The sequence below is a fragment of the Acomys minous genome (genome assembly GCF_964271855.1).
Source record: "Acomys minous genome assembly, chromosome: 16".
NCBI lineage: Eukaryota > Metazoa > Chordata > Mammalia > Rodentia > Muridae > Acomys > Acomys minous.
In genome coordinates this window covers 12841020-12982890 of record NC_140498.1, presented here as the reverse complement: position 1 = coordinate 12982890, position 141871 = coordinate 12841020, and the positions used below count along the sequence as shown (strand labels likewise).

Below are 141871 nucleotides of genomic sequence, written 5' to 3'. Positions count from 1 at the left end.
AGTTACTTCAGGGATCAAATGTCCCGGGATTTGAAAATTAATTTTAAGCTGAGTTTTACCAACGGTGTTCTCCCTGACAATTCTTTAGCCTGAGTGTGGGATGACCTGGACTGTGGGCAGATGCGCTCCATGTCGCACAAGCGGCAGAAGTAGCGCTGAACTCTCCGTGGTGATCCACGGGACCAGAGCCACGGGCATCAGGGTTGTTCTGCGCAGCCGCTGCTCCGGAAGCAGGTGAGGGCTTAGTCTCTGAGACTGAGCGCTGAGAGTCACAGGTGGTGTTTGCTCAAGCTTTTCTTACAGTATATTCCGTTTCCACAATTTTAGGGACTATGACGTAATTTCACAGCATTTTCGAAAATAGAGAAACCAGTGTATCTCCACCTCAGACCATAACCTCGTAAGTATTCTCTTTTAACTCTCTGCCGTAACCTTTTTCAAAAACCCGCAAAGCAGGACGTCAGTCTCTACCAACTAACGTAACGTGAAACATCACTGGGTTGTTAGGTTGTGTTCCATGGTGGCAGCTCAGTGGCTCTGCCACAACTTCTCCCATGACAAATTTTAGAGAAACTTGAAAATCTTTTGTGAATATAAGTTGTTTTCCTTACATTATTTATTAGAATAAAATCCAGGGCAAATGTTAAGACTTGCCAGATAAGGTGCCAGCTGGCCGTAGCTTGTAGTACTTTTGTTTTCACTCCTGCCCCGAGAGTGACTTCGGTGCAGTCCAACTTAGAATGTGGCACACAGAGGAGACACTCAGTGCTGAATGTAATGCATAAGCATAGCAGTTGTCTTAATTGTGCCTTTAATGTCCACTGAAATTATATATTTCCAGTACTTAATCAAAGACTCATAAGATGTGTAAAATTTGATTATATATAGGGGTTTTTTTTTTGTTTTTTTGTTTTTTTGGTTTTTTTTAGCAGCTGGAAATTATTCAAACGGTACCAAAGAAAATTTCAGGAGAATTGAGAGTGAGGCATATTCCAATCCTGAGACAGATGGGTGAATTCTACTATCATTTATTTACTTCATGCACTCCCTCTAGGACTGGTGACAGTTCTGTCATTAAATGTTATTATTATGATTAATATCAGTGTGTGTGTGTGTGTGTGTGTGTGTGTGTGTGTGTGTGTGTGTGTGTAGGTCAGAAGACGATGTTGTAGAGTCTGTTCTCTTTTACCTGGCTTCTTGGTATCACATTCAAGTCATCAGACTTCACCTAGGATGTGCTTTGCGCATAGAGCCATCTTGCTGGCTCCAAGGATGTGTTTTGAGTGGCTTCCTTGAGAACAGTAGCTGGTTAAGTGCTCCATTTAAACTGCCATTCTTGGGTTTTTTTTGTTTTTTGTTTTTTGTTTTTTTTCTTAAAACAAGTCTAAAAGGAGCTGGCCGTGGTGGCGCACACCTTTAATCCCAGCACTCGGGAGGCAGAGGCAAGCAGATTGCTGTGAGTTCGAGGCCAGCCTGGTCTACAAAGTGAGTCCAGGACAGCCAAGGCTACACAGAGAAACCCTGTCTCAACGCCCCCCCCCCCACCAAAAAAAAAAAAAGTCTAAAAGACAAGTACCTATCTTAAATACTGACTAGGGAGTTTTATGGTCTAAGACAGCGGTTCTCAACCTTCCTAACGCTGTGACCCTTTAATACATTTCCCCAACCATAAGATTATTTTATTGCTCCTTCATAACTGTAATTTGCTACTGTTATGAATCACACAGTATATATCTGACATCTGATATGAGACCCCCCCCAAAGGTGCTGTGACCAACAGGTCAAGAACCCCAGGTCAAAGAATGTGTTTGAGTACAAAGTGCTGTGATGACATGAGTGCACTCCAGATGTGCAGTCTGCAGGCGCATGAACAAGGCCATCAGTCCGCACTGACTCCTGCCTGGGTGGTCGAGTCCTGGAATGTACCAACTCTGTTTTCATGTCATTTAAGCAAAAAAGGGACACTGCTTCTCCTTGAACAAAACAGGACTACTGTAATAATCTTATACAGTTTTTACTTACTTATGAATTAAAAAAAACAATGACCTAATGGCATGCATTTGCCATCCCAGCTCTCAGGAAACCGAGGCAGGAGAAATGCAAGGTCCAGGACAGCATTTATATAACAAGGCCTTGTCTCAAAGATATATGTGTAAAGTCAATTATTTCTTGCTTCCATTTGGCAAAAGCATTTTATTGGTAGCAGAACAGTCTGATATTACCCCTTCTCGGGGTTACTATGTGACAGATGATATAACCTATCTGAATTCAGTTTATCAATAACATGAGAGTTGATCACTTCATATAGCCTAGGCATTCAAGAATCTATTGTTTATTATACTTTTTTGATTAAGACAATAAGACAATAAATGAGAGTGGAAATGTGTTGTTTCAATTGCCAGAAATGGCAATTTTTTTGACCTCAAAATTTAGCTTGCACTTTATTCTTTGAAATCACATTATTCACCTGAGTAAATATCTTTGCCATGAAATGGCACATTGTAAGATTTTATTTGTTACCTTATTGCTCCTGAACTTAAAATAACTTACAAATTTGAAGCATGAATAATACTCTGCAACATATAAATATATTATTGACTTTTAGGAAGTAATACTTTAGCGAAGGTGTAGGAAAAACTCCCAAATACTAATTATAGACTAGGAAAGACCTATGTGACTATATCAGCTACTGTCATGTAGGATTGCTCTAAACCCATAAAACATGAATGACAGGAGAGTCCAAAGAGACACAAAAACATTTTTATTTTATTAACACATAAAGGAAGTCCAACTGCAAGTTAGTTCTGAACAGATATATCTTTTTCCCCCTTAAAGATATTTGAGTCTGAAACATCTATTCTCAGATAATTGTGATTTGTGTTTTTTGTGGTTATGGGAACCAAACTCAAGGTTTCATACATGGAAGGCAAACACCCAGCACAGAGCTGCACTCCTGGCCTTGAAAATATACTTTTATTTAAGCTGATTTTATAATATTTCTCTATCATATCTGTGTCAAGGTCCATATTTGTGTCTGTGTCTACGTGTCTGTGAGTGTGTCTATGTGTCCATGTCTATATGTGTATGTCTCTCTCTGTGTGTATATGTCTGTATCTGTGTGTATGTGTGTATGTGTCTCTGTGTGTGAATCCAGGAGGGGTCTCATGTGTGCCACAGTATCCTTGCAATGCTAAGACACTGACTGCAATGTCAAGTTTACAATGGTCATAGATGCCATTCATGTATTAAAACTACTAGCTTTCCCAGCACTGCACTAGTGAAACACAGTCCAACATCTGAGAAATAGTAATATGCAAACATTCCAAACACATGTTACAGGGTTAAAATTGTGCAATAAAATAACTTGAAATGTGTGAAATAGGTTAAAGGCATATGCAATATGTATAACTTTGAGAAGCCACTCTTCATAGTCATGAAATGCATTAATAATATTTTTAATGGAAAACAGGAATTTCTTTTTTCTTTGTTTAAAATAGGGTCTCACTGTGTATCCCTCGCTGTCCTGGAACTTACTATGTGGACCAGGCTGGCCTTGAACTCAGAGTTTTAGCTGCCTCTTCTTCTGAGTGCTGGGATTAAAGATGTGCACCACCACACCCAGCAAGAACATAATTTGCATGTAATTTTCAGGTGAGCCCAGCGGTTCAAGAGCATCTGCCTCAGCATCAGGACACATGACTTAACACTAATAGTACATTTAATTAATATAGTATTATGTTTACTAATCATAATACATGTCATTTTTACAAAGTGAACATCAAGGACATTGGTAGGTTATACATACCACTTTAAACTGTTGGAATTTATATAACATATAATGCTCACTCAAGTTTGTGTGACAAATGAGTGCTCTTACCCACTGATCCATAACCTCAGCGTCACACTGGGGAAAAAAAAATAAAAATCCCGCTAAATTGAAATATTCTGTCACTTGGTTGCAAGTCACTAAAAAAAAAAAAATCATTGTCATACTAAACATGGTGGCTTTTAATCCCAGCACTCAGGAGGCAGAGGCAGGAGGATCTCTATGAGCTTGAGGCAAGCTTGGTCTACAGAGTGAGTTCCAGGACAGCCTACCTTCAAAAAATAAAAATAAAAATAAAAAGCAAGCATCCTCCTGTCTTGCAGGTTCGATCAGAGCCATGGAGGCGCCCAATAACGCCACAGCGGTGGACTTCATCCTTCTCGGGCTCTTCAGCTACACACAAGCCCACTTGTTCCTGTTTTCCGTTGTGTTAGCAATCTTCACCGCCTCCCTGATGGGCAACACCCTCATGATCCTTCTCATCTGCAGGGACCCCAGGCTCCACACGCCCATGTACTTCCTTCTCAGCCAGCTTTCCCTCATGGACATGATGCTAGTCTCCACCATCATCCCCAAGATGGCAGCCAACTACTTGATGAGCACAAGGTCCATCTCCCCCGTGGGCTGCGGTTCCCAGATCTTCCTGTTCCTTACCTTGGCAGGGGGCGAGTGTTTCCTCCTGGCAGCCATGTCCTATGACCGCTACGTGGCCATATGTTATCCCCTGCGCTACCACGTCCTCATGAGCCCGAAGCTGTGTGTGTACCTGACCTTGGGTTCCTGGCTCCTGGGAGCCTCCGACGGGCTGATGCAGGCAAGCACCATCCTCAGTTTCCCCTTCTGCCACTCTCGGACAATCAACCACTTCTTCTGTGAGGCGCCTTCCCTGGTGCGCCTCGCCTGTGCGAACACCAAAGTCTTCGAGTTCTTCATGTACATCTGCTGCGTCCTGATGCTCCTCATCCCGCTGTCCCTCGTCCTGGCTTCCTACTCACTCATCCTGGCCGCGGTGCTCCGCATGCGGTCCTCGGCAGCCCGGAAGAAGGCCTTTGCCACCTGCTCTTCGCACCTGGCTGTGGTGGGGCTGTTCTACGGGGCCATCATATTCATCTACATGAGGCCCAAGTCCCACCAGCCGGAAGTGGGGGACAAAGTGGTGTCTGCCTTCTACACCATCTTCACACCAGTGCTGAACCCCCTCATATACAGTGTGAGGAACAAGGAGGTTAAGGGGGCCATGAGGAAGTGGCTGCAGAAGACGGCGTGATAAACACGCAGAGGGACGTTCGCCAAACCAACTCCGCTCAAATTAGGCACACCTCACTCGCCAACCCCGCTTATCTGTTCTCTTGAACTCACTCTTTTGTGTTGTACTAACTTATGTGATGCTCCTTTGCCATTTTATATTCTAATTTTTACAAAGCAATTGGAAAAATCTGTTTAAAAATTAACTTGCCCTGCCAGTGTCCCTTGTGGTAGATACTGTGCTTTGAAATAGGGTCTCAGAGATGAGAGAGACACAGGTCTAGTTAGCTAGATTTTAATGATGTAATTAATTCAATGTTTGTTACATTATGTACACTGTCAAGAGAAAGAGGAATAAATATATATATACTATAATAATTTTATAATAGTGTCTAATTTATTATTATTATGAAGTAAATTATTAAATAAAATATATAACCAATAGGAATTGTTAAGCATAACATTCATAAAGCATATGTCAAAATGTTTCAGGGGTGTTTTCCAAGAATACTAACAATTTAAAAAATTCTTGCTAGGTGCTCATGCCTTTAATCCCAGCACTCGAGAGGCAAAGACAGGCGGATCGCTGTGAGTTCGAGGCCAGCCTGGTCTACAAAGTGAGCCTAGGACAGCTAAGGCTACACAGAGAAACTTTGTTTCAGGAAAAAAAAATCTTTAAAAGGTGGTGAGCAGAAAGGACTTACAGCTTAAAAATTGTAGCTTTATTTAACATCTTTAACAACTACAAAAAAATAGTTACAACTAACCAAAAGAATAACTCAAGCATAATAAAATTTCCAAATTTTCATTTAAGAATGTTTGAAGGTGAGATCATTAAGAAGTGGTTAGCCCAAAGGGCACCACTCTCATGACAGGAGGACACTCATGTCATTATAAAAGTCTGAACTAGCTCAACACGGTGACAAACATCTGTGATCTCATCACTCGGGAAGCTGATGCAGGAGAATTCTGAGTTTGAGGGCAGCCAGGATTACGTAAGACCCTGTCTCAAATAATAAAATGAAATAATACTGAGTGTGACTTTTTCCATACCCCCCAAAAAGCTTTAAAAAGCCCCACAACTCATCTGAAAAGGAATAAGTGTTATTTTTATAAAACTGTGTTTGTTTCTCAGTATCTCTCTTAACCCAGCTATCACCCTCAAGACTCTATTATATTATTTTAACAAGCTTCACAGCACAATAACTGAGCAGCTATTACTATATTCTTAGCCCTCTAAACTAATCTGGCTTCCTTCCAGAGTAAATCCCTCCCCCCCCCCACCCCCCGCCAGATACTTGCTCCTGTGGCTTTCCCTGATCCAACACCTCTCCTAATGTCCCCTGGACCTCTGCCTGTGACTGAATCTCCTACCTCCTCCTCTAACTCTTCCCCTGGCTTGCAGGAAGTCCAACCCTATTTTCTCTCTGCTCAGCTATTAGCTGTAAGCTCCTTATTGGTATCTCAGGGGAAAACTGGGGAGTAGTGTCCACACAACACTGAGACAGGAGATTCTCAGAACCAGGATTGCAACCAGATATTGGGGGTACAGAAATCAGCATTTGTATTATATAATAACCTTATGCCTACAAACAAGAGATAGTTTATTGCAAATATGAATGCCCATGACCCTTTCAGATTTAGGTTACTCCAAATTCCATGTTCTAACGTGGTACTAGTTTCATGAGGTTTTTAAAAATAATAACAGAATAAAGAAAATTTAGAGATCGATACACTTTTCAAACACATTTGGGGGAACTGAGAAGTAGGCAGGCTATAGTGAGGCAGGGACATGTCAGGTGCAGCAGGCCATACACTATCTGATAGTGCTCTTGGCCCTTTGGCTGTGGGACGTGCACTGCATGTCCCAACTGACTTGCTTAACAGTCACTCATATGTTAGGTCATATGTAGATGATGACCAAAGATTGCCAAAGGTAATTTGGTTCTGGATTTGCAACATCCTAATCCTTCCACAACCACCGCATCGCCAAACAGTTCATCAGTCTTGAAAGTTCAGTCTATTCCAAGGTCATTGCCAGCCCCCTCTTGCCTTTTCTTGTCCCTCTGCCTTCTACCATCTGATGATACAGAAGTGGCTCCTAACAGATGTAGGACCTTTGAATTTAGACTTCCCTGTTGTAGAACACTAAGAAACAATAGCATTCCTTATTTGGTACCCAGGATATGGTATTCTGCTATGGCCTCACAGGATGGAGGGAGACAGCAAGTACAGGTGAATTAATGGACACAAGAGGCAAAAGGATAGGAAGGGGGGAAAAAACACCCAGGCACTGTGGCAAATGTCACAGTCCATCATTTTGTTGATTGCTTTGAGTCAGCCTCATAGCTTGTCATGTGAAAGACAAGTTTTCATAAAGGGAGGGTCCACAGTTTGTATATATGTTTCCTGTGTAGTGGTTTTTCTACGAAGAGACTTGCAGCATTCAACAAAACAAAGGCACACTGGACAAGCCGTATCCTTGGATCTCATGAGAAGTGCTAGCAGTAGCATCTGAGCTGACCTGAGCCTTCTCTGTGTAAAGGCAGACCTAGGCCTTTTTACAGCCCTTTCCTGTCCTCCGCCAAAGTGGAAAAACCTTTCCCTCTGATACCATTAACATCTGAATACTGAATTTAGGGCTTACCAGACTGTTTCCAACCTTTCTCTGGTGCTGGTGCTGGTGCTATCAGGAACCCCTCTATTTTGGTGGACTATTGGCATTCATTTCCTGCCTTCTGTGTGCCCTAATACAGCATCCACCCCCATGTCCTATAAAAGTGGCTTGTTAGTGATGTCTGGGCTTCTCCTGTGCTGTGCATCTTCCCCCTTCAGTACTTAAAGTCCTGCTCCAGAACTGCCCAGGATGTTGAATCTGGCAGGTCTTAGCTGAGTCCCTCTCAAGGTATTTTTTTTTCGTGAGAAAAACTGCTAAGACCAAGGTCATGGTCCATTCCTGGGAGCAAACCACAGCCAATGTCTACACCGTGACCCTAAAGCAGAAGAGTGTAGACACTGCAAGACTCTCAGAGCCTATTCCGTACCACGTAACTTTCTCAGGAGCATTGGCCTGGCCCATCACTGTTCATTTTTCACCCTTTGCTCAGTTTTGCTTAGTTCTTCAAGTGTTGATCCTCAGAGATCATCCCATCACCTTCCTGGATGCCCATCCCTGCCCGTGTGTTCTTCAGGAGCCCCAGGGGTGCCCTCTCTGAGTGAGGAGCACAACAGCAGATTACGTATCCCTCTGTTGTTCAAGATGGCTGACTTGAGCCTCTTGGCTGTGCTTTTGGGGAGATAACAGTCCATCTTCATGATGGGTGATCCTGTTACTCACCCTCAGTCATGCAGTCAGTCCTCAAGGAACCTCAACCAGATGCCCACGTGGGGTGCACTCTCGGCTCCCCAGAGCTTCTCAGCCCTGTTCTTGCTCTTGCCGGACTCAATGTCTCTAGTCATTCTTAAACCCAATAGACGTTCTCAGGGCTCGAGTTAGTCATGGCTCAGTTTTGATTCTGTGACAGGGCAGCATCATTTGAGAGCCCCTAAAGGCTCTAGCACAGCAGTGGCCAGAAATGAAAAGGATAGGAAAAACAGGAATGTGGAAAGCTTCTACGCTGAACGTCCATGATGCTCCACTTTCCTTAGCTGGAGTCTAGAGAGGTTTGCTGGTTGGTTGTTTGTTTCAGAAAATACAGTAATGTGGGTTTAAATTTAGATTGTACACATTTGATAAATCATAAATCCAAGCAGGATTTGCCAGCTTGATAAAGGTCCACATCTGATGAAAGAAATATATGCAAAGAGCTGGGGATGTAGCTCAATTGGTAGAGTGCCTCCAGCTCCAGCAGCATATAAATCTACTGTGGAGTAATACGTGAGTACCTACAATCCCAGCACTTGGGAGGTGGAGGTAGGAGGATCAGGAGTTCAAGGCTACCCTCTGCTACTAAGCTAATTTAATAGTTTGCTGTTAAGCCACTCTGAGCTACATGACACTCAGTTTCATTAAATAAGTAAATAGTAAGTAGTGTAAAAATCTGTGCTTTGAATAAAATTAAATGGGAATTTCATTTCACCAAATTATCTTACATTTTTAACTAGGCCCATTTCCCTAACATGTAATTCATGATAAAAAGCTTTTGTTTTGCTTTGTTTCCAATTATCTGTTTCCATATGTAGAATCTGGGGTTTCTATATGGCAGTAGATAATTCAAAAGTTGCAATGCATGGATCCAAGCTCCCAGGGTGGACAGCATCTGTAAACATTAAAATCAAATGGCCAATTATCATGAAATACATTTAACCTGCAAAGTGTCACTGATGTGAATACAGCCTGAAGATGCTGTTGCTGTTGTTGTTGTTGTTGTTGTTGTTATTATATTTTACTATGCAGACACAAACATGCACATATAAAACCAAAATATAAGTATTTTGTGAATGCATACAAACAGGTGCATATGACCCAACCTTAATTGTCTCAACTTGAGCCCAAGAACAACAAAAATACATGAAACTAACTCCCTCCTCCGACTTCATTTTATTTCAGTTACTGTTTGACAATCATGCTGTTCTGAATGGCAGACAGTTTAATTTTCCTATCTGCTGAAGTCTTGCAGGAAATACCAAAATCACATGACCCCAGGATCACGTGACTTTGTGGTTCATACACTTGAAATCACAACCCTCTTCCAGAAACATTTATTTACATTTTTTTCCTCTTGACTCTGTCATCCCTGTGAGTCACAGCTTTATGAGATGTGTAGAAATTTCACAATCTCCTGGGGATTTTTAAAAATCTCACCACACAGCAAACACTTCTGGCAACTGTACTGCCACTCAGCAGCTCTGGGGTATTGTTAGGCTAGTGTTTGCACCAGGCTGGCAGTGGGCCCATCCTCATGACATTTCAGCCCAGGCACTGATATAAGGAAGAGGAGGGACAGACTAGAACAGACCTTCCTCCAGGTGGGGACATCAGATGCAGCACTGAGGGTGCAGACTGCTGGGCATCAGTTTCAGCTCTTGTAAGTAGGTCATGCCAACCTCTGCATATCTGATTATTTGTTTATGATATTCAACTCTTGAAAATACCCAAAGGTGGAGGTGCCAGAGGAACAAGGAGCCCTTGGCTACACAGAAAATCTAGTCCCACCACCCCAGAAATTTTACCAAAAAAAAGTCTCCCCTTTTGTACATTATGATACCTGATGAATGAAAATGTGGTTAATTCTTTTTTAAAAGAATCCATAATGTCATCAATATAAACAACTTCTCCATTACTACTTTATTTTTCACATGCAGATTGATTTTCATTTCAGTATCCTGAAACTTAGACTTGTAAAATTACTGTTAACGATGAATTTGGGGCGGTGTGGGAAGGAAATTATATATTCTGACTTGTCTGTGGTTTCTCAAGAAGCTTTTTTTAAGTCATGGCTGTGACTGTGATTCCAAGTGCAAAAGATGCGAGTGCACTTTTGAGTAAAGATGTCAGCTTGCTCACGCCATTCTAAGAAAGGACTGTGCAAACGTGGCAGAGGATATCCAAGTCAATGGATACAGGCAGAGAGAGAAAGAGGAAGCCTTTGGGTTTTGGGGTGCAACATTTCCCCATCCCCTCATTCCTCAAGCTGGAGGTCTCACTCCCTAGCAGTGCATTTAGTCATTTAGCATGTACCTGAATAAGCTCAGTCTCCAGGGCCAGTTTCAACCACAAATCATTTCCAAGGTCAGAATTAGAGGAATTGACTGATCCCAATAGCTACTCTGTGGAGGTTTAGAAACATTTTCCATAGTAGTAACTTGTCTCATTTGTATGTAGAGATATAGGCAGTAATTTTAACAAAAACAAGTTACCACACAGATTCATAATGACTGATCACTTTCAACCATTTATTTCACCTTTAAAATGTGCATGTAGTCCCCTATCACCACTAAAAAGCTGAGCAAAACATTTCAAACTTAAAAATTGCTCAAATTTAAGTAAAAATTTCAGAATACATCATTTCTAGGACTGGGTCTATAAATCCATGGTAGAGAGCTTGCCAAGCCTATGTGAGGTCCTATACTCTGCTCCCAGAATTGTATAAATAGAACAAAACAGAAAATGTGGTGTGTTTTTTTTTTAAATAGAGAAAATGGGGGCAGCTGTTGAGTTGATTTTCTGGAAACACATAAACCTCTCTTGCGTGTTTTAAACAACTCATCATTGCTGGGCTTTGTTGTTGTTTTCGGTTTTTTGTTTGTTTGTTTGTTTGTTTGACTTTTTTTTTTCCAGACAGAGTTTGTCTGTGTAGCCCTGGCTGTCCTGGATTCACTTTGTAGACCAGGCTGGCCTCGAACTCACAGCCATCTGCCTGCCTCTGCTTCCCCAATTGCTGGGATTACAGGTGTGTGCCACAGTGCATGGCCATCATTGCTGTTTCATGTGTTATCTTAGTTATCAAAATACAAACTCCAACATTTGTTGTCAAGCGCCTCATTAATTTAGTACACCTGTGTTCACAAAGAAAGGAAGATGCCTGCTGCACTGGCCACAGACAGATGACGTCACAAATGGGCAGGTGCCCAGTGATTTGCAGAGTCCCCACATGACTGAGGGAGAGAAAACAATGGCTTCTGGCAGCCGAGGGGTAAGAAGAATGGGGAGTTTTGCCCTTGAGAATGAATCAGTATCCACATCTTTGTAGCTGTGAGCATTTTGATTCAATAAAGCTCAAACAGTCACGGCACCGTCAAGTCAGAGATTAAAATGAAGGTAAAGATTTAAAGTCTTTGTAGCAGGAATCATTTTTTTTTCCCCTGCAGTTAGGCAGACACCAGAGTCCCTGGATTATCCACTGAATGGTAAGGTTATGTGACTGTGAAGAGGAAGGAGCTGTCTGATATAGAACAGTTCATTAAAGTGTGCATTTCGTGTAACAGTTCCACACTGGAGAAACGCCCCAGAAGGCCATGTTATTTGAAGCGTCAGCTTCTGTAAGCAGAACGTAGTGAACTCCCACCCCTGGGTGAGTCTTAGCCTCTGTCCACAGAGTCTGTCTTTTCTGTTTCTGGATCTGAGAGCAAACACCCTTTTGTTTGACATGATCTTTATTATACAGTGTTAGAGGGAGTCTTGTGAACTTGGTGTTTTCAATAAACTTTGATGGGGCCAGGGCTATGGGTTAATAGGTAGAATTTTTATCTGCCATGCACAAAGCCCTGTGTGCAATCCCCAGCCATTACATAAACCAGACATGATAGTACATGCCCGTAATCTCAGTACTCCGGAGGAGGAGCCAGTAGGATCAGAAGTTCCTAGGCCATTTCTAGCAAATTCAAGGCCAGCCCAGGGTTACATAGACCTTATCTCAATAAATAAACAAACATGATGCATTATGATAAGTGTGTCACCTACATTAACAAGTTCCCTAAGTTGTATTCACAAATATATCTTAATTTGGTTAAGTGCCTAAGACTCACTTGTGCAAAATATAGTGTGCATGAAGATATATGTGACCAATACACAAATTGTTCTCAATGATTTATATGGATCTCAGGTGATAGAAAGTCAGGAATCACTTGCAACCTAGAGAACTTTGCTCCATTATACCAATTAACTCGCTGTTCTGGTGAGACGTTTGTCAGGTAAACCTTGGAAATGAGAAAAGGTTGATGCCAATTTTGTGACCAGGAACCATGTTGCAAACATGGATGAAGGATTTGCAATGGGTTTCCCCACCTCTCACAGGCAACCTCCTAGGCCTGTGTTAGCTCACACAGCATCACAGATGACGAAGCCCTCTTCTGTCCCTCCATTTGCAGTGTCACTCCTGCTGTTAAGTCATGGATGAAGGGAACGCCACAGCAGGCTTCATTCTCCTAGGACTTTTCAACCACACCAGAGCCCACCTGGTCTTCTTTGTGCTGGTTCTCACTGTGGCCCTCAACTCCGTGCTGGGCAATACCCTCCTGCTTCTCCTGATTCACCAGGACCGCCGGCTCCACACACCCATGTACTTCCTCCTGAGCCAACTCTCCTTCATGGACATGATGCTGATCTTCACCATAGTGCCCCAAATGGCAGCTGGTTACTTAATGGGCAAGAAGTCCATCTCTACTGCTGGCTGTGGCTTCCAGATCTTTTTCTTCCTTACACTGGAAGGTGGGGAGTGCTTCCTCTTAGCAGCCATGTCCTATGACCGCTACGTGGCCATCTGCCACCCGCTGCGCTATCCAGTTCTCATGAGCGGGCGGTTGTGTCTGAGACTGACCTTGGGGTCTTGGCTCCTGGGAGCAGCTGATGGAGCCATGCAGGCCGCTGCCACCCTGAGCTTCCCGTTTTGTAACCGGAATGAAATCGATCATTTCTTTTGTGAGGCCCCCCGTGTTGCTGCGCTTGGCTTGTGGTGACACATCTATCTTTTGAGTTTGTCATGTACATCTGCTGTGTATTGATGCTTCTGGTCCCCTTCTCCCTCATCCTGATGTCATATGGCCTCATCTTGGCTGCCGTCCTCCGAATGCGGTCCGCAGAAGCCCGCAGGAAGGCCTTTGCCACCTGCTCCTCGCACTTGGCGGTAGTGGGCCTCTTTTATGGAGCAGCCATCTTCATTTACATGAGGCCCCCATCCTCCAGGTCAGCTAACCATGATAAGGTTGTATCGGCGTTCTACACTCTTGTCACCCCCATGCTGAACCCCCTCATCTACAGTCTTCGGAACAACGAGGTCAAGGGCAGCCTGAGGAAGTATGTGGCTTGTGGTACTAGGAACTAGCATCCTAACTAGGAAGGATGCTTTGGTTTGCTTGGACCTTTATGGTTGTGCGAAGAGGAAAGGTATACAGTAGCCCCTTCATCACAGGAGTTATGTTTCAGGATGCCCAGTGGATACCTGAAGCCACTGAGAATCCCAAACTCTGCTGTTTACATTTCCTTCCCACTGTAACTCAACACTTGCATCCTCCAGCCAGAACTGGGGAGCCTAAGGAGCCTCAGCAAAGCAATCGCTAAGTTGCTTTGTCCTTCCATTCAATTTCGTGGCTGCATTTGTTGTTGCTGTGGGCATTGGCAGACTATTTCCCGCTTAGTAAGCGGAGAGCTTCCATAGTTTAGCTTAGTAAATCCTCTTCAGCTTGTCCTTAACATATCTAAACCTCAGCATCACGACGTGAGCCCTTTGGGGCATTATTGAATGAACTACAGGCCACAGAACTGAGGTGGCTCCTGTGTGACGTGGACGGGTAGCACACACAGTGAGGATTTGCTGGCCAGAAGCGGGCATCAGGACCGTGGGTCATCTCAACATGCCCCTCAGGAGGCAGCACTGTAAGAGGATGAAATGAATGCTTCTGGTATGCTTCATATTTTATTCTTTTCAGTTGGCAGTTGTCGGAAGGTAGTTATGAGTATAGAAGACAAGGCCACAAGTAAGGGGGGAGGGGCAGGGCGTGTGCATCTATACCCGTGTCTTGAGTTATTTTCTGCCTTACCGAGGATTTGGTAAAATGGCATGCTGGCAGCTGACTGTGGAGCTGCCTTCTCATTTCAAACTGAATTCTTAAAAAAACAACAACAACAACAAAAACAAAAACAGAAAACTCACAAATTCTCAGTGAAAATTTCTCATGCCTCACCGCACAAGAATTTTTCTACCCATGCGGGATGAAGCAACCTTGAGTGCTAACAGCCAGTTTGTCTCAAGATAGGGTGACCAAAACACAGTGTCCAGGCCAGAGGGTGCTCAGCAGTAAGACTTAGCCTCCAGCCAATTCTACAGACCTCTCCTCTTGCATCTGTATGAAGAGATGCAGAACTCAAAACTGCACAGAGGTCCGCTGAGCCCTTTCCTCATGGAACATCTGCCCGTGGACCTAAGCAGCAGTCTGAATTCCGTTCCTGTCCTGTACTGTCCCATCGCTGGAAACCAATGGCACTCACTTATGTCTTGATTTCTGTGTGTTTGATGGTTGTGAAGATTCTCTGCGTTTTGCACACTCCAGTGTCTATTCTTTTAAACTACTAATAGTACACTAGTGTTTCCACAAGGCTTCATCAACGCTTTCTGCTCCAGAAGTCTCCTGAGTATGGCCGTAACTCACTCTGCTTCCTGTGTGTGGTTTGCTGGTGGTTGCTGATGCTCAGTGTTTTTATATTGACTTACTGCTAGGTGGGGCATCGTCTGTGGTTGACTTTGTATTCAGTCTTGGAAAAATGAGAAATAAAAATGTTGCTGTTTCCGCAGCAAACAATGTGGGATTCACTCAGGTATCAAAGGAGTGTTTGGAATTTTTAAATAAAACTGTATGTTAGAATGTTCTCATTCAATGTCTGGAGTTGTTTTTTGTTTTTTGTTTGTTTGTTTTGGTTTTTGTTTTTTGTTTTTTTAATTAGCATGTACTTGGGAGCTCCTTTTTATTTTTATTATGTTTCTTTTTTAACATATACATTTATATTATTACACATAAACTACACACAGCAGGAAGAACTACAAAACAATAAGGAATTATATAAATGTTATATTCATAGCGATTTGGCTATTTGTATTTGGCAAACCTGAAGTAAACATCTTTCCGATCTTGTTGAGTTTAAATTCTGAATGAAAATCAATATATATCATATCTCATCTCTATTAACTTAAAACATCTACCTAGATCTAAAAACATCTTAATCCCTAACCACCTAGGCTTAATTGTAAGACTAAACTATCCGGAGCTCTGTTTTAAAGTCTTCCACTTTACCTGCAGCAATGAACCTTGACCGCTGAGCTGTATTACAGCACCTGTTTTAATTCCATCAAGGAACTCAACCCCTGAAAACCCTGAAACCTTCTCTATAAAGAATAGTGTCCTGAGGGACAATATTTCAGGAAGAATGAGAGTAGAGTTTAAAAAGTAAAGCTGTAGGTGGCAGAGCACACATCCCATCACTTTCTGGTAAGTTATAAGCTGACAGTAATTTCCAGATAATAAGCTTGGTACATTTTCAAAGTATCAATTTTACAAAGTAACTACTAATATATTTGTATATTCTAAATACTTATAAATACATTTTGGTTTCCAAAGACAAAACAAATACGAAAGCAACTCTAAGAGAATGCTTTTAAAATAATATGATTAATCTACCCCTTTACTCTTGTTAATTGTTTTTGTCTGAAGCCCTTTTCCCACAACAGTTATTATTCTCAAACAGCATTGATGTGGCCCGGCACATCTCACAGGATGCCTCCAGCAGAGCTTGCAAAGGATGAACCAGAAGATGTGATGCGAGCCAGCTCTGTAAGCCATGCAGTCATTCGGGAAATGCCTCAAACATAAACATGAGTCCAGAACTCCGATGCAGCTCAGTCCATTTGCGATGTTAACTCGGTGCGCCATGCGACACGGGAACACTTTAATAAAATGATAACCAGAGCACGAAGTTTCTGCACTATCTTTAGGAGACACTCAGTCAGTCAATAAAGGTACCCTTAGCCTGGACGGAATAGGAGCTTTTTAACTTGTGGTAAAGTAAAGAATAGACTTACAATATTCATTCAGTACTTCCTCTTAGAGTGCATTTGTTTGCATTTGGCTTTGATTTCCCCTTTTACTGATGACTACATCCTGGCCAAGTTTGATGCTAACCGTCAATACAGAAATGACAGCTTATTAGGGAAAAATCAATAAACGTGCTGGTTTTTTTTTTTCTTTTCTTTTTGTTGTCTGTTTCTTGTTTTGTTTTGTTGTTGTTTTTTAACTTGAACTCCTAATTTGCCTGCCTCTGACTGCTGAACTCCAAAGGCCAAGTCCTGTAGAGAGATACCAAGTGTTCTAGGATGCCCTGCAGACCCAGCCCTAGACTGAAGCAGGAAGCACACATGGGTAAACATCTCATCTGCATAAGGGCAGAAGGTGAGCTGTCTTCCAACCCTTTTCCTTCCTCAACTCCCTTTCTTATTGTACAGCAGAGGTCTCCAGGTGGAGCCTCTTCGGTCTTTCCGATGCCCGCTCATTCACCGGTATCACTTCTTCTTCTTCTTCTATTCCATCTTCAGGAGATGAAGGCAGACAGATCTCTGTGAGTCCAAGGCCTACACAAGTCCCAGGACAGCCCCAGCTACACTACAGGACTCTATCTCAAAATAATAAAAAGGAGGAAGCTTCACTGTAGTCACTCATCAGCGTGGTACTGTGCTCACAAGGATGCCTTTATTGAGTACATGTTGTGCTTTGAGCAAACCCCACCCCATATTCCCTACCCTACCCTTACTCACCTTTCCTCCCACCAGTAGTTGCTCTTCCTGGCCAATTTCACTTGTACATACATAACTTTATGTCTCTCTGTAAAATCTAGGACCTTCATATGAGAAAAGCATGCAATATTTGTCTTTCTGATACTGGCTTAATTCACTTAATATGATCATTTCCAGTTTCGCTCATTTTCCTGCAAACTATGTAACTTTGTTTTTCTTTACATCTGAAAAAAAGACTCCATTGGGTATAGAAACCACATTTCTCCTACCCGTTCCTCTGATGACGGATGCTGAGATTGGCTACACAGTTTATTGTGAAGGGTACTGTAGGCCTTGATATGCTGACTTGGAATCCTTTGGGCAGTAGGTCTGTTTTTAGTTTTCTTAGTAAGCGCCATCTTTATTTCCACAGTGGCCAGACTAATGTGCACTCCACTTGCAGGAAGAAACGGTTCCTTCCCTTCACACCCTCACCAGTATTTGCTACCAGCATTTGCCTTTGTTTCTGGAATGTGACCATTCCACCTGGGGTAAGATGGAATCCCTGTATAGTTCTGATTCTCTGGTGGCCGGTGAGATTGAGCACTTCTCATGAGTTTCATCTTTTGAGAGCTGCCCATCCCTACTGGTCTATTTATTGATTGGATTGTTTGGTTTCTTGGTTAGTTTTCTGAATTACTGGTATATTCTAGATACAGATCCTTTGTCAGATGCACAGATGACACAGATTTTCTTTCATTATGTGGGCAAGCTCTTCAGATGATTGATTAATTTGCTTTGCAAAATTCTATTTGTCAGTTGCCGGGAGCTCTCTGAGCAGTTTGCTGGCTGGTTTAATATCAACTTGACCCAACCTGGCATGGATCAGGTTGGTCTGTTGGCATGTCTGTGGGGGTTGCGCTGATTGTTAAGGTGGGGTAACCCACCCTAAATGTGGGGGTGGGCAGCACCATTTCATGGCCAAACTGAGCAGCAAGCAGCTAGCATAGATGCATGTTGTAAGGTAAAAGGCCTAAGGAAAAAAAACCCTGACCCCAACTTGACCCTGAGACCAGGGCCAACAAAAGAACACCCTGACTCCAAGAATGACTCCAGGGCCAAGAAAACAACAACAACAAACAAAAAACAAAACCCACCAATCCTTGAGCTTCAAGATCAGGATGCAGAGTCCTATCAATCTCTGATCTTGCCACATAGTCCCTCCAATCTCAGGCCACCCTGGAAAACTCCACTCCATCACCCCCTCCCCCGGAGGACCCCTATATAAACCCTGCTTTCTGCTCTGTTCCCTGCTGGTTCTAGCCAGAGCAGAGGCAGCCACCCTCCCAATAAACCTCTTGTGTGAAGTTTGTTGTGTGTTGTGACTTTGTGGGACTCCGGAGATCCCAGATGCCAGGATACCTCTGCGAGCAGAGCTGTTACACTTGCACTGGGAAACCCTCCTCTGCTGGAGCAGAGCTGAAACACAGCATATGTTTCTTTGCTCTTGACTGAGGATGAGATGTGACTAGCTGCTTCCTCTACCATGCAGCTTTTTATCAGGGTATTTATTATGACCACAGAAGTGAAACTACAGCACAGAAATGTCAATGTAACTTGATGTGCAACACTGTTTCTCTGCCTGTCGCTTTGTCTCTGTGTCTCTGTCTCTTCTGTCTCTGTCTCTGTCTCTGTCTCTGTCTCTGTCTCTCTGTCTCTGTCTCTCTGTCTCTGTCTCTGTCTCTCTGTCTCTCTGTCTCTGTCTCTCTCTCTCTCTCTCTCTCTCTCTCTCTCTCTCTCTCTCTCTCTCTCTCTCTCTTCTAGACAGGGTTTCCCTGTGTAGCCCTGGCTGCCTTGACACTCACTCTGTAGACCAGGCTGGCCTTAAACTCAGAGATCCACCTGCCTCTGCCTCCCAAGTGCTGACTTCAAAGGTGTGTTCCACCACCGTCTAATATTTTGTTTTCTTTTCTTTGAGACCTTCTCTCACAACAAGTAGCTGACCTTCAGCCGATCACCAGTGGTCAACTGTTCAAACCATTACAAATAAGTTGGATGCACGTAATAACCAATCAGGTTACTTCTTTATCTTACGTTCCTTCTCTGCGGGGCCTCCTTTTCCCTCTGCCTATGTAGTGACACAAGGGCTCCTGAATCATTTTTAGTGAGACCCTGCCTAACTCTAAATCACAACGTATGATCTGTGAAATATGTCTTGTGTAATTTTCAACAAAAGCGGCATTTATTTCTCTAGGCGATGCACACCTTGGGAATTCGGTGCGCAGGCTCACTCTGCCAAGAGAACACTACTTCTTCTGGTGGACATCCTCCCCCAAGCTCCACAGTTTAGCCTTGTACAGGGTGATGTCACGGTAGACCTTGAAGTAGTTCAGCCTGTGGTCCTGGCGATCTGGATCGATCTAAAAGGGAGGAGGCAGGATCAGAAAGAAGTCTGTTGGCAGGAGGGGTGGGGGGTCGGGGAGAGGAGCAGACCAGGGTTTACGTGACGTAAAGCTGGGTCTGAAACAGGCCCACCCTCCTGTGACAGCAGGGCTTCTCTGTGCTAGACCCTGTGTTGTGACATGGAGATGGGGACATTCACATCAAAGACCCCCAAACTGAAGGACAGTAACTTAGCAAAGGCGAGGTGGCCCTGGCTCTGCTGCTTGAAGGAGGACTCACACCACTGCAAAGTAGCTCATGGAAGAGAGACCTGCTGACGCCAAGCCACTGGGACGCAAAGCCACTGGGACGCCAAGTCACATAGGCTACCTGACAAAAGCCCGAGCTTGTGGAAGGAGGGCGGCTGGCGCTAAAGTAAGCTCTCTAACATGTAAATCCTGTAGGGGCTACGCTGTGCAGCTAAAGGCCATACTTTCAATATTTCCTGGAGGAATGAGGCTGAGAGATGCTTTGAGGAATTATCATGTGAGTTCCCCAATGACCCCATACTGAAGTTAGGGCTCACCGCCTGAGCAGGAGAGGTCCTCACAGGGCATTCAGGGCTCCAAATAGAGATCAGTCAAGCTTCTTCTGCCCCAAATTGCATCACTCCGAACTCCAGATTAATGCCTTTTGTGATTCCCCAGGCATGGACCCAATAGGCTTGGCGGGGGTTGCCGTTTGGATAGGGTCCCCCCCGAAAAGATCATGGACTTAAGGATTGGTGCCCTATGCGAGCATTTGTCAGAGGTGAGCCACTGGGAAAGAGCCTGGGGCTCTGACTGAAGTAGTCAACTGATAGATACAAACCTGTGTAAACTACCAGGAGGTGGTAAACAGGCCTCGCTGAGGGAGCAGCTGCTGGAGTGCGTCCTTGGGGCCTATATCTTGTCTTGGTCCCTTTCCTGTAATACTGTTTATACTTCCTGGCTGCTATGAGGCTTACAGGAAGAAGTCTGTCAGGGAGGGAGGGAGCCGACCAAGGGTTAAGTTACATAATGTGGACCGGAGTCTGAATCCGGCCTCATTCTGCCATGGTGTCCTCCCTCACCCCAGGCCCAGGAACAGTGACACCAGTCACCATGGGTTGAACCTCTGAAACCCTGAGCCAAAATAAGCCCTTCCTCCATGGAGGTTTTCTCATGCGTTGCCATGGTGATGAAGCCCATCTCTCTCGGGCAATACTTCCTTTCTACATCACCAGTGCCATCTGATGCATTGTGCCAAGGTCATGGTGATGAACAGAACCGCACTGTTTGCAGACACCTCGCAACAGTTGTTTATCCACAAGGCCTAGGTTCCGAGCAGGACATACCCAGCTGGCCCAACCTTCCAGGAGATAGACTAGGAGGTCACAGACACATTTCCACACCCATACTTTGAACTCAAAGGATCTAGACCTCTAGTCTTTAAAACTTCAAGATGCTTCGGCTCTGCTGGGAGGCTGTTGAGTCTGCCTGCTGACTCAGAGGCATTTCCTTTTTGCTCCAGGTTTCAGATGCTGGCCAGAGCCTCCAGGTTCTTTCTCTAGTACTTTGGGCTTTTTCACTCTTTCTTAAAAGCTTCCCCCCCCCAAAAAAAAGCTTCCCTCCCCCACCATGTGGCTACCTGTCTTATACAAATAGGATGGCTATCTCCTCTCTCTCTCTCTCTCTCTCTCTCTCTCTCTCTCTCTCTCTCTCTCGCAACCACCTATGAATCTACAATAAACTACTCTAAAATTCGAAAAATAAAATAAAAGCGGAGGAGGAGGGCACTGAGTTAAATAATGTGCGCTTTGTAACAATTTCCTGTATTGGTCCTTTATCTAATTAACCTAATTCCTGTCTTTGCCTCCATTTTCTTTTCTTCAAACCTTCCTTCTCACGTGGAGAAGATTCTCTCATTGATCACACTGCTTTTTGCTGGCCTGCGCTCTATTTAATTAGGTCTGCCTCTCTGAACTCCCATACCCATCCCTGTCTTGTTCAGTTTCAGCAAAAGTCCTGTTAAACCCACTAACAAGAGCCACCACCCTCAGTGGCGTGTTCTCAACCTCCAGGTCCCACCACATCCCACATGTGAAGCCTGATCACCTTTTCTGCCTTCTGCAATGGTCCTCAGGTCAGGCTGGCCTGAGTCTCCCTCATCCCTGAAGCATCCTGTTAACCATCTCCACCTGTTGATCCTTGTTTTCAGGCGCTCGCTTGTCCACACTGCCTTCAAAGTTCAGCCCATTCTCTGCCCCCTGCAAATCCCAGTCTTGGGCTAGGTACCCATAGCAGCATTTCCTCATGTGAATAATGTCTTCCTTTACTTTTTGTTTTTGTTTTTGTTTTTCGAGACGGGGTTTCTCTGTGTAGCCTTGACTATCTTGGACTCGCTCTGAAGAACAGGCTGGCCTCGAACTCACAGTGATCCGCTTGCCTCTGCCTCCCAAGTGCTGAGATTAAAGGCGTGCGCCACCACTGCCTGGCCTAATGTCTTCTTTTAAACAATCACTCAATAACTGATTCATTATCCATTTTCCGTAATGTCATTGAGTAACTTCTTCTTCCGCACTCCTCCCTCATTCACTGAGTTTGCTCTCCTATCCCTCTCTTTCCGTCTTCATTGTGTAATTCTAGGGGCCCTTTAACAGCTTTCCCCTGTTTTCTGAAGGATTCTCTCTCTCAGACAACACCCCATATCTGAAGAAGGCAAGCACCGCAGGTAAGCCGTGGTAAGGATTGGACTGACTGAGACATTATTGACATCCCCATGAGGTGGCCGCGCAGCAGCCACACCTGCTGGGATTAGAGCTGTATAACGGGTGAGAAGCTGGACCCTCTGCATAGGAGGAAGACACAGGAAATGCAGAGAGCTCTTGAGAGTGGCGGAGGCTCTCAGTGGGTAAAGAGACTGTCTATCAAGCCACGAAGCCCGGGTCAGGCTGTAACGTGAGGGTCAGCTGGGCTCTGGGCCCCTTCGTCTGATTGTTCCCGTCGACATTACAGTGGCCCACCATAAGTTTATTGAGAAGTATCTACGTGCCAGGCACCGTTCCAGGTACCTTACAAATACTACCTTCTTTCCTGTGCTCAAAAACCCCATGAGATAGATTCTAGAGTATTTTCATGTCATAATTACAAAACTAAGTCACAAAGCAACTTATTGGCTTTCCCAAGGTCACACAACTAGGGACTATAACCTGGAATTCAAATCCAGGGGAACTTGCCTCCCCAGCCTGTCCTCTTGGCCAGCGCTGGCATTGCTGTTAATGCTCCCGGGTACCACTGTGTGAAGGAGCTGTGCTCACCAAGGGATGCGGCTCCCATCCGATTTCTTGGGCTTCAGTCTGGGTCTCTGAATATTTCTTCCTTGGACCCTGTGCAGCATGGTGAATGAGGTTCAGGAACTTAACTGCGAGATGAGGCACAGTTAAAAAGGAGTCAGAAACCACCACGACAGCCAGTGTGGCATGAGAAACCTAAGGAAGCAGGAATGGAATTCATACTGTGGTGGCACCCAGCAGCTTTCTAATTGGTCTGAAGGCCTGCTCAGCAAGAGCAAAACGATGTCTGGTACTGGAAACCCAGCCAATTGCTCCGGGCTAGTGAGGTCATGAATCTTGGAGGAGATCCTGCAACCATCACTTTACTAAAGCAGCATAGTCCCTAACTGCATTGTAAATATTTAGCTTTATACCTAGTCCCTAACTGTGTTGTAAATATTTAGCTTTATACCTAGTCCCTAACTGTGTTGTAAATATTTAGCTTTATACCTAGTCCCTAACTGCATTGTAAATATTTAGCTTTATACCCACAAAGAAACTTCTCTTTGCAGCCGAGGGGGACCATTACAGAAAAATACAACTTCTCAAGCTTCAGGGAACAAGAGAAAAGACATGATGTGGTGTTCACTCCCAACTGATACATCTACAACACAATTCCTGCACATAAAGCTCAGAGATTGTTGAGGAAGTGGGTGGAAAGACTGTAAGAGACAGAGAAACAAAGACAGAGTCCAGAGATTATGTACCCTAGAGATGCCAGCGAAGCTACACCCATAAAGTCTCACCAACGTGGCTGCCTAGACAAGACCCGAAAAATGACCCCACCAATAGATATAAATGTACCTATATGGAAGGCCAGAAGCTCCTGAGACCTCAACTCTAGACAAAGAGCTACAGGCAGAGAAACAGTCTACCCCAGGGAAGAGCCCTCCAACTGGTTATCCAATATATAGTGGGCAGCCCTGAAATCATACATGTAACATTATACAGACAATTATACAGTATAGCAACAATGAAAGAAAAAGCTTAAGGATTTGAGGGGAAAAAAACCAATGTGGGGCTATATGGAGGACTTCGGGGGGAAGGAAAGTGAAAGAAGGACATGATGTGATTATAATTTCAAAAGAATTGTTTACATTATTTTTTTTTTAAGTCAGAGTCTTGGACCAAGATGTGTTGCCCTATCCTTGACCTAGCCATGGGCTCTCTATAGAAAAAAGCACTGGCCCCGGGTTAAGATATGGAAATCTGGTTCTCTGCCCATCTTTCAACTACTTTTTCTGAGTCCTGTGACCTTGGGCAAGACAGACACGAATCATGCTATCTTGTGACTTGTGTTCTAAATGGAAAACAAAGGACACACTATTCAGGCATACACATAAACCTCCCAAAGTGTGTCCCATACTTTAGAGAAAGGAGCGGGTACTGCAATACGTCCAGTTCACGACAAAGAAACCGAGTCACCAGGCAGCTTAGGAACTTATGATGTCACACAACTAGCGAGAGAAGGGGGACTCTGAATGTTGAGCAGAGGACAGCCCTGGGACAGGAGAGATGGAAAGCCCACCGTGGACAGCCAAGGGCAAAGGTCATGCGGTACAGAGCTCTCTCAGGCCATGCTGGCGCCTCTGCTTTCTGTGCCTTTCACAAACCATGAAGCCTTTACACACAGCCTGGGAAATCCTGCCTCTGCCTGGAGTCTCCGAGAACTTCCCAGAATACCACTGCCTGACCGAGCCACCAATATGTAGCATTGGTTTGCTCATCCCATTCCCTAACTCCTCTTCAGGTATGTGCATGCCTGCTTGCTTCTCCTTCATGATGAGGCCCTCCTCCTAGCCCCATTCCATGGACTCTCACAGGGCAATTGTGAAAAGAATGACCAACATTTACTGAGCACTACATACCACACCCCATCCTAAGCATTTGCATAATTTTGCCTAGACCTCATAACAACCCTTTAAAAATGTTTCAGAAAGCTTTTTTAAAAGGAAAAAAAAAACAAACTAGGACTAACTAGTCGCCCTAGTTAGCTTTAAGTGTCAATTTGGCACAGCCTAGGGTCATCTGAGAGGAAGGCCTAGATTGAGGAATTGCCTGCATCAGACTGGGCTGTGAGCATATCCATAGGGGGGGCGAGGGGGGTTGCCTGGATTGAGAGTTAATGTAGGAGGGCTCAGCCCACTGTGGGCAGCACCATCCCTACACAGGTGGAGCTGGGAGGTCTGTGTAAGAAAGCTAGCCGAGCATAAGCTTGTAAGCAAGTGAGCCAGAAACTGAGCTAATGAGCAGCCTTCCCGCCCCCCCCCCCCGGCCCACCCCACCTCCCATGACTTCTGCTTCAAGCTCCTGATCCAGCCCCTGCCCTGACAACTTCCCTGACTTCCCTCAGGGGAATGAGACCTGGAAATGTAAAATGAAATAAGCCCTTTCCTCCCTAAATTGCTTTTGGCCAGATTGGGTTACACAGCGTCAGAGTGGAACTAGAGCACTGCCCAAAGTCACTTGCTTAGTGGGTGGTGGGATTGAAATTTGAAACCAGTCAATATGACTTCAGTGTTGGGTGGGTGGATGGATGGATAGATGGATGGATGGATGGATAGATAGATGGATGGACAGACGGTCAGATGGATGGATGTAGGGTTAGGGCATTGGGAACATCATTGTTGTCTTCATGCTTAATAAGTTGGCATTGTGGCTGAATATGTCAGTTTCCTGTGACCTTGGTTAAATCCAGTTCAGAGGACCCCATACTTGCCCCAAGGTGGCAGAACCCTGGGAGGTGTCCACAGCCTGCCTGCCCCTCCCTCCGTGCCTGAATCTTGGTTTCCTCAAGCCCAGCACTTACTATCTTCAGGCTCCTCCAAGTTATCGTGCCAAGACATGGGCTTCCTGGAAATTGTGTGAACTGGAGAAAGACAAGCAGCACAATTCAGATTATCAGACGACGCCCCGGACCCACCCCGGACCACATCCTGCTTAGCATTCACTAAGGAGGCTGGCATATGCCAGGAACTGTTCAGGACACTAAAGAGCAAGGCCTCACAGCAAGCATGTTGCTCTAGTGCCATAGCCAGGAGTGCCTACTTGGCCTGAAAAGACCAAAAAGAAGCACAGCTAACAATCAGCTTGTGAGCACAGGGACACTCTCTGTGTGTCCCACATGGGTGCTGGATTCAGGTTTCCAGCATGGAAAAAATATTATTTTGGGCCAATGCTGCCTGGCAGAGAAACAAACGTGCCTGAAGTCCAGTTCCCGAGAACTGGACAGGGATGGACACACAGGAAACTGAATCCACATTTTCCCATTCCTGACATTGACAGGAAGCACTGCAATGGGGCTGTGAGCAAGACAGGGATGCTCTCCCTGCTCTCGGAGCCTTCCTTCTATTCGTGATGACTGACAGCACACCAACATGGGTATCATGTGAGGGTGAACCTGGGAGCAAGCTATGTGCATAAAGGTCATGGCATGGTGTGTGATGAGTGTCCCAAGGAGTGCCTGAGAGTCCCTGAATGAAGGAGGCGGGGCCCACTGTGTGAGAAGAAGATGAGTGACAGCCTGGTGAAGTCAGAAACATCAAAGGGGGAAACTCAAGAGGAGACACCTGGGGAAGAGCAGTGAGCAAGGTCATGGGAACCAGTACCCTTCCAAGAAGCTCTGTGTCCTTATTAGCTATGTCCATCCCAGCCACTCCCAAACACCTAAGACACGCGTCTGTGCCACTCTCTTTATTAGCAAAGTCTTTATGGGTGAAGGCAAGCACCGACACAGCATTCTGCATTCTCACTTTATTCTAGTAGACCTCATTCCTCATGTCCCCAGAGGGCCTGGGCCAAAAGACAGCACTGCCTGAGAAAGCCCGGATGAGAAAGCCCGGATGTGGCCTTCAGGGGTACCTTTTACTTCTTCGAATGAGCAAATGTTTAAACAGAACTGGAGAGTAACCTTTCTCCTGCCTCTGGAGATCGGGGCTCCTGGCGAGAGAACTAGGTTTCGGGTGGGTAAAATGAAGTCTCCACACTTCCTGCACACAGCCAGGCTCTGTGCACTGTGGCTTAAGGAGGTACAGAGGTGAGGGACAAGGAATGTGTACGGATGGGAGATCTGTTCCTCCAGAGCTGAAGGGAGGAAGACGCATGTGTGTCTCCAGCGGTAGCTGGGACAGAGCAGCGTAGACACTGACTTTTCAGGGGGGGCTTGGGTGGGAGAGGGGTTGGTGGGGTTAAATATGGGGGTGTAAGAATGAATGGAAGCTGGTGGCAACCAGAAACAGATCCAACGGAGCCTTGGAGGCTATTATTGGGGTAAAACTTCAGCTCAGAGACTGCAGGAGGCCTCCAAAAGGTTGACACAGGGCCCTGCTCTGTTTGTTTGGGTTTTTTTTGTTTGTTTGTTTTTAACAGAAGGGAGTGTGGGGGAAGGAAGTCTGCTTGGAGGGAGAGTAGCTTGGAGCCCCCTCAGACTACCACAAACCCTCCTGGGGCTTCAGACACTACACCTGCCTACTCAGACAGTATTAAAGAGTGAACGGCCTCACCACAGAGGCTGCCTGTGCACAGTGACCTTTTTGCTGGGCTGCACAGATCTTAATGGGGGGAGCTGTGGGGAGTGACCGGTGTGTTCTGTATGGTGGGGTGGCGTGATGGTAACTCCTCAGCTAAAGGAGCAGCATGGTTCAACGGAGCCAGCAGAGCAGCAGAGGATGAGGAAAGAGCCAGTGAGCCAGGCGCCTTGTGGGCTGCCCCGGAAAGGCTGCTGGGAGGTGGTGGGACGCAGGAGTCTGGAGTTCGGTTTCAGGCCCAGAAGCATTGTCACAGAGCCCCCATGAAGTCACACAGAAGGGAGACAGTGAGAGGCCAGGAGAAGAGGTGGCTTTATGAGGAGAGTGTCAAGCTCTGTGCCTGGTAGCCCGCCACGTCTGAGTCTTAAGAAGGTCTGGAGCAAGAAGTCAAAGCAATAGCAGCAAACTACACAAGAACAAACCCCCCTTGGGTGTATTAAAAATAAACCAAACTACTAACAAAAAGCAGATATAAAAACCCTGCGCAGAACTACTCCCCTCCTTCCTTCTGCACCCCCCCTCGCCCCCGCCCTATCAGTTCTGGATGGGGAGAGATATCCTCAAAGTTCAACATGTCTGAACTCTCAGGAGACAACTAGAGGCGGAAGATGCCTCTTTTCTCACTCCTCCAAACTCTTGGGCCTGCTCACCTTTGCGTAGGGGATTCACGTGATACTGCGTGTATAGCTTCTGCGTCCGTAGCTCTTTGAGGAATAGCTCCCGCAAGATCTGGTTCTGATGAACCTCGTCCTGAACTTGCTTCTGCCCCATCTTTCCCGCCATGGCCATGCCCTAGCCCTGAGAGGTCAGGCTATCTGACTTCCCTTGCCAGGAGAAAGGTCGCCTTCTATGGTCTCCAGGCAAGGGTGTTCCTGCTTGTGTTCAGGCAACAGCGTCCTTTCTGTATCTAGGCAACAGCGCTTAGGTTCCGCAGCACCGCCCTCTCTGGCTGCCTTTCCGGCTCCTATCCACTCCACCCCTCCTATCTTTCAAGCTCTGGGTAACTTCTTAGGCTTCACCAAGGCTCTCAGACCAAGACTCAGCACCTGGATCTAGAGCCTCCTCCGCTGTGCGCTGCTAGTAAAGAGCGACTGTCCTTTGGACCACACAGGAAGAAAAAGACTGAAAAGTGAATCTCAGCGTGGCTGGTCACTTCCTAAAAGACAGTTTGGGGAGGACCCAGAAACCTATAGGTTTGAGGAAGAAAAAACAAAAACAAAAACCAACTCCTCTAAAACTCTCTCTCTCTCTCTCTCTCTCTCTCTCTCTCTCTCTCTCTCTCTCTCTCTCTCTCTCTCTCTCTCTCTCTCTCTCTCTCTCTCTCTCCTGCTTCAAGGTTCCTAGTTTCAAAGGTTCTGAGTTTCAGCTGCTGCGGTTTCAGTCACCTTTGCTGAATTGCTGCTTTGCTGGAATCCTGATGATGAAAAGTAAAAGTGCTCCAGGGAGCTGAATCTAAAAAGGTCTACTTCTCCTGTTCCCATTAACCTCTTTTCTCTCCTGTCTAGGGTAGGTGTGTTATAAGGGAGGTATGAGCATTAAAGAACCCCAAATAAAGCAGGTTTGTAAACGTTCAAAGCCTACCATTATACTGTTTCCTTTTTGATGAGGGTTTTAAATATCAAGCCAGATTTCCTGATGGTCTCTCCAGGTACACAGAGATAAAAGACACTGGTCAGTTAAGCTGACTCAAGCCCCTTAAACAGGAGAGGTGAAGCTGAGGCTCTCCCTCAGCCCAGGGCACAAAGCGAAAGCGGCCACGACATCCATATCCTGAAGGCTGAGTGATGTTTTTAGCTCGGGAAATAGACCTTCCTACAATACTTTCTGTTGTAGCCTGGATTCCCAGGTCACCTGGGCATGCACTTTCCAGAGTCAAGTTCATTACTCAGATCAATGGTGTGTTTGAGCCCTGGTTCCCACCAAATTGGCTCATTGTCTGAATCCCTAAAGGCAGATTTTGTAGCATAACTTATTTTTATTATCTATAAGTTTGCAATCTCAGTTCCTGGAAGCGATGAGCTAGCTTAGATTCTAACCAAGAAAAAGAGACAATGAAATATACCCTGTTGAACCAGAAGGTCAGTCATCCCTAACCCAGATGCTGCTGTGTCCTGGACTCCAAGCTCCAGTCTCAACAGGCATTTTCTCTAGAATTGGAAATCACCATCCCCTATGCCAGTGACTCAACTGGCTTCTCTGAATTCCACAGACACTCTGTGCCTTTATTTATTGCAATTCTATTCTCAGCCATTTGTAAAGTTGGTGCTTGAAGAAGGAAGAAGTCTGCCATGGTGGCATTGATGGGCTGGGAAAGACTGCAGGCTTCGTGGTGACAAGGGCAGAAGATGTGCAAGAGTCCAAAGTCGTCTGGGGAGTGTGTGAGCACAGGAGCAATGGAGGACGGCCCCAAGAGACACTTGTGAAATGGGAAAGCTTGATCTACATAACCTCCTGCTTTTCCTCTAGTCAGTTCTTCCACCGATGGAGTTAATGTTTTATTAGAAAGCTGCTGTAGTTACTGTAATATGTCAGCAAGATGCTTGACTCTTGGGAAGAGGTTTTAGAGGAAACAGTCTATCAGTGAGGGTGTGGCAGGGCAGAGCAGTTCACAGGAACACAGACCGAGACCAAGACCAGAGAACACACTAAATCACTCACATGCTTTTAGAAATGTCAGAGTCTTTCCATGCAGAAGTCCTAGGGCTTGAAGTAAGATATTTTTAGTATATCGCTATACAATTGCATTTGAAAGAAAAATCGAGTTGTAAAAGTCCCTTTCAAACATTCATTGTTTAAGCAACCTGTTTTAAAAAAAAAAAAACTACTGCATTCAAAGACATATGATTTATTTCTGTCTTTAAAAACTCTGAGTTACTGATGTTCCTCAACTTAGAATAATTCTGTATTGAGATGAACATGTCATAAGCTGGAAGCATTTAAAATACATTTATGTGTGTGTGTGTGTGTGTGAGAGAGAGAGAGAGAGAGAGAGAGAGAGAGAGAGAGAGAGAGAGAGAGAGAGAGAGAGAAAGAGTGTTCCATCTCTGTGTAGGTGCCTGGGGAGAGCAAAGGAGGGTTTTGGATCCTTGTTTTCTTAATTTCTTCCTGCCCCCTGCCCAGGGACATGCACTCATATATAAAATGATACATTAGATAGATATGTAGATAGATCAGAGAAAGTTCTTGAAAGTTTGGAAATCCAAGGGGATTGTGAGCCATTGCTTGCTGAGTCTAAATCTTCATTGGTCTCAACCAATTCTCTTTCCGTTCCCTACTCTCTCTGGAGACTGCTCAGTCCCTGCAGATGCCTACACATAGGTGGCACGCAGACACACACTTGTACATATAAAAAAAAAACAAAGCTTCCAGCTTATGATGTGTTTATCTCAATACGGTCCTATTGTAAGTTAAAACATCGGTAATTTATAGTTTTTAAAGATAGAAACAAAAACGTTTGTCCTTGAGTGCAGAAAGTTTTAAGACACAGAAGTTGCTCATAACAAAAACTGTTTGAAAAGGGCTTTTAAAAATGTGTTTTATTCTTTTATTTTTAGATTTATTTATACAGTATTCTGTCCACATGTGTGCCTTTCTTCACATGCTTTCTGACCACTCCAGCTTTGTTCTGAGAAGTAGCGAATCCACTCTGAATGTTCAGAGTCCATTGAGTAAGAACATTTCACCAGTTTCTCCATGAAATTCTTCATCACGGACTGCCAAACTCCAGTCCACTGGACCCTCTGTCCTGCGACTCAGAGGCACCACATAGCTTTTTTTGGTCCTAGTGCCCTCCAGAGCCATTCATGATGCGTGTTTTCCCATCCAGAAAGTCTGCACGGAAGCTGAAGCACTAGGATTCACACCACTCTTGTCTTTCTCACCACAGGGAGAAGCTTAGTCTCCGTGCTTCCTCCACACTGTGTGGTGCAGCCTGGGGTGGGCACTGGGCCAGTATGTGTTCAGGAGGTTTCCATGGAACTTTATAGGGCAGCCTCTGTTTTCTGGAACTTTCCTGAGAACCACAAAATGGACCATTTTGTGGAAGCAAGGACTTTCTGGAGCTTCCTATTCTGCTGGTACCAAATCCCCATCCTTTGCCTCTTTTCAAATTGCAGTACTTTTATTTTGGTTTTGAGAGATACATTTCTATTTTCAGATGCCAGGGCATCACAACTGTAGGCTCTCTAAATAGTCTCTCCAGTTACTTGGGCTGCTTGATAAATCATTTAATCTCTTGACCATCCTCCTTGATGTACTTTCTCAATGTTATACACTGTAACATTGTAATATAACAATATAACAATATAGCATAACAAGGTAATAACCTCCTTTTTTTTATACTGCTGTGACTCAGCTTACTCTGTGTCATATTTAGGAATCCACTAGAAAATCCAGAGTCAGGAGCATTTGTTTACCCATGTTTAAGAGCTTTTGGTCACATTTAATATTTGATAAAATTTTTTTTTGTAGAAGATGCAGCCAAAATGTTAGTTTCTTTGTTTTGCAAAGTACCTCAGAATTTTCAAGAACACACTTGAGTGAACCAAAACAGACAGCAAAACAAATACCACACATTCTCACATACTTATGGAAAAGAATAAGACAACCATACAGAAATACACAAGGAGTACCAATAACTATAAGGGGCAGTGTGAAGTAAAAGAGAACAGAATAGCTCCAGAGCATCTTCTGTGGTCTAGGAAGGATGCTAAGAGGTAATGGCAGAGGCATCAAGTGAAGTAGAGGGGTATAGACTTGACCAAGTCATGGCAGATACAAATAGGAAAATATCAGTAAAACCCATGAATTTATACAACATAATAAAGGTTAATTCAAAAACTTGCATTGCAAGCCGGGCATGGTGGTACACGTCTTTAATCCCAGCACTTGGGAGTCAGAGGCAGGTGGATCACTGTGAGTTCAAAGCCAGCCTAGTCTACAGCGGGAGTCTAGGACAGTCAAGGCTACACAGAGAAACCCTGTCTTGAAGGAAAAAGAAATTTGTATTGCATGGATTTTCTTTCCTATATAGACAAACTCATTTTAAAATAATTGAAAACCACTCTGAGAACAACTGAAAAAAAAATAGGTCAGATCATCTGACCCACAACAGCTTCTCTGGTGGTTTGAATGAAAATGGCCCCATATATTCATAGGGAGTGGCACTATTAAGAGGTGTGGCCTTGGTGGAGGAAATGTGTCACAGGGTGTGGCAGGAGGTGGACTTTGAGGTCTCAGATGCTCACACTAGGCCCAGTGTCTCACTCTCTTCCTGCGGATCTAGATGTAGAACTCCTAGCTACCTCTCCAGCACCACGTCTGTCTGTGTACGGCCACACCCAGTACCACGTCTGTCTGTGTACCGCCACACCCAGTACCACGTCTGCCTGTGTACCGCCACACCCAGTACCACGTCTGTCTGTGTACCGCCACACCCAGTACCACGTCTGTCTGTGTACCGCCACACCCAGTACCACGTCTGTCTGTGTACCGCCACACCCAGTACCACGTCTGTCTGTGTACCGCCACACCCAGTACCACGTCTGTCTGTGTACCGCCACACCCAGTACCACGTCTGTCTGTGTACCGCCACACCCAGTACCACGTCTGTCTGTGTACCGCCACACCCAGTACCACGTCTGTCTGTGTACCGCCACACCCAGTACCACGTCTGTCTGTGTACCGCCACACCCAGTACCACGTCTGTCTGTGTACCGCCACACCCAGCACCACGTCTGTCTGTGTACCGCCACGCTGCCCACCATGACAATAATGAACTAAACCTCTGAACTGTAAGCCAGCCCCAATTAAATGTTTCTTTATAATAGTTACCATGGTCGTGGCATCTATTTACAGCAATAGAAACCGTAACTGAGACAGCTTCCCTAGAAATGAGTAGCTTTACAGGGGTGACTAGCTGTTGTAAATTCAAAACTGGGCAAAGCCGGTCAGTGACAAACTTTTTAAAAGTCTTATCATGAGCAAAACACATTCGCATCCCTTAGACTCTTATAGAAACATGTTCACCATGCGTCGCTGACAACTCGGTGCATCAGAAGTCCTGTTCTCACCCAAATGCAGTCTTCCTAAAAGACGTAATATGTAAACACACCAAACCAGCACCCGGGATGCCACAGTTTGTCTCCTGATCTTAGTATAGTTTCTGGTATACTCTTTGTTTGTTTAATCTTAAAATATGTTTACCTTGCCAGGTGCAGTGGCATACCTCTAATCCCAGCACTTGGGGAGGCAGAGGCAGGTGGATCTCTGTGAGTTCGAGGCCAGCCTGGTCTACAAAGTGAGTCTAGGACAGCCAAGGCTAACACAGAGAAACCCTGTCTCAAAAAAAAAAAATTAAATGATTAGCTCTCTTCTATATAAACCACGTGGCCCTTTTACTTCTTCAGTCTCTTATAAGCTTGTGTATTACCCTTTAATTTCTTATTTCTAGGTGTCTTAGGTTTTTTTTTTTCATTCTTTGTTGTATCTATAGATATACTTGGTACAAGAGCCCTAAAACACAAGTGAGGTTTATTTATTTAACTTCATTGGGTTTTGTGGTAGGTAGGTGGGAAATTATGTTTTTAAGATCTGACTTGTATGTAATCGTAATGTCCTGCCCCTTGCTCACTTTCCACACTGGGAAGTCATGGCAGAGAGTTAAGGACGAGGGCAGAGGCTATGCTAAAAGGAGGCATCAGAGAGCAGTGCTGTGCCCCCAGAAGTACATGACCTTGAAATCTGATTAAGGAGCAGTGTCAACAACAATGTCCCTGCCTAGAAGCCATGTATAGGAAAATGTCTCCATTCAGATCCTTTAAAGGAGAGATTTTTTCCAACCAAATTTATCTTTCTGAAGCTAAACTCCTCGCCTTTTCCTTTCATGACATGTGACGAGGCTATCTGGCGGCAAGGCAGGCAGAGTCCCCTCGCTGAGGCAGCGGAGCTCCGCCTGCTTATTCTAGCTCCAGCCTCACAGAGACAGCAGAGCCGCTGCGGCTTCCCTGTCTCGGTGCGTTGCATCCTGGGACCCTGGTTCTCTCAGCCCCAGGTGACATTCACTCTTCAGTTTCTTAATTTCCCCAAAGATCCCAACTTCCATTAGAAGTCGGCCTACAAGTGTAACTCACAGGGCTCACCAAGGAACTCTGAAAATTGGCCCCAGGAGGTTGTCATCTTGTTAGCTTAATGAGCCCCACGGCTATTGTCCAAATACTTCATTTACAGAAAGTTTCCTGCATCCCAGAGCCTCGCCTCATTATTTCAGCCACTAATGCCTCTGTGGGTTTCCTCATCCCATCACTTTCCTGTGTGCCGCTTTGACTATGCATGGAGGGCGGGGACTGCACGCTTGCTGTCTGTGGGAAAGCCATCTGCACAATTCCAGAGCTGGAAGAACACGGTGACGTCACTATATTCCTCAACCATCCAAAAAGGGAGTGTGGACACCAAGCTTGTGACTTCGTTGGGTTTCATTTAGAATTTTCACATTGACTTTGGCCTGCCCAAAATCAGAGTCCATTAAAGAGAAGTATGGCTGTAATGAAGCCATTTCAAAAGCTGAAATTCTTCATGCACGAGATGATGCCACCAGCCACCTTCAGGCACGTCTAATGCAGAGGCCACATCCCAGAGCACCCACAGCAAAGGCACCGCTACAGAAGCTACAAGGCAGCTCTAAGAGAAAGGACAGAAACGGAAGTCTTAACTGTCAAGTTTGTAGAGTCAAATTTGTTCATGAAGTCGTGTTCATGAACCTTGCTTTCAGGTTTTCAGGCTCAAATGTCAAAAACAAAAAGCAACAAAACGAAACAAAAGCCCTACACTAAATTCATGCACCATATTACGATAATTTTACTGTACCTCTTAAAAAATGATTCTGTGCATCTTTTGAGAAAAACTGGCACTTGACCATTAGGTTCTGATTATTCCACAGTGCTCAGTGAATCAGGAACAAGGTTGCATCGAGTGAGACCTCTCAGGTCTATGGCATCGGAGCTGTGCTCCACCAAGGGACAGGCTAAGGTGAGAACAGAAAGGCATAAATTAACTGAAAGGCAGTGACCAGGCCTGGTGAGCTCAGCTGGCTTAGAGTCACTCTCGGCCAGAAAGAAAGAGCTTGAGGAGAAAACTGACATAGCCACAAGGCAGAACAGGGGAGTAAAAGTCAGTGCTTACACCTGTGCTGTAGGGTTTTACAGAGTCTCAGGAACTTCATCAAGAACCAGCAGTGTCTGCTTACTACGGGCAACCCGAGAATGACACAGTTCGTTGATGCATGCGCAATCCCCCACGGGCTCACGCGTTTGAACACCTGGCCTCTGGCTGCTGGCTCTGTTTAGGAAATTGTAGAATTTTTAGGATACAAGGCTCGGCTGGTGGAGACTATGAAGGTCATGGCTGGATTCAGCTTCGGGCCCTGGCTTCGGGGTCTGTCACCATTCCAAAAGTACCGAAATCACTCCTGTCACTGTGAACCCTGCTATGCTTTCCCCATTGTGATAAACTAAACCTTCTGAAGCTGTGAGCTGACGTAAGTAATCTTCCCTCCCTTCTGGTGTTTCTCCCAGACTACACTAACCAAGTTAGTCAAGAAAATAAGCAACATACAACACATTAGAACACTACCACCTTCTTCATGTCACCTTCTTCAAAGGAGCAGTGACACATATGTTACTTTTAATTCACATATGCAACATAAGGGGGTTTCAGCTGGAAGTGGTTGTGCACATCTTTAATCTCAGAACTAAGGAGGCAGAGACAGTCATACCTCCTGTGAGTTTGAGCCAGCCTGGACTACATAGAGAGAGTTCCAGGCTAGCCAGGGCTACATAGTGAGACCTGGTCTGACATGCATATACAAAAATAAACAAAGAGAGAAAGAAATGGTTTTCTCATGACACTTTCATACGCATATAGGATGTACTCTGAGTACATTCACTCGTTAACCCTTTATGTAACCTCCTTCCTCCCACTGGTCCCCTGTCCCTTCCCAAGTAGTCTCCCTTCTACTCTTAGTCACTTTTCAAATTTAGATTACACATATGACCGGAAGCATGCGGTGTTTGACTTTCTATGTTTGATTTCTTCCACTTAACATGATGATTCTCAGTTTCATCCATTTTTTTCCCCGAAAAATGGCACGGTTCGCCCTTTAAGGCTAAATCCATTTGTCTGTGGATGAGCACCTAGGCTGACTGTCTTCCCAGGCTAGAGTGAGCGGTGCCACCTTAAGCACGGGCTCGCAAGGCATCTCTGCAGCACACTGACTTCGCTCCTTCGGTTTCATATCCTGGAGTGACATAGGTGGATTGCACAGTGGCACTGATTTCTGCAGTGGCTGCACTGGTTTGTACCCATTATTGACGTGCCATTTCTTTCCCAATTGTTCCCACCAGCGCTTGTTCATTGTCTCCTTGGTAAGAGCCATTCCGGCTGGGATAAGACGGACTCTGACCACTGTTTTGATTTGCATTTGTTTGACGACTGAGAATGTTAAATGCTGGCACTTTTTTGAGATAAATATTACATTTTAGTTGTCTACTTCTAAACAATTTCTTTTCTTCAGTTTAACTTATTATAATGTATATTATATTATATTATATTATATTATATTATATTATATTATATTATATTAATCCCAGAACTATGGAGGCAGAGGCAATTATATTACTGTGAGTTTGAGGCCAGCCTAGACTACATAGAGTTCCAGGATGGCCAGGACTACATAGTGAGACCTGGTCTTATATGCACATAACTAAATAAAAAAACTAAATGAATGGTCTTGTTGTGACACTTTCATATGGACTATATATATGAGATATATTATATATAATCTTTTGTCAGATGAATAGTTGGCAATTTTTTTCTCTTGTCCATTGGGCAGACTTTAATGTTCTCTAAAATAACAGAGGTATTATTTTATTCTGTCCCTCAAGTCTTTGATTTTCTCAATTGATAAAATACTATATGGGGCTGGAGAAATGACTCAGGGATTAAAAGCCCTTGTTGTTCTTGCTTTCTTCACATGATAACTCACACCTTCTGTAACTCCAGTGCCATGGGATCTGACGCCCTCTTCTGGCCTCTTAGGGCACTACAGGCACATGGCAGGCAAAACACAAATATACATAAAATTAAAATAAATACAGCTTTAAATATGTATATATATATATTCTCTCTCTCTCTCTCTCTCTCTCTCTCTCTCTCTCTGTGTGTGTGTGTGTGTGTGTGTGTGTGTGTGTGTGTGTGTGTGTGTGTGTGTTACAAACTGTGACTTAAAAACATACACATTGTAGAATGGTGAGACTACTTTTGGGCATGTTTTATTTTTCTGGAAAAAATCTAATGAAAACCTTGTCATCTGTCCACTTTACAACATAGAATATGTTACAGCTATAGTCATTATATGTATGCGCATGTCTCTCGGGGTATGTACACATAAGTACAGTGTCCTCAGAAGCCAGAAGAAGGTGTCTAATACCCTCGAACTGGGGCTACAGGAAGTTGGGAGTCCCTGCATCAATGTTGGGATGCAAACTCTGCTCTCCTGTAACAACAGTACATCTTTTAAGTGATGCCTGAGCCATCTCTCCAGCCACTAACTAAAATGTTATACTTTTAATCAACATTTCCCCAGGCTCCTTTCTCCTCTAGCCTGTGGTAAATATTTTTTCTCATATTCTATGCATTCAACATTAATCTTTTTTTTTTTTGTATGCTCAATAAGTAAGAAAATGGGGCATTTTGTGTGTGTGTGTGTGTGTGTGTGTGTGTGTGTGTGTGTGTGGCCTATTTTGCTTAATAATAATGTTCTTTAGTTTTATTCATGCATTCCAAATGACAGTCCATGCCATTCCAACTGGTAGCATTTCTTTTCCCACAGAAAAAATTATTTATGATATTGTTTACCCATTCATGCATTAGTGGAACTCAGATGGCCCTCTGTCTTGGCTAGTGTGAATACTTTTGCCATGACTTCAAGATACAGGTTCTTCTCTTCGGCATGCTGGTTTCACCTCCTTACAGGTACACAGCCTGTTATGGTTTTCAGTCCTGTGGCCTAACAGACCACAGGTAGCCTTACTATTAGCCTTGCAAGCATCCGCCATACTGTCTCCCATAGTGTCTGTTCTAATTTGCACTCTCATCAGTTATCATGTATTGTTTTTCCTCTAGATATTCATTTTCCCAGATGTTCAATTAATGAGTATGTGAATCTAAGGAATATTTGTCACAGAGGAAATAGTATCATTGTGTCAAAGAAGAGGAGGAAGAGGAGGAATGAGGAGGAGGAGGAGGAAGAAGAAGAAGAAGAATGTGTCAGGTCATTCAGTGAAAGATAAAGCCAGATGTTTAAGAACGGTAGCTGAGGATGACCTTGAACTCCTGGTTCTCCAGCACTTGTGAGGTGGAGGCAGGAGAATCAGGAGTTCAAGGTCATCCTCAGCTACACAGTTTGAGCCTATCCTGGGCTACATGACACTAAGAAAAGAAAGAATGAAATTTAGTGGGTGTACACCTTGGTTTTGAAAGCCATCAATATTAATTTTCAAGTGAAAAGTTCTTAGCTGCTGCAACCATGCTTAACATTGAAAACATCTATACTATAATAATTTATCCAAAATAAAATATAAGTTAATACAAGATATCATATAAAATGCCTTTGACATTTTTTATTCAAAATGTCATATTTTTAAGTATAGATTAAACTGAAAGTTAAATTTAATTTTTTTTTATTTAATTGTACTATTTTTTTTTTGAGACAAGGTTTCTCTGTGTTGCTCTGGCTGTTCCAGACTCACTCTGTAGACCAAGCTGGCTTTGAACTCACAGAGATCCTCCTGCCTCTGCCTCCCAAATGTTGGGATTAAAAGCATGTGTCACCAGCCTGGCTTAATTGTTCCTGTTTTTATTTTTTCATTTAAGTGTTGTTTTAGATTTGGGGGAATTTCCTACATGCTCGCTGTATTTAAATCATTTCCGCCCCTCCCTCTTTCCTGTCCAGTCCCCTCTGAGCCTTCCCTTATTTAGGCAACCATATTACTGAGATTTCTTGGGTACAGCTTCTCTGCCGTGTGCAGAAGACGTGCTCTTGGGTCTCCATCCGGTAAAATCTTTCTGTCCCTCTTCCACGCTTTTCCTTGATTCTTAAGTGTAGGGTTATGTTGTAGCTGTTCCAGTGAGGGCTGGACCTCCAGTGAGGTCAGTTGTTCCCTGCACTTTAGCCAGCTGTAGCCTTCTGTAGTGATCTCCAATCACAGAAGAACGTAAGAGCAACACTGATCCATGTCAAAGACAGTTAGACAGTTAGTATCTCAAAGACAGTTAGGAATTGTGTTTGCTTTGGAAAGTGGCAGTGCTGGGTTCTCCCTAGAGTCTCGGAGCTCTCCAGTCCTGGGTCCCTGGCTGACTGGACAGGACCACACATGAACTCACTCCTACTGAGGAGGCTTAAAGGCCAATTCGACAAACGTTGGTTACTAATTTGAAATGTAATTTTGGGCTTTTAAAAGAAAACTGGCTTAGCTGGACATGGCCGTGCACACCTGTAATTCCAGCTTTCCGGGAGACAGAGGCAGGCATCTGTGAGTTCGAGGTCAACCTGGTCTACAAAGCAAGTCCAGGACAGCCAAGGCTATACAGAGAAACCCTGTCTCAAATAAATAAATAAATAAATAGATAGATAGATAGATAGAGAGATAGATAGGTAGATAGATAGATAGATAAATAAAATAAACTTGATTTAATTCTCTTGAAGCATTCCTCAAATCTCCTACACATCCTCTTCAATCATGAACAATGAAATATTTGTTCACTGGCTGGTCTAATCTAGACCCAAATAGTAAATTCAGTGTAGAGTCTAGCGGTTTTTAGAATTGTAGTAGATTAAATGTTTCCACATATGTTAAGAAAGACAAAATGGTATTAACATAGCATTGTGCTCTGGAGTTCCATTTCTTTCTTTGGCTAAGGAATAAGTTAATGTGCTTTGAGTTTTTGTGACTAATACCAGAACCTCAGAAGCTAAAAGTTCAAGATTTAAACAACAAAACCCCCACCCACTCAGTACTCATGGCTGAGTCAATTACTCGGTGCCTTTCAGAGCTTTGCTGACCATCCTATTGTTGCTGACTATCAGTTCTGTGGCGTTTCCTACCAATTGCCTGAGCTTGTGGCTGGCATTCTGTTAGATTTCACTCTCTGACGTTTCATCTAGTGCTTTCTATTGTTTCAGTTTCTGTCAAATGGCTTGCCCTCATCTTTACAAAACGTAGCACACCATGTTGTGCTTTGCAGATGTTATATCCCTTAAAATTCGAAGGCTTGTGGCACCCCTGCATTGGGAAGATCCACTGAGGCCCTCTTCCCCCTTTCAGATGACAGTGCACATTTTAGCAATGAAATAGCTTGATTAAATGTGAATTATTTTTATGTCACATACCAAACAGATTATGATGGCATTTCAGTACAACTTTCCCACCAACTGGGAAGGCAGAGAACACTGTGGGCTCACTGTGCCGTCCTCTGGACTTTGCTGGAGGTATCTAGAGCTGAATTTAGCCACTCTAAAGGACATGTACATGTTCTTGAAACTCTCAGACCTGTTTGGTTTGTTTTTTTTTTTTTTTTTAAGTATGGCCCAGAATTATTTCTCAGTCTTACAATGTCACCGACCTCCATTTCTTTGCGGTCCATTGTTGAAGCTTTCTTGGCTTTGTTTTTCATTTGGGGTCTCATTCTGTCATGTTACATCTTTTTTAAGGTGCCATGATCATTTGGGTCTTCACATCTCTTGTGTCTTAATGTTTTCTGTGTATTTGAAGACACCCAGACCCTTTAAAGGGCTTTTATAGGCGCTCCTTGAGGATAGGTGCTTATAATCTAATCTAGCCTCTAATTCTGGAAGAGCCAAGTGGAAATGATATAGGACAGCCAAAGCTCACACGACCTTTTTAGCTCTCTATGGTGCTGCCTTTGCTCTGTTGTTGCATAAGTGAACCCACTTGGACCCCATTATCCAGTGAGATGGCAGGCTGGACTACGTATACATCAGGTAGAACCACTGGCTGGCACGGAGGTCCACTGCGCAGGTGTTCACAGATGTTCACTCTGGCCAGGCAGCTCTACTATTGGGTTGTGAACTAGACACAGATGTTAGGTGTGGCGTCGCTGATGAGGCGATCCTTATAAGACTCACCTGAAATTTGCTCGTATTCAGCACATCGCCGCTCCCCCCGCCCCCCCTCCAATCTTCTCTGGGTGGAGGAGGTACTTCCTGCATGGGTGTGGCTCTCCGACACCGAGTAAAGCAGAGCCTCTGCCCAACTTCCCAGGTCAAAGGCAGACCACTGTGCTTGTCTGATGGGTTCAAGCAGGAGACCCACCCCCTCTCCCCCGGGAGCATGCGGTCACTTCATGACTTCAGTCTGAATGCAGTGGCTGTTCTCATGGGCCTGGCCTGTTTTCTCACTGTAAGTCTCTGAAACACGAGGAATGAGAAGTCTCTCTACCCAGACATGAGAGACTGACAGGACTGGCTTTGTTTTGGTGACATGTGCCGAGCCCTGGGAACCATCCTCATTCCTGGCATCCCTGTTCTTGGCACTGTGTTGGAGACCTGTTGGCTGTAAATGCCTACGTTCATTCCTGGGCTCTTTCTTTAAAGTGCTATGTGGTTTTAGTTACAGCAGTTTTATATCATGAGAAAACATGATATGAAGCTGCTGTGACTAAAACCATCTGATACGGTAGGAACGGTCTCTTCAAAACAATGGTCGAGAGAAAGGGTGTCCACATGGAGAAAAATGAAGCCGGACGCTTACCTCCCCCACATCCAAAACTCAGCCTAAATGAATCGTAGCATTAAATATAAGACACCAACTGTCCATGGTTTGGGGCTGGACCTGATTTCAGAGGTATAACCCCAAATCACAGGCAACTAAGAAAACTTGATCAAGTAAAACAATATCAACTAAAGATCAGAAGTACCTTGTACCATGAAGGAGGGAATCCGTCCAGGGAGGCAATGGGAGCAAGTATTTGCAAGCTTTATATTTGAAAGGGAACCATGTTAAAACATGTCCCGAGTGGTGATTTTGAGGATGTTCCTTGCATCTACTGGGCATCCCTGGGCATGTGTATGTCTGTTGATAAATATCTGTTCCAGTGCTTTGCCCATATTTAAATTAAAGATGATTGCTATAGACTGAAATATTTTTTCAAGACAGGGTTTCTCTGTGTAGCCCTGGCTGTCCTGAACTCACTTTGTAGACCAGGCTGGCCTCGAACTCACAGCCATCTGCCTGCCTCTGCTTCCCAAGTGCTGGGATTACAGGCGTGCACCACCATGCCCGGCTTAGACTGAATTCTTTATATATCTGGCCAGCAGGTCCATATTTATCAATATGCCCTTCTCAAAAATAGCACAACTTGGTAATATATTAAGATACACATTAGACATATAGACAGCAACATGCATGAATCGGGCATGTAAAATGTGAGTTGAACAAGCCAGGTGCAAATGTCGATCAGGCCATATTTGTAACTATGGCTGTAAGATTACCTCCAGCTCTCCATGGAGGTCCATAGATTGCGAGGAGGTATGAAAGACACCTGAGCTGATGCTCATGTCTTGCTTGACCGGAGCTTTGCTTACATGAACTTCTTCACACAGCAAAATTGCATAGACTTTTAGACTTTAGGTTTGCATGTTTCCTTTTGTGCTTATGTTTCCATAGTGACCTTGACAAAACTCAAGAGGCAAACTGTACTAGAGTAGATACTACAGAGAAAGCACCAATAATGTAGGAGCTTTAATACATACTCACACATACACACATGCACATACACACACACACACACACACACACACACACACACACACACACACACACACACACATTTATTTTGCTTGTCTTTAGACAGGACTCTGCTATGAATCCCAGGCTGGCCTCAGCTTCATCTTCCTACTCCCACCTGTGTCAGTGCTGGTCCCTGTTTTCTGTTCCTCAATCTAGATGTATTTAAAGGTATGCTAAGATCCTTTTGAAAGCAATAAAAAAATTAGTTGTAGGCTTCAGATGGTCATTCATGGCATACACTAAATGATGTCATCTGTGGGTATCTGTAAGGTGAGACAAGGCTTTGGGTGACCAAGTGGGTCACAGATCACAGTAGCAGATATACGAGTGCTATGGCTTAGCTGATGCTTCTAAGCACCCTAAGCATCTGGACAAAGAAAATAATGGGCTCGGGACATTTAATTCTGTATTTGTGGTCTGACTAGAAAACAGATATTTTTGTCTTAATATAAATATCTGTCTCATAGAACCTCAGGTCCAAGATTCCTGAAAGTCAAATCATAGTTTTATTGTACTAACTGGAATTTTTCATGTGGCCTCAGGAAACATTCCATTTTAAGTCCTCTAAGTTAACCCATAGGGACCCCGAGAAATCTGAGTCGAGGGTACCTGACAGGAGTCAAACATATTCCCAGAGTGAGCTCCCCAGACAGCTCAAAGCTCGCTCTCTCCTTTCCCAAATGAATCGCTTCACAATATTTAAGACGTGCAAATAGAATCCGAGAGCCTCATCCAGCCACACCTCCAGCAACTCCTTGCCAGGGCAGCTGACATACTGCCTGAGACACTCCGACTGTCCATCCCATCACTTGATGACCCTGGGACACAGGAAGAGAGCATCGTTCTGCCAGGTGAGAGCTGGTTGAGGTTAAAACAAAAACCACAAAAACCAAAATCCTCCTCTCGGCCTCCTGTAAGAGATGTGCTTATTGTGTGTTAACCAACTTGTATTTCTTTTAGGAAACTTGAAGGTCTATAAATTAGAGGAAATGTTTTCAGGGGAAAAAAAGCTGAGCATTTTTTATATCACAACTACTCTGAGTGTGAGTTCACCAGCATATCTTAGTATATCAGCTGGGCACAAGACAAAATATGTGCTTTTTGCTTAGCAGGCTGTAAGTTACTGTGTCTAGAGTTGTTCAAGACTCTTCAGTCTAACTCAGAATATTGACGATGGCCTGAGGGCACAAGACTGTCGCCCCAGCTACTTTGGAGGCACAGGCAGGGGCATTGCAAGTTTAAGGCCTTCTTGACCAGAGAGTGGATTCAAGGCCAACTAACTAATGACTAGCTCACTAAGACTTTTCATTAGCGCCTTTTTATCAGCTGCTCTCACAGATGTGCGTGGTTAGCTGGCTGAGTTTGCAGGAATCAGGAGTTGCTTCCTCTGCTGCACGGCCCCGACTCCTGTGCATCTCACAGCCAAAGCAGAGCTGGGACTGACTGTGTTGGCATGGGGTGAACTTGTCTCCAAAAACAAAAACAAAAACAAAAACAAAGTGACAGAGGAAAGAGCAAACAAGGGCCAGATTTATTAGGCAGGTACAATGCACCAGCTGCTTTTAGAAACTGTGAGGGCCTCCCAGAATTCTGCTTAAGCGGGAAGTTATTCATCCGTGTTACACACTGGATTCCTGACACCTGGACTGGAGTCATTGGGTAATGGTGGCGGGGCTGTACAGAGAAAGCCTCGCTAGACTGGGTCACTAGATTGGGTGGGCATCCAGTCTTTGTGGAGATGACTAAAATCATGAAAGAGAAAACAGTGCATCTTTACTTGGAAGGCTGAGGTGGCACCAGTGTCTGAAGAGCAGGAATAAAGACCTTAGAGAGACGCCATAAGGAAAAACTCAGGGAAGGCAATTGTGGACAAATGCAAATAGGACCCTTGTGAGATGGAGCACACCTCTGCTTGGGATCACCCTGAGCTGCCCGAGTTCAGGCAGCCCACTTGACCCTCTCCGGCACCCAGAACTACCCTAAACAAAAGGCACAAAGTTACGCCTCTGGCTTAACTCTATTCTATTTTGAAACCTAAGATGTATAGATGGTAGATAGATAGATAGATAGATAGATAGATAGATGTGTGTGTGTGTGTGTGTGTGTGTGTGTGTGTGTGTGTGTGTATGTGTGTGTTTTAAGACAGGGTTTCTTTGGGTAGTCCTAGCTGTCCTGGATCTCATTTTGTAGACTAGACTGGCCTTAAACTCAGAGTTCTACCTTGCCTCTGCCTCCCAAGTGCTGGGGTTAAAGGCTTACGCCTTCACTGCCCAGCCCTAACTTACATTTTGATGCATGTTTTTTTCCTGATTTTTTGACTACAGGAACAACATACTCTCTCTGAAATTATATTCACATCCGAGGACGAATGCAAATGAATCTACCATTAAGCTTTTGGTACATGTACGTTCATGGACTAGTGCAAACAACATCAGCTCTAGGGAGTCAGTAGAGAAAGTGTGAGGAAACTGGGTTAAGGCCAACGAAGATTGAGACTCAGCAAGAAAAGACTTTGATTTTCAATGGAGCTCCAGACTCTATTAAGAGAGCGCTCCTTTGATTTAAATATGTGTACAGGTGCCTTACCTCATACTAGGACCTCTGTACCCCCTCATCTCTACCCAGCTCCTTCTAATATTTCTCCTCCCATTTGATGGGACATCTGCTAAGCTATATCAGAAATTCCAGGTAAAATCCCAGCCACGTCTGTCCCACTCTAAGTACACAGCAGCTGTACTTTCTGTTTTTCTTTTAAATGACATTTATTTTTATTTTATTTGCACTGGTGTTTTGCCTGAATGTTATGTCTGTGTGAGAATATCAGATGGCCTGGAATTGGAGTTACAGACAGCTGTGAGCTGTCATGGGGGTGCTGGGAATTGAACCTGGGTCCTTCGGAAGAACAGCTAGTGCTCTTAACCTCTAAGCCATCGCACCAGCCCGCAGCTTTACTTTCTACAAACTTTGCCCTTTCCCAAGCACTGTGCATGTTTGCCTTTTCCAAGGGAAATCCCCACACTGCTGCTGCCAGCTGCCCGGACTCTGGTACAGCACCCAGGCTGCAGCCAGTGCTTTCACTGCCCCTCCACAAGCCTGCATTCCTTCCTCCCAGCTGACATGGAAGTGATAGGGAGGCCCTCAGGCAAGCATAGTGCAGTCAGTCAAGGGAGGTGGGAACGCAGGACAAGAGTGGGAACCCTGTTCAGCCACAGGTGGCCAATATCTTCTCTGGAGCTGCTGATAACCAGGAAATGGGCTCAGAGCAGCAGACATTTTCTTGGATGCAGCGTATTCTATTAAAGCTAATCAGCAGGCTGCACATTCAGCATCAGCACATTCGGCATCAGTGAGCACTGGGGCGGTTATGTTTATCCACACACTAAGCTCTCTCGCACTTGAGTCCACAGATTCATCAAAATACCATTTAGACAAGCTGCTTCATCGTGTTAGCTTTCTGATAAAAAAAAAAAGCCATGCCTCTATAGACAACCCGGACCTACATACACATGCTCTGAGCCTGCCTGTGATTTCTGTCCCCTCCCTTAGCTGCATCTGGCACTGTATCTGAACACAATTTGAGCAGACATGTCCAATCACACAAGAGTGACTCACTTCATCCTCAGGGGCTTCTCAGACACCCCACAGCTGAGATTGGTGGTCATCCCATTTTTCTTGCTTGTTTACACATTTGGCCTCCTGGGGAACATCTCCATCATCACAGCTGTGATGAGAGACAGTAGGCTCCACTCACCCATGTATTTCTTCCTGAAGAATTTATCTTTCCTGGACACGTGCTACACCTCGGCCACCATCCCCAAGGCAGTGGTCATATCCTTCACAGGGACAGGGGTCATCTCCTATCTCGAGTGTGTAGCACAGCTCTATGGATTTATCACACTCTCTGCTACTGAATGCTTTCTGCTCACGGCCATGGCTTATGACCGGTGCCTGGCCATCCTCAGACCACTGCTCTATGGAACCATCATGAGCCAGAAGTGTTGTTCTCAGCTGGTGGCCACTGCCTGGGTGAGTGGAGCCATCTACTCAGCCTTCCACACGTTCAATACCTTCTCCCTCCCCTACTGTGGACCCAATGTTGTTGAACACTTCTTCTGTGACATCCCTCCGGTCATGAGACTGTCCTGTGCCGATTACCGTCTCAATGAGGAGGTGGGCTTTGCGGTGAGCAGTTGCGTCGTCATGAGCTCCTTCGCCCTCACCGTCCTCTCCTATGTCGGCATCGCATCCACAGTTCTTCACATCCCCTCAGTGGATGGCAGGTGGAAGGCCTTTTCTACCTGCTCCTCTCACCTGACCACAGTCATCTTGTTTTATGGAACTGGCAGCTTCATGTACCTTAGACCTGCCTCGCGATACTCCCCGACCCAGGGCCGCCTGGCGTCTATTTTCTACTCTGTCCTCACCCCTTCTTTGAATCCACTTGTCTATTGTCTGAGGAACAAAGATATGAAGTTTGCTCTACAGAAACTTTATTGTGGAGAGAAGCACTGAGTCCTAGAAGACTCCAGTGCGTGGCTCTAGGCTCTGATGCCTGTGGTTGGAGCCAAGTGTTTCATCTGCACACCCCAAACCCCTCGCCCTTCCTGGGACACTTGACATTGCTGATCAGGCCAGTTACAGACCTTGCAGGAGGCCGCCACAGTCCCTGCAGTGACTTTTCAGCTCCAGAGGATGCTGGGACCTTCTACTGGCCTCCGTGGGCATCCAGACCCATGTGTACTTACCTACGTATAGGCACACAAGTAAATAGTAACATTTTTTTAAAAAATTAAACAATGTATCTCAGAATGTTCTAAGAAATAACAGAACTGAATGACTTAAGTATAAAAAAAAGTATACCTAGATAGATTCTTGAGACAGAAAGACAAAGAAAAATGTGTCTGCCACCAGAGATGTCTGACCCATGTTCAGCTGATGACGCTGTTTGGTAGTTGGTGTTCAACCCTATGCAAAACTGCTTTCTAATCATCCAGTCTTGTACTACAGGGTGGCCTAGGCAGTCATTCACTCATGTTTTCATCTCTGTTTGCAGAACCTGAGTTTACACACAAGGAAATGGCCAGCCATCTGGGCCTGCTCAGCTCCCTCCTTCCAGGCTCTGGAGCTATGGCAGAGCTCTCAGGAGCACTGGTTTTACTGAGCAGCTGGGAAGGCCCCATGTGGAATAGACTTGCTATTCTTAACCACGTCCTCTATCTCTCCCTCTGTCTCACTGCGAATAACGTGCTATGGTTGGGTCAACACTGGGTGTCCTCTACTAACCATACAAGTGAGCTGACTATGTCGGTGATAAGCATCGTCATCACAATTCTCAAATGTGCTTGCCTTTTGGGTTGTACCTACTTCAGGGGCAGCTGTTCTCACTGCCAATGTCACTGTCTCTCAGACAAGCTCTGCAACATGATTGGTTTTTTTTTAATGGTCCTTTGTCTCTTAGCTAAGGGTATTGCCTTTGTATATGTGTGTTTATAGCTGGATACTGTCCATTTTCCAACGAGATATTTATTGAATTCCTTCCTATTTAAAATTTTACTCAAATGAATTTATGAGAAATGTGGCCTCCTCCTATGTATTTCAGAGTTGATCTTTTCCTGTCATTCTTGGTTTGATTATTATTTTTTCCTTTATTTTTATGGTATGTGTATGGGTGTTTTGCCTCCGTGTGTGTCCATGCACCATTTTGATCTTGGGTCCATGAAGGTCAGAAGAAAGCTACAGTTCTTTGAGCTGAAGTTACAGGTGTTTGTGAGCCACCATGCAAATGCTGTAAATTGAACAACAGTCCTTTGGAAGAGCAGCCAGTGCACCTACCCTCTGAGCCACCTCTCTGGGCCCTGGTTTCTGATTTAAGGACAAGACCTCAAGTGGCCCAGTGGCCTCGAACTCAGTATGTAGTCAAGAATGACCTTGACCTTTTTGCTCCAGCTTCCCAAGTAGGGATTACAGAGGGGACCCACCAGGGTTTAGTGTTCTTGGGGTATTTATAAAATTTGGTTTCTGGAAACTTCCCTTAATGTTGGGTGCTATGAGTCTCAAGTCAAACATCTAAAATCTAACACTGAAAATAGTTAACTTTCTTCTCAACAGAGATGTGATTATAATCTGTGATTTTAAACGTCCAGAATGTTTGGACATTTCCCTCTCTTAAATTATCATTGAGTTATACAGAAATAAATATGTTTTCTCACGCAGTCCATATGACAGAATCAAATACACAAGGAGAATGTGAAGATAAACAATTTATTGCTAGTGCTTTCTGCTTTTTTTAATCTAACACTGGATGAAGTTCCTCTTACGTATTCTCTTACATGTCTACATTACATAAAAAGTGGTGCTACAGTGTTATTTTTAAGTTGGTCTAAGTTTTAAAAAATGTGCATTTTAGAAACTCAAGTATAACTAATATGCTAAAAGAAAAACGAAAGCAAATAGAATACAGAAAGATGATAGAAATGGAAAATAATTGTGAAACATTTACAAATATGATAGAGTTAAATCTAATTCCGTCAATAATGATTTTAAATATAAATTATCAAACTGTGTTGTTAAAAGACAGAGTAGCCACGCATCATTGCTCATGCCTTTAGCCCCAGAATTTTGGAGGTGAGGACAAATGGACCTCTCTGAGACTTCTCTGTCTATATGGTATAAGTTCTAGGCCACCCAGGTCTACACAGTAAGACCCTGCTTAAAAAAAAAAAGATAACGAACATGGCTTGTTCTAGCAAAGGACCAGACAACCCGAGTTCGGTTCCCAGTGTCCCCATGGCTCCTCACAAGGATCTCTAAGCCTGGATTCAGTGCGTATAATTTCTCAGAAATCCAGGGAGAAAAATACCAAAGAACAGAAAAGGAACATCAACAACAACAAAAAAAAACACAAACAAAAAACCAAAAAAAAAAAAAAAAATCCCTTTAGGCCAGCGGTAGTGGCACACACCTTTAATCCTAGCACTTGGAAGGCAGAGACAGGTGGCTCTCCATGAGTTCAAGGACAACCTGGTCTACAGAGCGAGTTCCAGGACAGTCAGAGCTGTTATACAGAGAAAACCCTCTGCCAAAAAAAAATATATAGATAGATAGATAGATTAGATCTTTTTAATAGATGCAACTATATCCTACCTATAATTCCATTTAGGTAAATACATGCAAACTAAAAGCTAAGAAATCGAGGAATGTGTGGGACAGCAAGATTGCTCAGATGGTAAAGGCCTCCATCTACAGACACACCCAGACGGATGCAAACACGCATGCGCACATACAGGTACACCACACACAGATACACATGAAAGAGAAAAAAAACCAGAAACACACTGAGATAGTATGATAGACTCACTTGTCCAGAAGAACATGGAAGGGGACAAATGGCCCCATGCTCATTTCTGATGTCACTTTGTCTTCCCCGGCTTTCCCGGCTCATGTGGGCTGGAGGACCATATTAATGTAGGCCCATTGCTTATCACGCGTCTGCCCCAGAGGTAAAACATTCTCTGGCTCTAACTTCTGCCATTCGGCACTTCTCAAGTGCCTCTCGGGTAGAATGCAAACTTTCCACCTCGACTGATTCAAAAGGAATTTTGGTTTTAATTTTCGTACTCACTGTCCTCTCCCCTCGGAGAAGCGGCCCCATCTTTCAAGGTACATTTTGTGTCACAATTTCATGAGTGACTAAGATGGCTGGGATTCGTGCAGGCTGCTTAGTACACAGACCTATGTGAAGTGACCATGAGCATCTCTCTGTACCTCCCCTCCTGCTCTTCCTAGGCTTGGGTCCAGCTTCTTGCATTCACCTTGACCCTTGTCACACAGGGGCTCTGTGGTGGCCTGATCATCTAAGGACGGTGCTCAGAGCCTGAAGAGCATCACAGAAGCCCTCAAGGACTGGACCTGGTCCTGTTCGAGGCTCAAACGGTAGAAGTGGCCTGCTCCATACGGAAACATGTGTCACCCTGAGGGAAAGTCCCACAGAGGCACATCTTCATTCACTAGTGCCTTAGTTAGGGTTTCTATTGCTGTGAAGAGACAGTATGACCACAGCAGTGCTTATGGAGGAAAACATTTTGTTGAGGCTGGCTTACAGTTGCAGAGGTTTAGTCCATTCGTGTCATAGCAGGAAAGACGGCAGCACGCAGGCAGACACGGTGCCGGAGAAGGAGCTGAGAGCTCTACATCTTAACCCGCAGGCAGAAGAAGGCGACTGTGTTCCACAGTAGGCCTGGCTTGAGCATAGCAGACCTCAAGGCCCACCCCCACAGTGACACTCTTCTTCCAACGAGGTCACACCCACCCCAATAAGGTCACAATGGTGCCACTCCGTATGGGCCAATTATTCACACTCATGGCCAATGGGGGCCATTCCTAGTCAAACCACCACCACTAGGAACACCATCTTCAAGCTAGAGGAAGAAAGACAGGGTTCAGTGGCAGGTGAGTTCCCTTCACCATCTTGGTATTGAGGCGTTGCTGGTGAAGACGAGACTAACAAATACCCGAGACTGTGAATACCCGAGACTGTGAGACCTGGGTGAATGTTTATCTTTATTCATGTAGAATTGAAACTAGATGTATCCTTTGTCCTACCTCATGCTCTTTTGGTCAAATACCTAATTATTTCACTTTATTAAAATGAACACGTGTTCCCAGCTCCCACATGGCAGTCCACAGCCATCTGTACGTCTGATGCCTCTTTTTAACTCCACAGGCTTAGACATGCACTTGGTACACACATACATACAATTAAATCATTTTAAAATCATTTTTAAAGTTAGGTATGACAGCTTGCCGACATATAACCTGAAAACGGATGCAGAACATGGACATGTCTTACCAAAACGCTGGAACTGGGCATCTTTATACATAAGCAAAGTAGGCCAGATTCCAAAACACAAGTTGCATGGTTGGGAGTGAAAACTTGGCTTTATTTTTATTTGTGTGTTCTCTGTGTGTGTGTGTGGTGTGAGTGTGTGTGTGTGTGTGTGTGTGTGTGTGTGTGTGTGTGTGTCCATGAAGGATAGAAGACAGCATTGGATCTCTGGAAATGCAGTTATAAAGGTTGTAAGTTGCCCAAAGAAGATACTGGGCTGGCCATCTGAAAGAGCAGCAAGTGCTTTTAGCCATTGAAAATAGAGGGGAAGATCGTTTTAGATCAAGATAAAGAAGTTAAGCTATTAGAGTTGAGATAACATAGATATTGAATCTCATTTGGAAATGTAGACACAACAAGGCAGGAAAAACCACTTACTTCAAACGAGACGAATGCAGATGGCCAAGTCACTATGAATGTAACATGTATAGAACTCATTATTCTCATGATTGTCACATGGTTCTCTCTGCTGTATGTAGTTTGTTTTATACATGAGTAATAAAATAAAAGTATAATTTAAAAAAAGAAAATACAGGGGAAATGTTTAGAAAGAGTAACAAAACTTTGGCAAGAGAAAAGTAGAACAAGCCAGAGAAATAGCGGTGATGTAACTATGCTCAAATCTATTATAATTATATGAAAGCAAATTGAACAATGAGTAAATCTTAGGGTATATATTATAAGAAAGACTACAATGGATATTACCTGTTAAGGAAAAGTTTTATATGATTTTATGTGTGTGTGTGATACAAAATATAAACTGGCCAGTTGGGGGGGATGCAAATGGTAAACCCCAGCAAATCCCAGGAAAAATGCAAATTAAAACCACAATAAGTTGCCACTTGTATGAGTGAATTTATCAGTAATGGAAAAGTTGGCAAGTGTTGCTGAGAATGTGTAGAGGAGCTGAAAGTGGATGGGTAGATGTCCATTATGGAAAATGTGAAGGTTCCTCAAAAAGATTAAAATGCAACTACTGAGGAGATCCCCTTCGGTCTTAGATCTAGGGGAGGGAGGGAGGGAGGAACAGGAGGATACAAGTGATGGGATAACAACTGAGTTGTAATCTGAATAAATTAATTAAATAAAAAAGATGAGATATGATAGATATTGATTCACATTCAGAATTTTAGACACACCAAGATAGGAAAGATGTTCTCTTCAAGGCTGCCAAATACAAATAGCCCAAACACTATGAATGTAGCATTTATATAACTCCTGGTTGTTTCATGGTTCTTCTTGCTGTAGATAGTTTATTGTATATATGTGTAATAATATAAATGTATATGTAAAAAAAGAAAAAAGAAAAGAATAAAGGCAAAAAAATTTAAAAATGCAACTACTGTAACAACCAACAATTTCAATTCTGAACATATAAATAAGGGATTTCATGTCAATGTGCTATTTATTTCTGCATGCTATGGTTATTATAGGACTATGCATAGGGGTCAAGGTATGGAAATTATTCATCCACAGGTATATGGAGGATAAAAAGGGTGAATATCTACAATGAAGTGCATCTCAAAAACAGCAAAACCCTGTCACATAACACAGATTAACCTGAAGGACGCCATGCTATATGGGATAGCCAGGTAGAGAAAGAAATATACTTAACGATGTCGCCGGTTGAATCAGGAAAAGTCATAGTTACAGAATCACAGAATAAAGTGGTAATTAGAACCCGCCAGTCAGCCTTGTTCCATCAACGATTGGTAATGTTTACTGTCACTCAATGGATTCTATCCAATCACGGCAGTGTCTCTGGATCTGCCCAATCAGGCCCACGCTCCGTGATGGGGCGTGCTTTCCTTATTTGTCTCCGGCTCCGCCCTGTTGCTTCCGGTTTCCGCCGAGGTCCTGCCTTGGCTGTTTGGTCCTACGCTCTCTTTTGGTGGGTGATAGCCACAGGGAGGCTGACGTCGGCACAGAGGTGAGTGCCCTGTCTCGGGAACCGGCGGGAAGCTGGCTGGGATCGGTCCTCATCTTCTCGACTGTTCCGGGTGCAGACGGTGCTGGGCTGGGAACCTGCGCTGGGCTGAGCTCACCACCTGTCTCCATGCTCAGCCTGGTCCTGATGGAGGGAGGGCCTGATTGCTTAAATTCATCTGCGGCTCCTGAGCTTAGCTCTCCCTCCACCAGGTGGCCAAGTGTGTGTCCCCCACGCTGCAGTTCAAAAGGACTTGCGCCCTGACATTGTAATGTTTTGTGAGGGCTTCACTGTAGAGGAAGGCAGTGAGGAGTCAGTCCCTTGACCAAATGGGACCCTGGTAGGGAGGACGTTGAGGAGCCTCTAACTTTGGAGCATTAGTCAGACCACAGTTACTGCAGACAGAGCCATCACTTCGGTCTTCATTGCCAAGGGCATCTTACACTAGGGTGGCAGTGGAGACCTGTTGTGTCTGGAGGGAAAACCTATGACACAGCAGGGTTCTCGGAGGAGTGTCGCGATCTTATTGTGGTTTCAGCTCCTTGGATCCACACCCAGAACTGTGGCTTCCTGGAGCCTTGTTCTTTTTCTTCCAGTGTAAAGTGAAGAACTTTAATACTCTTTAAAGAACGGTATCTATAGAAGCAGGGGGTGTAGGGACATAAAGTTGTCATCTCCGCCAGTTCCCCTGGGGGGGAAAAATCATGTTAAAATCTGTGCAGGTCACATTTGTTGTAGCTACACTGGCCAGAGCAAGGGACTTTGTGGGAGGGAGACCAGCCATTGTGAAACATCACTCCTAAAGTCCTGCAGTCAATATACTCAGTGTTCAATTTTGCCAATGTAGTCTTGGGAGGAAGCTATCTAGACTGGGTGTGACAGCTTTCTATGCAATTTAAATGTAAAGCAAGAGATGGTGCTAGTGGTTGTAGCTGTGCAGTTCCACATAGTGTATCTATATTGAACTGTACTAAAATGACAGGAAATGAAGTAATGTTGCCTAAGTATGTTTCTGTAACTTAATTTCTGTGCCTTAATAATGTTCATTAAACACTCATCATTAAAACATTGCATTAAATAATGTTTTAATTATTATTGTTGTTGTTATTATTATTATCACTACTACTACTACTTTTATAGCAGAGTTACTAAGCAAACAGCAAATATTTCCATTAACCTGTGCATAGTTGAATGGTGAATCTCTACCATTTAATAAAATGGTTGGTGCTCCTTCAACAATGTTGTGGCAGTTTCCACACAGGGAAGCAGTTTTGTCGTCTTATGGCTTTGTCCCTCAGCAACTGTCTGTGCGTTTTGTGCGTTTTGCATTGGAATCTGAAAGCGAGGCGCATCTAGTGAGATCATTTCTGTTGACCCTCTCTCTTCCAGCCGTGATTGCACAGTCCTCTCCCGTCTGAAAGAGTTAGGACAATGGACACCTCTGAGGTAAGTTGTGGATTTATGCCTCGCCTTGTTTTACGTTGTACCTTAGGACTTTTGAAAATTGGAATGGAAGAATAAATAAAGTGTCAGCTGCATATCCGCAGATGGTAGCACTGGGTGTCCTGACAGAGCCACATTACAAGGTCTTTCGGAGAGTGATTAAGTCACGTGCACGTTGGCTCTGTTTCTCCTGACGTGGTGGCACAAAGGTCTGCTTGTTGTAGGGCTTGGATTGACTCAGAAAGAGAAGGTGCCAACTTCTCATGTCTTGCGACGCCTAAACAGACTTGGTGGATATGCGTGATGCGGGCAGAGCTGCGCTCCCGGCCTGGAATTGAGCACAGCGTTCAGTGATGTCAGTTCACGGGTGCTCAAACTCAGATGGTTCAAACGGGTTTTCTTTGCTGGGTAGAGCTGTGTAGTCCCAGACAGCTTTTAGAAGCCCCCTGCTTATGTCACATGAGACCGGGAGTGTATGAAGAAAATGTACTGCGAGCCCTTCATTTCTCTGCCTACTTTTTTTTTCTCTGCTTGGGCGTGTATTAGGTCATAACAGTGTCCAAACATGTTTCTAGTAACAGTTTGTCTTTCCTGGTCACATCTTCCCCTCTACGCGCTCACCGGTTCAGATTCTCATCGGCGCGTCACAGTCAGGTGGAGACCTCGTTCTCCACCCGCTGCGCACCGTCCTCATCCGGAAGCTCTTCGTTTCAGTTTCTGCCCTGGTGTTGCTGCTGCTTTCTTATGGTCTGAGTTCTTTCTCTCTCTTCGTCATGGCTTATCCTTTCGTTCTGCTCAGCCCCCCAACTCATCCCACCTTAGAGGACCTCCGTGATCCAGCCCTTCGGCTTGAGTTTGCAGCAGCACGGTCTGCCTGCTCAGCTTTCAGATCATAAGTTTCGACTGCTGTGCTGACGTGCAAAGGCACCTCAGGCTCCCTTTTCAAAATGGAAGTCGCACTCTCTGTTTTTTACTTGCATATTGTAATGATAAAATCTGCCTTGTGGACTTGATGAATATGCTGAAAGGAGGGGATTTTTTTCCCCTCTCTGGACCCTTCTTTTTCTTCCCTCCCTCCCTTTCCCCTCCTTTTCTCCCTGAGGTCTAGTGTTTTGAGTTGCTATTCCTGTTCGCTGTGTTTGTTCGTTCTTGCGCCAGTGACAGTACGTGATGCTGTAGGTGGTGAGGAAGTGTGGTTGCCTAAAGACAGATACATACTTTTGCTCACATTGGAACTGTTCGTCTCCCAGACTGGAAAGGTCTTGTTTCCTCAGTGGTGATGTGTGAGCGCTGAGGAGCTGTGCTGCTAACAGGCGGGCATGGTGAAAGCCGTGGGAATAAGCGGGAGGAAGCAGAAGTTAGTGGGATACCATTTGAGTAAGAGTCAAGAGAGAGGCACACAGAGCATAAGCAGGACAGGAGCACAGATGTGAGTAATGTGCGTGGCTTGCTTATGCCTTTCACTTCAGTACTTCCATTAGTTTGTAGATCATGCAAACTCTATTCCTTGCTCAAAAATGTCTTGGCATCATTTTAAACACGGGAAACAGGACCAGCTGCAGGAGTGATGGGGTCCTCTGCAAAGGGTACAAGTACATTGGGTCAGCCTCAACAGGTTACCTGATGTTCCCCATAGACAGAAGCCAGAGTATCCGTAAAGCTGAGGAAAGCAGCACACACCGTTCCCTCCACTGACCTGACCTACACAGTGCTTCCAGTTTACGGCCAGTAGCTTAGAACGAACACTGGATTTAAAAATTGAGGTTAAACATTCTTGGGAACAGGAGATTTGACACGCTAGCTGGATAATAGAAAGAATATTTGTGTCTCCTATGACCTCATCAAAAGTGAACTAGTAGCACTAGGCACCCTGAAAGACATGGTCTCAAACACGTCTCACTTGGTTGACCTGGAACTTGCTCTGTAAACCATGCTGGTCTTGAACTCACAGCCTTTACGCCCTGCACTTGCAAAGCAGAGGCCGGCGGTCTATGAGTTCAAGACCAGCATGCTTTGCAAGTGCAGGGCGTAAAGGTATGCACCACCACACCCGGCTGCTAGGACTATTTGTTTCTCTTCCCCATGACCAAGTGCTCCGCTGGCCTGGCTGCCTTACATTGAGAAAGGCAGTGTTTGTACCAAGAGCCACAACCATGATCTGTTTAGCTGGAGGAACTGGTTTTATCCTGAGCACTTGACTTCTATAGCTCCAAGCCAATAGGGCTGGTTTTGCTGAGTAATCTAGATTACCAAGGGACTAGTCTACAGTGGCGGTAAGGGAGGGTGTTCATTACTGTTGTGTTGTGACCAGATACCCGAAAGAAACCACATAGGGGAGGAAAGATTTATTTTGGCTCATTGTTTCAGAGGTGTCAGTCCATCATGGCAGTGATGGCAGGTTGGAGTGGCCCCATCAGTGGAGGTGACAGTGTGAAGAGGAGCAGCTGTTCACACCATGGCAGACCTGGAACCTGAGAGAGCAGTGGGAACCAGGGGCAGGTATAACCTTCAAAGACCCTCCCTTTCCAGGCTATGTCCACCAGCCAGACCCTGCCTCCTGAACCTTCCACAGCCTTCAAAGTAGCTCCACACATTTGAAATCACATGCTGTATGGGGCATTCCATATGCAAACTGTGAAGGGAAGAGAATGTGTAGAGTACAGGAGATCCCTAAGGCATCTCTTAGTATAACTATGCCCTTTAGTGGCCAAAACAACCCTGTCAGGCAGGACTGCAAATACAAATTAAGATCAAGTATCTCTATGTGGGTCAAGCCTCTTAGTAAAGAAACAAGGTCTGCTGAGACATTTGCTGAAGACTGGGAAAATACAGAGTTAGTACTAGAAGTAGATAATGAGCTAACACACACACACACACACACACACACACACACACACACACACACACTCAACCAGTTACAGAAATGAAGACTGTAGTCGTGTCAGTTGTTTCTGTTTTATAACAAGTTTGCTATGGTAGATCATTTTCCAGGAATGTTTTTATGTATGTTCACGTGTATCAAACAAATATTTTGGATGCTAATATTTTTTGTAATTTTTCTTAGGAATATAATTAGGAAGTAAACATTTTCAGAAGTGACTGAGTCTTTGGTAATGCTGTTTCCTTGTCTTGAGACCTAATTAATATATATATATATAAATTAAGGTTTCTCGGCTTATATTATAGTGGTGTGTTTATTGACTCTACTTCCTTCTAGAAAGCTATTTCCTCATTGAAAATACCCAGAATTCTTGTTTGTATCCAGTCAGTGTAAGCCATAAACTGAGGTCAGTGTGCATGCGTGGGTGCTTGCCATGTTCCACAGTCCATGCTCGCGCCTGGATCTTCTCTAGTGGATGTAGTCTTGTGTCTCCTCAGATGGCAGAAGCTGTAGCGTAGGCTGTGTTCTGATAAGCAACAACTCCAACTTTGGTGACATTACATAAGCAAGGTCATTATCAGATCTGTGGCCGCAGTAGCATCACAGAGTGGTCTTCCTGGAGTTGCTAGTCAGTGAGGAAGAGAGCAGCAAACCAGCTGCCAGCTTCAAAAGGTCACCAGAGGTGGCACATCACTTCTGTAGATGCTTTCCTAGGTACTGTGGCCACCATGCCCTGGAATCCTTTTCCACACACATATGCCAGCACATCCAAGGTACCATCTTTTTAGCACACTGTGCTTTCTGTCTTGTATCTCAAAATGATACCAGGAATTCAGTTAGCATCCACTCTGACTACTCTTATTTCAGGCATCTGGCACTTACAGACACATTCCAACCTACCCCGTGCATAGTATAACAGGTAATAGGCTGAAGGGGCAAACCTTGAGAAGCATCACCTTCCTACGGTCTCAGAGTCTCAGGCAGCTGTGGTGAATGGTCTTAACTGGACACTTGCCAAAATAGGGTTCTGGTCCTGCACCCTGGTAGCTCCTCGGCCATTGCTTTCCAAGCTTATCTCTCCTTTAGGAACTTCTCGTTCTGTTCCCCAGAAGGTTTGGTCTTGCTGGCGATGGCTGGCAGCCTCTCTGATGTATCATGCTCAGAGAATAAGCAGCCATTACCCCCTCTTTCTCATTCACAACTCTCGAATGCTGCTGCTTGTCTAAGCAGGTACCAGGCCTCAACTACAAAAGCTGATCAGAGATGGCAGATCACATGCAGATGTTTCCTTATGCAGTGTCGGCTAGTCCTGACTCGGCTGAGGTGAAGTGGGAATAGCGGTGCGTGGTCTGTTCTGGATCTATCCATACCACCTTATTTGCCTGCGCTCCAAAAGAACATAGGGAGCAAATTGTCATGGGTTCTCAAAACCACAGGATAAAAAGGTATATTGTTTTCTTCCCACAGATTGCCCCCTTCCTTCACGTCACATAGCTACAGCGTCAGTTCCTACATAATTGCATCTGGAAATAGCTGGGGAGCAAACTGGTATTTTTATCAAAGAGCATGGGAATTAGTGAAAAATCCTACTCTTTATTTTTTGCTTTGTGTTTCCTTCTGTGATGAGTTTCCAATTCTTTATTTTAACCTCTTTTGTCTGCCTAGACATCACTGGCTGGCCTCTAACTCTTGGTCCCCCCGCCCTCAGCCAGCCTTCTGGAGGTGGGATCTGTGCAGCTTACCACATTGCATGGCTTCCATTCTGTGTTCTTGTGCCTTGGTGTGTTTCTCATTGTGAGGTGATGCTTCCCCTCTGGCTCTGCCTTAAGATCCTCTTCTCTCCTTTCATGGAATGACTTTCAGAATGTCGAGGTGTTGAGCTAACCAGTTTTTACTGGCTTCTGCTTGTGTATATATTGCCTTACAGGATGCTAGTGATGCTTATTTCTGTTGGATCTAGCAGGTCTTTACATTTTGGATGGGCATATGTGGTTGCTTATGACTGTACTTTATAAATAACATGGGAACATTGACTCCTTGTTATTGCGGTTGTTGGAGTCAGACGTGTACTTCAGTGTGAAAACAAGGAATTATCAATTGCTTACTTTTTCTACCTCTTGTGTCTCATCATTACTAAACTGATATGTCTGTAAGTCATTTTGCAGATCATTTTTTTTCTTCCATGATAAGAAAACTTACATGTACATCTTGTGTAAATTATGCTTGTGGAGAGCAGTGACTTCCTGTGTTCCTGTCTGTGACCCACGGCTGAAGGCTTGGGTTGAGGAAGTTGCTTCATTTCAGGGGCTGGTGTCCTTTGAGGATGTGTCCGTGGACTTCACCTGGGAGGAGTGGCAGGACCTGGATGACACTCAGAGGCAGCTCTACAGGGACGTGATGCTGGAGACCTACAGAAGCCTGGAGTCCTTGAGTGAGTGGGTCTTTCCTCCCCCCCCCCCCCTTCAGAGCTGAAGACCAAACTCAGGGTAGAGCAAGGGCTCTACCACTGAACCAAATCCCCAACCCCAAAGACTCTGTCTCAAAATAATTAAAACAAACAAACACATGCACACTTGCGTGTGCACACAGACACACAGACAGACAGATAGACACACACACATACACACACACCTCTTCCTCTTACTACTCTTGGGGTTTTGTGTTTGAACCAGTTTTTGCGTCTGTGCTTTCAGTGATACTATGTCTTTGTATTAATTTCTGCTTTGGTGTTTTATGCCTTCTATGTTTCTCTTTCACTTGCTTCTTTTTCATAGTCTCGCTGCTTCCTTTCTGTTGCTCTTACCACGTTGTTTATTGGTGGTGGTATGGTTTTTCGTTGTTGTTGTTGTTGTTGTTGTTGTTGCAGTGCACCTTTAAGTTTTTTGTTTGGTTTTGGTTGTTTTTAACAGTTCATCATTCAAGACAGTGTTACTTATTTTCAGCATAACATCTTTATGATTTCTTTTTAATGCCTGACCCTGGGGTTGGGGCAGCTGGATGGATGTTTTGTTGTTTTTGTGTGGTTCATGTACATCTGTGTGTGAGGCTTGCTGACTCTTTGTATGCATGAGGAGGCCATTCTAACGCCTGGCTGTTGGCTAGCAATCTTCTGGGATCTGCCTGTCTCTCTCTGTCCTCCTCCTCCCAACTCTTGCTACTACACCCAGCTTTGACCTGACTCTTGGGTCTCTAAACCCTGATCATCTTGGTTGTACAAGCATTTGCAAATCCTCTTACCCATTCGAAGATGGGATCTTACTGTGTAGCTTGTGCGAGTTCCTGTTCTACCTCATGACTACAGAAACTTACACAAGAAAGTATATAAAGGGGCTTATGGTTTCAAAGGGTTTGAGTCCAGGATGGCAGGACAAAGGCAGGGCAACTGGAACAGGTGAGAGCTCACATCTTGATCCACGAACAGGAAGCCGAAGGAGAACACTGGGAATGGCATGTAACTTTCGAAGCTCAAAGCCTGCACGCAGTGACACACCGCTCCCAACAAGACCACGTGTCCTGATTGTTCCCAAACAGTTCCACCAGATGGGGACCAAGTATTCCAACATCTGAGCCTGCGGGCGCCATTCTTCTTCAGAACACCCCAGCTGGGCTCAGGCTCACCATGCTTTTGCCGCACTCGCCCCAGTGTGCAGGTTACAGGTGTGCGCCCCATGACCAGTCGGTACTTACTGTTGATTTCTAGTTTTCTTCTGTGGTCTAGAACACCAGGGTATGTTTCAGTTTGGCTTTTGTTTTGTTTTATGGTTGTGTTGAGGATTCTTTTGTTTCCTAACATTTGGTCTGGTCTGGAGAATGCTTTGTTGAAGAGGGCAATGTGGTGTTCCTTAGCTATTGGGCAGAATAATTCTGTGATTTTTTTTAAGTGTCTTTGGTCTCTAAAGTTTAACTACACTGTTATTTTTCTTCTCATAAGTTTGCATTGTGTAATTGGATCCTCCAGCACTGATGGGTGTGTGTGTGTGTGTGTGTGTGTGTGTGCGCGCGCATGGGTTTGTGAAATATAAAATGTCTATATACTATGTATGTTGACTATGTAATATACATATATCATTATAATGACCCTTGTCTTTTTTTTTTACACTGTTTGGTTACTGTCTGCCTTACATATTGTTAACTGTTCAGTTTTGAAGTCCGCATGTGTTCGCCATCCTTTTCAGTCCCTTTACTACCAACTTAGGTGCATCTTCACTGGAACAGGGACTTTTGCTTAGGTAGTCCATCACTAACTCATTTCTGCCAGCCGTTCAGCCGGCCTGTATCTTCTGACTCACACATCACATTCTTACAAATTGCTGTTCTGGGGTTTTGTTGTTGCTGTTTTTCTTCATATCTTCTGTTCTTTTTTTAATAAATCTTTGCTGTTTTGTGATTTCCTATACAAATAAGAATTATTTTCAACTTACTTTTTTGTGCCCCTGCTCTACATTTGAGTTTTTATCCTTTTGTGTGTTTTCATGATAGTATCCTGTGGAGTGTCTAATGGGGACATCAGCCGTTTCTCATCAGGTCAGCCCGAACTAATGAAAGTTGTCACTTGTTTATGTTTGAAAGCTTTCATTTTTCTTTTTGGATGTTGTTCTGATTATGGTATTCTTGGGAATACTTATCATCTCATCTTTTTTTTGGCCTGTAAAGTGTCTACAGTTAGAGATGTTTACTGTGCCATGTTGAGTGTTAAGCCGTGATGTACTGTCTTGTCTTATCATTTAAAATTGTGTATTTCATTATATTTATTTGTGTGTATGTGGAGGTCAAAGACAGCTTGTAGGTGTTGGTTCTCTCCTTCCATCGTGTAGTTCCTGGGGATAGAATTCAGGTCATCAGTCTTAGAAGCAAGTGCCTTTACACTGAGCTATCTCAGCTGCCTTTTCCCCCATTTTGTTAATTTGTAAAAGTTTGCTTTTTAAAGATATAATCTCAAATAAATAAATAAGGATATAATGTCTCGGCCAGGTGAGGATGCACATAATCTTTAATTCCAGCACTTGGAAGGCAGAGGCAGGTGGGTCTCTGAGTTCAAGGAAAGCCAGGGCTACCTTATCTTGAGAAACCAGAAAAGAAAAGATCTCTCTCCACAGGCTTTCCTTCGAAACTCAGTGCTAGAATTATAAGAATGCCCCATATGCTGGCTCTCACATCGTCTTAGAGTTCTGTCCTTGTTTTACTGGGTTTTAAAAAATCATATTTAACTATGCATGTCTGTGTGTGGGTTTGTGCATATGAGTGCAGTGTGCTCACAGAGGATGCAAGAGGAAGGTGAATCCTCTGGAGCTGGGGTTTACAGTTGTGTGTGTGCTGCCTGATGCTAGCGTTAGAACCGAGCTTTGGTCCTCTGCAAGAGAAGCACTTGCTCTTAACTGCTGAGTTCTCTCTCCAGTCCAGTTTTGTACTTTTCATAGTTGACTGTAATATGCCGTAGGGATTGGTATTTGGGTTAAACTGTGGATGTTTCTTAAGCTCTTATAAAATGTTCTCATTGGTCCTATCACTACCCAATGTCCATAATAATATATGTGTTAATTTTATGCATGTATATCTATGCACAATGTGGGTGCAGTGCCTTCAGAGGCCAGAAGAAGGCATTGGGTCCCCTGAGACTGAAGTTGGAAACAGTTGGAAACCTCCATGTGTGTGCTGGGAATTAAACCTAAGTCCACTGCAAGAGCAACCAGTGTTCTCAACCTCCACACTGTCTCCAGCCAATGTATTCTCATTGCTTAATATACCTGACCTAGCTGTTAGCCAAAAATTTGTACAGTGTTTCCTATTAATAGATCAGTGTGATCCCAAACCTGAGTTGATCCTGAAGTTGGAGCAAGAAGCTGGGCCATGGAAGGAAGAAGAGTCCCCTGACCAGAGCCTCCCAGGTCAGTGAATGCACCCTGGACAAGGAAGGTTGAGGAAGCTCATCCAATGGTGCCTGGGTTGGGCTCTTCTCCCCATTTTCCCATGTCTGAGACTTGAGTTTAGTGTTCTTACTCGTCCAACAATCAGTGTGCAGTCTGCAGGGAAGGTTTCCTCATGTAAAGGCATGCTACTTGTATTAGTCAGGGTTTCGTAAAGGAAAAGAGCTGATAGACACACACACACACACACACACACACACACACACACAGATTCATTATAGTGGATTATAGCCTGTGGCCCAGGACATCCAACAAAAGCTACCCCAGCAGAAAAGCCAAGAAGTTGGTAGCTGTTGAGTCAGTGCGAGTAACGTCTCAGCAGTACCCAGAGGATCCTAGAAAGCGGCTGTCTTGACTATGCATTGGAATCTTGAAGAAGTAGGTTGTAAGGCCAGTGAAGTAACCCCTCAGCGATGGCATAGGTGCGCTTACCAGTGAGTGTGAGGACAAGCAGCCAAAAGGCAACCGCCTCCTTCTTCCGTGACCTTTCATTAGGTCACCAGAAAGTGTGGCTGAGGTTAGGGTGGGCCTTCCCACCTCAGATGAGCCGGTCAAGACAGTTCCTCATGGACGTGTGCAGCTGCTTGAGTTTTAGTTGCTTCCAGAAGCAGGCTCGTTGACACCAGGATGAGCATCACATCACTCTTGCTGCTTCTGCCACCCGTCATCACAGGCCAGCAGTTTAGCTCACGCCTCACATAGGAATCCATCCCCGTCCTAATGTTTGCAATATGTTATCTTTAGTTAAACAAATTCTATTAAATCTGTAGTCGTTCTTAGATCTGTTTCTTGGTGAGGTTATTTTACGTAAGTTCTTGCTTTATTTTGAGCATTTATTCATGTGTTCATTGCTTATTATTTGCTCCCTCTCATATACTTGTTTGAGATTCTGGACCAAACAGTAATGAATCAAGAAATTTATCAACAGGCTAAAGAGTTCTGTAGTATTGAGAAACAGAAATTTTGGCATTAAAAGAATCATCATTCCCCCCCCCACCCCCACCCCCCCGCCCAAAAAAAAACTTACCTGCATAAAAGGGAAAAAAGTAGTTAAGGAACATACAATTTTAAGATTATCACCTTTTAAAAAGATTTTTCTATAGTTATTTTTGTATAATTATTTTTTTAAGATTTATTTAGTTATATATATGAGTATTTTGTCTTCCTGTACATCTGCATAACACAAGGGGGCGTTAGATCCTATTATAGATGGTTGTGAACCATGTGGTTGCTGGGAATTGAACTCAGGACCTCTGGAAGAACAAACAGTGCTGTTAACCACTGAGCCATCTCTCCAGCCCCCTGTTTATTTCATTTTGGACCACTGATTTCTTTTTCTTTTTTTTTTCTTTTTTTTTTTTTTTTGTCTTTTTGAGACAGGGTTTCTCTGTGTAGCCTTGGCTGTCCTGAACTCGCTTTGTAGACCAGGCTGGCCTCGAACTCACAGCGATCCGCCTGCCTCTGCCTCCCGAGTGCTGGGACTAAAGGCGTGCGCCACCACGCCCGGCTGGACCACTGATTTCTAAACCAAGTATACAATATGTAAGTGGGCATGCACTCTCAAGAGTGCTTATTATTTTAATTAATAATCTAATTTTGAGTCAGGCATGGTAGTACATGCCTGTAATCACAGCACTTGGGAGGCAGAGGCAGGCAGATCTCTGTGAGTTCGAGATCAGCCTGGTCTACAAAGAGAGTCCAAGACAGCCAAGGCTACACAGAGAAACCAACCCTGTTTCAAAAATAAAAACAAAACAAAACAAAAAAACAGAATCTAATTTTGATATTTTTAGTTTGAAGCTAATACTACAAACATAGAAAGTAAAATCGTGTATATGGAGATCGCAAAATTTTGGAGCTAAGGAGCCCCCAGCATACCTCAAGGGTGGAGTGTATCTAGAGCTTAGTGTGACAACTGGGAGACCTTGGACTTGAAGGTCAAACAAACCACAGATTGCTTGTTTCTGGTTTATATTTCATGTACTTAGGATTTGTAGTTAGGATTGTACTAAGTAATTAGACTTCTGCTTTTCTCTTTGTGGAAATCACTCTAATTCAACATATGCGATGAATTTGTACAGGGAACTCCATTTGTTTTGAAATATTAGCACAGTTAGAATTCCAAAGCACAAATACAGCCATGGAGAAGCATGATTCTATGCGTCAGCATGCGTGTGTTCACACAGGTAGGAAAACACAAGTGATTATGTCAGACCTATGCAGAAATCTTACATTTCCTGTATTATGAGTACACCTTGGCTTTTATGGAGCCAAATGTTTGCAGCTTTCCTATGTGTTATGCTTAATTCAGATTAAACTAGGACCTTTAAGAATCTGTACTGCTATATATGGAACTTTAGTATTTGAAAGACACTGGAGGCATCGGTGTCATTTCATCCAGAAGTTCTGTCTTGGGTAACAGACAAGTGCATTAAGCAGACGACCTTCCGTTGCTTTATTTTCTTCTAGACATGCAGAATGCGAATGCCAGGGGTGCAATCCGCCAAGACAATCAAAAGATGCATGGACGCGATCTGGTAATTGCCAAGAGCAACACAGCAGCTGAGGAGAGGGCTAAAGCAGGAAAAACGCGCACTAGCTCAAACTGTGTTTTAAGTCTGGCTGTGAAGAATGGCGTGTCTTCTGGAATGAGACCTGGGGCTCTTACCATGTGGGATAATGTGCTTCTCCCTGGTGGGTCCAGTGGGACACAGGCTGTAGAGGACCTTCCTAATGCAAGCAGGGTGCCCCCGAGCCTTCCCAAGCCTTTTAGTCTATATGGTAGTACCGAGTGTGAAGAGCAGCGTCTTCAGTATTATAGGCCCAAGGAAGCTTTCCACATAAAGACAGTGTGGTTACAGAACACATTTCCAATGAGAGATGCCTCCAGGAAGCTGAGGGACTACAGGAAAAGATTAGAAAAGTTAGCTCTTCCTGCCCAAGGCAGTACTCGGGTACAGGAGCAAACTTTTAAATGCAAAGTGTGTGGGCAATTGTTCTATAAAAATTTTCATCTCACACAGCATTTAAAAACACACAAAGAAAAGAAATGCTATAAAGGTAATAATTGTGAGGCAATATTCAATATACAATCAAAGTACCCAAAACATCAAAGGTTGGGTGTGGGAGAAGCGCCTACCTCATTACATACGTGTAATGATGTTGAGAATTACATTTGTCAGAAATCAGAAACAAACATTGAACAAAGACTCATAGGCGATGGAAGGAATGTGTTCCGGAAAACTGTGTGCTCAAGGTTGAATTGCGGTGCTCAGCAGAGCCCTGGCAGGGGTGAGAAATCCCATGAGTACAGTACATCTGGGAAAACAGTTTGTGAGTCAGCCCTCCACCAGCCTCAGACAGCTCACAGATCTGAGAGAGGGTGTGCATGTAATACCTGTAGCAAAACCTTTAGCCATACACCAAATGTCCACTCACAGTCCAGCGCTCACACAGCTGAGAAAGCCTGTGAGAGTAAAGACCGTGAGCAGTCCAAACCCACTGTGAGTCGGCCGACTCACACGCAGGAGAAGCGCTATGTGTGCAGTGTATGTGGAAAAGCCTTTTACAAAAGAGCTCACCTAAATGCACATCAGCGAACTCACACAGGGGAGAAGCCATACGACTGTAAGGAATGTGGCAAGTCTTTTAGGCTGAAGTCGTTTCTTGTTGTGCATCAGAGAATTCACACAGGTGAGAAGCCCTTTGCGTGTGATACGTGTGGGAAAAGTTTCAAGCAGAGGACCAGCCTCTACACACACATCCGAATTCACACAGGTGAGAAACCCTACGAATGTAAAGAATGTAGAAAATCTTTTATCCTCAAGTCATACCTCACGGTACATCAGAGAACTCATTCAGGTGAGAAACCCTATGCATGTGATGTATGTGGGAAATGCTTTAAGCAAAATTCCCACCTTCATGCGCATAAGAGAACTCACACAAGTGAGAAGCCCTACGAGTGTGTTGTGTGTGGCAAAAGTTACAAGCAGAGTCCAAGCCTCTACACACACAAGAAGGTTCACACAAGTGAGAAACCCTACGAGTGCAAGCACTGTAGGAAGGCTTTTAGTTTGAAGTTCCATCTCACTAGACATCAGAGAACTCACCCAGGCGAAAAACACCATCAGTGAAGTGTGTGGATGAGCCTGTAAGCCGAGTTCCCCCCTCTACGGCAGAGAACTCACCCAGGCGAAAAACACCATCAGTGAAGTGTGTGGATGAGCCTGTAAGCCAAGTTCCCCCCTCTACAGCAGAGAACTCACCCAGGTGAAAACCACCATCAGTGAAGTGTGTGGGTGAGCCTGTAAGCCGAGTTCCCCCCTCTACGGCAGAGAACTCACCCAGGCGAAAAACACCATCAGTGAAGTGTGTGGGTGAGCCTGTAAGCCGAGTTCCCCCCTCTACGGCAGAGAACTCACCCAGGTGAGAGTGGGGAAAACGCAGAACAGCTCTCTACCGCTGACCATCTGCCCACGTTACTAGGGGCCTTGGTGGTGAGACACTCTACCAGTGTTGTCTGTGGAAAGGCCTTCGGGTAGATGTCAAGCTGGTACACACATCAAAGGGTTCACGCAGGTGACAGGCCTTTATAATTAAAAACTAAGAAATATTTCAGCCAAAGATACATCAGAGAACTCAATAACATGAGAAACTGTAAGCATATAAATGTAAAAAAAAAATGTCTTAATCATAACCTTTCTCCAGAGGTCATCTCAGTGGTCATTAGGTAATTCACACCCTGTGAGAAACCCTATGAATGTAGAAAATCCTTCAGCCATAGGCCATTCTTCACTGCATACCAAAGAAGACACATGGGGACATCGCCATGAATTTTTGTTTATGTGCAGAAAACACTCAAGACAAACCTCCGTGTCCACCTGAAAAATCAAAACCGAGAAACCCTATGACTAAATACGGTAGGAAATGTTTCAACCATAAACCATCTGTTGCTGTACATGAACGGAGTCACGTAGGTGAGTAATAACCCTGAGCACATAGGTGAGTATAATGCAAGCAGAGAGCCTTTAAGAGGTGTCAGGCCTCTTTGCATTAAAGAACTTGTACTACGGAGTCAGACCTCTCTGAAGTTAGCAGCTCGGGTCGGAAGCACATGAGTAGTGTATGCGGGAAGCTTGCTGGATGCCAAACCTTCGCTTGTACAGATGTATTCACTATGTATCTGAAAGAACCACATAATACAAGTCAGACCTCAGGAAACATTTGAATTAGCACAGAGGAGACACTGTAAAACAGGTAATACCGTGGGAAGTGTTTCTGGGTGAGAAGTTGCTCAGCACAAAGTCACACCACACAGGCCAGAAGCCCAGGAGGTGGGGGCCAAGTGCTCTCCAAGATGTACTTTCTTCACTGCACTCATCAGCCTGTGTTTGCAGTTCATCTGTTAGGGGGAGAGACCTCATGTTAAAATCTTCAGTGGAGTACAGACATGTGATGTGTTGATTTCTATCCCACTATCCCCAGATCTTACAACAAACTATCTAGATGCCCATCCATAGTTGGCCTCAGTGCAGATACCCTCTAGCGTGTTTGGGAGCCATACATAGAAGGGCGCTGTGGCTTAGGAATGTGTCTTGTCCAGAGAGCTGTGGCCCTCTTACATGTTCCTGCCATCTCTCTAGTGTATGATCTGCATGATCTGTTTGTACTAGTGCAGACCCACAGCCATTAAAAACTATCAGGAGAAAGATGCTGTTGCTACCCTTAATCTCTTGATGCTTTGTGGGGAAGAAGAAATCCTGGTAACATTTCCATGAAGGCTCCAGATCGCCTGTTAAACAGATCATTGAGGGAACAGTTCTTTTATGTGTGAAACCTTTCAACGGATTTCCAGTGGGGTTTCAAAAATCCTTGATCAAGGACAATTATCACTGTGGAATCTGTATGTTAATTGTTTGGAGAGAAATGTTAAACCTCATATTCTAATTTTTCTAAATCTGCATGCCAGGGGATGAATATTGGTGATACTGCTTATCAGCGGACATGTCTCTGAGGACATTTGTGATGTTGTAAGTAGAGTTTGGGAGAGGCCAGTGGCACATACAGGGACACAGCTGAACAGCCTACAGTGTGTTGGGTAGTACACTCATGTATGTATGGTTCATTGATGTGAGTATATTATAGCAGACATCTTCCATGATCAGACCCAGCAGAAGGGAATCTCCACGGCTTCATGTAATATGTGTTGAAATGTACATTGATATTTCCTGCATTCAATGCCATTCTGCCCTGCTGACTTTTTACTAGTCTCAAACGTTGTATTATACACTTCTTAGTCTTGTAGCACATGTAAATGTGTTTGACAGTTATTGCTGGCTCAAGTAAATAAAGATACTGTCTTCTAATATGATGAGTCAGAGTGGGCCTGTGCATCATTTAGGAGAAGTGTTGGAGTAAAAAGTACACTCACACGTGCACACACACACACACACACACACACACACACACATTTGTTCACAACTAGTGACCATTGACTGTTGTGAGCTGTAGTGCTCATTTCCCCCCATTCTCAGGGAGATGATTTCCTCTTCTTCACACCTTTAAATGGGCATCAGGATAGGTGTGAGTATTTGTACCTAAGGCTCTATAACTGAGGTTCTCTCTAATTTCCATTAAAAAATTAAAATAAAAAAAAAAGCACCTGTCTCAATGTGACATGCTGAAATTAGATAAAGTACTTGCCATGCAGCCTGGAATATGATGACAGACATACCCTCTAAGCATGACAGTGAGTTAGTTTACAAGTATCTTTTAAGTTGGTAGGAGGCTGCAACAGAATGTTGAGAGTCCCATGACATATCTTAGAATGTGCCAGAAAGACAAACGGAGACATGGAAGCAGTGAGTCTTCTGTTCTACGCTGGCTGACCTGGGAGGCAGAGCTCTGGGTTTAAATAGTCCTTTATTAGTGGATGTCATCAATTATCAGTATACAAAACTGTAAAACCCACTTCAATAGTGTTGTATAGAGCCACTGAAATAGCTAGTGTGAGAGCTGGGAAACCCTTCTTTTTTGCAGAGGAGGGAGCATTTACTACAGGACTGTGTTTCTCTTGGTCCCTAAGAAATAGTCACCAAGTTACAGGACATCTGAACCTAAATAATAGGCCCTGCCTAAAAAAAAAAAAAAGTGGCTTTGAAACTTGAGAAATGGTTCAATGGCTAAGAGACTTGGTCCTCTTAGAGAGGACCCAGGTTTGCTTCGCAGTACCTGTATTCAGTGGCTCAAAATTGCCTGTAACTCCAATGCTAAGGGATTCAATGCCCTCCTCCAGCTTCTGTGGCCCTGCATGCAAATGGTGAATGTAGAGACAAGCAGACACACACACACACACACACACACACACACACACATTTAAATAAAAGAAAAGGGCATAAGTAAGTTGGGGCCTGAGAGATGGTTGGCTCAACAGTTAAGAGCACTGCTGTTTTCCCAGTGGACCTGAGTTGAATTCCTAGCACCCACATTGAGTTACTTACACCGACCTATAAATTCCAGGTCTGAGGCCAGGGAGAGGCTCAAATAGGTGTCTCCAGCCTCTTTCGGTACCCCTATGCACATTGCACATACCCCTTACACACATAATTACTAAAACAACTTTTAATTGTAGATCTAATGTATGCACATCTGCTTATACAAACGCTGGTACTAAAAATAAATATGGGTACACAGGGTAAGGAATGGGCTAAAGCAATAAAGTTTAAAGGTGCCTAATAAGTAGTTGTTGAAGCTGTAAAAAAAAAAATTCTATTGTTTTGTGTATATATATGTATGTATGTATGTGTATTTTCTGTAATATGCATCTATTTATAAAAATACATTCATAAAAAGCAAAGTTAAGCCAAATGCAATAGCAAATCCCTATAATCCTAGAACGTGACACAAACCTATTAGCCCTGGAAGATCAGTTAGTTGTTATCTTCAGCTACATACTGAGTTTGAGACCAATCTGGGCTATGTGAAATGTCTCAAAAACAAACAGATGAAGTTGACAATGTTGGCTCCTAAGAACTTCGCTATGGAGACCAGGTGAGTAGCTTAATGTTAGAGGACTTCTCAAAAAGTTGTGAAGCTCTGGGGTTCGTATCTGTCAACAGTTTTCTATTAGACAACAGGGGCAGGAGAGGTAGCTCAATGGTTAAGAACACTTGTTGCTTTTGCAGAGGAGTGGGGTTCAGTTCCCAGCACTCACATGGCTATTTACATCACTAGGTGTGACTACAGTTCTAGGGCATTTTGGTACCTTCTGGCCTCCTCTAGTACCAGGCATGCATATAGTACAATTACATAGATACAGGCAAAACACTTAGACACAGTATAAATAAGACTTAAAAACAACAAGAACAACAAAATCTTAGTTACCTTTGGAATAGGCACGGCCAAAGTTATTGAGAGCATGGGAGAGGCTAATTTTTTTTAATATTACACAAGTATATTCATTAAGTAATTCATTGAGCTTTCCTTGGGTAGAGTGTGCATTTATTTTTTTATGCTATACATTAATAAAAAATTTCAATATTATATATTGTCACAAAAATCCCTTGGCAGTTTCTCAGAGTGACCAAAGATTTTAGTATCCCCTGTTTTCCTGTCCCATCATCAGAAGGATGGGGATTGTCTCTAAATCCTAAGCCTTGGGCAACCCTGTACACATCAGTTGATAGCTCAGTTTGTAAGTAGTAAGTTCTACATTTAATTTTAAAGAGTGTGTGTGTGTGTGTGTGTGTGTGTGTGTGTGTGTGTGTGTGTGTGTGTGTGTGTAGGTGCCCAAAGAGTCCAGAAGAGGGTGTTGGGTCCCCTAAGACTTGATTACAGGGGGTTATGAGCTCCCTTGTATAGATGCTAGGAACAGAATTCAGGCTTTCTGCTCTCAGGTGTATACTCTTAGCAATGACAAGTCTCTCCGACCCCAACTCTGCATTGTTTTCCTTGTAGTCTCCCAATGTTGTGATGCTCACCAGCCTCACAGTTGGGCAGTGTCCTCACACAGCAGAGCAGTTGTGGCACTGGGTTCAATCAGGGCAGGTTTTGACCAAGAATGTATTCGTAGGAAGTTACTCTGCCTCCTTCAACTCTCCAGACATTGCTGTCTGTCCAGTGAGATCCAATAAAACACTGCATAATAAGGTGAATTTGTCAAGGGTGAGAGTGAGCAGAGACCACAGGCTCCATTAGAAAATAGGCTTTACACCACACACTGAGGTTTTTGGGGTCATCTCCCCAAGAGTTTTCTATCTAGGAGATTGACAAGCTTGTTTGGAGTAACTTATAGGAATGAGGCAATCGTATGACATTGATGATTTATTTACTTCTGAAACAAGGTGTTACTATACAGCCTTGGCTGTCCTGAAACTCTTTATGCAGGCCAGGCTAGCCTGGAACGCAGATCTACCTGCCTCTACCTCCTCAATGCATGGTATAAAAATGTGGACCACCGTGCCCATCCTGTATCTTTGGTTTTGTAATTTGTGAGGCAGTTTAAAATACCACACTAATACCCAGAGCCAAAGGTATGGCCTAGGTCCTGTTCTTCTGATTAAAATCTTGAAGAAAGTTATGATGAAATATAGAAAACAGCCCTCCCTTAGAGGGCCTCAACAAGAGACTATCCTCTTTCTTTCTTTTTTTTTTTTCCCCTTTCACATGAAATTTTAAACTTTGAAGAGGGCAACTGCATCCAGGCTTCCCTATTTTCATGTGGTAGTTTGAATTCTAAGGGCAGTTGTGGTACTTTGGTTTTCTTTAACTTATTGTGTCCATCCGCATAAGACCTGAAAACACCTGGCAAGCTAGCTACCTAGTAAGCAGGTGGTTTATGAGTGTTTTGCCTGAATGTAGGTTTGTGCACATGAGTCCAAAAAGGATTCTGGATCGCCCAGGCCTGGTTGTGAGGTGCCATATAGGTGCTGGAAATTAGACCCCGATCCTCTGGAAGAATAGCCGGTGTTCTTAACATTGAGCCATGTCTCCAGCTCCACAAGATCGATTGATTGCTTGCTTGATTTTTTTTTTTTTTTAAACAAGGTCTCTATGCAGACCAAGCTGGCCTCAGGCTAGGCTGGTCTGGAACTCTGTCCATGGCTGCCTCTTCTGTGCTGGGATTAAAGATGTGTGCCACCACACCCTCCCAGCTAAAAGGGTTTTTTGTGGTTTTTTTTTTTAATCAGTTGGGTCACAAAGCATTCACTATAGAGCTTTGTTGCATTTCAAATACAACGTTGTCACTAGCGAGTGACTGAGGATGTCCTAAACTATCTAAACACTCAAGACAGTTACAAACTCTGAACTCGGGATGGTCCCCGCGCACTTCCGGTCTATTTCCGGTGTCGCCATATTACTTCCTGTTTCCCGGGAGGCTGGATTGCGGCCTCCGACCTGCCCCTGCTTGTCGGGACGTCTATGTGCTGTCAGACTCCTACCTTGTGGTGAGTGCAGCCCGTTTCTGCCGGCGGCGGCCGGGGCAGGTGCTGTGCGCTGTGCAGACGGTGCGATCCCGGGAGGCCTGTGCGGGGCTGAGCTTGATGCTGCAGGCTGCAGGGAGACTTGTCCCCAGCCTTACCCCGTGCCCTAGTCCTGACCCTGGTGCTACAACTGCTGTGTATGGTGTCCCATTGCCTAGCAGTGACAGCCCTGGGTTCTAAAGCAGCCTGACATGTAGAGTGAACCTGTGCTGAGGCATCTTCCTGGCCTCGCCTTTATTTTGGAAGGCTCTTTCGTGTGTTGCTTGAGTGGAGAGTGCACAGTAGTTGCACAGCCTTACTGCGGAGACAGTCTCTTCGCCTCAGAAGGGCACTGCAGAATGACCAAAGTACGGGCTCCACCATGCTCCAACCTGGTGATGCAGTGAATCTATTGGGCTTACGCATACAGAGAGGATGGCGCCCCCTTCCCAGACCACCAAGCCCCACCCCATTTTGAAAGCTGACCTCAGGGAGACTCACATTCAGCTAACTTTCCATTTCATGCATACTCTAGATTACCAACAAGGTGAGAGAGGTGCCATGGGCGGCAATGGCTGGAATCCAGTTAACTCTCCCACTTTGGAGTGTAACAGCTCCATTACCACTACCGAAAACCTATAGTATCATCTGGCTTTTTGTTTGTTTGTTTTTGTTATGGACTCCCGGTCAGTCTCTACTCCAAGATGGAGATAAGAGACGATGCTATGCCCAGAGGAAAAAGCCATAGTACAACGGTCAACAGTGGAATACACTATTTAGTACAGTGTAATTTCATTTCTTGTGGAAACACGCAAAATTGTGATTCCTGGATCCTGTTGTAATTGTACTTTTAGTTTCTTGATACTGTTTTAAAATTAGGTATATTAAAAGGGCACGGTAACACACCAACTATAACCGTAGCATATCTGCATGGGAAGCCTCATTTGAAAACTGTCCTTTTGTCACACGGAGGTCCTGCTGGCCATAGCACATGGGAAGACAACCTAAGGGACATTGTGTTCGGGAGCTACACCCAGGTGAAGGCAGCATAGGTAGGCTCTGGTTAAACAGTAATTCGAAGGTACTACAATAAATATGATGGGTCATGTTCATTTACAGGTACAGTCCTGGGCCAAAAGGTTTAGACTGCACAAAGCGTTTTGTCTGTGAAACTTAAATATGTGAACCGAGAAACGTGAATGGAGCCCTGGGTGGTTCCTCTGCGTTGACAGGAGAAGCGGAAATCCTGCCTAAATGTTCCCTATAATTTCTGTGACTCCATCATGTTCATTAAACATCCACCCTTAAAACATGGCAGTATTTGGTCTTCAACCCCATCAGAGACTGGAGAAGGAATAAAATTAATTACCTGAGTAAACAGGAAATGCAGGTTAGCAGCTTCCAAACTGAAAAAAATGACAGACTGTTTGTTGCCTGAACAGTTACTCATAACTATAACATTGGAGCATCATCTTCAGCCTTCTGGCCCAATATATCTGACATACTCTTCTTGCTGTGTGTAGTTTATTTCATATATGTGTAATATAAATGTATATGTAAAAAATTAAAATATTGTTTTAAAAACATGACAGTATATGGTTACAAAGCAAGCAGCAAGTACTTCCAGTAACCTAAGGTTAAACTATAAGTTTACTTTCTAATTAACCGTGTTCTTTCCGTTTGTTGTTATGGCAAGTTGTTATGGCAGTCTCTCAAGTTGAAGAGACTGTCTCCAAACAGGAACCTTTTCCCTGTCTTCTTGCCTTTTTTTTTTTTCCTCAGTAACTATGTAAAGATTTTGGAATCCACAAACACGGCACACTAAGTACCTGTTCACGTCTGTTCGACTTCTTTTCCAGCTGCGATTGTGAGGGACTCCATGTGCCTTAGAGGGCAAGAAAAATGAACATGGCTCTGGTGAGTGGTGTTATTATTCCTGACTTTATTTTACATTGTGGTTTAAGAGCTTTTTATGAGAGAGTTAAAATTGAAATGAAAAAATAAACATACAATAAACATACACAGACATAATAAGATCATAATGTTGACATAACTATGTTGTAAAGGCTTTAGTGGAGTTTGAACTGTGCAGAATTTGGTTACTGTTTTTTTCTGATCCTGTGCCATTTGTGGTAGACTCCCATTTGGATTGACCCCAGGAAGAGACAATGATCAAGTCTCATGCCCTGTGGCATCTTTATAGGCTTCACTTCCAGCTCAGAGAAGAGTGCAGCATTGACCACTGTCGGGATTCGCTGGTACTCAGACACATCCGTTTTCATCAGAATTTTAAATTATAGTTAAGTGATAGCACGATTCTCCAGCTGCCTTTAAACTTCTGCCACATTTGAAACTATTATCTCTGACCTTCATATGAAAAATTTTCCATTTCAAGTTTTTTCCTTAGGGTTGTGTGTGTGTGTGTGTGTGTGTGTGTGTGTGTGTGTGTGTGTGTAGAATGTGCATGTGAATGCACATGTGTGCATGTGCATGTGAAGGCCTGAGTTGATGTTAGCTGTCTTCCTCGGGTACTTTCTTCATGTGACAATTCCGGCTGCTCTAGCCTGCCAGCTTGCCCTGTGATCCTTTGTCTCTGCTTCCCAAGTGCTAAGGTATAGGCTGCCACCATGCCTGCCTGTCTTTCATGTGGGTCTGGGGGTCAGGACTCTGGTCTTACCAGCCCGGAGGTAAAGTTTTGTTTTGTTTGCAGAAAGCAGTTAATTTTCTTATCCTGCCATTCCTTTTGTCACATATTCAAATTTCTTGAATCATAGTTACATCATTATTAACCATAGTTTCTTTCAGAAAGGCTATTTTTTCCCTCCAAAATAATGTAAGCAGAGGGGCTGTAACTTATAAAAATCCTCAATGTGTATACACTATATGTAGATTTACTATTACTTCATATGTATATGCAGTTACTCATAGCCATTTGTTGAACTGCTTGCTGGTCCAGCTCAGGATCTCTGGTGCCTTCTATTCGACTGATGCCCTCTTTCTGCCTTTCTTGGGATGTCAGATGTGGTGGTGCTGGGGTCAGCAACAGCTCCAGCTTTGGAGTTCCATATTCATGTGTCACCACTTGAATTGCCTTTGTCTCTCTTATCCCCACGCCCTTGCTGGTCTCCTTCCTGCTCAGATGGGACCCCCACTCTAATGTCGCCTATATTCCATTATCCCTTTCTGTCCCCACCCCAGCCTCCCATTAGTCTTCTCTCAATGCACTTTCATGTCTCCATACATATATGTATGTATATGGTATATATTTAAGTCTGGATTCCACATATGACAAAAAAAAAATGTGATGCTTGCCTTTCAGATTCTGGCTTATTCCAGCTTAATAATTACCTCTAATTCTACCCATTTACCTAACAGATGTTATAATTTCATTCTTTGTGGCTGAATAAAATTCTGTTGTGTATATTTATCATATTTTCTTCATCTGATGATGGACACATAGGCTGCTTCCATTTTTGACGAAAGTGAATAGTACCACAGTAAACACAGATGATCTGTAAGAGGCTGACTCATATTCCTTTGAATGTACTATCTGACTCACATGGTAGTTTTATTTTTAGTATTTGGAGGAACTTTCATATTGACTTCTGCAGTGGCTGCATTAGTTAGATGTATGGGATACAGGCTTGAGGTATAAGAAGTCCTGTTTCCGCCGGGCGTGGTGGCGCACGCCTTTAATCCCAGCACTCGGGAGGCAGAGATAGGCGGATCGCTGTGAGTTCGAGGCCAGCCTGGACTACAAAGCGAGTCTAGGACAGCCAAGACTACACAGAGAAACCCTGTCTCGAAAAAACCAAAAAAACAAAAAAAAAAAAAAAAAAAAAAAAGAAGTCCTGTTTCCTTACACGCCACGCTTGATTGTTTTTATTGATAACTGTTGTAACTGGTGAAACTGGGATCCCAGTGTAGCTTTTATTTGCATTTTTCTGGTTGCTGATGACATAGAAACTTTTTTTCCATCTACCTTTTGGGCATATATACTTCCTCATTTGAGAAATATCTGTTCATTTTGCTTGCCCATTTATCATTTGGATTATTTGTGAATTTAATGTTGAGTTCTTTATGTATTGCAAAAGCTTGTCCTGTTATATATGTAGCTTTCTGCTGTTTTCTTTGCTGTGCAAAATATTTTTAACCCCATGCTTTCTTATTTGTCCAGTTACTGTAATAGATTCCTGAGCTTTTAAAGTCTTTTTTGTTTGTTTGTTTGTTTGTTTGTTTGTTTTCTGGAGACAGGGTTTCTCTGTGTAACATCCCTGGCTGTCCTGGAACTTGCTCTGTAGACCAGGCTGGCCTCAAACTCACTGAGATCTGACTACCTCTGCCTTCCAAGTGCTGGGATTAGCGGCATGTGCCACTACTGCCCGGCTATACTTTTAAAGGCTTTTTCAAACAATTTTGCCTATGCTTATATTTTGACAAACTCCTAGCCACTATAATACTAAATGTGAAGCATTTCTTTTAAATTAATTAACAAGACAAGGCTAGTTAGACTGTATAATGGTTGAAGTCTTGGCCAGTACAATAGGGCAAGAAAAAGAAATACAAGGGCTATGAATAGAAAAAGGCAGAAATCAAATCATCTTCATTTGCAGGTGGTGTGATCTTACACCTATCACCTTAAGTGCCCTACCAGGAAATTCTCAGATCTGGCAGCACTTCAACAGTATGTCATAAATGGAAAATCAACATATAAAACTCAAGAGGTATTCCATAAACTCATAACAGCTGTACAGAGAAAGAAACTAGTCACATTTACAATATAAATTTAACAAACCTAATAATGTAATAACTTTGAAGACTTCCAGATATTAAAGAAAGAAATTGAGTAAGAAAATGTGAGATTGAAAGAATTCTCATGCTCTTGGATTGGCTCTGTAGTTTTTCCATAGATGTATGTTTATTCTGAAATATGTTTGTACACACATCTATATACATATATGTGTGTATGTGTGTTCCTTTGTGAAAACAAAGTCTATAGGTGTGTGTGTGTGTGTGTGTGTGTGTGTGTGTGTGTGTGTGTGTGTGTGATGTATCCTGGGATGACCTTGTGTAGCTGGGGATGACCTTGAACTTCAGACCATTTTGCCTTCACTTTCTAAGTGCTAGGATCCCAGATAAGAGCCACCATGCCTGCCTGAAGTATATTAATAAATTATCTAGTCTTGAACTTTCTTGTGTTCCTAGAATAAATTCTAAAGTCTTCTGCAGTTCTCAACATCTGCATCTTTTCCTCATTGAATATATTTCTGATTCATTGCTTAGTGCCCTGAGTTGTTTTAAAGCCATTCTACTCCATTTGAAGAAGTTAGCTACCACTGGAATTTTTACTTCTTTATGTTCTTTGTAAAACACTTGTAAGATATTGTTTGTCCATTTGCCTGTTAGGCATCTGTACATTTGATAGCAGGAACTTTAGACAAGTATGTCTAAGGCCACCTGTGACTCCTATCCATCACAGCGATTGTCATTTATTCCAGTTTCAGTTTACTCCCCATGTAGACCAGACTTGCCTCAACCTCAGAGACCGCCCTGCCTCTGCCTCTCATGTGCTTGGATTAAAGGTGTACATCAGCACACCTGGCCAACTTACCCTTCTGTAGAGGGCACAGGTGATGTGTCTTTCTTTGTGGATACTAGCAACTCTTCTGGTTTTAGGAAGGACATATAAGGCTGCCTGTGAAAATGAGTGTGAAAGTATATTATTATTCATGACAGTTTCCGAGTTGAGGCATGTGTTTAAGTGGAAGACCAAAGGAATATCAACTATGTATACACGTTTACTCCCTTGTAAACTACCTGCTAGTGAGTAGGCAAGGCATTTTGTAGTTTGTCTGTCTTGTTTTTTGTTGTTGCTGTTTCTTAATAAAGAATGCCGATAAAGTACATCTCATGTAAGAGATGCTTGTGGAGAGCAAGTGACTTCCTGTGTTCCTATCTCTGACCCACGGCTGAAGGCTTGAGTTGAGGAAGTTGCTTCATTTCAGGGGCTGGTGTCCTTTGAGGATGTGTCCGTGGACTTCACCTGGGAGGAGTGGCAGGACCTGGATGACGCTCAGAGGCAGCTCTACAGGGACGTGATGCTGGAGACCTACAGAAGCCTGCAGTCCTTGGGTGAGTGGGGGGCTGCAGTAATCCTCTCAGAAGCACATTCCTTTTTGGTAAATACAGAAGCCACTTCAAAGGGTGGTGGTGTTGGTTTTGTTTTTTCCCTGTGCTGGTGGCTTAACCTAGAGCCTTGCACATACTGGGCAAGCACCGTACCACTGAGCTTTCACTGACACATAGTGACTGTACATATTCATAATAAAAGTTGCCATTTCAAAATTTGTGTAGTATGCATGATGATCAGTATTTATAAGTCTATAACGTAGTTATGTCATTTCTTTTCTGAATGCACTTAAAACCCTCCCTCTTATTTTCTTTCTGCTTATTTCTTTAGTGTATATGAATATTTTGCCTGATTGTATGTGTGTGTACTGTGTGTGCCTGGTGCCCAAGGAGACCAGAAGATGATGTCACACCCTGTGGAACTGGAGTTATAGATAGCTGTAAACTGCTGTGTAGGTGCTGGGAACCAAATCCAAGTCCTCTGCAAGAAAAGCAAGTGCTCTTGTCTGCTGAGCCATCTCTCAAGCCCCATAAAACTCTCTCTCTTACTTTCAATAATTGTTATCAACTGTATTTAGCCTAGTGTGCTATAGAGCAATGGCAGGCATGTGCAACAGCCAGCTGCTCCCCTGCATCCACGAGCCATCTTCTCGCCATCCTTCCTTCCTCTCTTCTCTCCATCCCTCCTTCCCTCCTTCCTTCCTTCCCACACACCATTCCTGGGCCCTGGTAACTTTGTGTTCTTTCTTTACGTTTCAGGCTGGCATTAGCTTCCAACCATAAGTATGAATATGCAGTGTTTGTTTCTTTTAGCTTGATCTCCCTCACGTAATAAGAGTGTCTTTCAGTTACACCCATGGTCCTGCGAGAGAAAATGGAGGGCCTTTCCATAGTGGGATGAGGTCATCTCTGGGTATTTAGCGCATTTTCTCATCAGTTTATCTGATGGTGGAACACTAAGGTAGATTCCATATCATGGCTTGCGCATGTGATGCCGCAGTGACTGTGCACAGAGCCCTGAGGTGGCCTTCCCGTGGGGGGGGGGGGTGTTCCAAGGGATTGTATTGTGTTGTGTGCAGCTCACTGTCCAGTATTTTAGTAAGCGCCATGCTGTTTCTCATGGTACCTGTTAGTTAGACTTCCAGCAGCGCAGACTCTTCCTCTTCTATGTGTCCTCTCCAGCATACATAATGCTAAGTGTTAGATAATCACGCAGTTGTGGTACGGTGAGAGCCGGTTGGTGTTTGGTTTGAAAATCTGTGAGGGATATTCACATCCGGTGTCTTTGGAGAAGTACCTGTTGTGGTCATTTGCCCAGGTTTCATCAGATTATTCACTTTTGTGCTAGTGCATTGGTCCATCATCAGATAATAACGTGTAAATCTTCTCTTTCTATGCATTTTGCTTTGAACTCTCTCAATTGTTAGCTTCTCTTAAGTCATGTTTTAAATTTTTACATAATCCTGTTTTTATTTTTAAAAACTATTCTGTGTATGTGGCTTTGTGCATGTGAGTGCAGGAGCTGCAGAGCTGCAGAAGCCAGAAGCTGGAGTGACAGGCGGCTGTGAGCCAATTACGTGTGTGCTGGCAGCTAAACTCAGTTCTTCTGCAAGCTCAGTAAGTGCTTTTGCCCTCTGAGCCATTTCTCCAGCCCCCATAATTCTGGTTTTCAGTGCTTGCTTTTCTTACCTGTGACTTTGGTGTCGGTTGTAAAAGTTGGCCTTTGGTAGGTTTACATCCTTTTGTGTTTTCCCCGTGTTCTCTAGTATTGGTTTTATAGCCTCAGAGTCTACACTGAAATACATTGAACATTTTACTTGACTTCTGCGTATGGGAAGAGGCAGGCTTAAGGTCTCTCTCCAGTACAAGGCTATCCAGTTTCTAGGAAGTTGAGATCTTCCTTCTAATAATCGGTCTTGTTGCCTTTTGGGAGGGTTGGGTGGTGTGAGCCTGTGCATTTGCTATTGGTTGCTTTTTTAAAGTTGTGATGATCTCTGTGCCTTTTTTTTTTTCTGTCTGCATGTGTGCCTGCAGGCCAGATGAGGGCACCAGATCACCATGTGGTTGCTGGGAATTGAACTCAGCATCTTTGGAAGAACAGCCAGTGCTCTTCACCTCTGAGCCATCTCTCCAAACCCGATCTCTGTGCTTTTTCTTCCTGCCCATGCAAACCGTTTTGGTAACTGTCTCTTCTTAGTGTGTTTTGTGGCTAGATTTTGATTGTTCTTTTTTTTCTTTTTTGGTTGGTTGGCTTTTGGGTTTGTTTCTACAGACAGGGTTTCTCTGTGTAGTCCTGGCAGTTCTGGAATTCTCTCTGTAAACCAGGCTGGTCTTGAACCAGAAATCCACCTTCCTCTGCCTCCCAAGTGCTGGGATTTGAGGTGTGCACCACCAGACCCAATCCTTTATTCTTTTAATTAAGATTTTGGACTGTTACAAAGCTCATGTTATTGATTACTTTGAGCTGTCATTTTCTGTAGTGTTGACTCAGATGTGGGGGATCTAAGTGTCCCTGTAGTACTGGGCAAGTGTTAAGCACTGTGGAGTCTTTGTAAGTGTTGTTTATGTTCATGAGAAGTTCTTTAAGTTGCTATAAGGGCTCCTTTGAATGTCCTTGTTTTGTCCTGTAAGAAGCAAAGACATTATGAATGGGTAGTTTGACTGACTTGCTGCCCTGATTGCCTCGAGCAGAAAGACTCCCAGTTGACAGCTCTCTGACTCCTCTTCGGGCAGTACCAGCTGCTGTAAACATTCCCAGGGCACTCTGAGGAAGGTGCAGTACAAGCCAGCACAGTTTCAAAGTTTCTAATTGACTTTTGCTCTTTGCCGGGTTTAGCGAATTCTAGGTGACTCTGCAGCCATGTCCTCCTAAGAATCAGGAGGGGAGCACTCCCCTTGTGGCCTGACAGACAGGCTGCTGTGACCACTGTTAAGTGAGCGATGCTTTGACTGGTGCAGACATCATGCCTTCCTGTTTGTGTTCAAAGCCTCCTCTCTGGCTATAGAAACAGACTGTGCAGCTCACTTGCGGAGCCGGCTGGGAGATGCCCTCTGTGCTGTGTCCCCTGGTGTCCAAGAGAAGGCCTCTCTCCAGTCATCTCTTCTTACCTAATTTTAGTGGCGTAAGTTGATCTGGTAATTCAAGAACAGAGTGGCAGAGACGGGAACTGAATCCAAGAGACCAGAGATGATTTTATCTCTTTTAAAAAGAACTCTCACTGTTGATGCTCTGTTGCTGGTTTGTGTGCATTCACTTCTTACACTTTGTTCCTCTCCTCTCCTGTTTTCCTCTGCTTCCTGTTGTATTGGGTGGGGGGTGGGGGTTGCATAGTTCAGAGCTGACTGCTTTCCAGCTTCTGATCTTCTGACACCTGCAGTGTCTGGCCTAGGAGGTTTAGATTTTTGTTGATTCAGTGCATTTTTTAAATTTTCACTTGCTTTTTTTCTTCCTAGATCCAGGTAGTCAGTCAGAATGATGCCTTTACTCTGTCTATGTTTCTCTTATTTTACTGTCCTCAGCATTGGCTGTAGATGTTATGGTCTCATTGCTGAGCATCTGAAGCCAGTATTCTGTCATTGGGGGAACAGCTTGTACGATATTCCCTATTGACAGATCAATGCGATGCCAAACCTGAGTTGATCCTGAAGTTGGAGCAGGGAGCTGGGCCATGGAAGGAAGAAGATGCCCCTGACCAGAGTCTCCCAGGTCAGTGAATGCACCTCAGGGAGGGTAGTCAGCCGAGTGCTACTCATCAGATGGTGGGCGTGTGAGCTTCTGCTTACTCGTGTGCCATCTCCCAACCTGAAGACTGCCTTCTTAATCAGATGCTTGCTGTATTGTGTCCAAAGGAAGCTCTCATCTACAAATGTGCCCTCCCTTCCTGTTCCTGCTACGTATCTCAGTAGACTAAGCAAGTTCCGGTCTGCTCACTCTTCTTAAACATTTCTCACACTCTAAATCTCACCACCCGTTTCCCTCTGATTTTACACAATACTACACTCCAAGCATTTATTTGTCGGTTTATTAATGCATTCATCATTTTTTATTTGATTTCTTATAGACAGTGGTCTGCTGTATGGGGCCAACAGTGGGGATCCAACAAATTTGCCTTGTTTAGAGGGATTAATGACCACAAAAATATGTTTTCTTAGCTGGATAAATGAATTAAAAAGTAGAGGACAGCTCTAAGACTAAAGCAGTTTTAAGGAAATTGCTTTAAAATTAATTTCAGATTCATTTAGAGACTTACAGATTTGGTGCGTAGTTAGTAGGTTGATAGGAGCTCTTGTCTTCAGGGTGGCTATTGCTGCGTTCTGGGAGATGCTAAGAAAACTTACTTCAGTGAGAAGCTTAAAATGCAAGCTTTATTCTCCGAGCTCAGGGAGGGATCTGAGCTGCGTCCTCGAAGGGAAGTTGTACGGCATATTTAAAGGACGAAGTCCTAAAGCCAGGAGGAGTGGGGTGGGTTGTAGCATTGCCCAGTCAATCATATTTTAGCATAAGGGGATGAGCAGAGGAGTTTCCATTATAGTTTTGCCCTGGCTGGGGCTGCCCAGCCTCAGGAAGGGAGTAAACGTCGGTGATTAGGTCCTAACCAAGCCACCTGGTTTCAAGATCAGGGCCTTGGTGGTCAGGCCTCATCCTGGACATCTGGGCCATAACTCAAAATGGTAAAGGCACAGAGGAGAGGGCAAGTGGCCACTGGTCAGTTAGGTCATGACAGACAATCAAGACATTTATGACTTGGGTACCTTAGTGGCATCTTCTTTCTTTATATTCTTTTGTAACTTACTGGTTAGCAGACGAACAAGAAACATCTGGAGAAACAGGATAGAAATTGGTTCCTGGACCTGGGAACATGAACTTAGTTTGACTCTACCAGCAAGATAGAGAAGTTGTCCTTGAGGTGTCTCGACTCAGACAACTGTCTCCTTACAGTTACGATTTCATTAGAAGCTCCAAAATGGCATTAGTAGTTCTAAGTTAATATTGAAAACATAGATTTCAAGCAGTCATATGTGGAATTCAAATATGAGAAAAGATGTCCAGAATCACATCATACATACCAAGACCAGAACTTACGACATTCAGGAAGCATCCACAATGACTCTTGGTAGGGGAGACCAAGATGTGGCCTGGCATCCAGAAGGTCTTAGACTTGCAGGCCAAATGAGCCCAGGCTCTGTTGAACGGCTCCTATTTGATGAGGAACATGTGGTATCTCATTTCATCATAGAACTTACTCTAAGTCAACAGACTCGTGCAACACGTGCTATGACGTTGTAAGCCAGCGGGAGCTCTGCACAGGCAGCAAGTGCTCTTAGCCCCCAGGCATCACTCCAGCCCTGATTTTGTTACATCCTTAGCGGGGAACTTTTTGACTTTTGTATTGAGACCTATCAGAATGGCTTCTGTATTGTTCACGGGGAGCAACTTCTATTTCCTTTCAGCTGTGCAGCACGCAAAGAGCCTGAAGGAGGCCAGATGGGACAATCAGAGGAGACACGGGAGCCACCCAGTCATCACTGGTGACGTGTCAGCCGAGGAGAGGCGCAACTTTGGGAAAATATTTAATATGAGTTCCCACCGTGTTTTACACCTGACTGTTAAGAACAGAGACTCTTCTAGAATGAGATCTGAGGGGCTTGGTATATGGGAAAATGTGTACCTCCCTAGTGAGTCCATTGAAATGCAGGCCACTGAAGAACGCGGTCATCTAAATACATGCAGACGTGCCGAGCCTCTTAGTCTGGATCACGGTATTGAAAGTGGGCCGCAGCACTTCCAGTATTCTCAACGTGACAAAGCCTTCAATGGGAACACTGTGTGGACACATAAAGTGTTTCCTGTGGGAGATGACTCGAGTAAGTTCAAAGAATATGGGAAAGCCTTTGATGAGCTGACTGTTAGTGCCCAAGACGGGACTCACATAAGAGAGGAGCCTGGTTATTGTAACATGTGTAAGAATTCATTCTCTGACAAGTGTAGCCATACTCAGCATTTAAAACCATGCATAAAAAGCAACTATGGTAAGTGTGCTGATGGTGAGCCAGCACTCAACACAGAACCAAGTCTTGTAAATCCTCAGAGCACTCCGCATCCATGGGAAAAGCCCTGTGGGTGTAAGGATGGCAAGAAATGTGTGTGTCAGATGCCAAAAGAGAGGGTCAACCAGAATGTTTTCCCGAGTAAACAGAGTACTTGTATGAAAAAACTTTGCCCAAACTCAAATTTCAGTGTGCACCAGAGACCACACACCAGTAAAAAGCCCCATGAATGCACTACATCTGCAAAAATCAACAACCAACCTCCTCGCAAACGTCACAGGTGTGGGAGAACCTACCAATGTAAAGTATGTGGGAAAGCCTTTAAACACACACAAAACCTGTATTTACACCACAGAACTCACACCGGTGAGAAGCCCTATGAGTGTAAAGAGTGTAAGAAACTGTTCAGTGTGAAGTCCAATCTTAGTGTACATCAGAAAACTCACACGGGCGAAAAACCCTATGAGTGTGACATCTGTGGCAATGCCTTCAAAAGGAGGTGTGACCTAACTATACACCAGAGAGTTCACACCGGTGAGAAGCCCTACGAATGTAAAGAGTGCAGGAAAACCTTCAGTATCAAGTCAGGCCTCATTGTACATCAGAGAATTCACACGGGCGAGAAACCGTATGAATGTCATGTATGTGGGAAACGTTTTAACCAGAAGTCAAATCTCTCCACACATGAGAAAATCCACACAGGCGAGAAGCCCTTCGAATGTGAAGAATGTGGGAAGTCATTTAGCGTCAAGTCATATCTCACTATACATCAAAAAACTCACCTGGGTGAGAAAGCCCATGCGTGAGATCCAGGGAAGCCTAGGAGGCGACAGACCTCATGGCCATCACAGAGCTAACGCAGGTGAGACACCGTAGGAACGCGAAGAATGCAGAAAAAGCTTAAGTGTGTCACCTCTCCATGTACTGCCAAGAATTCAGAGGTGGGGATCCCTGTGGGTGTTCAGGCTGCAGAGACTCTGTCAGTCTTAAGTCACATCTCATTGTTAATTAGTGAACTCAAAACATGAGACACCTGCCAGTGCAGGGTTGCAGAAGGCTTCTGCCAGGTGTCAAGCCTTAGCTACTGGAGACATCCTACAGGTAGGAAGCCCTCTAGCTGTGGGTCCGGAGCAGTCAGTCTGCAGCAGGACTGGAGAAGGCATCCTGCTAGAAACCCTCTGAGTGTAGCTGTGCGGCAAGCCTTTCGTCAAAAGTCCCAGCTCTGAGAGTCTTAGTGAGTTCACACAGGCGTGGAGCCCTGCAAATGTACAGGGTGTAGCAAAGCCTTTCAGACTTTGGCCATCTCTCCATGTGTACCACAGAGTTGAGAGGTACACGTCAAGCCTAGATACACACCAGAGAGGTCTCCCAGTGGGGAGGCCATATGAATGTCAGGACTCAGAAGCAGCTCCAGCAAATGCTTATCAGAATACTCAAATAGAAACGCTCTGCAGATGGAAAGGGAAGGAAGTCTGAACAGCAGATACAACTCACTACCCGCCAAACACACAACTGATTGACTGTTTGAATGGTGTGTGTGTGTGTGTGTGTGTGTGTGTGTGTGTGTGTGTGTGTGTGTGTAGAAACCATTACCTCGCTGTCAGATCTCAGCAGTCATCAGGTGAGGAGCCCTGCCAGTGTGAGGAATCCTCCAGCTGTGAGGCATCCTTTACTGCATACCAAAGACACAGGATAAGCCATACCAATGTAACGTGTGTACAAAAACTGGGTTCTGTAAGTCAGACATCTGCCTCCACCAGAGAACCACACACAGAACCCTGTGACTATGAAAACCACGGGGGAACCTTTAAAGGCTAGAAAATAGTTCATATGCTTGGGTTATGTGCAAGAGCTCACATAGGTAACCGTGTTCCCACATACATAAGTATAACATAAACAGATGTGTGTACGTCAGAAAATTCCCCCACTCCTGAGAAACCACATGATTGTGATCTAAATGGACACGACTCTGGAGAACTCACGGGCTGAGTACATCAATATAATGTATGTGCATAAGCCTTTTATAGGGATTTGGCCTCCACATTGGAGAACTCGTAATAGGAGGAATGCTGTTAACGTGTGGGAAAACATTTGTAGCACAGTTATGAAAACGGAAGATGTCATGCTAAGAAGTCCTATAGGCAGAGGGCCTATGTGCTGAGATCGGCTTTCTTTACCCTGGGACTGGCAGCCCATAGGCGTAGTGTTATCCAGAGAACATGTCCTGAGTTTTAACATTTGTGATGATTCATTTATTTCTGACCCCAGCCCTGAGTTGCAATACATTATCCCTGGGTGTGTACTCATGGCCTGAAAGGCAGGTTAGATGATCTTAGGTAACAAGGAGGTATAGAAAATGACACTGACTTAAGGACATATTTTATTGGAGAGAGCAGAGGTTTTATATGTGTTTATAAGTCTCTCATTTGTCTGAGTGATATGACAATTCTACATGAGCTTTCTACAACATAATGCAAAATCATTGTGACCCATTTTAAAAGCATTTCAGACAGGGAACCTTTTGTGTTAGAAAATTCACTCAGGAGAGGGCCCTTGTCACCTGTGTATTTTCAAGCCATTTTGTGGAGAAAAACATGAAATTTCAATAAATTCTAAATGTCTTACCTGACACCAGCATTGCATACGAAAGTTTGTATCATGTGTGAAATGTTTATCCATAAAACATTAAGAGTCATGTGTATCAGAAATTATCCATTAAATGAAATCATTTCCAAGACGTGTTATTTATAGTATTTCAGTTATGTGGCATGTATCTTTAATCCCAGCATCCAGAGGCAGTCAGATATCTGAGTTTGAGGCCAGCTGGTCTACATAGATAGTTCTAGGCCAGCAGGGCTACATAACTACATAACAAGACCCTGACTTTAAAAAATGTAATATGTCAGAGGACACCTATTTATGATGATGCCTGATGCAGTGGTCTGGCCTACATCTGGGGCATTTGTGTTTGTCACAACAGTAGTTTGACAGTTGTAACTGACACTAGTAGATACCAGAATGCAGCTGAGCTGCCTGAAGGCCACTGTTGTCTTGAGGAGGCTGAACAGGCCTCTACTCAGCCCAGACAGCCCAAAAGACAAAAGAGCCAATTCTGTCAAGCTCCACTCAGGTGAATCCAATGAATTTATTGAGCTCACAAGCGTATAGGTGAGGGGCTACCTATTAGGAACATATAGGCTACCTATTATATATAACATAGGTGCTACCTACTAGGAACATAGGGGTTGTCTATTAGGAACACAAGAGCTACCTGTTAGGAACATAGAAGCTGCCTATTAAGAACATAGAGGCTACCTATTAGGAACATAGGAGCTACCTATTAGGAACAGGATAATCCCGGCAGCTGCATCACTGCAAAGCCCACTCCGGTACTGTGGCAGCTCATAAAAACTGGGACACGTGCTGGAAACTCAGCAGGTCACAACAGGCCAGAGTCTCCTCCCTCCCCAGCAGCTCTTCCTGTTATATATACTTGGGAAGGGAAGGGACCTTGTGCGTCTTATACATTTGGGGGCGTTCGTAAGACTTTAGGGGTTTCCAAGTCTTAATGGGCCCACCTCCAGGATCGACAGTTTTAATTCAGAGGGTACAGCCACACATCAGGCACAGCATACCCTGCTACATGTGATCTGCACTGGAACAAAGGGGAGGGCTCCTCCAGGGCAAGATCCCACCCAGAGAAGCTTCTAACTTGTGGAAGGAGAGGCCTAAGGAGTGGGTTTTTGTGGGAGTTCACTTGTTCATTTCTATCAGGTCAACTGGCAGGCTTTATATTAGCTTCATAAACTAGAAAAAGTCTTGCTTACTTAAGGGATAGTTAAATAGCAATGTTCACAATTACAGTAGAAGGAAGTGGGGAAAGTGCATACTAAATATTTTATAGAATAAGTACACGGGCTGGAATGGTATTTCATGTGGGCATGTTTAGTTCTTAGGATATGCATGTATGTAGGGAGGCTGAGTCCAGGGTCTCAGGAATGTTATACATACTTTACCACTGGGGCACACCTGGACCTCAGTCACTGTTAACAAAACAAAACAAATACAAAGCACATTTTCTATAATTAACCTAGGTCCCTCCAAAGGAACTTTCCATTACTATAAAACACCCAAATATATAAGTGAATGAGTGTAGTGTATGTACACACTGTTTGTTTTGATCCCAAGTGTGGGATGAGCAACAGACTTGTGTGAGAACAGGTGATGTTTATCCACTAGAGGACAAACCACCTCATGCAGGGCCTTGATTTTTACCAGCTGAAACACATCTTAGTACAGACTCTGACAGGAGATATATGTATATGTGAGCCCAAAACAGGAGGCGGGGGCTTTTTGGGTCTTGGTATTATTTGGCTGTTCATCTTTCCACTTGGAAACACTCCTAGAGAGACCGCTCCATGCTGCAGGGCTCCGGGTTCCAGCAGCGATTTTGGTTCAATTGCTGGTCTGCTGAAATCCTGCCAACTATACCAGGGGAATCACTCCCAGGAACCAAGTCCAAAACGGTCTACTTTTGTTCCCATTAACCTCTTTTCTCACCTATTTTGGGTAACTGGGTTGGAAGGGAGATGTAAGGATTAAAGAACCCCAAATAAATAGGTTTGGAAAAGAGACTATTGTATGCAACATAGGCTGTCTAAAAAGCATGGCTGGCCCTTATGTACTGCATGCCAGTACCAAGTCCCAACCTCCAGTCACAATAACCATACATGCTCCCAGACACAATGTACTCTGACAATGATATCATTCATATTTATTGACACGTGTGCCTCCATTTGAAAGTTAATATTAAAATTACAAAGACTGATAGTTTTCATTACAAACTTCTGACATGGAAGTTTTGTTCAAAGTTACTTACACATCTTATCAATATTTGATTTTTTTTTCAATTGTTCAATGAGATGGGCATGGTGGCACACGCTTGTAATCCCAGGACTCTGGAGGCAGAGGCAGGTGAATCTCTGAGTACAAGGCCAGCCTGGTCTACATGGTGAGTCCAGGACAGCCAACACTATACAGAGAGACCCTGTCTCAAAAAACCCAAACCAAACCAACCAACCAAACAAGCTCAATGACACTTTATCAAAGTATTCTCAATTTTCTGCACAGGTTTCCCTTGTGTCCAAATCTCAAAATATTAAAAAGCATGTAAGTTCTCTCAATTGTATTAAGTGAGTTTGTTATGGAGGCTTTGCATTCTTATCAAGCATCACGCACAATGGCTTGAGAGAACAGGCCTCAAATAACCTTTAAAAAGGGGCGGAGGGGGGGCGGTTATTTGGGGATAAAATTGAGATAGCTCTGATCTCTCCAATCAGTTTTCTCTTACGTAGGTGACTTTCTGACAAGTCCATCCTGCAAGTCAAGGCCATCTTGCAGGCCATATTCTTATTCACCTCAGCCTGGGGCTCATGAGAACTTAGGCTCCTGTGGGTGTGGCTGAGACCATCACACTTACGCCCATCTTGGGTACAGCTGCTACACGGCCACAGGCCACACACTGGAGACTGTGTTCCAGCGAAGGACGCCAACTGTGCCACAGAATCATCTTCTCAAAAAAAAAAAAAAAACTGTCCACATTTTTAGAATATCCCCAATGTGTGACCTGTCTGATGCCTGCAGAGGCCTCTGCTAAGAGCTTTCACACAATACTCAGAGGCATTCCCTCAGGTGGATTTTCTGATGTACAGTGAGAGATGACTTATGATAAAATGTTTTTCTGCATTCTTGACATTCAAATCGTTTCTCGCTTTCATGGGTTACCTGATGCCTGTTAAGGTACGATTTCTGGTGAAAAGCCTTCTGACATATCTTACATTCATAGGGCTTCTCCCCCGTGTGGGTTCGCTGATGCACAGTGAGATGGGACTTACTGTAAAAGGTTTTCTTACAGTCATCACATGCGTATGGTTTGTAGCCTGTGTGGCTTCTCTGATGGACAGTGAGAGATGACTTATGAAGGAATGTTTTTCTACATTCCTCACATGCATACGGTCTGTTGCCTGTGTGGTTTCTCTCGTGCCTGCTGAGGCTTGACTTCTGGTAGAAGGCTTTCCCACACTCTTTACAACCATAGGGCCTCTCACCGGTGTGAGTTGCCTGATGCATGCTGAGGTGTGACCTACGGTGAAAAGTTTTTCCACATACGTTACATTCATAAGGTTTCTCACCTGTGTGTGTTTTCTGATGCACAGTGAGGTTTGACTTACGGTTGAATGTTTTCTGACATTCTTCACATTCATATGGCTTGTCACCTGTGTGGATTTTCTGATGTATAATGAGGTGTGAATTAGAGTAGAACGTCTTTCTACATTTGTCACATTCATATGGCTTCTCGCCTGTGTGGCTTCTATGATGCACGTTCAGGTCTGACTTACAGTAGAAAGTTTTCCTGCATTTTTTACACTCATAGGGCTTCTCCCCTGTGTGCGTTCTCTGATGTATGGTGAGAGATGACTTATGGTAGAAAGTCTTCTTACACTCTTTACATCCAAAAGGCTTCTCACCTGTGTGAATTCTCTGGTGCCTGCTGAGGTGTGACTTCCGGTAAAATGACTTCCCACACATATTACAGCCATAGGGCTTAGAACCTGCACAGGTTCTCGGATTCCTCCTGACACTCGGCTTCACGCTAAATCGTTCTTCACACTGGTATGTATCGTAGAGTTTTGCTCCCCTGGAGCCTCTCTGGTGCACATTTTTCTGATAAAAAAATTTCTCACATTGTTTACATCTACAGGGCCTGAGTCCTGCATGTATTCTCTGGGGGTGGGGGTATGATTTCTTAGTGAAGGTTTCCTCACAGTCACTACACTTGTAATATTTCTTCTGCCCTTTGTGTTTTTTCTTATGTTTAGTGAGCTTAAGCTTTGTGCAGAATGCTTTCTTACAAACACTACATTCAAAAGTTCCATCCCCTACCCAACTCATATCTTCGGCATCAAGAGCTACCTCATCAGGCGCTTTCTCAGACTCACCAACCTCACTGGAACTACGTGCAATATGAAATCTCTTATTCGTCCATGGCACCTTTGTGCTGTAGGTCGCTTCCTGCCTGTAACACTGAAAATGCTGTCGAGTACCTACAGCTCCATTATACAGCCCATGATGCATTGCGTGTATGGGGGGCTCACTAATGAGAGAGCCATCACCTTCCTTTCCGGTCTGCGTGTCATCGGGCTCAGTATGGGGAGGCACATTCCGCCATACCGTAAGCGCTGCGGGCTTCACTCCAGAAGAATTTCTGTTCTTTACAGCCAGGCTGGGAAGGTGGTTTGAGCTCACATGAAATGTTTTTCCTGCTTTAACTTTGTCCTCAGTGGACGTGCTGCTGTTGGTGATCACAAGGTGCCACACACGTCTCTCCTCACTGCCCTGGCTGGAGTCACTCAGTTCAGTTACTTCCTGGACATCTAAAAGAAAACAGAAGTAGCCAAGCTCCTATCACGACATAAGCCTCTCGTTCTCATTCCATTATGATTGCAAAATGATGCTGGTATATGATATATATAGATCTGTCTCCAGTCAATCTATAAATTAGGCTTTATGATGTAAAATCACATCACTTTTTTGACTTAAGACGCCTTATTCATTTGAAACATGAGATAGTTAAATATTCGCCTACCGCCTAGCTGTATCTTTCAGTACATTCATTTCCATCTGCTATTTTCTCTGTTTCCTTCACTCTGGGTCTTTCCTACAATTCACCCCTCTTTCCTTTTCTTTCTGACTTGTAATGGCAAATTACAGTTAGCTATCTGAGATGGAGGTTTGTATGGCTGTCTTTCACCTGATCAGAAATTCAGTTCAGCCTCAGGGAAGGACTATTATCTGTGTTCAGTTTTCACCTTTCCACGAGGAACCACAGTAGAAACCTAAGGGGTGGGTTTATAAACACAGGTGGCCTTATTCCCACATTAATACAGCTAACACTAACCCCCAAATTCCTAATCAAATCAGTTTTATACTTCCCCGAGCCTAATGGGGTCAGGAAGTCCCAGTCTCTTTCCCTGTTGGACTAGTGGATTTCATTCAGGAAACTAAGCCACGCCCATCATTCTTTGACATGTTTTTCTGGGTATTTCTGAGGCCCAGGGTGCCGTCATTCTTCACTTATATTAAGGTACATGCACCCCACTTTGTAACTCTCTGCTTCTGGGAGCTTCCACTTTGCATTAGGCTGTCTTCTACAGTCCAAGAGGAATCTTCTATGTAAGTCTACTGTCTTCCAAGTATTTTCATAAAGAGACTGCTGATGACAACTCCCACCCACACAGAACTCTCAGCCTTTCAATGTGAAATACTCCCTGTCCTGCCAAGCTTAGCTTTCCTTTCCTGTACTGATCGGCTTTGCCCAGTACTCCTCACTCTCGTGGATTCTGATCCTGTGGGACACAAGACTTGATTCTGGGCCTCTTTCTCTGATTTCCTCATCCATCCCCTTGGCTAATGCCTGGAAAAGTATGATATAGATATTTTTATTAAGCTGTCAATTTCCAAATCACTTAGATCATGATCACTCTTAAATCTATATATATGCTATGCCCATCTATGTATCAGGTATACCAAATTTGCAGTGGGGAGAAAGTAGGGTCAAGATTAAACTGAAGCTTGGCACGATGGTGCACACCTTTAATCCCAGCACTTGGGGAGGCAGAGGAAGGCAGATCTCTGTGATTTCGAGGCCTGCCTGGTCTACAAAGCAAGTCCAGGATAGCCAAGGCTACACAGAGAAGCCCTGTCTCAAAAAAAAAAAAAGAAAGAAAGAAAGAAAAGAAAAGAAAGAAAGGAAGAAAAATTTGTGAACTTTAAGAAATACGTAGCAAACTAAAAAAGAGTAAAGGTTACGTGAGAGATCTCCGGAGAATGTCCACAGGAATTATCTGATGGATGACAGCAGCTGACCCTATGACTAGAAACAGTGCTGGCAGTGAAAACTGCTCTTGGGTTCTGCTCATCCCATGCTGTTTGTCCATGGGGTTTAGTTTAGCCACTGACCTGGCCGACTCCGCGCTGGGACTTCTACTCTCCACGGACCAGTTCCTTGCTCCAACTTAAAGATTACCTCAGGTTTGGTAATGCAGTGACCTGTTGATGGGAAATAATGTAAGACTGTACCAAATGCTAAGTCAAGTACACTGCAGAAAGATCCCACCTTTGGAAAATGAGTGATTGCTAGACAAATCTGAACATTGTGTGGGATGTTTATACTCTTCAGTAAATAAAGCTAAATGGTTTGAGAAGAAACGAGGCTGGAACGAGTGCAGGCCTATGGTACCCATGCGGGAGGGGCTAACAGAGGGAAGGCTAGTGCAGAGTCTGTCTGAGCAACTTAAGAAGACCCTGCCTCAAAACACAAAGTAAGAAAGGTGTTGGGGATGCAGGTCAGTGACAAACACTTGCCAGTCTATCTGAAGCCCTAAGTTAAGGCCCAGATACAAGAATAAATAAAAAAGAAGTAGAAATCTAAGAATTATTTTAAGAAAACTTAAAATGACACAATATAACTCAATTTAAAAAGAAAGACGACACAGATATGTAGGAGACAAAGATGATTATAAACTAAGTGACCCAGGTGTTGCGACTGCTCAGCAGGTAAGGGCACCAGATACAAGCCTCACATTTGAGTTCCATCCCCAGGACCCGTGTGGAGGAAGAAGAGCACCAAGTCCTTCCAGTTGTCCTCTGATCTCTAGGTGCATGTCACAGCAACACACACACACACACACACACACACACACACTACATTTTTTTAAATTTAAGGAATCTGAATTTTGGAACTAAGTCTCAACAAAAACTTAAAGAAAACAAAAAGGTGGGTGCCTTAACAGCAGAGCTGATCACGCAGAAGAATGAAGTTTATAGAATACTGTGGACGGATTTTGTTTTGTTTTGTTTTGTTCTCCCTTCCCCTCTTCCCCCCTCTCTTTGGAGCCAACGTCTCACTATAAAGCTCCGGCTGTCCTGGAGCTCACTATGTAGATCAGGCTAGCCTCAAACTCACCTGCCTTTGCCTCCTAGGTGCTAGGATTAATGGCATGTGTCATATTTTCAAATGGAAAAAAAAATCTATTTTATTTTATCTGTATGAATGTTTTGTCTACATCTATGTCTATGCACCATGTGCATGCAGTATCTGTGGATTCGAGAAGAGCTGGACGGAGCCCCTGGGACTAGAGTTACAGATGGTTGGTGAGCTGCCATGTGGTTGCTCAAGAGCAGCCAGTGCTCCTAACTGCTCAACCATCTCTCTAACCCGGAAAAAAAAATTTTTTTTTTAATGAAGAACACCTTTAAGACTTTTGATTTAAGCATTTGTATTACTGATATTCCAAAAGGAATAGAGAATAAACACTGAAAACCAAACCAGAACAAAGCATTCAGCCAGGCATGGTGGACTATACCTGCAAGACTTCGCTTCAGGGAATCAAAGAAGAAACTCAGGAGTTGGAGGCCAGCCCAGGTGACTATACAACAAATTCCAGGTGAGCGTGACCTACATGGGGGAAGCCATGTTTCAAAAAAACCAAACAATGAGGGCCAGAGAGATGGCTCAGAGGTTAAGAGTACGGTCTGCTCTTCCAGAGGTCCCGAGTTCATTTCCCAGCAACCACATGGTGGCTCACATGGTGCTTAAATAAAACACGTACACATACATACATATAATGTGTCCCAGGAGTTTGCTAGCCAGTCAGCCAGCAAAAACAGAAAATTTCAGGTTCAGGGAGAGACCTTGTCTCAAGGTATCCTGCTTGGGTTTTGTTTTTTGTTGTTGTTGTTTTGTTTTGTTTTGTCAACTTGATAAAAGCTAGCTCTCTGGGACTAGAAATCTCAATTGAAAGAATGTTTCCATTAAACTGACCTGTCAGGAAGCTTATGGGGAATTTTCTTGATTAGTGGTTGATGTGAGAGGGTCCAGCACTTTATGAGCTGTGCCAAACTTGGGCAGGTGGTCCTAGGGTGTATAAGAAAGCAGGCTGAACAAGCCATGAGTGCTAATGCCTCAATAAACACGCCGAAGTTCTGTGGGAATGAGCAGCTTTCTGCCTAAGAGTAGTACATCATCAGATCTGCAGTGCCTCCAAGGACACACAAGCTCATCAAAAGGGGTAAAAATACACAGTGGGAGGAGCTGACCAACACACAGGAATCAAGAACTGAAGGTCTTCTGCCCATCCTCTGCCTTAATAAACCTTACACACACACACACACATACACCATCTGTATCTAGTGTATATGAAAAACTGATTTAAAAAAAAAAAGTGAGTACCCTAAAATGAAGATCTTATTGTCATGGACAAACTCAATATTGATAAAATGTCCACACTACTCAAATTGACTGGCCAACTCAATGAAATCCTTATGTAAGTATCAACAGCATTCTCACAAAACTAGAAAAAGAAAAGCAGTGCCAATCTTTATAGAGGAACACAAAAGACCCCAGACTCAAAGCATTCTTGGAAAAGTCACACAATAAGACAGCACAGGACTGGCATGAAAGTAACAAACAGGCCATCAGAACAACAGAGAAACAGCAAATCCATACATCACAGCCAACTGGCTTTCACCAGAGGCAGCGGGAACATGTAGGAAGGAAGCTCTCTTCAATAACTGGTGCAAAAACTGTATGTTCTTGTGTACAGAAAAATATTAGAACCTCTACTTTTTACCATATTCAGAAATCTAATTAAAATATATCAAAGGCATAAATGCAAGATCCAAAACTACTGCAATAAAATACAGGGAAGCTGAACATCAATTCAAAGATTTTATTTCCGTTTTGAGATTGGCCTCCCTACATTGCCAGGTAGGTCTGGAAGTCCTGGGCCCAAGCAATGCTCCCTTCTCATTTCCAGGGTGCTGGGAACACAGACCTGCACCATCATGCCCAGCACAAGGACTGTGACATGACCACGAACCACAGTCATCAGCCGAAAAGCTGACAACTGGGCACCACTATGCCCGGCCATAAAAATCAGTATTTTAAAGCCCATGAGTTAAAGGTAATCTTGGGCTACATGAGATCTTATCTTTCATTTAAAAAGGTATTTGTCCATAAGGGAATAGTATTCACTAAGAAACCCCAAAATTATTTTGGGTTGGAGCTAAAGAATGTTTGCTGTGTTTTGTTAAGTAAGTAAGACACAAAAGGACAAGTGTCGCATGTGGAAGACAGAGTTGCACTCACAGAAACAGAGGCAAGAGTGGATGAGAGGCTAGAAGAGGGAGGGAGGGAGGGAGGAAGGGAAGAGATGGTTAGTGCACACCGGGGCACAGCTGGAGAGTAGCATGACTTCCAGTCTCTGTGCAGAAGCCTGACTACAGCTGAAGTGATGAAACCTCCCATAATACAGGATTTAAATGTTCTCAATATAAAGCTGTGATAAGTCTGCAAAGGCCTGCCAATTTCTGGTGGCGGGTTAGCATACATGCATGCACGCGTGTGTGGATAAACCTCAGACATGGTTACTATTCTCACAAGACAAGTGTTTCTAACACTGCTGTGGACTTTCACTCACCCAAGGACTCCAGGCTTCTGTAGGTCTCCAGCATCACGTCCCTGTAGAGCTGCCTCTGAGCGTCATCCAGGTCCTGCCACTCCTCCCAGGTGAAGTCCACGGACACATCCTCAAAGGACACCAGCCCCTGAAATGAAAACATTTCTCCTCAACTCAAGCTTTTGGTCCTATCGGAAGACAGGAATGAGGGAACGCACTCCTCATGAGTGGGTCTCACAATGCTGCATCTTGGGAGGGGGAAAATCACTAATATCTTGCATCTGTACTAATTTAGCAACTCAAAATACTGCTACTATGAAATTTTCCATTCCTAGCAAGCACAGATAAATTATATACAGTAAAACATGTACAAGGCCTTGGGTGGTTCAATCTGCAGTAACACACACACGCACACACACACACACACACACACACACACACACACACACACACTTTTTAAAAACAGAAAGAAATAAGAATAACGCTGTCCACAAGTGTCCTGGTAATCTAGTCTGAATGCAGACTTAGGCAGACCTACATCTTTGAGATACTGTTACAGACATGTCAGTGCAGACAGGGTGAACTGCTCTGAGCTGCTCTGCATCCGTGACGTTATCATCACTGGCAGCTGGCTTAGCTCTTTGACACAATCGAGTTCTCATGAGTCACAAGCAGCACAGTCAAGTTGCAAATGCAGAAAAACAACAGTCGGTTAGTATAGGTAGGACCACATGGAGTGATAGGGATGAGTGATAAAGCTACACGTTCAGGTAACGGACAACCCAGTGATTCTGCATCTAAAACTTGGTCTAATTCCAACAACTTGAGGACATGTATAGTAATCCTTACATTTGCCTCCTAAATCTAAGATCTCAAATAAAGAAGAACGAATGAGGGAAGAAACCAGGTGACACATAATTACCTGCAGCAGGAAATACAGCATTAAGAATAGAGACTAGGAGCCAGCAGTGGTGGCACACGCCTTTAATCCCAGCACTTGGGAGGCAGAGGCAGGCGGATCACTCTAAATTCCATGCCAGCCTGGTCTACAGAAAGAGTTCCAGGACAGCCAAGGCTACGTAGAGAAACCCTGTCATAAAAAAAGAAAAAAAAAAAAGAAAGAAAATAGAGAATAGAGACCACCCTTATTTTAAGGCCAGGGGGGACTACATGAGCTCCTGTCTCAGGAAAAAAAAAAAAAAAGCAATCAAAGGACTACAGCCAAGTGTGGTGTGCACACCTTAAGTCTAGCACTCTAGACAGGTAGGCAGGTCTCTGCTAAGTCCAAGGGCAGCTACACAGTAAGACTCCACAGTAAACAAGCAAATACAAAGACAGAATAGAAAACTCATCCTAGAAAAGTTAAAACAAAAACAAAAAACCTCCAGAACTCCCATTTGGTAATTGTTTGTTATGTACATGGTCACTAAGTAGGAAGTACTTTTATCAAAATTAAAGGGAAGGACAATGAATATGGTAGGTAATAGCTTGATCTTAAATGTGGTTGGTTAGTTTGTTTTTGAGACAGCGTGTCATGTAGTACAGGCTAGACTCAAAACTCTGTGTAGCTAAGGCTGGCCGTGAACTCTTGGTCCCCCTGCCTCCGGGGTACAGGGACTATAGTCATGTGTAGCACCATGCCCAACTAAACATACTATGTTCGAAGTGTCTGTGATCAGATACGTGGGGTTATCCAACTGGCTACTGGATCTAGGGCCTAGCATTCAGAAAACAGTTTTAATAAGAAAAGTAAGACTTAGCTAAGAGCAGGACCTCAGTCATACGACAACAGCCCAAGAGACTGAAGGCCTTGCATACCATATAACTGGAGTTACAGATGGTGCGACCTGCTACGTGGATGCTGGGAATTGAACTCAGGTCTTCTGGAACAGCAGTCTGTGCTCTTAACCACTGAGCCATTTTTAAATCAGGAGCCGTATGTAAAGATTCTCAGCAAAAACGAATTCAGAACAGTCTTTCTCTCCTGATAAAATTTATCTCTTAACCTAAAAGGCAGTATAACAGCTGAGGGGAAAGAGGGCCGGATAAGGGTACCCCGCCTTCCCAGGCAAGGTTTGCTGGGGCTGTAATCCCAGGCACAGGCAGGACTCAAGTTTGAGGCCAAGACCCTGTCTACAAAACTCAAACATCAACATAGACCTCCGCCCCCATATGAGCACCAGTACTGTATAAGATGTGCCATCTGGGGTAGGAGAGATGGCTCAGTGGTTAAGAGCACTGTCTGCTCTTCTAGAGATCCTGGTTCAACTCCCAACGACCACATGGCAGCTCACAACCATCTATAATGTGATATGATGCCCTCTTCTGGCATTTAGGTGTACATGCAGATAGACCACGCACATACAATAAATAAATCCTAAAAAAAAAAAAAAAAAGGGGGGGGGCCAACCAAGTTAATGAGGATTATGATTTCCTTATCATTTAGATCTCCTGTGAAGTATTCCAAGTAGAAAACTCAATAAATTAAAACCATACAAAAACTAAACTCTATACATGTGAGAATACTCATAAAACAATAGCACTGGAATAAAACCCCAGGCATACATTTAACAGCGAAAGTATGCGAGTACACAAAGAAGGAAAAAGGTGAGGATGTTCTTTAAAAAAATTTTTTAAAGCAAGTAAAGAGAGAGTACCACATTCATGGAGTGGAATTTTATATCACAAAGACACCGACTCTCTGTAAGTCAATAAACTATTTAACAGCTGCCCAAAAGAAACATCAAATTCATAGATGTGGGCAAAGGGATTTCTGAGCTTTACAGGAACTGAAGAGGCAAACACAAGGTGTGATTAGTTACAGTTCTGCTTTTCCCAGTCCAAGTCTCTCCCTGCACTAGCTGTTTGGACTTCCGTAACATATGCTACATTTCCTCAGTTCTGCAGGATCAAGATACCAGATGACTCAGTTCCTGCGGAGGCCTCTTCTGGCTTATAAAGACATGTCCTCACAAAATGCAGTGAAAAATCTCTCTCTCCCTCTTTTTTTTTTTTTTTTTGAGATGGGGTTTCTCTGTGTAGTCTTGACCGTCCTGGACTCCCTTTGTAGACTAGGCTGGCCTTTGAACTCAAGGCTACACAGAGAAACCCTGTCTCTAAAAACCAAAAAGGAAAAAAAAAAAAGAAAGAAAGAAACCCAATAAATAAATAAAAATTAACATCTTTTTAAAAAGTTATTTTGAATATTTTGTTTTTGATACCAATGACAGGAATTATTCAACTTAATTTTCAGACTGTTCTTTGTGTAGAGAAACACAGTTGACTTTACTCTTGATCTTTGTTTCTTTGCTCAACTTTTCATGAGTCATATTTTTAAAGAACACAGTGTCTTCTCATCTCCAAATGCAAGTAATTATGACCCTCTTCTTCCAATTTACATGACTCTTGTCACTTCTACTGCCCAGGGTCCTAAGACCACTGCTAGGACAATGATGATTAATATGCCTTATTTCTGTTCTTTCAAAATAAAAATAGTGATTTCATCAAGTAAAATGTAACCTTATGTTCCTATACTGTTGTGTCTTCTCATCACAAAAGGTGGGTTTTCTCGTTTGTTTCCTGCGTCTACTGAAATGATCATTTGGCTTTTTGAAAATGTATTTAGTTTAGTGTGTGTGCACACTTGCCACATAGCACACGTGGGGGTCTAAGGTCAACTTGCAGGATTTGGTTGTTTCCGTTCGGCATGTGTGTCCTTACAGATTTCGTTCAGACTGCCAGGATTGAGTGTTTACCCACTGACCCATCTTGCCGGCGTTCCTGTGGATTTTCAATTGCTGATTGCCATGGTATATTACATTAGGGCATGTTTAGGGAAAAGGGTACGTTGTATACATATAATTCCATTCTACTGTTTCTAGATAAGGTCGAGAGTAAAGATAAAATGCACATATATTACCTCCTACAGCGTCTTATTTACCTTTCCTGGCACCTGGTGCTTCCTTGCTCTGTACTGCTGGGACCATCTCCAGTGGCTGGGAGTGACTGGCCTCTTCTTGTAGCTTCTCTTCTGCTTTCCCATTTTGAGACTTTGACTCGTGGAGCTCTCCACACTGACACGCTGCAAGTCCCTCTCTAAAATCATACAGCATTGAAGATGTCATGTGAGCGACCAAGAGCACCCCCAGTCTCCAGCAAAGGAAGTCACACTATGACTTGTCTTGTGGGCTTGGCAAAGGCTGTGCCCTGAGTACAATTCGAACCTTTTGCTAAAACTTTCATAAAAACTGCAAAATTGTTAGGCAACATCAAAGCAACACCCTATTGTAAGATGCTAATTAATAAAGCAACAGTTTTCTTTAACACTCCCCCTCCCCCACCCGCTAGCTTCCAAAATAGTTGACAGAGAGACTATATTTCTTTTACAAGCTTAAAGCAAGCTGGGTGCCCTGGCACACGCCTGTAATCCCAGCACTCTGGGAGGCAGAGGCAGGCAGATCTCTGTGAGGTCGAGGCCAGGAAGGTACAAAGTGAGTCCAGGACAGCCAAGTCTATACAGAGAAAGCGTGTCTCGAAAAACAAACAAACAAACAAACAAACAAGCTTAAGCATTGGAGTTGGGCACATTTCAACCCTCTAAGCTACCTAGCATTCTCTCAGCTACACAACCCAAGTTACTAAATTGTCCCTTCTGGGCTGGGTCAGACCATATCCTTCCAGCCCATCTTCTGTCCTTTCCTCTCTCTCCTACTTGCCTCAGGGTCCCCTGCCTAGGAACATTAAACTCTGCCTCTCTCATCTCCGAAACCCCAAACTTCAGCATCTTTTTTATTAACCAATCAACTTTAAATTAGGCAGAGCAAGCTTTACACAAGGACAGGTGTGCGTGAGAATGTGCTCCTCAGGGTGGCAACCAGATCTCTGGGGCCAGTCATTAGCATTAGAATACATAGGGCTTGACCAAGCAACCAACACACTATGACACAAGTGACACAGTCTTAAGAAGATACCTTCAGGGGCTGGAGAGATGGCTCAGCGGCTAAAAGCACTGACTGCTCTTCCAGAGGTCCTGAGTTCAATTCCCAGCAGCCATATAGTGGCTCACAACCATCTGTAATGTAACCTAATGCCCTCTTCTGGCCTGCAGATGTACATGTAGACTACTGCAGAAATAATCAATAAATAAATATTAAGAAAAAAAAGACACTTTCAATAATAATCAACTTAAAACTTACAAGTTCCGTGGGATATGACGTAAGTGATAGCTACAGACCAAAGACGCAGGAATTCTGATTTATTCTACTAATTGTTGTTAGTTCTATTTGAGACTTTACAAAGTTAGGGGAACTAGGGGTTTTTTTAAATGGAGTTTGAAGTTTTAAATGGTGTTTGCCCTGCACAGATTCTTCTGAGGCCCATGGCCACCCTTGTGACTAACTTCCTACAACTGTGCCCCAATTCCTGCTTGTCAGCACCACCCAGTAATGCATGTCATACAGTGTCATGTCATACTCAAGGGATTAATCTATTCAGGGGGGCCAGAACCGCTGTATTGGAACGTCACCTCTGGGACGTGTGTTCTGCTAACGTAGACAACAGTCAGTGCGATAAAGCTGACAGTCAACACTACCAAGCACACACACACACACACACACACACACACACACACACACTTCACAAAGTTATGAGATGGAATACGGCGTACATTGTACCATCGGGCCGGTACACTGGCAGCAGAAACATAATCACAGCACAGGACCTAAATTAAGCGTGAAAGAGACACTTGCAAGTCCCGGCTCACTACACTCTCCATACAAGCTTGCTGCTTGACGGGGAGGCCAGCCCAGGCTCACCCACACACCCACACATCTCAGATCTCAGACTGCTCTAGCACTTAGGGCTGTCACTGCTAGAGAACGGGACACCAGACACAGCAGTTGTGGCACCGAGGTCTGGACCAAGGGGAGACTGAGGTGCGGCTGAGGACAGGACTCCCCGCAGTGTCAGGAAGTGCGGAGGCTCAGCCACGTTAAGAGCGAGGGCAACAGAGGCCGTGAGCTCAGCCCCGCACAGGCCTCCCGGAGCCAAACCGTCGGCACACGGCACAGCGGAGGACCCGGCCGGTTTCTGCGGGCAGCACTCACCAAGGCGGCCCCGTCCGCCTCCTGCAGTTGACAAGCCTGAGGCGCCCAACTCGTCTGACGGATCAAAATGCAAAGATGGCGGGAGACAAAGACCCGCGAACTAGCGAAGGCCCGCCCCTGCGCCCGGGATGTGTGCCTGATTGGATCGCACCTCAGTCCCCGCCCCATCGCGCCTTGAGTGACAGCAGATGGGACCAACCGTGACTGAGTAAGGCAGACTACCCTTGAATAGTGCCTGCTGCGAATGTTTTTTGTTTTGTTTTGTTTTGTTTTGTTTTGTTTTGTTTTGTTTTGTTTTGTTTTCGAGACGAGGTCTTGGCTGTGTAACCCGCGCTGTCCTTGAACTCATGACAAATCCTTCTGCCTCACCTCAAAAGTGCTGAGATTACAGGAGTTGACCACTATGATCCCCTTGTCTGCACCTGTCTGAAATTAAAGTTCATTCCAGGTGGATGACGAGAGTGGAGTTTAATCCTGTTCATGAAGTCATGTGCATTATGAACTATACATAGGAGTATGTTATTCACAAATAAAAAGAGAACAATGACAATTATTTTTAAATTCTCATTTTCTTAGGATTTTCTTTGATTTTGGCCCAGTGCTTTGAACAGAGAAACTGATAGAAATTTAACAGGAAACCATCTGTTAAAGAGGATGTCAAGTACAAACAAACTGTGAAGCACATTGTCATTTTAAAAATCCTGGAATTCGCATTTTAAAATTAACCTGACTGCATTGGTTGTAAGCGTAAACCCCTTGAGGTGCACCCAGTGGCTAGGCCCAGCCCCTGAGGACCTCCAACTGCTAGGCTCCACCCACAGAGCACTCTAAAGGCCAGAATGACAGGCCACACTCCACCCCATAGAGTGAAAAGCTCAAGCTAAGGCCTGGAAATCCCACCAATCCCCACCCTGGAAAGCTAGGGGCCCCCGGAATGCAGAGCAAGAAACCACCTGGTCAGTTCTTTGCTGCTGCTTCTCTCCCTGTAAGAGGCGGCTGCCTGCCTGTGTTTCTCCCAATAAGTCTCCTGTGTGAGGGTTGTTGCGCGGTGTGACTTTGTGGTATTCCTTGGCTCCTGATGGCCAGGATACCTTCCACTCAGAGACCTAACACTTAGACTCGTGTACTTGGATAGGCTCTCCTGATGTCTGTGCCACACTGGGACGCGACCCCTTGTCTCCAGGCCATCTTTTGGCTCACCGATTGATCAGTGCCCCCACCCCCACCCCCACCCCCCACTCCCCCCCATCCAGCAGCGGCAATTAGGTAAGTTTCCCCTTGGTCAGTGTAAACACTTCCCTAAGTCTGAGGAAGTGACCACTGAACATTTGGCACCCATCTGGTACTCTTGGAGGCAGAGGTACCCCCCAAGTCCCCTGTGCCCCCCCCCCCCCCCCCCCCGTCTTTAGGCTAGCCCTCCTCACCTGACTCTGAACCTCAGAGTTACAAGCTACAATCCTGCAGTCTTTTTAGGCCCAGCGGCGCTAGTGCTCCCCTTCCTGCCCTCTTTCCCCACCTTCCCTTCAGAGCTGCCCATGCACACCCAGTTTCTCTAGGGCCTCCTGGCTTTTGCATCTCCCTTTCTGACTTTCCTGTGGATGAGACACACACACACACACACACACACACACACACACACACACACACACACACACACACACACACACACTTCTAGACCTTGGTTCTCCTCCTCGCTTTCTGGCTTCTACAACAGCCCTGGTACTAGGTGCTGAGTCTCTCCTCTGACTTAGCCAAGCTAAGGTCCTGACTTCTGTGGAGTGTGGTGACAACCTACTGAATGGCTTGTGTCTACCTCTGATCCTCCCGAGTCCTGGGGACATCGGGACTACATGCTGTGGTGACATTTTTCCTCCTTGCCTCCTCTTCCATCCATGGGAACAGTATCTTCCGTACATCCTCAGCTCCAGCCTCTCCTCCCGGCCCCCGACCTGAAGGGTCCTAAACTTGTTTGCCTTTGCAATAAAACTTGGCCTCAATACTCCTTAGATAATCAATCAAAATAGCCACCTAACGGCACCCTAGATCCCAATATTATTCGGGACCTTTACAACTACTGTGAGCAGCCAGGGACACGGAAAGAGATTCTCTATGCCCGCGTTTCCTCTCTCCTTGGCTCCAAGCCTGCTCTCTGTTCTTCCTGTTCCCTCACTGAGCTCCTTCTAGCTATGGAGACTGAACAAGATTCCTCCGCTGGATTTCACTGTCTGGTGGAGCAGCCTCGGCCACGGTGCCTTCTCTTTGTAAGCCGCAGTGCCTGGATGTGAAGAGCGTACACTGTGTCTGTCAGGAAAACTTATTATTAGCAATGTGACTCCGGGCAGTAAACTGTCTTAAGTCAATCTGTACATTTTGGAAGCTGCTACCCTACACTGCTGGTTCACTCAGGAATTTAAGTTTTATTCCTTCTCAAGTCTCTGAGTGGCATTGAAGACAAGATAGTACAGTTTTACAACCAAGTTTAGCTGGTTAGGGGACAAGATCGTTTTAGATCAAGATAAAGAAGTTAAGCTATTAGAGTTGAGATAGGATAGGTATTGAATCTCATTCGGAAATCTAGACCCAACAAGGCAGGAAAAACACTTACTTCAAAGGAGACGAATGCAGATGGCCAAGTCACTATGAATGTAACATGTATAGAACTCATTATTCTCATGATTGTCACATGGTTCTCCCTGCTGTGTGTAGTTTGTTTTATACATGAGTAATAAAATAAAAGTATATAAAAAATAAGTATCCTGTGTTGATTATTTTTTATAAATAAGAAAAAGCTTAAAAAATGATTCCTCCACTGCTTTTGAGGCAAATAACCAGCTTCCCCACAATCAGTCTCAACCCACGACTCCTCCTTCAGCCCCTTGGTTTCCTCCTCTCCCTCCTCAGTGATAGGTCAACAAAATCAACCCTCCCTGGCACCCACTTTCAGCCCACCCGGCAGCCCTTAGTCCCCCAGCTCTTCACCCCTGCTCCACCACAGGGTTCCCTCTACCTTGCACCACCTGGCCTAACCTGGTCCCCAACTTCTCCCTTTGTGGGAGGTTGCTGGGGTGGATGGCTTGGTCAGGGTACACGTCCCTTTCTTAAAGTGACCTCTCTCGTATAGAGAAGAGATTGGGATCTGATATCGCTAATCCCTCCGCTTTCGTTAAAGCGTCCCTGTCTTACAGTCTCACCTCCGGCGACATTTACACAATTCTCACCAGCAAACTTGTCTCTGAAGCTCGCAGCATAGTCTGGGAACAGGCTAGGGTGCATGCAGATGAAATCCACCAAACTATCGCTGCCCACCCAATTGGGGCTGAGGCAGTTTCTGACTAGGAACCCAACTGGAAGCATAACAGGCTATAAAATCCCCAGGGGGCATTTTAGCTAGAGACCAATTTATGAAATAAATCCAAGAGGTCATCCCAGCACAAACACGCAAGCCTGTCTCAATTCCTGGACCATCTTACAAAGACGCTCCTACCAATCTAGACCCTGAGACCCCAGGTGGGAAACTCCTCCTTATGACCTATCTCTTCTCCCAGAGTTTCCCTGACATTAAGGCCAGGCTGAAATGTGGGTCTCCTCTTGACTCTGGGGGGCCCCCACTCTGTGGGGCAACTCTAGTTACTTAGACAGGTACCTCCTCTCCCTTTATCAGGACCTCCCTGTGTCCTTGTCCCCTTCCACTTAGGAGCTGCCTGCTAAGTCCCACAACTTCTTTAAGCCCTTCCGGGTCTCTGCCACCTTGTCCCTCCTGTCTCAGCTCTGTCCTACAAGTCTCACAGCTTCCCTGTGCTCTCCTGGGCTTCTCTTGCCTCTCAGCTCCAACTCGGAGCTCAGAGAAACTCCCTCCAATCCATTCATTTTACAGGAGTTGGGTTTTACAGGAGTTCCTTTCACAACCCCTCCTCTCTTTCTCCACAGACTCAACTTTTATTAAAGCCTTACTCTGGTACTACAAACAACTTGGCTTTCAGTACTGTTCAACGGCCAAAGCTGGCATGGTTGATTTTCAGCGGTAGTAACTTCTGCCACTCAACAACAACAACAACAACAAAAATCCAAAAATCTTTCATATCTAAATTTGTCTCTTCCTCGATTTCCTCCTAGCTACACCTGTCCAGGGTAGCTCTTACATGTTGATGTTTAACACCCAAGAGACCTCCATCCCTAACCAACAGTCTGTCCAAATATGCTCAGGAAATTGCTCTATATCAGGCTGTCAAAGGCTGATTCAGTTCCCTGTAACCCACTTAACCATCTCTCTTTCACCAGAGCTTATCCCCTATGCCTGTTTTCTCTATTTTTGTATTTTGTATGATAATTCCTGTCCTGAAAAAAAAATCCATAAAAACAGGTTTTACAAAAGTTATCATTAAAACAACAACAACATTGCTTGCTTAATAAGGTATTAAAGCTGCACCTGTGTCCTCATGCTGGTAGCCAAACTTTGTAATATAAGACTCACTGGCCACCGGAGTGCTACCAAATCTCTGCATATTCGATTCACTAACAGCAGAGAGGTGGCCTTTGCCTCTTCCTCAGGGAGGAACGCTGTTTCTATGTTAACTAACCGGGTATAGTAAAAACCAAGATGCCACAACTCCAGATAAATCTCCAAAAAAATGTAAGAAGCAGCTGAATGCCTCTGGCTAGTGGATCACTGTCAGTCGAATATGGAATTGGGGATTACCCTTAATCCCCTTTCCCCTTTTCTTAGTCCTACCAGTCGCACCCTGCCTTATAAACTTCTTGTCTAGCTTTCTTCAACACATCCAAAAGATTTCTAGCCAGACTTGTAATCAGTTGCTATTGCAGGATTACTAGTTTCTAGCTTCAGAGCCAGAGGCCTGCAACTCCTGATTATACCTTGATGATGAAGCTCAAGCTTGCCCCGAGAACTTCCGCACCCCCATTCAGCAGGAAGTAATCTAAGGATAACATCGCCCCTTTTCCCTGTCTCTGATAAACAGTAAATGAGAAAGGGGGTAATGTAAGCCCCTCAAGGCACCTGACTAAGGTGATTCTCTTAATAGAGGTCGTAAATCAATGGGTCTGCTGTCCTCCAGTGATAACCAACAAGTCAAGGGCATGTGGGTAAAAGCATTTAAGAGACCAGAGCAAGTTAAAAAGATTTGGTGAAGAAATTTGTTTGTTTATTTGTTCCTAAATACATTGTGAGGAGAGACACAGGAGGCAAATTCTCAAACAGCCACCCCTTGAGGACTGAGAGCCCTCTTAGAATAATTAAGGGAGCCTACTCAGTCTGGTATGTAACTTGTGTGGGGTCAGTATCTGGCTAGATTACAGGAATCTCACTGCCCTGCTGAGCACTTTTCTTGGGGGTTGGTTGCTTAGTGGGTGGGAGGCACCATGGGCCAATAAAAATTAGACTCCCAGCATTCCTGTGAGACCTCACAAGTCACTGATGTCAGGCTCCAGGCAGTCAGGGCCTGATGTTAAAGTGTGGCAGCTGCTGCTTCTGGTTTGGGCCATTTGTTTTTACACTTTCCCCCTGACAGGCCAGCAAGACCAAATCACTGCTATGGGACAAAGATTGTCATCTGGAGCTTTAGAGCTAAGAAGGGGCATCAGAGGAGCTTTATGGACTAATGGCGCTTGGTGGGCTAGCTACCTCTGATAGAAAAACTTTTTTTCTCTCTTTTTTCACAGGGCCAGTTTATCTCAAATGACATGGCTTTTCACCCCACTTCCCTCCTCCCTCCTCATCCTTTAGGCTGCTGCTACATTTACAGCTTGCCTATTCTGGGCCTTGCCTTTCAACTGGAAAATGTCCCCAAGCTCCCATTTGAGCCCATTATTTTATTAATAAGATAAAGAACCCCAAGAAAACACCTTGATTTCCTGAGTACCCTATGGCAGTGGCTCCTCCCTGTCTAGCTGCACTTTTTGTCCTGCCTTTTAATTCTTTAATAGGTGGGCAAGAGAACTTTTTCCTGCATCCCCAGATGACTTTCTGCTGTGCAGCTGTAGGGCCATGACAGCAGGGTCCTGAAGATCCCAGGGAAATCTCTGCTGTGTCTGGAGGCAGCAGGGAAAACAGCTTACTGAGACTCCTGTGACCTGAGAAGGATCCACTCTGCAGGTCCTCCAGATGGATGGTGGCAAGGACCAGAGGTGACATCTGAGGACCATTGGCTTATCTCGGGCACAGGACACTTCCCTGTGAAGAGGCTGTTCTGAGAAGGACTGCACAACTCCACAGGGCTGGGGGAGAGGACCTTGGAGAGATTAGACTTCTGACTCTCCCCTCCCTGCTGCTCAGGGCCTGGGAGCAAAGCTGATCCAGGTGGAAATGGGAAAGCCAAAGGGAACTGAGTATAAATAAACCCTCTTCTTGGTTCTGGCCCTGTAAGGACCAGACAAACTCCATTTTGAAAAAGAAACTCCACTTTGTGTTAAAGCTAGCCAAGGGCTGAACCCAGATTCCAGAAAAACCACAAATTAGTCTAAACAGAAAAATATTCCCTAGCAACACAATCAGCTCACCTTGGGAAAGTCCATATCTACTCTCTGTCGGTCAAGCTGACCAGCAGGTGGCCTGGCACATAGCAACAACCAATTAGGAGAAGCCAGGCCAAAGTTCCTAATGCCCCCATGACTATTTCAACCAATCTTTTCTATGGGCCAACTTGCCCCTACACCTATTACCCAACCATGAAACGCCAAGGCTTATAACTCCCTGCTTGCAGCTTTTCTGCCCAAATGCCATCCAATCATACACTGTAAAACCCATTTCTTTGTCTTAAACCTATTTTTAAAAAAACTCTCAATTGAGACTTGAGGCTACTTCTCTGCATCTGCTGTGCCAGTGCATTGGAGGTGTGGCCCAGGTTCGAAACTGCATTAAAGACTTCCTTGTGATTGCATTCGGACTCAGCTCTTGGGTGGTCTGCTCGGAAATCTCTCAAAATTTGGGCATACTAGCCCCAGGGGTTGGGAAAACAAAAAACAAAAACAAAAACCCAGCACTACTGACATACAGATGTACTGACACATCTGTCCTGCAGAGGGCGCCAAGAACTAGAAATGCCACTGAGCAAAATTGCACCTTCTGTTTTGTTTTTACTTTTTCTTAATTTCATCCAGAGAGGGTTGTGTGTGCAACTTCTCACTTCATGCCCTTTTTTTCTTTTCTCTCATTCGTTTCTTTTTCGTTGAAGCTATATTCACATAGCATAAATCAAACAACGTTGGCACTTAAGACATTCACAAGGTTTTCCAACCAGCACCTGTATCAAATTTGAAGAAAATATTTTCAGCGCCTTAAAATACAAACCCGGCAGATGGTGGTGGCACACTCCTTTAATCCCAACACTTGGGAGGCAGAGGCGGGTGGCCCTTTGTGAGTTCAAGGCCAGCCTGGTCTACAGAGTGAGTTCAGGGACAGCCAAGGCTACACAGAAAAATGAAAAACCAACCAACCAAGCAAACAAACAAATAAAACCCTGAAACCCTTATGCAATTCAACAATTCCAATTCAGCATTCCCATCCCCTCCAGTATCACACCATTTTAGCTGAATTCCTACCAGATGTAGCCTTTTGTGCTCTTTGACTTAAGCTTGACAGCTGAGGTGGGTGGCTGGGTGGCTCTGAAGCTCTTTGGGTTCTAGCTGAAGCCCCTGGGCCACGGATCACCCCGCTTGGTGTAGTGCACTCAGGCCTGAGCCAGAAGCAAAAGGGGGCGTGCTCTGAGTCTGCCTCCCGCGGGCCTAAGGGAAGCAATCTAGGACTGCAAGGTGGCGGGTAGACACCTGAAATCCCCGCATTTGAGAGGTGGGGGCAGGAGAATCGGAAAAAAACCTTTAGAAAAAAAAAACTTTAAACAATTGATAATAATAAATGGATTTATTTGTAGGCAGTTTTTTGTTTGTTTGTTTTTGGTTGGTTGGTTGGTTGGTTGGTTTTTCAAGACGGGGTTTCTCTGTGTAGCCTTGGCTGGCCTGGAACTTGCTCTGTAGTCCAGGCTGGCTTCGAACTCAGATCTGCCTGCCTCTGCCTCCCAAGTGCTGGGATTAAAAGTGTGCACCACCAAACCCAGCTCTTAAGTAGTATATTAGGAGTGTGCATCGCATATATGGGGTACCTGCGACATTTTGATAATGTACACATGTGTAACATCTTAATCAGGGCAACTATAAACCCCCTCACATGCTTATTGTATCTCTTTTTAAAAGGAAATTTTATTGTATGTGTGCATGAATGCCACTACACAGAGAGGCCTGAGAGGCTGCTGGAGTTACAGGTGGTTTGAGTGGTCCACAGTGAGTCCTAGGACCCTGCCAGGATCCTCTGGAAGAAAGCCAAATCCTCTTGATCGCTGAGCCATCACTTCAGCCCTTGTCCTATTGCTGCCATCTATAATCAATATAGATCCTCTGTGCCGTAGCAGAGCAGAGCTTCCTGCCACTATTTAACTCTTAACTCTGCCTCCATTGATCAAGCCCTTTTGTCTCCAAACTCTGCTCACCACCACTGTCCTCTCAACTTCTCTGAAATGAGCATTTTAGCTCCCGAGAATGAGTGGGATCGCGCTGTACTCGTCTTTCCGTGCCTGGTTCATTTTACTTAGCAGAAAATTCTCCAGTTCAGTCCATATTGTTGCAAATGACAGGTTCCACTCTATTCTGGTTACAGTTTCCCACTGCCTATCCTTTCATCCCTCAGTGGAGTGGGTTTCTTTTTCTTGGCTATCAAGAACAGGGCAGCAGCCGGATGTTGATGGCGCGTGCCTTTAATCCCAGCGCTCGGACAGCAGAGGCAGGTGAATCTTTGTGAGTTCGAGGCCAGCCTGGTCTGCAGAGCGAGTTCCAGCACAGCCAGGGCTACACAGAGAAACCCTGTCTCAAAAACAAGAACAAAAAAACCAAACAGAATAGTGCTGCAGTGAACGTGGAGTGCACCTGTCCTTTTTACATACTGGTGTGATTTCCCTTGAGTGTAATTTCCAAGTGTTGGGAAGCTTCGTAGGGTAATTTTTATTTCTAATTTCTTGAGGGATCTCAGCCCTGACTCACAGGGACAAGTGAAGTGAGCTTCACCTGGCATTGGTGCCCAGCTAACACAATTCATATGTTTTCATGTGATACCCTGTCATGTTTGTACATAAAATAGCATGTTTATCAGAGGGTGCACCCCAAGGAGGCACGCAGAGAAGGACTTGAGGCTGGACTTTCTCAATAGCTCCCAGCCTAGAGCATCTGAACCCCGCACTGTCTACTGAGTCACAGAGAGCGAGCACTCCACCCAGCCCAGGGCCAAGTGTGCCTCCCTAGGAGCTCTTTCTACCTAAGCCTCTAGGAACACCAGGAAAACTAGGTCAAGTAGGGCCTGGCCCGGTACCTCACTCAAATGACAGGTGTAAGAGTGGCTCAAGCAAAACTTGATGGGGCACAGGGAAGAGATGAGGAAGGGTCTGGCCTGGATTGTTGGGCAGGAGTCTCCACAGCTTATGCCAGACACAGGCCACTTTCACCAATGTCACCCTGTTCCCAAGGGCAGGCCACTTTCACCAATGGCACACCATTTCCAAGGCAGTGTGGGCCAATGTGGCTGCTCTGAAGGTCTCAATAGCCAGGGAAGTTTATCTGAACTCCCCAGCACCCACAGCTGGCTGGGATCCCAGCACCCACAGTCTATGCCCTCTCCTTGGGCTCCTGATGGCCCCAACCTGGCCCAGCTACCACCCTCCTCCAGGCCACCTCCCTTCATCTCCACGCCTTCCCTTATCCCTGTTACCAGTGTGTTTATCTTATATGCTCAGTACAGCTGGCGGTGCCCCTTAGAAGATTTTTTTTTTTTTGGCTGCTGCTGCTGCTGCTGCAACTGACCTGAAGGTGAAGAGTTGGTTATTTTCTGTTGGCAGTAACAGGGCTCAACAAAAGCTGGTGAGCTTGTCTTTCTTCTTCTTCTTCTTCTTCTTCTTCTTCTTCTTCTTCTTCTTCTTCTTCTTCTTTTTCTTCTTCTTTCTTCTTCTGGTTTCTAAGTTCCCCTCCTGGAACCACCAGGAGACCAGCTGTCTCACTTAGACTGTGGCCTATCTGAAGTTTTCAGGGAACTGAACCAATTCCCTCAAAGTCATCAGAATCGGGAAAGCAGGCAGCAGGCTCAGAGGTAAGCGAGTGTTTTCTTCTTTAATGGCACGCCTCAGTGTTTTAGTTTGGACCTCTCCCCATGCTCAAAGGGCAGGGAGACCCCGTGGCTGTCCTAGCATGCAAGAACCAAAACACACAAGACAGGACATAGTAGCTATAATGGCTGTGGCAGGACTGGCTGCCGACTTCCCAAAACTTGCTTTCTAAACATATTAGTGCGTCTCTGTTGCCATGTCTGTGTGTCTAAGTCACCATGTCTAATGTGTCCCCAGTAGATATGGCAAGGCCACACCGTGGAGATGCTACTCTGCCAAGATTCTTGGTCCCCTTCATCTTCCTGCAGCTCCTGCCTTCTGGGAACGGTAGGGCAGCACCCCCTTTCTGGTTCTAGGGGTACCCAGAGTCAAGCTGAAGCCTCTGGTTGAAGCTGAGGACCAAGGGAACTCTCAAAAGAGTAAAATGGGGCATAAGGGGAGCCCCTGCCTCCTGCATGCGACCTAACCTAGGCCTTCCATTTGCATCTCTTAGGAAAAGCAGATTTCCGTGTCCTTGGACCTCCGGACCCACTTCTGGCCGTAGTCGGGCAAGACAAAGAGTTGCCTTGCAAACTGTCACCCAGCATCAGTGCTGAGGGCATGGAGCTGAGGTGGTACAGAAACCGGACCTCACAGGCTGTGCACGTGCACAAGAACACGGAGGATGTGTGGGAAGAGCAGATGAGGGAATATGAGGGGAGGACCACGTTCATCGGCAACCACATGGCCAGGGGAGAGGCTGCTGTGAGAATACACAATGTCACCCTGTTTGATAACGGGACCTATCACTGCCTCTTCAAGGAGCACACATCCCACAGCCAGGCCACCCTGTGGCTGAAGGTGGCAGGTGAGGGCTGCCATGGTCTTCTACTCTGCTTGGGAGCTTCTCTCAGCATCAGCCGCAATTCCAGACCATGGCCTCCAAAGCCCTAAAGCTGGAGAAGCTTTAGTGACACCAGCTTCCCAGACAAAGATACTTCCCCACAGGCTCTGTGTAGCATGTGTCTCCCCAGGACGTAGTTCTGAATAGAAAGCTGTTTCCCATCACACCCTTGTACCAGAAAGACAGCACAGATGTGGCAGGTGGGGGCTGGGGTCAAGGTGTGGAAACAGCTGGGAGGTAGAAAGACAGAGACTGAGAGAGAGAGAGGCAGAAGGACAGAATGAACAGGAGACAGAGAGAGAAATAAAGCAAGGAAGAAAAAAATGGGGAAGGCAGGAACACAGAGAAATAACAGAGAAACAGGAAGGGGGGGCTGAAACAGATGGGGATGAGGACAGTGGGAGGGAGAAGGAGTGGGGAGATGGGGGGGGAGATTGAGATTATTTGGGGATATGGAGAAGTTTTTCTAGGTGAGCAGAATTTGTTCGTTGTGGTCAGAGAGATCCTAGCTCCTTCCTCGTTCTCATGCTTAGTAGGAAACTTTGGTTTTTTCCCCCTTAAACCTGCTCTTGTTTCACTTGACTGTTCCATGTGGAATTAAGGTGCTGCGTTAGTGGTTTACTCACACAGATAGGCAGACCATGAAGATTCATAGAGCCTACTCAACATCCACAAGACATCCCGTTCCCCCATGGGAGCAACTGTAGCTCTACAGGATCTGAGCTGATGTCTCTTCCTTCAGCGTGGGGCTCATCACCCAGAATCCGCGTGACTGACACCCAGGACAAAGGCATACAGGCAGAGTGCACCTCAACAGGCTGGTTCCCAGAGCCTAAGGTGGAGTGGCTGGACCTCAGAGGACAGCCAGTGCCCGCCAAGACGCGCTTCTTGGCTTCAGGCAGCACTGGCCTCTTGGCTGTGGTATCCATTGTGACTCTGCAGGACAGGGCTGTGGGGAGCCTGACTTGCTCCATCTCCAATCTCCTCCTCCCTGAGAAGAATGTGACTGAGACTTACCTGCTTGGTGAGTATCTGCTCAGTTCTGCCATCAAAGTCACCGGCACAGGAGTGCAGGCCCTGGGTGGCAGGGATGTTAGGAGACTATGTGGGCAGACCTAGAGAGGACCCTCTGGCAGCCTGGCCAAGAGGGTCACAGGAGGGATGTTTGTTTCCAAGGTGAAGCATCAATAGTGGTGCAGGGAGGTCCACTAGGAAAACAAGAAAGATACATCTGATACTGGCTTTTCTGGTGCTGTTGTTTCAATAGATTTTTTTAAAGAGAAGTTTTAGTTGATGGCAAATTTAATCAGAAAGTGCAAAAATTTATGCCAGGTGCTGGCAGGGTACATTTTTAATCCCAGCACTTGGGAGGCAGAGGCAGGCAGATGTCTGTGAGTTTAAGGCCAGCCTGGTCTACAGAGTGAGTTCCAGGATAGCCAGGGCTATATAGAAAAAAAACCCGGTCTCGAAAAAAAACAGCAGCAACAACAACAAAGATTATTTTTTATGTGTACGAGTGTATACTGAGTGTGTGTAAGTACACTGTGTGAGCACAGTGCTCTTGGAACTGGAGTTACAGGTGGCTGTTGCAAGCCTCCAATGTGGTGCTGGAAATGGGACCGTCCTCTGGAAGGGTAGCAGAGCTCTTAGCCACTAAAGTGTCTCTCCAGCCCTTGGCCTTTCTACATACCTCATCTCACAGGCATAACTCCCCCAGGAATGAAAGTCCAGAAGGGGAAGCTCACAGCAATGGACAGACAGGACCCACCAGGGGCAGCAAGTGCATGGCTTGCTGGTGCTGGGTGCTCTGGGGTGTGGACACAGGAGAATGGCGCCTGTTCGCCAGGTCTCCAGGCTGCCTGCAAGCCTGCTGCACTCCCTAGTTCCCACTTACTGCCTGGAGCATCCTGACCCTCCTCCTCCTCCTCCTCCTCCTCCTCCTCCTCCTCCTCCTCCTCCTCTTCCTCCTCCTCCTCTTCTTCTTCTTCTTCCTCTTCTTCTTTCTTCTTTTGCCTTTCCCCTGTGTTTTATGGGTAAAACCATACCAAGTGTGTTCCTTTCATCCTGGCTTCTTTCTGTTACAGTATGTAAGGATCTTTGCCTGAAGTCTTGATTACCATCCTATTGCTGTGAGGAGACACCATGACCCAGGCAACTTACAGAAAAAAACCAAACCAAACCAAAACAGAAACCCATTTAATTGGGGGTTTGCTTACAATTTAAGAGGGTGGGTCCTTTTTCATCATGGCAGGAGCCATGGTGGCAGGCAGGCAGGCATGGTGCTGGAGAAGGCACTGAGAGCTCAAGGCACAGGCTGAGAGAGAAAGACACACTGGGCCTGCTGTGGGCTTTTGAAACCTCAAAGCCAAGCCCCCAGTGACACACCTCCTCCAGCAAGGCCACATGTAATCCTCTCCAAATAGTTCCACTAACTGGGGACTAAGCATTTAAATATACAAGCTTATGGGGGGCCATTCCCATTCAAACTACCATGCTTAATAAATTATTTCCTTTGAAGGCTGAATAATTATTCCACTGTCTGGATAGACCACAGTTTAATTTACCTATTTATCCACTAAAGGATACATGTATCTTGCCATTTAAAGTTTTATTTCTTTAAAAACTTGGGGGGTTTTGTTTGTTTTTGTTGTTGTTGTTGTTGTTGTTGTTGTTTGTTTTGACTTTTTGAAGATGGATATCAGTGTAAGCCTGGCTGGCCTGGAACTCACAAGGACCATCCTAGTCATGAGGCTCTGCTCTCAGGACTTTCCACCTCCCAGAGCCCACTTCATCCTCATCTAAGGGGCTGGAATTTCAACGTTTTGGGACATTCAGGTTGTAGCACTGTATCAGAAGACAGATAGTTTTTGGGTTTGTTTGGTTTTGTTTTGTTTTGTTCTGAATCCTTTTTAGAATGGTCTGTAAACATTGTGTTCCTTGATTTTGGAATGTTCTTGCTGCTGTTGTTGTTGGTAGTGGTGTTGGTGGTGTGTGTTTCTCTCTCTCTCTCTCTCTCTCTCTCTCTCTCTCTCTCTCTCTCTCTCTCTGTGTGTGTGTGTGTGTGTGTGTGTGTGTGTGTGTGTGTGTGTATAATAAAGACAGTCCCCCAAACCCACCCTATTACTCTTGATGCCCTGAAGTCTCCTCAGCCTCCCTGTTGAGAAAGCATCTGTCCATGGAACGGGGACCAGCTCTGCCCTTGATCCTCACGGCACTGGGGCTCGTCTTGGCAGCGATCGCCTGTGCCTTTGGGAAGCATTACCAAGACAACCATAATACAAGTCAGGAAGAAGCAGCAGATCCAGAAGCTGGTGATGAGGCTGAGTCCTTCCATGGTGAGTGAGGCAGGGATGCTGCTCCGCTCTGAGGCTCTGCCTTTGTGTCACCCAGCAACACAGTAGGGACAGAGGGGATGGCTAGTGGAATTTTCCAACAACACCACGCCCAGTGGAAACCCTTCAGCACCAAGAGATGTCTTGGTCAATTATTCTTCACAAGTAATTCTGGACAGACTACAGGGCCTCCTGGGAAATAGACGTGAGCTTGAAGATTGGGCTAGTCCTTTCTCTACTACTGAAACCAAACACTGGAGGAGGCTGAGTTATGCATAAAGGAATGTTTTATCCATGTGGTGAGGGCTGTTTGGCTGTGTCACATCATGGTGGATGGAAAGACAGAATAAGCAAGGGATGTGGGGATGGGGTCAGATGGGCACTAATCGGGGTCCCCAGAGAACTGAAGAATGCTCTCATGAGTCCATTACTTTGCTTGAGGCTCCATCTCTTAAAAGTGCCCCCACCCCTCATGCTCACACCGAGAACCAGGCTTCTAACATACAAACCTTGAGGACACATGTCAGTCACCTGCAAACCAAAGAAAAGTCCACATCTGGAGTGCTGGCTGTGGGGTGTGGGTGCGAATTGCATGTTTTCTGTGCGCTGGAGGTGGTCTCTGCCACCCAGTCTCTCTGTCTCTGTCTGAGTTTAGCATGCACACTGGGAGCTGTGTCAGGCAGTGCTCACACCTCTTCAAGTAACCTTAATCGTTGCCTTCCCTGTCCCCACCCGTTTCAGGGGACAAACACAGTTTAAATGGGAACAGTAAAAGATTTCTAGAGATGGAGAGGAACCTTCATATGGGAGACAAAGCTTGGATTCCTCATCCATGCAGGGCTGAGGGGGCAAAAGCCCATGCTTGACACCTCCCTCTCTCCACAGCAAGTCTGTCCCTGGACCCTGAAACTGCCAGTCCAAAACTCATGGTATCTGAGGATCATAAAAGTGTGAAGCGGCTGCCATTTGACCAGGACCTGTCCCCCAATTTTAGAAGATTTGACCAGGACCCCTGCATCCTGGCTCAACAGCGATTTGAGGCAGGGAGACACTACTGGGAAGTGGAGGTCGGGGCCAGGAGGGCCTGGATTCTGGGTGTGTGTTTGGAAAGTTTGGGACGAGAAGGAAGGATCCCCAAGTCACCCCAGCATGGCCTCTGGGCACTGGAGTTTTACAAGAAGAAACTCCAGGCCCTCTCCTACCCCAGGACTCGCCTGTCTCCTCCAGAGCCCCTCAGGCGGGTGGGCATCTTCTTAAACTTTGAGGCAGGGAAGATCTCCTTTCATAATGCAACCAATGGCTCCCTGATCTATGTGTTCTCCGGGATGTCCTTTTCTAGTCCCCTACAGCCATTCTTTTGCCTCTGGACCCATGACCCCAGGCCCCTGACCATATGCTCAGTGGTCAAAGAGACGGAAGAAAACACAGAATCCTCTGGAGGCCTGGGAACTCCTGACATGTCCTGAGGAGACAGGAGCTCCTGTCTTCTTGCCCACCCTACTCCTGGTACTAGTTATCAATTTCCCCTGTAAGAATATGGCAATCCACCAGGAGCCGGATACGCTCCCTCTGCCAAAGTCCTGTGCCGAATGCTGTCATTCCTGCCCCCCCTCCAGGAGGAGGGATGGATTTCTGAAGGTGTTGTCATTGGGAGATACTGAAAGAGACTGAGGTTAAAGGAAGTTGCTGATGTACCCTAACCCCATAGATCTGGTGTTCTTGTAAGAGGGGGGAGGGTCAGGACCTGGAGAGGTGCCACTCACTAGCCAAGGAGACCAGCAATGTCCTGGTCTCATGTTTCTAACCTCTGGGACTTAGACAGTAGTTCCTGCTGAGTAAGAATCACGTGACTCTCCAACGATTCCTCAGTGAGGAAAAGTACACAATAAGTACACCAGGGGGGTGGGTGTTTTGCTGTATTCTTAGAGTCGTATGTATGTAGTATGTATGTATGTAGTATGTATGTATGTATGTAGAATGTCCAGCCCAGTGGTGGGTGTGTTATGGTTGCACAACAAATTGCAGTTCATCTTTCTCTTGTCCACTTCTTTTCTTTCCTGTCCTCCTCACTTTCCTCTCCCTCCTTCCTACCTTCTCCCCCTTCTTTCTGTTAAGTGATTTTATTTTTAACTATGTGGATGTGTGTGTTTGTGCACATGAGTGCAGTACCCACAGGAGCCAGAGGATGGCATCTGATCCCCTGAAACTGAAGTTAAGCGGTTGTGAGCTGACAGATGAGGGTGCGAGGAACAGAACCTGGGGCTTCTGTAAGAGCAGCCAGGGCTCCTAATTGTAGAACCATCTCTCCAGCCCCTCCCCTCTTGTTTTTCCACCTCTAATCTCTTTCTACCTTAAATCTGTTCCCCTCACTATGACAGACTAGTTCAAACTACACAAAGGCAAAAGATCCCAAGATTCCTAAGTCAGCGAGGACAGAAACCACATCCTCCATATTGAGGGAGAAAACAGATGAGAAGTGGGTGTTAACAGACAGTTGAGAACACAAAACAAGAGCACAGATGAACTGTGCATGGACTCAGCTCTCAGCTGCCTGGGTTTCTTCCACTCCAAGACTGTGGGCAGAAGAGGAAAACAGCCCAGGGGGACGGGTGCTGAGAAAATGCAGTTCTCTAGTGATGTGTCGCTGGTGGGCCCCAAGAGAAACACGGAGTCACACTGTCCCCTAGACCCAACATTTCCTCGTGCTGCTTGTTGCAAGGTGAAACAGGGCTATGTTGCTGTGACCTGTGTGGTGTTCAGGACCCCACTCCAGGGGACTGGGACTAAAGTGCTCTGGCCTAAAAGCTCCTTTTTCCTCCATGTTCTGAAGTGTTGGCAGGGCCAGCCTCTCCAGGACACGTGGGAACATCTAAGACAGGCCTCCCTCCCAGTGACTGGCGGAGTCTAGCTCTCCCTGACTGGCAGAAGCTGCAAATTCTGGCCCCGCTCTTCTCTGTGTCTCTCTCTAAAATCTTTCTCTTAGACACACCTGTCCAGCCCAGAGTCCACTTTAACACAGGCTGACTCCACCCTGAGGTTGGGAACTTGATTGCACCTGCGGAGACCTTTCTCTCCAAATGATCCCAGTCAAGGGTGCGAGAGGTTCCAACTCCCACATATCTGGGGGAACATTCCATCTAGTGGGTTGGAGCTGAAGGGCACTGGAGGGGTGGTGGGCTCAGCTTTTGCCTTAGAATACCTCCTCAGAGTGAGGAGATCATTATCCATAAGGACTGTAGTAGTCTCTACATGTTTGAGAGAGACAAGGTCCTTAGACACAGATGAAGATTGCCTAGTGTTTTTGGGTGCTCAGTTAAAGGCAGTCGTAATTAGTCAGTGGATTAGGAAGGCTTTGGAGAGAGGCTGTCACCTATTTAGAAAGAAATGGGAGAAGAGGGGGCACTCATTAAAAGACCCCTGGCCTCATCACCTACATAGTACAGTTTTTCAACCTCGGGGTGATAATGTTTTAACTTTTTCTTTATCAGTGTGATATTTATATGCAACAAATTTGCTAGATTAAAAAAATTATGTATAGCCCAGAGCCTCTGCCTCCTGAGTCTGGGGATTAAAGGAATGTGCCACCACTGCATGGGTAGAGGTTCTTTAGGTGTTTTTGTTTTTGTTTTTGTTTTTAAGATTTATGTATTTTATACATGTGGCTGTTTTGTCTGCATGTATGTTTGCACACCAGGAGGTAGTGTATGCCTTTAATCTCAGGAGGCAGAGGCAGGCAGATCTCTGAGTTTGATGACACCAACCTGGTCTACAGAGAAAGTTCTACGACAGAACTACATAGGGAAACAAAAAACCAGCGCTCGCTCTCCCTCCCTCTCTCTCTCTCTCTCTCTCTCTCTCCCTTCCCCGAGCGCATATGCGTGTGTGTGTGTGTGTGTGTGTGTGTGTGTGTGTGTGTGTGTGTGTGCGCGCGCGCGCGCGCGCGCGCCCACACACATACCTGTAATGGCCAGATTCCTTGAAGCTGCACTTAGGCACTTGTGAGCTGTAGAATATGGGTGCCGGAATCAGCACCCCTGTTCTTATGATGGGAGCAGCAGGTGCTCTTAATTGCTGAACCCTCTCTCCAGTTTCAAGCTTTCTTGTTTGAAGGGTATAGCATGGTGAACATTGGTCAAAGTGCACAGCCACTTAGCAGCACCATCAAGAGCTCAGAGTCTTTCTCCAGTAAAGTTCTCCTGGACTTGTTGGAACTTGATCCCCACCTGTGGTTCTGCCCTAGCTAGCCACTGATGCTGTAGCTTTTGCTTTGATTTTTTTCCCCCTCTCTCATTCTTGGGCTTAATTTGAAGTGAACCCATTTAAATTGTGGAGTACTAATGATACCACTGAGTTGAAAACTTTCATTTTCTCTCGGTGTTCTATTTGATACATCTATGCAATGATCCCTTTTTACATGTTTTGGAATTTAAAATAAATGAAATCTTATAACCTTTTAAAAAGTTCTGCATTGGTTCATTTCCTGTTATCATAACAAAATACTTGTAGCTGGAAAATATGAAGAGAAACATTTCTTAGCTCACATTTTTGGGGGCTCATAGGAAGACAACCTGGGGAACACCAAAAGGGTGTCTAATTTTCACCACCCAATCAACAAACAGCCTTTCTCTCCACTTCTGTCCTGGTTTGTTTTTTGTTTTGTTGTCATCTTGACACAGGCGAACGTATTTTTATGGGAAGAGGGACACAACTGAGAAAATACTCCCATCAGATTGCCTGTAGGCAAGACTGTTTTCTTGATTCATTACTGATGTGGGAGGTCCCAGTCCGCTGTGGGGAGTGCCAGCCCTGAGCAGATGGCCCTGGAAAGCAGGCTGGGCAACCTAGTAAGCAGTATTCAGTCATGGCTTCTGCCTCCAGGTTTCTGCCCCAATTCCCCTTCACAATGAACTATACCTGGACGCTGAAACCTTTTCCTCCTCAAGTTGCGTTTGGTCGTGGTATTTCATCACAGCAATAGAAAAGCAAAGAACGACAACATCTAAATTCCCCAATACCAGCTGTGACTGCCTGAATGAGAAATGCCCCAACAGGCTCCTGTGTTTCGACATTTGGTCCCTGGTTGGTGGTGCTGTTCGTCCTCTCTGCTTCCTATGTGTGGCTGAAAAGGGATCCCTTAGCTCCCTGATTCAGCTGCCTGCTGCCATACCTTCCCTAACAATATGGACACTCCCTCCGAAACCGTTAGCCCAAGTTTACTTTCTTTCTTTTGTTTCTTCTGCTCATGATATTTTGTCACAGGAACTGAAAAGTAATCCAGCAGCTGAACAGGAAGGCAGACTCCAGCTTTATGTTGGTTTCTTGTGAGTCAGGATAACTGGGCTGGACTGGAACTCGGATTCTCCTGCCTCAGCTTCCGGGGTGCCAGCATTGGTTTAGTACTGATTTCCTGCCTGCTGCCCCTCAGCCGACTGAGGGATGGCATCCACATTGGTGAGCTGATATTTTCCTCAGTCCCTCACAGAGACACGGAGCAACAGCATGGCACCAAATAACAGGGCTTCGCTTTGCTCAATGCCGCTGGGACATTAACCACCATGGGCTTCATGGGAAGGTAGGAGGGGCATGTTATCTTTCCGTGCTGGGAAACAAGCGGGGGCGGGGGGAGCGGGGGGGGGGTAGAGCAGGGGGAACGGCTGAATGCAGGTCAGGGGACAAGTTACGAGTGTTGGTTCTCTCCTTCCACAGTGTAGCTTCCAGGGACTGAACTCACTCAGGTAGTCAGGCTTGATGCCAAGAATGCGCAAACACCCAGCACTTGCGGGGGACCTAGTCGGTTACTTTTGCTTTTTGGTGGAAGCTGGGTGGTTAACATAGGAACTAAAGCAGGGAGCTGGCATTCGCTGGTTTCTTAAAATTAGTTTCAGACAGGGCTTCACTTTGCAGCCCTGGCTGACCTATCCTAAGTGTGGGAGTCAAAGCTGCGGAAAGTGCCTACCACCTGAAACATGAAGAGAACTGAACCTGCTTAGGGGCCAAGAACTTTTTGAAGGAACCACAGCTGTTTTGGACAAAGCAGCCTCTCTAGCATGCAGCGCTGTACTACCTCAGCCAGGCCACTAGGGGGAGATTCCTCACTCTGGTCCCGGGATAGAACTAGGGCACCATTAAGCTACCCAGAGACTCCCGTTAGCTCTAAAGAACCTTTGGGTTTCCATGAAGAGCCGAAGGCGGATAAAACCTCAGTGGCTGGTGGCCTTGTGGCCATCCTAGCACTGTGGATAGCCAGATTACACGGCTTCTTGTGCTGCGATCAGCTCCACAGCTCACAGACCTCCGTGCTGGAGGCACAGAGCCCTTGATGGGAAGTGGGGAGACCTCATGGCTCATGTAAGGTGTGAAATCGAGGACGTAATCCAACTGCTAAAATTGAGTAAGCCACCCTCGGGCTCTTATAAATGGTTGGTCTAGCTGCCAAAGGCATTCAGAAACCCTAAGGTCTTATTGGCTGCACTGTCCAATCAGAAGAGCCCTGAAAGTCTCCTCATTTGCATATTACCCAGAGTCTATGAAAATTCGTGTTTTCTGTACCTCAGGACACAGATTCCTCAAAGATTCTAACTTTGGATACAGGTGATTTTTGTCCTTTACCAGGACACAGAACTGTCCACAGAGAGGGGTGCCTCGCCCTCACGACCCCTAGACTGAGGAGTGTAAATACCAGCCTCAGGGGACAGTCAGAGGCCAATGTTGAAAGGTAGAGCATGCCTTTCCAATGGATAGAAGGCATGGCCCTTTATGATTGAGCCTGGTATTGAACTTGGGTCTATAACCAGAGGCCACCATATACCCATGAAACCTGTTCCTCGGGACAGTAAATGGAGAAAGCCTATCTGCGCGTCAGGCTTTCCAGGGACCACAGTTCAAAGCAAAAACAATGTAGGGCACCATGTCCTGAGGTCCGTGTCCTTTAGGGCTGCAGGTGGGAGCTGTGCTTTGCCTGTATGACCCCTCTGGCTAAGACGACTCTAAGGAATCCAAGAACTGCTGAACCAGGACAAGCTGGCCTCTGGCGTGTCTATAGGAAGCCATCTTTTTTACTGACTCACTTGACCCAGCAGTGAGCTGGGCACCCCAGGCACCCTGAAAAGTAAGGCAGTGCACTCAGTTGGTCTGGTGTAGGAAGGGGGTGGGGAGCAAGTTAGGGAAATGAGGGCTTGACTAGAGGAAAGGCTGGGTGCTTGAGACTACCCTGCAGGTCTGCGCGTTCAGTCTGAGGCCAAGGGATACAACTTTAGAGCCCCTAGTAATCAAATGCCAACCTTCGTTTAGGAAAGGAATCACAGGTACTCAGAAACTGCCTGTGCAAAACACGGAGACAAATGCTTGTCCTGTCACATGCCTGATCCTTGCTGCAGCCAGGCCAAGGGCCCTGTGTCACTATTATAGCACAACCGTCTGTCTACCCTTGATTGCAACCCCTCACACCCCAAAATGAAATCTTGCTAAAAACCAGACTATTTGTTCCGTGAGAGTTCCATCCTGGTGCTGTGTCCGTAGCTGTTTGGCTTCTGAAGTTTTCTCAGCACTTAGCCTTGTCTGTCTCCTAGAAATTCCTTAACAGTACATTCCATTTCATGAATGACAGCTTAATAGACTCTTTGTTTCCACTTAATTATATATCTTCAAATTAAAATTCTCTTATGAAAATAAAACACCTCACATGGGCATCAAGAGGCACAAAACTTGTGTCTTTTTAGCAGTCTTCTGGTTATTTGGGGTCTTCTCTAGCGAGGACCTTGAGAAGCCATGTGGTGAGAAGGGCGGGCCTCACACAGGATCAGTGCTCCACTAGAGAGCTGTCATTCTTCCTTGCCAGAAAGCACAGGGAGGACATCTATGAACTAGGATGTAGGCCTCAGCAGGTAGGGGATCTGCCACCAAACCAGAATCAGGATGCCAGCTCCCTGAATGGTCCAGTAGGGGGAAAAGGGACAAAGTTAAAGTTGGCCAATGCCAGGAGGAACACAAAAAGAATGGCAGATTCCTTTCCAGTGAAAAAGGCCAGCGCAGGATCTAATGAGTTCTGATACTGAGGTGCTCAGAGGTCCCAATTCTGGATGGACCAGGGTTTGGGGTGGGGTGGGGGAGCGTCGGGTGTCCTGTGTGGCAGCCACTTAGCATGCTGTTGACAGTGTATGTGAACTGCAAACTACTATTGGCAAGCAGAGCTGTGGTGAAAACTTGAGGCTTTTCCAAGACTGCACTTTACACATCCAGTCCATCTACTAGAGTCACGGGGCCAGGAAAGGGGGATCGTCCAGCAGGGGTCACAGGTACTTACTTAGACACGGGCGTAAGTTTTTCTGGACCAAGGCTGAGATCTGAGGGACAAACCCATTACTTGTTTCTTGGCTACAACCAGGTGGCCAGTCCCAGATTGCCTGGCATTCTCTTCACCTGCCATTCTATTAGTTTAATTTACATATCTGCCCCTAACAGGTCACATTCTGCCACAAAGAGGCACACTACTCAGGGCAGTAGCTCTCAATGTCACCTACATCTGTTCCTCCTTCCTTTTCTTTCCTGGTTCTCACAGGGATGCTCCACCCTCAGCACCGTCACCCTGGGTATGAATGGACCAGTCTGTTACCTTCCAGCCCTGGGAGCACCTGCTCAGCTGGCCAGCCCTCTGCAGGACCTGGCCAGGTGTGCCAGGCCAAAGTCTTCTCATCAGATGTCTCCTCCTGGTGGATGCAATTCCTACAGCCAACACTGAGTTCAGGATGACACCTGCCCTCTCTCCCCAACTGTCACAATGACAGTATCTTGCTTTTACAAGTATCAAAGATCCTAGAACCTGGTCAAGGGGTGGGGGGAGCAGCTGTGTGGACAAAGACTAGGAGGTACGGAGACAGAGAGGCTGGAGCAAACCACTTTATTCAGCACTGAGAACGAGCTCACCTGGAGTCAGGTTGGAGCCACTCACTACATCCAAGGCTGGGGCCTTCTGAGGACAGAATATTGTTACCCAAAACCCTAAACAGATCTCTGTCTTTGGCCCCTGACCTGCCTGTTCCCTCCCTGGGTTTTGTTTCTTGGACTAGTTATCTACACACACAATGCTGCAGGCAACCACACTACTGCTACATCACAAGTTTTGTGAAATTCACCTACTAGAGAAAATATGAGGTGAGAAAAAGCCAAAAATACAGCGAAGTGAAGCACCAGGTAGCCTGGAGATGCAGCCCCTACTGCTCTTCCGCAGGGAAGAAGGTGGTACCATGGAGGTGGTAAAAAGTAGGAGCATTTGGGGGATGCTAGTGACATCCGAGGGGCACAAGCTGTGAGGAAAGGAAGCCAGGGAAGCAAAGCAGAAGATGGCGCCCAAGATCTGGCACAGCAAGACCCAAAGGGAAAGAAGCACTCCTCTGGGGGGTGGAGAAGGCTTCATCTTTTTTCTCCCCAAAAGCCAGGTCCCATCCACACCCCAGGGCCTCCTGCATCCCTACACCCTAGCACTAACACAGGAGGGATGTCTGGAGAGCCAGCCCTGTCATGGCACCAATGGGGACGGTGCAAGGTTTGGTTCCTGGATACTACAGTGACTTGGCCACACTCGGCTGAGCCATGGCACAACAAGAACCAGGGGCCTCGGAGCTGCTAAGTGGTCTCTGGCAGGGGTGGGACACACTGGGAAAGGACTCCCAGGACTGGTTGGTCTCTACTAAGAACAGGTTCAGGCCCAAGCACATTCATGCCCCAACAAAAATCAAAAACACTGCTGAGCAACAAAACTATGTGCATGACCAAAAGCTGGGCACCTTTGACGCTCCATCCCAGGCCAGGGTGCTGTCAGCATTGATGGAGATGAGTATCTGTCCAGGATGAAGGGTGGTACCAGGCAGAGAGGCCTGAGAGATGTAGGTAGGGGTGCTGCAGGCCAGTGGAAGGTGGCTCCTTCTGCCTCACGCTCCAGGGGGGCCAGCCTGCTGCGCATCATCACTATAGAAAAAGGGAAAAACGGAGACAAAAGGAAAGACAGGGAGACAGAGAAAATGATGGGAGATACAGACATAAAGACAGCGAGACAGAACGGATGATGAGACAGACATGAGCACAGCACGCCCAGAACCCAGGTGACTGGACAACCCATCTAAACTGGGTCCAAAGCCTGTGTCTCCGAGGCTGTAGAGCCCCCAAATAGCTAATGAGTATGTGGAAAGAAGGCTACCTCAGCTACAGGTGGCTGCTGATGCCCAGGGTTAAACTGCTAAGTGGGCTGCCCAATCCCTGGGGCAGAGATGAAGATGGGAGAAGATGGAGGGGATGTCCTGAATGCTCCTGCTCACAGAGCCTGAGGGGTGGGAAAAAAAAATCCCTCCCATGTGAGAGCCAGAGGCATCTCTTATCTTCCTCTGCTCCAAGTTCCTTCCTCCCACTTTCCCCAACCCCCTATTTGTTCCCCACATTCAGACCTAGGCCACAGCAGGGGCATGGTAGGCTGTGGCTCCTCACTTGCTCCTAGGGTAGTCTCCCTTCCACTGGGGCTCTGAGCTGAGCACAGAGATGTGATGTGAAGGTGCTTACCCCCACCCCACCCCCAGGTGGTACCTGCAGAAGCATGCTAAGACCCAGGCTCCGGTGCTTCTTCTCCAGCTCTGACACAGCCTGCAGGAGGGACCGGAAGCGCTCTGCCGGGTCGGCCTGCTCGTCATCCTCGGAAGGACCCTCATCCTTTTCAGCCTCTTGCAGAAAGTGTTCCTCCTCCTCCACAAAGAAAGCCCGGAGCTTCTTGTAGTCAGTCAGGGCTTTCTTTCTTCGGTCCATAACATGCCCCTGCGGTGAGTGGGGGAGAGACAGCAGTCCACACTGGCCCACACCCACGGCTGCTGTGTCTTAAGAGAACCCCCACCTACTCTGAAAAAAACTAAGAAATATGACACTTCAAAATATGCTGGCTGGGCCTTCTGAATTAAAAATACTTTTTTAATAAAATTGCAGGTAAAAGAAAATTATCTTTCTCTGTTTTCCAAAGCCAGAAGTGACATCTCCACATGAAAGATGCCCTTGTCATCCCTCATATTTGAATTACTTTGGTCCCAATGTGGTGAGGTGTAACTGACAGCGCCTTTAAGATAGGGGACAATGGTTAGGTCATTGATGCATGTACCCTCCAAAGGAACTGACAATGGTCTCTCAGGCTACTGGATGGATCCTAAAGCTGGCTGTTACACAGAGAGCTGCACATCCATACACTTCCACCATGAGGCCCTCACTAGAGACCAGTACACAGAGCCTTTTCATCTTCTATGTTCCGTCTCTAGAACTCCTAACTTTCCTTCTATACACTGTACTCTGTAAAAGGAACTACTGTTGTGTCAGAGTCTTACTGCCTCCATCTGCTAACCTAGGCCTAGGCTGTTTTCAGACTCTGAGACTTACTGCTTAATATGCTCACCCTTTCTTGTTCTTTTTCAGCTAGTAACTGGCTGGTTCAACTCAGCTGTTCTCGCTCAAACTCCTCTCCCAGCTGACTTATTCAATCTGGCTTTTCTCTCTGCCTCTGAATTGCTCTGGTTGGCCTCAAACTAACTCCAGCAGCTCTTAGTCTCCTGGCTCCTGCTCCTTCTCTGGCTCCTTCGGTCTTCACCTGTGTCTAGCTTGTTCTCTCATTCACTCTCTCTCTCTCTCTGTATGTAACCTGTCTATTACTGTCTGGGTAAAATTGCCTCCTCTCCCTCTTTTCAATGCCTCTTAAATAGCTTCTCTTTCCTCTCTCTTCTTGTGAAGTTGGGTGTGTCCTATTCTGTCCAATCTTTCTCCGATTTGTCACTTTTTTGGTCACTCAGACATGACATTCAAACATGGGTGTGTCCTTCACTTTACCCTCACTGTTTGGGATTGAAGGCGTATACCACCATGCCTGGACCTAAGTTTTTCTTTACCTGAAACTTGTTCTATTCCAGGCTGGCCTTGAACTTAGATCCACTTGCCTGCCACCTGGATTAAAGACATATTTGCATTTCAGCTGGAAGACAGACTAGGTCTTTGGATGTGATCTCTTGTGATCCAGAGCAGCCATATTCTGACTTAAAACTCCTCTACAATACTCAGTCTTGGGTATTTTTGTTACAGCAGCAGAAAGAAGGCTAATAATACACTCCCCTGTACAAAGTGAAAAAGGGGTGCTGTTCATACCAAGGACAGAAGTGAAGGTATAGAAGACGCCTTACAGCCTTGGTAAGAGAATTCTTTTCTTTTATGCCTCCCAAATCAATCACTTTTTCACTTATTCTCTTCTGGTATTCTCAGTGTATTTTTAAGATTGTGACTGCTTCTTTGGGTCATTTCCTCACGAGGCCTCTCATACTAGAACTTCTGTGAAGACAGTGTTTTGTCTCCCCTGCACTCCTTCAAGACCGGTTCCAGGAAATGCATCTCCAGGACACTCTAGTTCCTTCTACAAAACGGCACAGCACCAGCACACAGCCTGGCTGCATCCTTCCGTGGGCTAAGTTTAGGTCATCTCTAGATGACACTATTTCCCTATACAACGTAAGCACTTTTTAAAGAGTTACTCTACTCCACTGTGACTAGAAAGAAGCCTAACATTAGGTAGAACCACACCACAGCCACAGGCCTGCCGTCCGTCTGTGCAGCTCACTTTGCAGTGATATTCAGAGTCTCTCACGCTGGACCAGCAGCCCACCAATCGGCCACATTCTCATTTCTGATTATCAGTCTGTTAGGTGCTTGGATATAGAACCCACATGAACACTGCTCAGCTGATGTGAGGGTCCCTCACAGCTTCTTGGAATGGAACTCTGGGACCAAGTCCTGTCAGAACACACAGCTACCTTCCGCCAGCCACTTTTCCTACTATGGCCACAGGTAAACCCGAGGGCAAAACTCCATTCAGCCACACTTCAAACCGCCTAGCCTACACAACAGACTAGAAAAGGACACACTCCTAACTTCTCTCAGATCCTCCAGCCTGGCCCTGGCCCACACAACACAGAGCACAGCCGTGCTCCTGAGGGAAGAATGCTTCTGCTGAAAGGACGCAAGCGCCAGTCAGGTAACTGCTGTGTCTGGCCAAGCTCCTCCCTCCTCTCAGCTTCGGATTAAGAGCCTCTATCTGCTAGAACTTGTCCTTGGAATGACCGTGGGCTCCTAGAAAACTAGACATCCTCAAAGACTGCCTGCTTTTTTCAGGGGTAGGGCAGATGGCTTCAGCCTTGAGGTCCAGGCCTTCTGAAGGCTTCAGGACTTCTGTAGCCTACAGAAACACTTCAGTTTTATGTTTTAAAATGGGGGTGGGGTAGAAACCGTAATGAACTTTAATATATAAAAATAAAAGTTGCCTGAGTTTAAACTAATGTGTAGTTTTGCTGACAAGTAATCTTAAAAAAAAAAAACTCTATCATGATGTCATCTTGGTGTTTAATGGCATGAATGGTACCAGATGAGGGAAAGCTGCTAAGTGTCAACTTTGTGTGTGCCTGTGCCCCAACCCTACCCCCACCCCCACGCAGAAACCTCCAGGCAATGTTGGTAAGTAGTAGGCCCTTGGGAGGTGGTTTGTCCCACCAAAATAGACGTGGGATTAGTGCCCTAGTAAAAGGGACCCCCGAGAACTCCTACCCTACCCTCCATGTGATGATACAAGGACAAAGGCCACCAGAAAGCAGCCCTGACCAGATATGGACTTGCCAGGGCTTGCCTGCGGACTTCCAGCCTCAAGAGCAATAATGCGTGTGGGTTTGTATGGCAACCAGGAAACAGCATGTGCTCCACTGCTAACAGCTGGGGTTGGTCGGGGTCAAGGCGTCCTGTGCAGAAAAGGCAGCTGGAGCTTCCAAGTCACCCTCACGTAAAGCAGAGGGAAAAGAGGATCCCTGCTGGCTTTCGGCTAGACTGTATCCTAGGACAGTGCCCTGGCAGCCATCAAGTCCACACACAGGCCCCCCCCCCCCCCTCCAGCCGGCCAAGCAAACCGCAGCTCAGTTTGGTTGCCCTGCTGGTTCCCATATGCAGGAGACACCGTTCACCTTCCACACAGCAGCCGCTGATTCCGCCTGACCATGCAGGTCCCGGGCGTCATTTAAGTCCTTCCTCATGATTTCCACAGACCCCTTGTTCTCCTGGAAGAGAAGCTGGTTATAGACTGGGAAAGAGAAAAATGTTTTTTAAAAGGGGTCTCCTGCACCTCCTCCTTTGTCAGAACTAGATACCCGGCAGACATTTCTAGGCTGTGTATTCCAGGTTTTAAAACAGGTGCCCTTTAGTGTCAGCTTGATTTAGACAATGGCTTTTCTCTGACTTCTGTGCCCTGCTTGGTCTCCGTGCAGATGACTGTTTTAGTAAGGGGACAACCCTAGCAGCATGTTCTGACAGAGTACCACCCCCAGGTTGGGCCCTGGATGTAACAACAGGCCTTCACCCCAATAATGTTCTTCGAAACCTATTCCTGGGGCACAGAGTGTTTCATTCCAGAACATAATGTTAACAGTACCCTCAAAAACACTAAGCGAGCGGTTCTTCCTGAGGGGCAGCGACCAGGCATCACTGGTCCCTTCCTGCCTAAATAGAAAGAATGCCCTGCCCCACTCTGGGCCAGGGATGATACTCCAGACCCCCGGGCCCTAGCTTTGCTCAGATTAATGGTCGGTTTCTGTAGCACATGCAATGACCAAGAGAGCACAGCAAAGAAGGTTCCAGAATGAGGTGGGTCGGCAGCGCCTCTGAGGGCTGCAATGGATAACTGACACACAGAAGAAGCCCACACTCAGGTCTCCGCCAGCCAGTGGATGGGCGGGGCTTGCCTCAATGAGGTCACGCCGGGTAGGAGGATGAGGCCTTCGGGAATGAGGTAGAGACTTGGAGAGGAAATGGAGAAAAATGAAGAGTCTAAAGGTGGTATAGAGACCAGGCACAGGTAGGCCAGAGACCTGGGAAGAAAAGGGGACACGACAGCATGCTTTAGAGATGAGAGATCGAGGAACACAGCAGGCTCCGGGAGAGAGGTAACAGAAAGGGACGAGCGGAACTCACGGACTCCACGATTCAAGAGCACTGGGCACGGCAGGGACCCCGGAAAAGGGAGGCTGTAGGGCTGAGGGGCACCGCAGAGACTCGGGGTGGGGAGGGTGCAGGAGAAAGGTCAGCCGGAGCCTGACTCCAGGTAAGGCACAAAGAGGGGGGGTGTGCAGGGCCGCCTTGCGCACCTTGCCACGCATCGCCTTCCTCCAGCGCGGTTCCCACTCGGGCGGCTCCGGGCCAGCGGCCATGCGACAGGCGGAACACAACGGATCTCCGTCGGCTCGGCACAGCAACTGCAGCGCGGCCTCGCTGGCAGGGCCGTCCCGCGCCGGCGCCGCGGCCGCCTCCTCGAGCGCCAGGAGGCGGCGGCTGAGCGGAGGGCGGCCCGGCTCCACGGCGCGCTGCCAGCAGTCATCGGCACACTCGGGGCACGGGAAGGGCCCGTCCTCCTCGGCCCAGAAGCGCACCACGCACCCCCGGCAGAAACGGTGGCCGCAGTCGGCGCGCACCGGCTCGCGGGGCGCGCGCTGGCACAAGGCGCAGACGGCCTCGGGGGGACCCGCGGGGAGCGCCAGGGCTGCGGGTGGCGGCGCCAACGAGGGCGCGGGCAGAGAGGGCGCAGAAGGGCCGGGATTCGGCCGGGGAGCGAGGCCGACGAGCCTCAGCAGACGACTCCGACCCGGACTGCGCCAACGCCGGGCACGAGCGCGCGCGCGCGGGGGGCGGGATCCTGGCTGCCGTGCGCTCTGACGTCCAGGTCCTGGCAGCTGCGCGTTTCTCCATCCAGGGCCCGGCAGCTGCTCTCTCCTCCATCCAGGTCCTGGCAGCTGTGAGCTTTCCATTCAGGTCCGGGTAGTCGCCCCGCCCGGGTCTAAGCAACTGCGCACTCTTCCACCCTGGTTCTGGTAGCTGCTCACGTCTTTGCCCTGATGGTGTCAGTAGTGGGCTCCAAACCCAGATCCTGTCAGCGATAGTCTCTGTGTCCTATAAGAATCTCCAGGATACTAACCCCAAGTCATGGATAATTCCCCATATTCCACAGATAATATGGGAGATGGTCTGTCAGAGGAGGCTTTTCCAGGGCGACTGAAATTTAGGGTGACTTATTTCTGTATCTTCAGCCCAGAAGCGGGATATAACAGGTTAGGAAGACAGAAATTCCTAACGGGATTAACATGCCTATGTAGCCAAGCTGATGTCTGAAGAAGATAGCGACACCCAATGAAGGCAGACATGCTCAGTGTGCACACAGTACATCAGCACACTGCCCAAGAAAGCATGCCAAAGAGTATTGTATAGACACAGGTGTGGTCAGCTAGCCACAATTTCGGATTAAAAATATACTATAAATGTGATGTTGCCATTTGTATGTACTAAACACGACAGCGCTGCCATATCTGTACTAGAGCTACACCGCCCTCTTCTGGTTATTATTTTTTAAATAGTAGAACAAATATTTGCACAGTATTCACATCCCGTTAAGCATCACAAGTCATCTAGAAAAAAATTAAATAGAAGGGCTCATGTAAAAAATATGTTTCAGCTGGGTATAAGGGCACATGCGTTTAATCGCAGCACTCAGGAGTCACAGCAGGCAGATCTCTGTGAGTTCTTGGCTAATTTGGTCTACACAGTGCGTTCCAGAGCAGCCAGTGCTACATAGTGAGACCCTCAAAAAAAAAGTGTGTGTGTGTGTGTGTGTGTGTGTGTGACACACACACACACACACACACACAGAGAGAGAGAGAGAGAGAGAGAGAGAGAGAGAGAGAGAGAGAGAGAGATTTTATCTGAGGGATTTGAGTGTCCTTAAATTTTGGTATCCTTGGTTTAGAACCAACCTTGTCAACAGATATGACATATGTGCATTTATATTTATGATATTCAAATTTGAAAAATCTTTAATCAAATTTAAAAGTCTAGTTGGGGGGCCACCAAGATGCTCAGCGGGCCTAGGTGCTGGCTGTGCAAGTCTGGCAACCTGAGCTCCATCTCTGGGACCCAAGGAAAGGTGAAAGAAAAAAAATAACTTCACTACTCGCACAAGCTCTGTGGCATGGTGCTCACACACACATCACACATACGGTAATTAATAATAATGATCAATTTTAAAAGATTAAGTTTTTAAAATCAGTTGCATTTCAGCACTTTCACACTCATCTAACTGACCATGGCCATGCCCAACACGGTTCTCAGATTGTTACCGAGGCCTGGTGCTCATGCCTTTTATGTCCCAGACAATGGCTCTGCTCATAATCCCCACACTTGAGAGATGAAGGCAGGGAAACTGAGTTCAAGGCCAGTTTGAGATCCATAGCAATACCCTGGCTTAAAAGAAAAGCCAAACCAAACAAATATAACGACAGAAAAACATTGCAGGAATGGAAAGCAATGATGAAGAAGATGCAAGAAGACCTACAACAGAATCTGACGGTTGGGGCGGAACATGTGCATGCTGGACCCTGCCTGCGTGTGGCATCCGGGAACCTAGGCTGGCACACACACAGTCATGGCCAAGGGATGCCTGGAAGTGAGCTCTGCCAATGCCGTGTCACATGGGAAGAAATTTACAGCAACGTTTAGTTGCCCCCTTCAGAATCTTCAGTTCTGGGGATCAAATGTAGGGCCCTGCACATACTGAGGCAAACCTCCACCGCTAAGATGCATCCTATAAGCTAAATAAATAAATAAATAAATAAATAAAAATTGTTTACCCTTTTGACTTTAAAATTGCAGCAGCTCTCTTGAGAAGTCCACGCCTACTTGAGGGTGTGTGCTACTGTCCTTTTTTTAAAGCCTCTCTCTCCTTTTCAAATTGTTTAAATTTAAAAATATTTGCTTCTATTTTATGTGTATGAGTATTTTGCCTGCAGCTATGCATATGTACCGTGTGAGTGCACAGTACCCAAAGAGGCCAGAAGAAGGCATCAGAACTGGACTTAGAGACAGTTGGGAGCTACCATATGGATGCAGGGAACTGAGCTCACATCCTCTGCCACAAATTCAAGCGCTTTTAACCACTAAGCCATCTCTCCAGCATCCTCTCACCTCTCCTAAAGCCTGTGCTTAAGCCTTTACTAAAATCTTTTCTTTAAAATAATGTTATTTGTGTGTGTGTGTGTGTGTGTGTGTGTGTGTGTGTGTGTGTGTGTACACATTCCTATGGGTACCTGCGGAGACTAGAAGAGGACACTGAATACTATGGTGCCTGAGTTTCAGGAGGTTGTGAACCACTCAACATGGGCACTGGGAATCCAGCACTCGTCTTCTGCAAAAGCAACAAGCGCAGAGTCGTCTTTCCAGCTCCAAAACTGTTTAGAAATAAAAATATAACTCGGTTTCAAAGAAAATTGCATTAAACCGGTTACCTAATAATTACTACCTTTTAAGATAGTTTAGATGTAAAAAAATAAGTACTTCAGATGCTTAAAATTCCTTAAATTATTTAAGTTCCTAAAAACCAAAAAGCCAGGCACTGGTGGCACACTCCTTTAGTCCCAGCACTCAGAAGGCAGAGGCAGGCGGATCTCTGTGAGTTCGAGGCCAGCCTGGTCTACTAAGTGAGTCTAGGACAGCCAGGGATACACAGAGAAACCCTGTCTGGGGTTGTGAGAGATAGTATTTGGAAAGAGCAGGGCGTCAGGAAGAGATGCCAGGCCACTGCCAGCGTGTGTGTGTGTGTGTGTGTGTGTGTGTGTGTGTCTGTGAAGCGAGTAGGATTTGAAACATGAGAGAGGAGGATCACATCAGATATTCCAAAACAAGGCTCTTCGGCCATGAGAAAGTTGTGGGCAAGGACTCTGGAGTTCTCTGAGCAGGGCTGGGGTCCTGGGAGAGCCTTTTGAGATAGCCCTCATCTGGCAAACCTGCTTTACATTATGTATTTCTGTTTGGGCTGGACAAAAGCCGTGTGTCACTTCCCAGGAAGGCATGAAGACATGTCTACTTGCCCCAGATAGAGTGCCGCTATACCTAAGAAACAAGTCCACCAAGTTCAACTTGGTAAACCAATTTGTTGGAATTACTGACGGGATGTGGGAAATGGTTACTACGGGATCATGAGTGAATTCACAGTTATATTATCAAAAAGTCCCACCTCAGGGTAGGTGATAACTCAGGAAAGCTGCACCATCGGGGGCTCCGACCTCCAGCCAACCTTCCCCTTCCAACATGCTCCAGTAGGAACCCCAAGACCATTGCAGCAGGGATAGAGATGCCCCCTTTTTCTACTATCAACCTAGATGTCATTCATTAATTAGGTCACCACAGCGTCGCTGTTCTATGGTGGCCAATGGTCATGTCAGGCCCAGAAGAAATGACTTCGCTATAGCAAAGAGTGGCTCCATTTTTGGTTCTGACAGCTTTCACCGTGTCATTGGTCTCCTGCTCTGTTAGCATCACCATACCTGGATCTGTGCATGTGTGTGTGTGTGTGTGTGTGTCTGTCTGTCTATCTGTCTGTCTGTATATTTATATGTTTGTCTCCATATGGAGACAAATCCCAAATAAGATGTAGCAAAGCGCCGTGGCTGCAGGATTAGGATGTGGACGGAGTACTTGGTGCCCTGTGCACAGCGGGGCCTTACCAAGTGGAGAAAAGAAGTTGAGAAGCCCAAACACCTACGACTACAAGAAGACATAGAGGAAAGGATGGAGGCTCTCAGGACAGATGGGGAGATTACCAGGTGTTTTTTGCAGCCATGACAGAATGCCATAGACTAGCTGGGAAATCCAAAGCTGCTGGGGTGCATCTGCTGACAGCCTTCTTGCTGTGGGGATTCTGCGGAGCACTCAGAGCATCCGCAGGATGACACAGAGCCAATGGCAGCCAGTTATAATGAAAACGGCACAAATCCGTTCTTTCAAGAGTGGATTAATCCAGTCCGAGGGCTGGGAAGATTTCAGTGTGTTGTATTAAGTGCTCCTGCCTACTAGCACATGGCAAGAGCTACTTTGCCTGCTGCGCAAGGGGCTTTTCTTAGCTGTCTTGTATTCCATCGCTTGGCAGAGGCCTTCAGTTTGTTCCCTGGTGAGGAATTTGTTGTATGTCGTGAGCATTTGTACCTTTCTGTTTTCTCTCCTGTTTTTAAACATCATAATATTTTCCTTGGCTATGTGTGCTCTTGGGGTGGGGGAGGGGTGGTAGTAGGGAACCTGGGACAGGGCAGGCTCTGGTGTCTCCTGGGGCAAGTCTGGGATGACCTCAGCTTGCTTATGGCTGCATCCCTTTCTGGTCCTCGTGCCCATCTTAGGGTCCTTGCCCCACACCACCCGCAGTCCCCTACCCCTCCACAGCACCCCCCTCCTACCCGTCGAACACCACCTCTCCTGAGAAAGTAAATTCCGAGTCCAATCAAGGATGCAGTTTTGTATCATCTCCAGATACTGTTCAAAAGCCACTGGTTTCACTTTCAGCAGCTCCTTGGACATTTAATTGCTGTGCTTAGAGGGAGAAGCATGAATTACTTTAGGGCTCCAGGAGGAGGTGATCACTTGCATCCAAGAAACTTTCACTAGAGCCCAGGGGGCTTGGAGCAGCTAGGCGGGTACACAGAGACACCAAACTTAGGGGGTGTGTGCTTCCAGAGCTGGAGACTGTAACCCCCCTTTTCTCAGGCTGATGCATCGGTTGAAGAAATTTGCCTCAATTTGCCAATACGAAAAGAGAAATGGAAGCATGGGAGAACAGGGAAATAGAAAGATCCAGAGGTTCCTAGAAACCTACAAGAAGAACATTATGATAGGCAGATCTGGGCCCAGGGATCCTGCTCAAACTATACATCCAGTAAACTTCGAACCCCTACCCAGATGTAGCCAATGGACAGGACATTCTCCACCATTGAGTGGAGAGTGGGGACTGACATTCACATGAACTCTGGAGCCCCATATTTGACCAAGGCCCCTGGAAGGGGAGGCCCGGTGGCGCTCAGAGGAAGGATAGCTGGCTACCAAGAAGAGACTTGATACCCTATGAGCATATACAGGGGGAGGAGGTCCCCCTCAGTCACAGTCATAGAAGAGGCAAGTAAGGGGTAAATAGGAGAGAGGGAGGAATGGGAGGATACAAGGCATGGGATAACAATTGAGATGTAATATGAATAAATTAATAAAATATATTTAAAAAATAAATAAAATTTTTAAAAAAGAAAGAAAAGAGAAATGGCCCTAGAAGCCCCTGAGAGAGGAACAGGCCAGCTTACCCCCACCCCCACCCCCATCCCTGGTCCTCTGGGGTCCTCTGGGAGGTCAGATGAAGTCCATGGAGAGCCAATGGGAGAGAACAGCACCCTTCACAGAGGGACTGTCCAGTGTCCCAGCCCCTGCCACAACAGAGATGTCCCCGGAGGAAAGGCTTTAGGGTAGTGGTGAGAAGGCCTTTGTCCCAAGGATGCCAGCTGCAAAGTGCAGAGGACAAAGAACACATAAACCTCGTGCCTACTTTCATGAGAGCAGAGGACTCAAGCTCACCAGCCACGAAGCACTCGGCTCCAAAGTTCAACGGTGCAAGGAACCCTGCAAACCTGTCCTCCCAAGTCTGCAGCCCTTGTATCCCACTGGAGCCTGGCTGCAAAGTGTTACCACTCCTCCAACTATCAGCCTCTTATGGGGGTTCCCCCTCCCCTAAATGTATGTCATATATTGGCCATGACAGTGTGTCGTCACTTATACTAACTGTGGAACTTTTAAAAGAACCCAGTTTTGTGGCTGGCGTGAGAGCCTACCAGCAGTAGAAAACGATGTCTACTTGTCACCCAGCGCAGCACCAAAAATCCAGACCGTCCGTGCTCTT

At 45.3% G+C, this 141871-nt stretch overlaps 8 protein-coding genes across 16 annotated transcripts; 5 read left to right on the top strand and 3 right to left on the bottom strand.

Annotated features, from left to right (window-relative positions):
• Nucleotides 1-4163: 4163 nt before the first annotated feature.
• On the top strand, nt 4164-5093 carry LOC311586338 (olfactory receptor 2T33-like; the record flags this gene model as incomplete). The annotated part of the gene is made up of 1 exon (XM_084762300.1): nt 4164-5093. The coding sequence occupies one exon, from the start codon at nt 4164-4166 to the stop codon at nt 5091-5093; it is 930 nt and encodes a 309-aa protein (XP_084618426.1).
• Nucleotides 5094-12885: 7792 nt separating this feature from the next.
• LOC311586071 (olfactory receptor 2T33-like) lies at nt 12886-13894 on the top strand. The gene is given in 3 exon segments (XM_084761883.1): nt 12886-13438; nt 13440-13478; nt 13480-13894. Coding segments are annotated over 3 exon segments (930 nt in total). The 5' UTR covers nt 12886-12901; the 3' UTR covers nt 13834-13894.
• A 5589-nt stretch (nt 13895-19483) lies between these two features.
• Nucleotides 19484-28409, bottom strand: CFAP144 (cilia and flagella associated protein 144). 2 transcript variants are annotated; one of them, XM_084761888.1, is made up of 4 exons: nt 28179-28409; nt 25812-25871; nt 22907-23091; nt 19484-19688 (listed from the first exon to the last, which is right to left on the bottom strand). In XM_084761888.1, exons 1-3 carry the CDS (start codon nt 28315-28317, stop codon nt 22946-22948), a joined length of 345 nt encoding a protein of 114 aa, XP_084618014.1. In that variant the 5' UTR covers nt 28318-28409; the 3' UTR covers nt 19484-19688; nt 22907-22945. The 2 variants fall into 2 exon arrangements, with proteins under 2 accessions (XP_084618014.1, XP_084618013.1); XM_084761887.1 differs by having other exon boundaries at nt 22988-23091.
• Nucleotides 28410-46976: 18567 nt separating this feature from the next.
• LOC311586072 (olfactory receptor 5AR1-like) lies at nt 46977-47903 on the top strand (the record flags this gene model as incomplete). Its single annotated transcript, XM_084761884.1, has 1 exon — nt 46977-47903. The coding sequence occupies one exon, from the start codon at nt 46977-46979 to the stop codon at nt 47901-47903; it is 927 nt and encodes a 308-aa protein (XP_084618010.1).
• Nucleotides 47904-54102: 6199 nt separating this feature from the next.
• LOC311586984 (zinc finger protein 39-like) lies at nt 54103-89824 on the top strand. 7 transcript variants are annotated; one of them, XM_084763343.1, is made up of 6 exons: nt 54119-54205; nt 55592-55648; nt 58013-58144; nt 60831-60957; nt 64319-64411; nt 66920-72305. In XM_084763343.1, exons 4-6 carry the CDS (start codon nt 60924-60926, stop codon nt 68581-68583), a joined length of 1791 nt encoding a protein of 596 aa, XP_084619469.1. In that variant the 5' UTR covers nt 54119-54205; nt 55592-55648; nt 58013-58144; nt 60831-60923; the 3' UTR covers nt 68584-72305. The 7 variants fall into 7 exon arrangements, with proteins under 7 accessions (XP_084619473.1, XP_084619471.1, XP_084619468.1 ...); XM_084763347.1 differs by lacking the exons at nt 58013-58144; nt 60831-60957; nt 64319-64411; nt 66920-72305 and adding exons at nt 80916-81042; nt 84653-84745; nt 86491-89824 and having other exon boundaries at nt 54103-54205; XM_084763345.1 differs by lacking the exons at nt 58013-58144; nt 64319-64411; nt 66920-72305 and adding exons at nt 84653-84745; nt 86491-89824 and having other exon boundaries at nt 54103-54205.
• Nucleotides 89825-91835: 2011 nt separating this feature from the next.
• On the bottom strand, nt 91836-106174 carry LOC311586983 (zinc finger protein 39-like). Its single transcript, XM_084763340.1, has 5 exons — nt 105710-106174; nt 103546-103700; nt 99627-99753; nt 96106-96195; nt 91836-94520 (listed from the first exon to the last, which is right to left on the bottom strand). The coding sequence occupies exons 2-5, from the start codon at nt 103645-103647 to the stop codon at nt 92761-92763; spliced, it is 2079 nt and encodes a 692-aa protein (XP_084619466.1). The 5' UTR covers nt 103648-103700; nt 105710-106174; the 3' UTR covers nt 91836-92760.
• A 9385-nt stretch (nt 106175-115559) lies between these two features.
• LOC311585796 (butyrophilin subfamily 1 member A1-like) lies at nt 115560-122323 on the top strand. 2 transcript variants are annotated; one of them, XM_084761357.1, is made up of 7 exons: nt 115560-115621; nt 115742-115847; nt 116104-116190; nt 116357-116710; nt 117489-117770; nt 119887-120081; nt 120964-122323. In XM_084761357.1, exons 3-7 carry the CDS (start codon nt 116106-116108, stop codon nt 121542-121544), a joined length of 1497 nt encoding a protein of 498 aa, XP_084617483.1. In that variant the 5' UTR covers nt 115560-115621; nt 115742-115847; nt 116104-116105; the 3' UTR covers nt 121545-122323. The 2 variants fall into 2 exon arrangements, with proteins under 2 accessions (XP_084617483.1, XP_084617482.1); XM_084761356.1 differs by having other exon boundaries at nt 115588-115847.
• Nucleotides 122324-128957: 6634 nt separating this feature from the next.
• On the bottom strand, nt 128958-135938 carry RNF187 (ring finger protein 187). The gene is made up of 4 exons (XM_084761358.1): nt 135267-135938; nt 134091-134183; nt 130651-130875; nt 128958-130041 (listed from the first exon to the last, which is right to left on the bottom strand). The coding sequence occupies exons 1-4, from the start codon at nt 135921-135923 to the stop codon at nt 130039-130041; spliced, it is 978 nt and encodes a 325-aa protein (XP_084617484.1). The 5' UTR covers nt 135924-135938; the 3' UTR covers nt 128958-130038.
• Between the last annotated feature and the right edge of the window lie 5933 nt (nt 135939-141871).

Excerpts from the sequence above, each read along its gene's own strand:
- CFAP144 (XM_084761887.1), bottom strand. The coding sequence starts at position 28,317 with ATGGCCATGGCGGGAAAGATGGGGCAGAAGCAAGTTCAGGACGAGGTT. Across the intron at positions 25,872-28,178 it reads CGTGAATCCCCTACGCAAAG|TTCACACAATTTCCAGGAAG; the intron begins GTGAGCAGGCCC and ends GTCTTTCTCCAG. Across the intron at positions 19,689-22,987 it reads GATGGGAGCCGCATCCCTTG|ATCGATCCAGATCGCCAGGA; the intron begins GTGAGCACAGCT and ends CCTCCCTTTTAG.
- LOC311586984 (XM_084763341.1), top strand. The coding sequence starts at position 64,012 with ATGTTCTCATTGGTCCTATCACTACCCAATGTCCATAATAATATATGT. Across the intron at positions 64,412-66,919 it reads CCCTGACCAGAGCCTCCCAG|ACATGCAGAATGCGAATGCC; the intron begins GTCAGTGAATGC and ends ATTTTCTTCTAG.
- LOC311586983 (XM_084763340.1), bottom strand. The coding sequence starts at position 103,647 with ATGGGAAAGCAGAAGAGAAGCTACAAGAAGAGGCCAGTCACTCCCAGC. Across the intron at positions 99,754-103,545 it reads AGCACCAGGTGCCAGGAAAG|GGGCTGGTGTCCTTTGAGGA; the intron begins GTAAATAAGACG and ends TTTTCATTTCAG. Across the intron at positions 96,196-99,626 it reads CAGAAGCCTGGAGTCCTTGG|GTCACTGCATTACCAAACCT; the intron begins GTGAGTGAAAGT and ends TCCCATCAACAG.
- LOC311585796 (XM_084761357.1), top strand. The coding sequence starts at position 116,106 with ATGGCAAGGCCACACCGTGGAGATGCTACTCTGCCAAGATTCTTGGTC. Across the intron at positions 116,191-116,356 it reads GCTCCTGCCTTCTGGGAACG|GAAAAGCAGATTTCCGTGTC; the intron begins GTAGGGCAGCAC and ends TGCATCTCTTAG. Across the intron at positions 117,771-119,886 it reads GACTGAGACTTACCTGCTTG|TCTCCTCAGCCTCCCTGTTG; the intron begins GTGAGTATCTGC and ends GATGCCCTGAAG.
- RNF187 (XM_084761358.1), bottom strand. The coding sequence starts at position 135,923 with ATGGAAAGCTCACAGCTGCCAGGACCTGGATGGAGGAGAGAGCAGCTG. Across the intron at positions 134,184-135,266 it reads GGAAGGCGATGCGTGGCAAG|GAGAACAAGGGGTCTGTGGA; the intron begins GTGCGCAAGGCG and ends CTTCTCTTCCAG. Across the intron at positions 130,876-134,090 it reads CAGCGGCTGCTGTGTGGAAG|GGGCATGTTATGGACCGAAG; the intron begins GTGAACGGTGTC and ends CACTCACCGCAG.